Source organism: Camelus ferus, chromosome 3 (assembly GCF_009834535.1).
Source record: "Camelus ferus isolate YT-003-E chromosome 3, BCGSAC_Cfer_1.0, whole genome shotgun sequence".
Taxonomy (NCBI): Eukaryota; Metazoa; Chordata; class Mammalia; order Artiodactyla; family Camelidae; genus Camelus; species Camelus ferus.
The window spans coordinates 30776141-30898036 of record NC_045698.1 but is presented as its reverse complement, the minus strand read 5'-3'; the positions used below and the strand labels follow the sequence as shown (position 1 = coordinate 30898036).

At 35.5% G+C, this 121896-nt stretch overlaps 1 protein-coding gene across 1 annotated transcript; it reads left to right on the top strand.

The window, feature by feature from the left end:
- The first annotated feature begins 16872 nt into the window (after window positions 1-16872).
- Window positions 16873-89839, top strand: FGF10 (fibroblast growth factor 10). The gene is made up of 4 exons (XM_014565366.2): window positions 16873-17779; window positions 17871-18554; window positions 83148-83251; window positions 86927-89839. The coding sequence occupies exons 2-4, from the start codon at window positions 18227-18229 to the stop codon at window positions 87122-87124; spliced, it is 630 nt and encodes a 209-aa protein (XP_014420852.1). The 5' UTR covers window positions 16873-17779; window positions 17871-18226; the 3' UTR covers window positions 87125-89839.
- The last annotated feature ends 32057 nt before the right edge of the window (window positions 89840-121896 follow it).

Below are 121896 nucleotides of genomic sequence, written 5' to 3'. Positions count from 1 at the left end.
TCCTGCTTTCAACTTCATTGATTTTTGTTATTTACTTACTTATGCTTACCTTAGATTTAATTTGCTCTTTTTTCCCAGTTTTTTAGAGTGGAAGCTTAGATAATTAATTTTAGATCTTTCTTCTTTTTTTATATATATGCATTCAATGCTACTATTTGCCCTTTAATCATTACTTTCACTGCATTCTACAAATTTTGATAAATTACATTTTCATTTTCATTTATAAAAATATTTAAAAATTTCTCTTTAGGTTTCTTCTTGTTTTATTCAGAAGTGTGCTGCTTAATCTCCAAGTATTTTGGGATTTTGCAGCTATCTTCCTATTATTGAGTTCTAGTTTAATTTAATTGTAGCCTGAAAGCAGACATTGTATAATTTCTATTCTTTTAAATTTGTGAAGGTGTATTTTATGACCCAGAATGTAATTTATTTTGGTGACTATCCCATGTGAGTTTGAGAAGAATATTTAGTCTGCTGTTACTGATGAAATAGTCTATAGATGTCCATTACACCCAGCTGACTGATGGTGCTTACTCAACTATATCCTTACTGATTTTCTGCCTCCTGGATCTTCCATTTCTGATAGAGTGTTTTCAAAGTCCCTCAAATATAACAATGGATTCAACTATTTCTCCTTGCAGTCCTACCAGTTTTTGCCTCAAGTAGTTTGATGCTTTGTTACATTATTTGTTATGTTATTATATGTTATACAACAAAATGTATTTGATTATGTATGTGTATATATGCTAATGTATGCTTATTTATAAATGATTATCTGTTATATCAATTAAGAATTAAGAAAAAGAAAAGGTTTTATTTACCTTCACTTATTCATCCTCTGATATACTTCCTTTTTCTACGTAGATCTGAGTTTCTGACCTACAACATTTTCCTTTTTTCTTAAGAATTTTTTTAATGTTTCTCACAAGGCAACAAATTCCCTCAAATTTTGTTTGAAAAAGCTATTTCTCCTTCACTTTTGAAGGGTAATTTTGGGGAGTACAGAATTCTATGTCAGTAGTTTTTTTTTCTCAACACTTTAAATATTCTACTCCATTTTCTTCTTGCCTACTTGGTTTATGAGGAGATGTCAGACATAATTCTTATCTTTGCTCCTATATGTAAGGTATTGTTCTCCCTCTGACTTCTTTCAAAGTATTTTTTATTTTGCCTTTGATTTTCTACAGTCCAAATATAATATACCTACATGTAGACTTTGTGTTTTTTCTCTTGCTTATTGTTCTTTGAGATTCCTGAATCTGTGATTTGGTATCTGACATTAACTGGGGAATGTTTTTTTAGTCCTTCTTGCTACTGGAAAGAAAAGCACTGTTTCTGTTTCTTTCTCTCCTTTTCCCCTTCTGGTATTCCCATTATGCATACGTTACATCTTTTTTAGTGGTCCCATAATTCTTGGATTTTTTTAAACTGTTTTTCCTCTTTGCTTTTTGTTTTGGAAATTTCTATTGTCATATTCTCAAGCTCAGCATTTCTTTCCTCAGCCATGTCTAGTCTACTATTGAATCCATCAAAGACATTCTTCATTTCTGTTACAGTGTTTGTTCTGTAGTATTTATTTTTTATTCTTTCTTAGAATTTCCATCTCTCACTTACATTATCCTTCTGTTCTTGTATATTGTCTACTTTTTCCCCATAAAATCCCTTAGCATGTTAATCATGGTTTGATTTTTTTGGTAGTTTCTTATTTTCGTTGATAATTTCAACATTCCTACCATATCTTGCTCTGGTTCTGATTCTTATTCAGTCTCTTCAAACAGTGGTTTTTACCTCTTAGTATGCTTAGTAATTTCATGTTGAAAGCCAGACATGATGTACTCAGTGAAAGGAACTGTGGTAAACAGGCCTTTAGAAACATAGTGGTAAGGGGGGAATAGGGAGGAGAAGAAGCTTTCTATAGTTTTATAATTATGCCTCAGTCTTTTGGTGAATCTTTGTCTCTGAGCTGCAAACTTCACCACTGCTTCTCATTTCCACATCCCCCTGCTGTTAGGTGGAACAGGATGGCTAGAGGGTGATAGATTTGGGTATTTCCCTTCTCTTACATGGAAGACTAGAGGTAGTTGGAGTTGGGTATTTCTTTTCCCCTGGCTAGATTAGGTTCTGATAAAACCCAAAAGGTTAGGCTCTGATAAAATAGTTTTTCCTGAGAGAAGTTATTAAGAAGAGTAGATGCTCTGGCATATTTCAAAATGGTTTCTTTTCCCTCCCCCTGTAGAAGCATGAGAAGATTTTTCTCTAATATTTACTCTGAGGACTTGGTAGAGCTCCTGGAAGTAAAACTTACAGAAGCATGGGAGTACTCCTGTGACTGGGTCCCCACAGTTTTTAACTCACATAGTTATCTACATTAAGCATCCAACAATTTGTCAACTACAATTTATATTTTTCTACCCTGGCACTGGTTCCTGTGGAAATCTCTGCTTAAGGATTTCTGCTCCCATAAATGGTGATTCTCTATATCTGCCTATCTGTCTCTTCAATATTTGGGGTAGTGGTTTGACCTGTGACCTCACATCTCTAACAGATCTAAGAAAAATTGTTGATTTTTCAGTTTGTTCAGCTTTTTGCTTGTAGGATGGAGTGGTGACTTCTAAGATACTTACAGGCTAGACTGAAAACCTTCAATCTCAATTAAGTTTCTTTTTATTCTTAATCTGAATACCGTTATTACATCATTTGTTAAAAATATTTTCCTTTACTACTGAATTGCTTAGGTAACTTTGTTGAAAATCAAAATCACCATACAAGTATGGATCTATTACTGAGATTTCTATCCTGTTCCATTATCAATCTTTTTCTTTGTCCCATGCTGTCCTGATTATGCAGAATTATACTAAGTCTATAAATCATCCAACTTTGTTCTTCTTGAAGAGTGCTGTAAATATTTTAGATTTTTTGCATTGCTATATACATTTTAGAACCATTTGCAGAATTTTACAAGTAAGTTTGCTAAGATTATGGTTGGGATTGCATTGAATCTATACATCAATTTTGGAAGAATTAACATCTTAAAAATACTGAGTCTTCCTATTCATGAACATAGTATGTCTCTGTCTTATATAGGTCTTCTTAATTTCTCTCAAGAACATTTTGTTTTCAGTGCTAAGATCTCATACATTTACCATTTAAGGCATCCTTGAGTACTATATTTACTGTGAAATGATTACAAATGGAATTATTTTAATACTTTATTTTCCAATTGTTTACTGCTAGTTTGTAAAAGTGCAACGGGTTTTTTTCTTATTAGTCTTGTATCATTGTCAAATTTAGTTATTATTTCCGTTTGTTTTTTTCCATAGATTCTTTAGGATATTCTGTTAACAATTATATCACCTGTGAATTAAAGATAATTTTATATCTTCCTTTTTGATCTTTATATCTTAAAATTTTATTTCTTGTCTCATTCCAGTGACTAGGACTTCCAAGCAATGTTGACTAGAAGTGTTGAATGTGGGTATTTTTACCTTGTTTCCAATATTTGGGAGAAAATATTTGACATTTTACCAATTGTATGATATTAGCTGTATATTTTTACATGTGTCCTTTATCAAATTAAGGAAATTCTCTTTTATTCCTAGTTTTCTGGGAATGTTTATCATGTGTGGTTACTGAATTTTCTCAAATGCTTTCTCTGCATTTATTGAAATGATCACATTATTTTTCTCCTTTATTTTGTTAACAAAGTTAATAAAATACTTATTTTTTAAAGTTAAAATAATAAATTCTGCTTACTCAAGATTAATATGCTTTTTATGCTAACATTTTATTTGTTATTTTTATGTCTATATTCACATGGGATATTGGTCTTTAGTTTCCTTTTTTTGCAATGTTTTACTCAGACTTTCTATTAGTCTCATATAATTTGGGAAGAATCTGTCCTATTTTTCATAAAATATTTACTGTAATATTGGGTTATTCATTAATATTTCTTAGAATCCATCACTGAAACCATCTGGGCCTATATTTTACTTTGTGGTAAAGTTTTCTATAATAATTTTATTTACTTGAGAGCTAGGGCTATTGTTCGTATGGGGTTGGGAGTCACTGAGCTTCTGTGAATCTATAAATTTGTGTCTTTCACAATTTCAGCTACTATTTCCCACTCCTCCTTCTCCTCCTCCTCCTCCACCTCTACCTCCCTCTTCTTTCTGCCACATTTTCTTCTTTATCTCCTTTGGGATACCAATTACAAATATATTAGAACTTATAATACATTGTAAGTCCCAGAGTCTCCTTTTATGTTTTTAAAATTTTTTTCTCTCCATTCTTTAGAGAATTGCCCTTGACCTGGTTCAGCCTCATTGATTATTTTCCTTAAAATCTCCATTCTATTAAGTGACATTTTTATTGAGGATAATGCATTTTCAGCTCCAGAATTTCTATTTGTTTTTTTTTTCTTTTGAATGTTTTTCATCTCTCTGCTTTGATTTCTTACCTTTTTAGTCATTGTGAACATATTTTTCTTTAGTCTTAATTTACCTCATTGAGTACAACTCCTTAAAGAACTCCTCTGACAATTTCAACACTAGGGTCATCTTGGCATTGCTAACTGCTGATTGTTCTTTCTCTTCAGAAATTGTCACATTTTCCTGATTCTTCAAATGTTGAGTGATTTGGGGTTATATATTGGACACTGGAAATGATATTCTGCAGATTCTGTTATATTCCTCTGACTGAGTAATTTTATCGGACTCAAAGTGCAAATTCTTCAGTAGCTCAAATCTCAGCTCAGCTATTTCATCTTTAGCCACCATCTGTTCCACACATGCATATTTCAGTGGTTAGCCAGATAATTATGTAGAGCTTACACAGAGAATTTGGGACTACCATTCTCTGGCTCTCTGCTTTCCAGAATTGTGCCTCACTTTCCAATGGTTAAGGTCATTACTCTGTATTTTGGTGTTTCAGACCAGAAAGCCTGTGGTTTTCCATCAAATTTTCAGTCATCCCAGGTGGCTGCTCACTGTGGTCTACTCCTCCCTTCATAGACACAAATTGCCATTGTTTCAGGGACCACATCTACATATGACAATGGCTGGCATAAGAAAAAAGGCATCCCTTTTTATTTATCAGTAAGGTTGCTAGAAGTCTTGCCCTATGCCAGAACTATGTCACATGCCATCCTAAAACCAATCACCAGCAAACACAATAGTACATTATGATAGATTCAGTGAGTTATAGGGCCCTGAGGAGGAGGGAGAATTCATCAAATAAGTTAGCAAATATGCCACTAAGAGGAAAGCTGGCAATATTTCTCAGATAGGCAGCCAATAGTGTCTGCTACATAAATGCATTGCAAAATACCAGGAGACAATTTTCACATAGACTGACATAGCAATAATGGGCTCCAGAATTGTGCAATGTGGTCCTTAAAATTAATTAGTGGATAATTTTATGAAAATAGGATTGGGAAATTCATAAAGTGAAAATCAGCTTTACTTCCATATAACTGAAGAACCACTTAAATGGGACATAAGCATTAGTTAAGAATTCAAGGTATGGACCCCCTAAGCATGGATATATAGGAATAAGGAGAGCATTCTAAAGGTGAAATATATAGAGTAGTATGAAGTCATATTGAGATAACATATGGATAAAGAGAAATCATTAGACTAAGGTATTCTAAAAGGTCTATGTTGTTTTCTCCAAAAACAAAAACAAAGCAAAAAAGCATATTAAAAACAAGAAAGGTGATAATAAAAGCAAACTTCTCTATTTAAAGAAGTACCCTGGAGGAGACACGACCAAAATATGCAGGGATGAAGCCCAGTTACTTCAAGAGTAAGACTGATAGTAAAACTTAAGTTATCTTTCCACAAATGAAAGGGAAGACCAGAGATTATTTTCTTGGGATAAATTCCCAGAAATCACCTGATGAAAGATTATATCATTTTTCTGCCCATTCATGTAGTTTTTTGACAGTTTCTTGTCAATTAAGTCATATTGGCTGGGAAGTTTCAACTGCAGATTATTTCAGAGTCACTGACAACTCTAAAATATTACAAATACAGATAAATAATCAAACAGCATAGTTTCATCCCATCAGAGTTACCTATGGTTTCTCCTGATTTCTTATCTTTAATCAAGCACCATGGACTTGACTTCCAAGCCCTTCCCATCCTAAGTACCTAGATTTATGCCAGAATTTTTTTATAGTAACTTGTGTAAGATTTTTAAAAAATCTATTCAGAGTTTCCCTTTATCCACATTTGTATTTATTCACTATATTTCTGACTCTATTACTTATTATCATTCTAAAAATAGCAATTTAATATTATGGTTGCTGCAAAAGATGCATATAATGAAAAGAATATTGGAAAGTGGGGCACCTTCTATAGGTTCTGTCACTACTTAGCTGGATAGTCTTGTGCAAGTAATTTTTCCTCTCTGGACCATAGGTGCCTCATGTGCAACTGAAAGGAAGAAAAAATGAAAACAGAGTTTGGTATTAAATGAGAATTTCAGTTCTATCCTTTCATGATTCCATGAATAATTCAAGAGACAAGATCAGATTTTCAATGTTAAATGCTATTCGTTTCTACTAATGCCATAATGTAGTATTGGTAAAATGCATCCTTTATTATTCTGGGTCTCACACATTAGAGAATTTCAGAGCCAAAGGGTATTGATTGCTTAGCTTCATATTTGTCCTAGGCCTCAAAATAATTAGGTCACAGCCAGAAATATCATCTAAATTTTCTAACTTCCAGGTCTAGTGCTCTTCCCTCTTTTCCTATTCATGTGCAAACGTAGTAATGATAATGATTACACCTATAAGTGTAATAATATACAAAAGTCTCACAAATGTGGTGAATTATCCTTTCCTTTTACATGAATACTGTAGAAGATACTATTAGTGGAGATCATTAAAATACAGGTTAGCAACCATTTGTCATTCCACAACTAACTTGTATCTGCACTGGCTTAGGCAGTCTCCAGCAATTTGAAAGTGAAGGCTGAGAATTTGCATATTTTCCTATAAGAGACAGTTTCAGGAAATATACCTCTGTCAGAAAATAAACCCAAAATAATATTCAGCAGCACACAGCATCCACAGCATCTGCTGAGGCAAAGACTGATTTGAGTTTTAATATATTGTCCAAATTAAAACAAATTACTTTCCCATTCTATAAATTTTATACACTTTTCAAATAAAGAGTCATTCAGAATGGACTGGTAAAAGACTCTCTCCCTCTTAAAAGCGTGTTACTTTTGCTGACTTCAATAATATCCACACAGTAGTGCAGAGCGTAAAATAGGACAAGAAAATAGTGATGATTTATGTAAAGGATCTTAAAAGTTAAGATGGTGTTGCTTTTAGAAAATGTGCCTCAGAGAAGCAACCACTCCCTTCTGCCATCCTCCAACCTAAGCATCCAGCCCACCCGAAGGAACCTCACACACCCTTGGAATGGCCTCGCCCACTTCTCTCCACCAAAGAGAAAAGCTCCCAGGGCTCAGTATCTGTCTTGCAGCTGCTTTGATGGAAGACAAGGATCTGGATCAGAGCTCCCTGCTTCTGTGTGCCAGCAGAGTAGCTGGGCTCTCTCTCACCCCCCTTCACTGGGTCCTTACGTAGGGAACAACCTGCGTGGCAAAATATTTCACCTTACCCTCATCCTTTCTTAATAGCCTTTTACTTCCAGCTTCTCTCCTTCCTGATGGAAGTTGGGGGATACAGTTTTCTCTTCCCCATCAAACCAACATAATGTCAGGCACGATTTTTCAATTTTCCCTGAGAGTCACTCAGTGGAGTGGCTTTGGAAAACTGACTTGGTAATAAAGACAATTCAAACAAGAAAAAAAGGATTCTCTCCAAGTGACAGAAGCAAATATTTTTAAGATTAAAAAAAAAAAAAGATGTAAATGAAACTGGCTCCCAAAACTTTATACAACAATTAATTTCTTCCTAAAACATTTATCTGCTGTCATGTGGATGCAGCCTTGTGTATTTTCTGTAGGCCTAAAAGGGTAGTGTTTATCAATAAAACGTTCCTAAGTACCAAAACTAATTATACTTTATATTGCTAAATCTGGAAGTTGCTTTATTTTTGTAAAAAATCTGAGGTTTCTATCTTTACCAAATATGTGGCTTCCTTGCTGTCTGTATTTCATTTCCCTTGCTTATTTACCAAAAGATAAACTAGTCACTTTTTCCCCCTGGCTTTGCTTAGTTATAATTTTTTTTTAACCTCACAGACACTTTTATTTTGGATTTTAATAATGCGAGATCTTGCCCTTAGGTTTTCTGTGTTTGTTCTAATTTCAAATTTTACTTAATTTAAAAGTACCTTAACAAAAATTCAACTGACGAATTCAAAATACAAAAATGAAGTTGAAAATGGCAGCAGAGTTTGTTACCTAAATTCTAACTCTTAAGCAATTAGTAAATAGGGATTTTTCCCCCCATGGCCCTCTTTGTTCTCTGACATGATTTGGCATCATGCCTCAGGTCTTTAGTGGTCAGACTGGGGTCTTGTGTTAAGAATCCTCACCAAAGGACGTTCCGAATGCTCACTGGGAATGTCCTCAAGTAGCTTGAAAGATTTTTTTCTCCAATAATTATGTAGAACCTACGTGTAGCCATGCAGCTTTAGGTTTCTAAGCAAAATAACCGAATTATTTCTTGTCTTGGCACAAAACTAGCTGAAGAGTCAGGTCTCTGACCCAAGGGAAAGAAGGAGAGGGGTAACCTGACACATAACGCACAGCCCCCACGTTAGGGGGAAAGGCTCTCTTTACTTTTACTGATGCAGTATCAAAAATCAAGCAGAAGAGGCAGTTGTGCAGAACAAAAGTCTGCATTTAGAAAAGGAATAGAGACGCAGAAGACATGCTTTCATTTGAGCCTACATTCAGAACCCTGAACTTTCTGAAAGAAATTATAAAATCAGGAAGCTGAAAGAGAAAAATACAAAATGACATCGTTGCAAACTAGCACTGTCCTTACCCCTTAGATCCTCACAACAGATATCCCTAAGCTTTGCCAACTGTCACTTCTGAGTACTCACTCTTCTCTACTCAAAGTACCCACCACTTTTCTATTCACAGGATTGTGTAGGAATCCTGCCACTTGCACAGGCTACTCCCCCTTCCTGGATTTCAACGTGTACATCTAAGGTCAATGCTCTTACTTCCTCCTCCGTCCTGATCATTGATGACGAAGAACTCACGTGTCTATTCTTATAACTCTTAACTTTCTTTAAGCACTCAAACATTCATAGATGTCTTCCAGTTGCAACAGACTCCTTTCTCTGTTTTATGAAGCAATTCTTTTATAGGGTTATTTCTGCTCTTCTAGAAGCTGACCTCTAAAACAGACAGAATCCAGCACTAATTCATGTAAATAATGATAATCTGTTATAGGTAAATATTGAATCAGGGCAAAAGTTGTTTATGTATGTGGAGGAAGGTGGTCAAAAGGTAGAAACTTCCCGCTACAAGATAAATAATCCATAGGGGTGTAGTGTATAACACGACGGCTGTAGCTAAAAATGCTGTGTAATACACAGCAAAGTTATTAAGGGAGTAGATCCTAAGGGATCTCATCCCGAGGAGAAATATTATTTTTCTTTCCTTTTTACTGTGTCTGTATGACACAACAGACGTTAACTAAACCTGTTGTGGTAATCATTTCGCAATATATGCCAATCAAACCATCATGCTGTAAGCCCTAAATTTATACCATGATGCATCTCAATTATTTCTCAATAAAACTGGAAAAAAAGAGAACATGCTGAAAATGAGCCACTTTAACTCTTGGGCATTTTCCTGACACATGTTTTGGAGTAAAAAAAATATTTTTCAATCAATTCCAAATGATCCCACAGGCTTTAATTTTCAATAACTCCAAACAAGCCTAGATATCTAATAAGAAATGCTTTAAGGTGTAGGGGTGTGTGTGTGTGTGTGCGTGTGTGTGTGTGTGTGTGTGTGTGTGTGTGTGTAATGATAGAAATAGGGGACAAGTAAGGTGATTTCCCACAATTAAGTTTCTAACTGCAGAAAATATGAAATTAAAATATTTCTCATATATATATCCCTATTTTTAACCATGGCAAATACAGGTAAAACAGTACAAACCCTACCAGCTGTTAATAATAAATAATTTATTTTAAAAAATCCATAAAATGTTGCTCTCTAGTGCTGAAAACTGGAAGAGCATAGCCTAATCCATGCACAAATTCACATAACTTTGATTAAAGATAAAATAATAATTCTTTCTCACAAGTTAGCCAAAGAAATACTTCTAAGTCCTTTTCCCCTCAGCCTATAAAATTAAAATATATCAAACCCAAATATCTAAACCTCCACTGCTAACTGAAATAGGAATATAAAAGCCAGAATGTCACAGACAAGAAGGAGCTCTTTTAGATTCCGGAGCAGAAATTAATTTTTAAATGAGGTATTTTGAACTGTTATTCTAAAAGCAGTCTCTTCATGACTTAGCTTGGATTCAAGTGACTTATCAAGATGCTCTCCTAATTTTGGGATCGCCTCATACGTTCTCACTCACAAAGACATGCTCTTCTAAAGGCATCCAGTGTAATAAACCCTGAGAATTTTCCAAACAGCATGCTAAATGCCCTGGAGATGCTGAAATATCCCTTTTCCGCCCTCCCTGTCCACAGTCTCAGCAGGGGCCACTGTTGTCCTTGCAAGTGTATTACATCCATTAAGTATCTGAAAGCTGAAATTCTTGTAATCTGCTCCTCTAGTGCATACATACGTACTGGCTCATTGCTGTCATCCTGGGCTGCTGGCTTCATCTTCCCAGGGCCTCATATCTTCTCATCCTTTTTCCTTTTCTTTTCACCTGTAAAGTAAGGAACTAAGGAAATTAAAGTCTTTTCCAGCTGTAAAATTTCAAAACCTTATCATTGTTCAGAGTGACAAGGTAAGAGGATAGAAGAGGAATCCTTGATCTGAGCTCCATAAATTCTAGGCTACACTGATTTCTGTAAGAAGTTATTCTTCTGTGAAATTTGTGGGATTGTCTGGACAGTGATCAACCCACAAAATTATCTGTATATGTTTCATCTTGGGAGTTTTGGTACTATACCAGTATCTATGCTTGATTGTGCTATTCAAGGCTGCCTACATCTCTGTCTTTTAAAGAATTGTCTTTAGATTAAAAACAAAGTAGGCCAGAAAATAATATTATTAATCTCCCTACTTCCTTCTACACTAAACCATAAACAAAGGTCAGTATAACAAATTTACTCACAAAAATATGATTTTAAAGATTAGTAAAAATGTATATTTGGAAACATTTACATTTTGCATAGTGAACAGAAAAGAAGAAAGTTAATTTTAATAGAGAGCTTTTACTACAGCTTTCCACAAATGTGTATCATTTATGAACACAATTTCTACTCTACTGAATTCCTTTTCTAAAGTTATTTATGTAAAAGTATGTTATTGAACTTTGCAATCAAAATGTTCTATTTAATTTTGGACTTCTAAATCATCCACTAAATCAAAAAACCTCTGCAATAATCAATCAAAACTCAGCACTAGATTCTATATTTCTTAAGGGCAAATGACATGAGTCATTATCTTTGTACAATGCGGGGAATACAGCACATCATGCAAGCACTAGATGCTTCCCAATGCACTTTGTATAAAATTACACTCCCCTATGGAGTTCTGCATACATACAAAACCCCTACTATAATACACTCTTACTTACTACGGAAGATGCATACTGTAGTTGGTGTCCTGACTAAAACCTAGAATTTGCCCCAATTGATTCATGTGCAGAGACTTGACCAAAACTACTAGTTATAGAGGTGTAGGTAGATGAAAAGAACAAGCAAAGGATGATGCAAACCAACAGAGAGGCAATGTTACCACTCCTTGCATGTTTAAGGGGCAAAGGAATGAAATATTGCAGGAACTCCAGGGACTGCTGGAGCCCAGGAGAAGGGGTCATCTAGCAGGAAGGATGGAATTGGAGGGACCCAGCTACAGCCAGAAAAGTGACACTGAAACAAAAAGGAGGAGATGAAAAAGAAATACCCAGAAGTTCTCAGATTTTCTAAAGATCCCATTCTCCCACTGACAAACTGCAAGTCATCTATCCAAGTGATGCTTGTGATGCACAGAGTTGAGCAGAGAAAAAAAAATTTATCAAGGAGGGAGAATGGGTACCAGGTCAAATTATATTTGATAATATGTATGTTTTAATGGGAGGCACACAGAACAACAGATGGATTAGGGAACTCTTACTGGGAAGTAATTAAAATAATAAGCTAGAAAGCATAAAAATATGCATCCAGGAATCTGAGAGCAGAAAGAAAAGAAAGTAAGTCAGGTTTACTTAGCAGAAAGGACACAGCCCAAATCCCCAGAACGCAGGAGAAATTGTGAGGGATTGTGCCAGGGCCATAAAGCAGCCAAAGATGGAGTCTTGATCCTTTGTGAAGCCAGAGAATAGAAATCACAGTTTCCTTCAGTTCTTTTTGTAAGGAGTAGAACATCCAGAAAGGCATTTCAGAGGCTCTTCTTTCTTTTCCCAATTTCTCAATTTGCTCTCTGAGTCCTAAGATAATCCTGTTCTGTCCATAAATAATAAAGGGTCTAATATCATTCATTCATTCTCTTTACAAGGTTAATTGCTCTTATTGGTAAAATCCTGCACCAGGCACAATGCCCAGCTGGCACAGAATAGGTATCAATAAACATTAGTTGAATAAAAACCAATGAAGTGAATGGATGAAGATACGAACACACTATAAATGTCTATTGTTGTAAGACATTGTAATTTTAAAAGAAAACACTATGACCTGCCAATTAATTCACAAACATAAATAACTGAGATCAGATTGTTTAAAATTTCGATGTAGGAGACAGGACTAAGAAACCTAGAAAGCTTAGACTGGAAGAAGGCACAGCTCTGCAAAGGGACAGCTGAGAACACGGAAAACAAACAGGACTCTTCAGAGACTTCACAGCTTTGTCAAGGGAAGGTTCTGTTTACCATCAGTTGGGACGAGACAACAGCAGCTTTGTGGAAATATGTTTGTTGTGTTTGGTGCCAAGATGCAGAGTTCAGTTTCCAGGAATTTTTGGTGATTTATTATATGATTTAAACATCCTTATTTAGAGTTTTTTTTCCTTTTAAAAGATCCTTTTCACCATCGTGGCAATTCTTCCTTCTCAATAAGAGATCATTTTGAATTCTAGCAATAGAAACTTTATCTTCATTGCAAATTTTGCAAAAAAATTGTTAAAGCCAATACCTATGCTTTGAAATGTCACACTGCTTTATGGAAATTTAATGGTAGAATACAGAAAGCAGAATTAAATTATGAATCTACTTTTCTAGAACAATTCATCAATTTCCTGGAGGAAAACGTACAAATTCAGATTATATGTTTTTTAAAAATTCCCTGAATATTCCGGAAATTTATGTATACAATGCTTTCTAACTGTGTTCATTTCACAGACTTTGATAAAATAGTCCCTTTTGCCAAATTAATTAATTAATTAATTAATTAATTAATTAATTTAGCTAATCAACTGGTCCTTAATAATTCAATACTATTTCATTAATTTTCTCTGGTTAATCTATTGCAGCAAAGAAATATTGGTTTTCCATAAGTAAGGCCTCCTTACCCTTCTTATCACGCCCCCCCCCCCCCCGGCACCTCAGACATTAGAGTGATAAGTGGTCAGTGATAAGAAGAAGAGCAGAGAGCAGGGGAAAGAGAAAACAGACAAAACAGGTGTCCCCCAAAAATGAGGCCCATAGCCTATAATCCAGCACCCTGAGTTCCAGACTCTGTTCTCCCACTGTGGGATGTGGGCATCCGTTATTCACCTGTAAAACGAATGCACTGGATTCTGTCATGGTTCAGATTCCCACTGGCCCTGCAGTGCTGCGCTGCTCTCTGTAAGGCAGGACCTCTCTTCCTTTCGCTTAAAACCCCTAGTTAAAAACAAACAAGACGCCACTATTTTATTTTCCCCAAATACCACGACTATAAAGCATCATCGCCAGCTGCACATGCCAACAATGTCTTAAACCTGGCACTGTCTGTATCCAAAAGAAAAAATGGGCTGGAACACACCCTCATAAGGGCTGCACCGCAGACTTCAAAAATGAGGCCTGCACATGTCTACTCTGTAGACGAGCCTGGCTGACTTTTGACCTGACTTAGTATTACTTGAAGCAGCTTACTGACACTGCCAATAACATCACACATAATAGAACACGCATCTTGTAACTGAACCACAGATAGTGCCAGGCAACGTAAAGAACCCAGGAAATACACACTCAAAATGTGAACTGTTCAGAGTAGCTACTGGAGGTTCTGGAAGCACATATGCAAACTGCTTCTCTGAAGTTAAATAGCCACATTTTAGGATTCTTCCATGACTGTTGCCATGCTCTTGCTTTTAAAAGCCTTAATAATTTCTCAAGACATCGTGTTTAACAAAAGGCCACATCTATTACCTCTAATAAAGATTTAGCTTAACATTGCTGGATATGTTTAGAGCATAGAAGGAAAGCATGCCTTCCACAGGTTGGAAAAAAGAGAAAAACAGCCTTTAAGAATTAGTACCACTCTAATCTGAAGCTTGTACTGTCCTTTTCAGTTGCTGCAGAGGAACAATTAATAAAGGAATCCATTAAGACCTGATTATTGCTGCTAAAAAAGGAAGGTAGAATTTCAGTCCTTTGAAGTAACTGAGAATGATTCAGGCCTCATTACAGAGATATTATCTACATTCATACATTTATGTTAGTGATTCAAATCTATTGGGAGAGATTGAATTCCGTTAAATAGTGCATCTTTCCTGTGGAACTTTTCTCAGGCTTTCTCGGGCTAACCTAAGAGGTGACCTAACAATGCAAAGCAGCGGAGTATTTAGGGATTCAACTGTGCTATAAAAGAAAGGCTGTACAGAAAAGAGAAAGAAGAATGAGATATAATCTAAAAAGCTATGTCAGTTTTTCCTTTGGGCTGTTTTGTAAATGCCCTTCCTGTCATCATGCTGTACGGCAGAGCGGCGAAAGGGCTCTAGAACTTTTAAACACTGCACCTGCTGCAACCAGATTTTAATATGGAAGTTTTGAAGATGTGTTTTTCCTGTTTTGGACAGAATTAAAACACAAAACTTCTAGCTTTAAGATCTGAACAGCTTCTTCCACTGGAGAGGACATTTGGTAGATGTAATGTGTGGGTGTGGGTGTGAAAGAGAGAATCTACCTTTGAGACTGGGGGTGGGGGATGTCCATTGTGAGTCAAAAAACATTTAAAAGATCTCAGGCTGGCATCAGTAGTGTTTATGCCCAATGTAGAGAAACCTCAAAATTATAACTTCCTGTGTTTTGTAACTTTTCATGGGAAACTTTATGTTATGGTTTCATCAAACATATTTTTTGAGAAACATAGTTTTAATTAGTTGTCAGTTCAAACATTTGGATTCTGCTGAACAATTGGGCTGAAACTCTAATCCCTTAGAAACACTACACTCTTTTTCAGGCATTTGTCAGCTCAGGTATAAACCTGTGAACTAGAAAACTGAAATCAGCTCTCTGAGCTTATTTTTAAATATCCATGATTTAGTGAAAGAACAAGACTTGTTGACATATGCTCTTTATTTGCTTAATTTTTCAATTAATAGCTACAGAAATCAGAGCTAATTATATTAAATTTTAAAATCTACTGTGGTGTTCACCACATTGTCAAAATTTTCTGAATAAGCATTGCAATGGTTTATAAATAATGCTGTTAAAATCCTGATTCTAGTATTAAATGGTTCTGTTTCAAAGGCTCTGAATGCACAGGGAAATGTAAGAGCATGCATGTAAAGTTATTTTTCAGGTCAGTAAACAACATAATTAGGCAATCATTCCCAATGCCCATTTTGAAAGCTAGATTTTTTTTTATTTCTTTGTATTTTTTCCTGTTCACAATGAAGATTGAGACCAAATGCATATCGTAGAGATTCTGGATTGTCCTATATACAAGCTCACCTCATTAGTTCCTTCCGAATTACAGTTGCAGGGGTGAAACTCCCAAGTTCACCTTGAAGTGATTCTCCCTCTTTTAATAGCTGCCTAAAAATCAGTTTGAACCATATGAAATTGCCACTTTTGAAGGTCACATTGCCACAAACATTGGCAATTCCATATGCTTCAACATAACACAGATGCCCAGCTGCCTTACAGAAGTACTTTATACCCATACACCTTTAGGCATTTCTTCCAGTCAAGCCTTCCCTAGCTTAGAGTAATTTTTAAAGAAGAGATTCTCTAGTAACCCTTACTCAGATTAGAACGGATTATCACAGTATCTCCTTCTTTGTGCCTCTTAATCCTTGGCAAAGACTTCCTAGCCAGGGACTTGGCTATGTCTATACCTGAGAGGTGAGCAAGTGTGTTAGTAATGAAGGAGTCGTGGGGTGGTGAATGTAAGAAAGAGAGGGAGACTGATGGTGCAAGTATATTGTACAATAGGGCCCTTTACAAATTAAATTTGAAGACAGAAAAAAGAAGACACCCTTTGATAGCAAAGCGCAAAAGAAATTGCTAGAAAACAATATTCGGCCAAATCGTATGGGTAAATCTTCGCAATCTCAATAAAGCGAGTTCTCTTTGAAGTGCACGCGTTATTCTGTAAAACGACCCTTCTTAGCAATTAGAAATCGGTCGTTTCGGTCCTTGATTACATTTGCACCGAGAGAGGCGACTTTTAAGGGTGGTGATAAATCTCCCTGAGCTTAAAAGGCAGAGAGGGCCAAAGTGAGAACTTTTTACTTTAGCAACGGAAGCGAGGAATCAGTGATTCATTAAAGCAAAGACCTCCTTGGAAGCTGGCAGAAGAGGAGGAAAGGAAGCTAATTATGTCTTCCCTTTCTTTGCTCGATCCCACCAGTTTATAATCTACTACTTTGGAGGGTTTATCCTCAGCATCTTCTGCTTTCTCCCTCAGCCTCCCTCCTCGGAGCGAGAGTGGGGATAAAAAGTCAGCAAAGCACCAGGCTCCAGGTGGCTCTCAAGTACTACACTGCCAAAAGGAAAAAAAAAAAAAAAAAAAAAAAAAAAGTCCTATGCTGGAAAACAAGTGAGAAAGGGGCTCCCCAGAGGAGACTGGTGCAGGCTGGAAGACGGCAAAATTCGGAAAGCTTGCGGATACAGCTCGCGCCGGTGCCCAGCGCAGCGAGCACAAGGACGCTTTCGCAGCAATTAGCCCGAGCTGAAGGCGCCTGCAGAGGCTGCAGGCTGCGGCTGCCCGGGTTGGGAGGAAGGGACCCGCAGCCCCCGTGCAGAGGCATCGCGCTCCCTTCTCCTCGCTCCCCTGCTCTCCCCGCTCCCGGCCCCCTCCCCCCTCCCTCTCCTTGGCGTTCCCAGCAGCGGAGGGTTTCAGATGTCCCACCGCCGTTTGACCCCCTCCCCCCTCTTCTCCACCCCTGCAAATGAGGTTTGACCAGCAGAGGCAAAGCCCACCTCTGGCTTAGAATCACTGACATTTAGACTCCAGGCTTCAACCTGTTTACAAGAGGGCTTTCCAAAGGAGGGGAGTGGGGGAGGGAAATAGGGCCAAACAAAACACCAACCGCCATCCCCCCTAAACAAGAAGTGACTTTCTGGAGGCTTCAAATCAACAGGCACCACCAAAAAGAGAAAGCAAGAGGGGGAAGAAAACAACGCGACTGGGCAGCTGCTTCCAGTTCTGACAACTCCAAAGGGACGCACTTCTAGAACTGGCTAGCAAACTGGGGCTCTGCGGAGGAGAACCAGAAGGTGCCAACCGCAAAGGGGCGCAGATATCTCCCCCAGCCTCCCTCCCCAACCCCTTTGGGTTTTGTTCACCGTGCTGTCATCTGTTTTTCAGACCTTTTTTTGCATCTAACGTGGTGAAGAAGAGAACAAAGTAACTCCTGGGAAAGTGAAGATCGAGCGTAACCCACACCACCACCGCCACCACCAGCTCCTGCGGCCACCCACGTCCACATTCACCCGGAGACCGAGGGGCGCGCGCCAGCGGATCCGAGAAAGGAGCGAGGAGAGGCAGCCGGCCCTTCCGAGGAGTTATGGATGTTGGTGCTTTCACTTCTGGCCAGATCCGAGCCCAGAGGGAGCTAGCCAGCGGCCGCCACCTCCAGCTGTCTCCTCGCCTCGCACCAGGTCTTACCCTTCCAGTATGTTCCTTCTGATGAGACAATTTCCAGTGCCGAGAGTTTCAGTACAATGTGGAAATGGATACTGACACATTGTGCCTCAGCCTTTCCCCACCTGCCCGGCTGCTGCTGCTGCTTCTTGTTGCTGTTCTTGGTGTCTTCCGTCCCTGTCACCTGCCAAGCCCTTGGTCAGGGCATGGTGTCACCAGAGGCAACCAACTCCTCTTCCTCCTCCTCCTCGTCCTTCTCCTCTCCTTCCAGTGCTGGGAGGCATGTGCGGAGCTACAATCACCTTCAAGGAGATGTCCGCTGGAGAAAGCTGTTCTCTTTCACGAAGTACTTTCTCAAGATTGAGAACGGGAAGGTCAGCGGTACCAAGAAGGAGAACTGCCCGTACAGTAAGTAACAAATGCGCGCTCCCTTCCTTCCAATTATCCACCCCCACCCCACACGGGGGGGGGGGAGAAATCTGTTCCAGATGTGGCCAGCTAAATATTTACGTCCCCAACCCCTGTAAAATGATTAAGTGGAATACTTTCACACTAAATCACCCCCCCCCCCCACACACACACAATACATTGTGCTGCCTCACTCCCTCCCCTCAGCGCGCTCCCTCCATACCCCGCACTCCTCGCCACCCTATCCACCCCGTCTCTCTGGCTTGTCACTCGCGGGATCACGCAGGGCGCCCAAGAGTGGTTGCAGTGCATAGGTGCCCTTCTCTGGCTCCATCACCCTTCCCCACCTCATCCCAAGGTCTCCTTTCCCTCCCTTCTTTAAGTGACTCAAGTAAACACATTTTGTTTCCTTTCGCTGGCAATCTTATTAAGAGTTTCAAGACAGTTTCCTCAAGCTGAAAATAATTATCCACTGTCAATTATAAGGACTTTATGGGAATTTTACTTAAGAAAGAAAAGTTAATTAATTTCACTGTCTCATCGCCCGCGTCCCTTTACCCCACCACCCCTCTAGATATGAGCAAAAAGCATTTTTCTGGTTTTGATTTTTGGGGTTCCTTCATGTTGGTTTGAGTGATTGCAGCCCATGAAGTTAGCTTTTCAGGCACCACCGCTGCTATTTGTCTTCTGCCTGCCTTCTCTGTTGGTAACATGATGCCCATGTCTGCATTGTCAACAGCATATGCGCTGCTTTGTGGTGTCCTGTTGTACTCGTTCCTTCTGAAACCTCTCATATTGCAGAGCCATACTACTACAGCATTGTAAACATCTGGGACTGGAGTCACACAAGACCTCACACAAATTTCATTGTCATTCTTTTATTTTCAAAGTAAAAGTCATAAGTCTGTTTCCATGGCTGTAGTTTACCCCATAGGATGAGGTTTTATCCTCAGTACAAATTATGCCCCAGATCTTTGGATTTCTTGCCTTTTTCCTTTCTCTCTCCCTCTTTTTTTCCTTTTTTAGCTTTCTCGGCTTTCTTTCTTGCGGGGATGTGGGCTGGGTAGGGGGAGGGAGAACTACAGGAGGAGGGGTGGACATTGTGTCTCTTCTTGAATCAGTCCAGCAAAGCCAGATTACTCTGTTGGCTTCCTTTCCTAGTTACTTTCAAGCGGCGAGACTTATTCATCCTCCATTGATTGCTATTTGAAAGGATCCTGAGGCTGTGTAATGGCACACTGAAGACAGTAGACAATGACATTTAAATATCTTTAATGACCATTTAGTATTATCTTGATGGTACTTCCAAGTCATCTTTTCAAGGGACTTTTTTGTGTCAACTGATTGGGAATTCCAAGCATATATTTGCCAGTTAACTTAAATACATGAGTCATATATTTCAAGACTCCTTACTCCAGAAGATATGTGCTACTAATGGGAAGGACAGTTAACCAGAACTTAGCATTATCTTTTTAAAGTAAAGATTTACAAGAAATAAGACTTAGTTTTCTTACTTGAGGACTCACATACATTCAACATTAACTTCTGTTCCTCCTCAGCCACTGCTTTCATTTGCTAAAATTAGCAATATGTTTACAAGTAATAAAAATATTTGCATAAGTGTTTTAAAGTATTCCATTATTCCATTTGATGTTTATTACCAGAGAGGTTAAATAGTTCATTACCTATATTTTTTTCCATTCTGAATCACACGGGTGGCTGAAATAATGTCATTCATTATGTGGGTTTGTTTTTTTTTTTTTTTTTTTTTGCTCAAAAATAATCTGTTACCTGAATTTATTAAATACAATATATAGATGTTATGATTGTTGATTTAAACATTTAATACTTTTGTTCACTTCTAAAACAAATAGTTGTGGTATCATCCAGGTAGTCCGATAGGGAAGAAGTGGTCCAAATATTTACTGAAGAGTGAGCTGGGAGCTAAAAAAAAGTAATTCAGAGGGATTGAAATTCTTCTTTGTATTTTTAGTTCATGGAGATAATTCAAAGAAATACAATAAAATTTCAGAGCATTAACCTTGAGCCTATTTTTCACACTAATTTGATTTTACTATTGCTGTATTTTAAATGTCTTTATGAAGTGATATAGGACCAATCTACAGTAGTTTGTTTATGCAAGTTAAATTACTATTTTCTAAAATAATGATCACTAAAATAATAATCATTTAGTAAAATGCTTTCCAGGGTATATGTTAAAATATATTTCCATGGTAAGAATTATCTGCAAAGAGAAAAGTATATGATTTTTATCACGTAAAAACAAGTGTGGAAAATTCTCAGCCTAACTGTCCAAAATATAGTAATATATCTTCCATATGATAAATTGTAACTAATAGTCCTTGTTAAAATTACAATATCTTATAAAGTAATGCAATCCTAGTCAATGGTTGAAAATGAAAGGGGGCAGGGCTTGCTCTGTTAAATAATGTCAAACCATAAATAATTTAGTCCTTCCAAGAACATCTGTATCAAGGCATTGCAAGTGAATAACAGAGGTTGAAAAAGCTTTAATTTCACATGTGGCTAGGTAATCAGAATGCTGCTACAATTTCCAGCTGGACTGATTCAGCTGAACTACATGGTATCATTAAGATACTGTCTAAATGTTGCATAATTACATGAGAACAAACTTTGCCATGCCTACAGGGTAGCCAGCCAGCCAGCCCACCAAATGGTAGCCTGTTAAATATTAGGGTATCTAACCTCTGAAGAGTGTCAGTTCCTTGTCCAAAAACCACATTTTTAGTAATATTTTCCTAAACAAGTTATTAATTTTTTTCAGTACACAAAGCTGTTCTTTTGAGGTTTGCTTATTTGAAGCTTAATTTTCTTTGTTACTTTTGACCCTAGTATTATTGCTGCTAAAATACAGTAACAGCTTATCTAAGAGGTTACATGTTTGTGATGTCCTGGGTAATTAAACAACTGTTTTACTGGCTTTTTGCCAGCAAAATGCTAACAAAAGAGAAGTAAGGAAATCACCCATTAGCATTGCAAAATCATTTTTAATGTCTGCCTCCAAAGTTGGTTCCCAGAAATTGGATGGTTCTAAAAGTATTACATGTGCTAAAGAAACTCTGTTTTGAGTGATTCTTATAATTTTTTAGGAGTGGGTATTTTCTGTTTGCTTCTTTGCCATTCTATGAAAGTGGAATAAAGGGAGCAGTGATGAATTATGTTTCTCCTGCTAGAAGTCTGAGAAAGCTTGAATAATTTAGAATAGCTGTGGTGTATCTGTCACTAGATATGCTCAGGCTCATTTGGGTTTGTTTTATCATTCTTTACATCTAGAGCTTTTGCCCTTGAAACATTACCACTCAGCTCTAGTTCTGGCCTCCTGGAAAGGCTGGATACAGCTGTTAGATACCCTTGCAACTGGGACTGGTGGACTTATTTTTGGGTGTGAGTAAAACAGCTGTGGGCTTCTCCCACAGTTGTCACTTATAGAAAAGGGCAGTCTAGTGAAAAGATAATGTATCCTTAAACTTGAGACAGCCAAGGATAGATATTCTCTAAATGGAAAGCCACAGTGCTTATGAGTCTTTCCAGGAAAGGAATACAGGGCGACATTAGAGAAATCAGCATCATGTACCGAGTATGCAGTATGTGCTGTATTTCTTTAAATATATACCTCATTTAACACTCATAATAGTTCTATGATTTAAATGGAACTATCCACATTTTTCAAAGATGAAAACTAATGCTGAAAAAAAGTAAATTACCCAAGGCCATTCAACGAGAAGCTGACAGAGCTAGGACTCAAGCCTAAGTCCGGCTGCACCAGTACTTACTTCTTCTATCTCTCTGCTACTGGGAACACTGATGTCAGTATATTAGAAGTAGGCACTACAAAACTCTAAAAAAATTATCCAAATCTTTAATTGCTTTTTGCTATCCAGCTGTTTTTCAGAAGGAGATTAGATTGGCAATAAAATGACAGTGGAACAGTTTGAAAAGTGTTAAAGGTATCATTGCAGGTGGCTACATGGTAGCAGACCATATTCGTGCATTCTCTGTGTGAAATCTTTTTTGATATTATATTTGATAATATAATTGCTCGTGGACACACAATATACACATACATCAGTCTCAGAGGACTTTAGAAATACATGACTAAGAAAAATCCATGAATGTCATCGTATATAGTAATTGTTTACAGCTGAGGGCCAAATGTTTAATTGTTCCCACATGTAATAAAATAATTTGATTGTAAATACAAGTGTGAAATTGGGCTGTTGAAGAAACTTCTGATGTATGACTCTAAAAGGAGCAAAATCTTGGAGACATAAAGCTACATATATATTAAGAAAGCTTTAAAATGACTCAGCAAATCAAAAAGGTACTTCACTGCATAAAAGTGACAGATCATTGTCTTGTATTAAAAATTTGCATTATTACTTTTTAATCATGACTAGAGCTTATTGTAGGAAGTTTAAAAAGGTAATAACATAATTTTTGAGGAAAATAGGGACTCAAATATTATCTCTTAATAAATATACAACAGTTTTCTGGGAAGAAAACCTATATAACAACTTATAGCTCCCACTGGTGTCTTATTTACATTGTGGTAATTTCTGGAGTTTGGTTGCATAATTGATAACTGGCAGCATTTAATCATGAGGATTGAGGATTTATAAAGGTGGAAGGCACTGTATTTAATGTTTACATGACACTGTCCTGTTTCCTTTACTGCATTCCTACCATATGGACCCTCCACTTTGATGGATTTATCATAAATCCATTCAAAATGCACAATTACAGAGAGTTTCCTCTTCATAAACCTGATTTATAACCGTCTACTGGAAGAAACTCAAGAAAAAACTTAGCAGAAATCACATGCCAATACTGGAGTATGAGGATTCGGAGACACCAATCTCTAGGGCTTGGGTATTTGAGCAATCTATTACCCAAAGGTATGGACCACTTTTTAAAAACAGGTGTTTTCCAAATGATGTTTAAGCACAGAATTTAAAAGAAGAAGAACTGTATCTTATACAACGAAGGAAATCCCACTGCATTCATTTTTCTTCTACATTTTTACTACCCAGATTAGAGAGAAGAGCCTTACTCCAGTTCATTTCTTTAGTGTTTAATGAACTTATAGTAGAACATGAATGAGCACTTTAAATTCCTACACAATTACCTTAATGTTCAGAGGCAAACCTCATTTATTATCCAAATGTCTGACCTTCCACAAGCCAAAATGTTGGGAAAAAAGTTGACGGCTCATTTGAAATAGAGCTAATGTTTCTCACAGTTATGAGCTGCCTATGAACAGCTACATCTTTCCTAAGCCTTAAATGTCTGTATGCTTATCCAAAATTGTAGTACAAATGATATTTCTTTATTATGCTTCAGAAGAAAGAGTAATACATGTGTGTTAGTTCAAAGTGATTTTAATCTATCTTAACATTAATTCTGTGAACTTTGCAATGAAGAGTAATTCAGATGACATTTTTAGTATTACTGTTCCAACATTTGTCAGCATTAATAGTTGATGTTTGCTTAATGTAAGTAAAATATTAGCATTTCCTTCCCAGAAATTAAAGTTCTCCTTTAATTTTTCCAGTCAAATGGGGCATAAGATTTACGTTAATACAATTTTAATACAGTTTTCTTACAGTCTAGAAAAGTAGTGAAGTTCACTTTATCTCAAGTTGTTTATGCAGAAGTATCTTAATTTTTCATGTATGCTACAGTGTTTTAAGATCATTTATATTTGCCATTTGACAAATGGTGTTTGTTATTTGGTTTTGCAAATTAAAAACGTTTACTTTTCAAAGTTGGCACTTTTTTTCAGTGTTTATTACCTTAACCTGTGCTGGCCATTTGGTATAGCAAGTGATAACCTAGGAAAGTGCCTTTAATATTAGTGTAAGAAGATATACCTGCATCTTGGGAAGCCACCAACAATTTGATACTATATAATGAATAAAAATTGTTGATGCTTTACAGAATCAGTTTAAAACCAAGTATTTAATTAGTGCAGATTTTATACAAATAGAAGGTTTCAAGAGATCTGAAAGGGAGCCGGGCCATCTACAAAATAATGGTCTTAAAGGCTCCCTTGCTTTTAAATCAAGTTAGTTGTCTTCTTTCTTTGAACACTATGTTCTAATTGGGACAATAAATCAAAGACGACACTCAGAGTAGATTCCCATGTAAGGTGGACAACTGGACAGTGACTTTTTACTGCTGCTAACACGTGCATCCAATTACCATTTGATAGATTCATAGTGCTGGCAGTAAAGCATTGCCTCATTTTATATTTCACCTAATAATTCTTCAACCTAAACCTGTCTACCTTTACCTATATCTAATCTGTCAATATGTGTGTTATCATTAATGGGGAATTTTCAAACGTTTGGCATGCTTCTTACAATGGATGATGACATTAAGATATTAATGAATCATTTAATTAACCATAATAGAAGAGGTAAAGTATAAAGTTAATGTATCCCTAACTTCAAGTAATTGTCAAGTAAATATAACCTAATAATTTCCCTACAACTACAACTTAATTATGAATTGTATGGGTTAACGGCAACTTAAAACTAAATAGCAAAATTAAGAACTTCAAAAATTAATTCTAAATAATTCTAATAAATTAATCCTAATTTAAAATTAAGAACATTTTTCCAAAAGGCATTTTTATATTATCATTATTATTTTCTTTCAAGGACCTTATGTTAACATATTCTATGATAAACATACGTGTTAGTTCATCCTGAAGCTTTTTTGAGGTGCTGCCCCTGTTTGAGGATAACTTGACATATTCATAGAGTCTTTACAGTTCAAGGCCCATCAACTTCTTTCTAACAGTTCTGCCTTGAGGCTGTTATACATCTAAACTACCATCCATCTGTGGCATTTTGAATCCCTGATACTTTATCATCCCTTCCCCACTTCATTATTTTCTCCTCCTTTTCTTGTTTTCTTTTTTTTTTTTTCAATTTCCCCTGGTTTTTAAACTCCTTACATACCACTGAAGCAAGGGAAAGTCATCTATTAGCGTCTTAGCATCCCGTGTTACATTTAGAGACAGCAGCCTAGAACTTTTTGGATGTGTAGCATCGAAAACATATAGTTTATGTTCGATGCATAAAATTTTTCAGCAATGCAAATTCAACATACTCCATCAGATGCCTCTTCTCATTTTGAATCCCAGTGAATCCTCCCTTATCCTAGCACTGCTTATGGCTCTACCTTTAGTGAAGCGGGCAAACCAGGAATAAGCACCTTCTGAGAATGGAGGCTGATTGTCTGGTTACTAAGTCATCAACCTGCATTTTCCCCTCAGGCTAAATATTCTGTTTCCAGTAACTCTCTGTGCAAGTTCACTTTACCTTTCTCCTATAAACTGTTTTAGTATAGGCAACACTTACTAGCTACTTGTCAATTTTCTGACCCCTTTGCCTTTGTCTGGACTCCTATAAAAAGAAAAAAAAGTGAAGATGATTTAGGAGATTAAATAATTACTTCTCTTCTACTTTAATCACTATTTATTTCAAAAAGATGAATGCTAATTTGGAGGTCGTTAATATTTCCAAGTTCCAGAACTTCATTTAGGTTATAAAACTTCTCTGTACACCCCTGACAACCGTAGCTCTTTAAAATGAAACCCATGTTCTCATTTTAATACTGGTTAACAAAGGGGAAAAATGTAAAAGGTACATGCATGTGTACTCCAGGCTGACCAAATATAGAAGTGCACATAGCTTTGTTAGAAGGATATTGAGACAGTGACAGAACTTAGAATTTGAATTCAGAGCATATGTGTGTTCACATACTTCTCTCAAGTAAGAACCTTTTGGCACTGATTGCTCAATTAGATTTATATTTATTATGTGCAGAATCTGACTATGTACATATGTTAGATTAGTGTCTTACTGTAATAGCAATTAAAGGCCAAGCTTCTTTTTACAATTAGTTTCAGATTATATAGATAAATAGATATGGATTCCCAAAGCCTAAATAGCTTTGATTTATTGATAGAACTATTAAAATAAAAAATAATATTCTTCAACATGAGGAAACATGACACTAATTTATATGCTATTTATGGTCTAAAGTGAGATAAATTTACAATGTTATTAATGACAGTAATTAGCAATGTAGTAGACCAGATTTCTAGGGCATTTTGGGGAACATCTCTTTAGAAGATTTCCACAAATGTGAAAGTAAAAGGTGCTAGGGAAGTTAATCGGATTGTGGTATAAAAAGTCAATGAATGAAACAACATAAATATCTTGCAGCTGAAGCAAGAGAGATGGTAAAGAACATAGAATTTGAATGTTAGAAGCCAGAGGAAAAGCAGAAGAGGCCGCAGAGCATTTAGACACAGGCTGTGAAAAGAAGAGGCGATGCTTGGCTGGAGTGATGAAGACAAGGGTTTTGAACTCTCAGGAAGGAGATCAAGCTAATGAGTAGCACTGGAAAAGGGCTGACATGACAAGAAAGGTGTGAGGGAAATATAACCCAAGTCCTGGCATTTGACTGGATGTTAAATTAACTGAAATGAGAACCTGTGATCTAGAAGGAATCCCACAGAAGTAATCGCAGCCATGGTATCACAGCAAGGAAGGCTACATCTGAGTTCCTGCAAAAGAGGCAGCAGGGTAGAGGGGTTAAAAATGCGGGCTTTGCTTAAATGTGATTACAACTATGGACCTGGACCGAAAGTCAGCTTTGAAGAAACAGATGTGGGTGCATTTGATGCTGCAAACTGCCAGACAATAGTGTGTTACTTGGGCAAATTGTCATCAGTAAAACAAGGATATTAACAATTCCTACCTCTTACCTCCATGATAAAGATTAAATAAGATCATTAATTCATTCAACAGAAATTTATTGAATGCCTGCTTTGTGTCAGCTGTCTTCTGACACTTGAATGCATGCTGAAAAAAGATGCTGGTTTTGCTCTCACAGAGCAAATGGTGGTGAGATGGTGTCAAAAAATAAACAAGTGAACAAAGAGATAAGTGATGAAAAATCAGGGTAAATGTATGGAAGAAACAAGTAGTGTACTCTAACAGAAAACAATTGGGAACTGTGCTACGCTGGAGAAGCCTTCTGAAGATGGGAAGTAGGAGGAAGGGAGCAGCATGGGGAGAAATGGGTGCCTCCTCCAAGAAGCACAGGAAACGCACACAGAGCCTGGGGTCTGGTGAAAAGTTTGGAGTTTAAGTTAATGTTTGTAATAGCTTAATGGTGCCCTCATCAAATGAGTATTATATATGTATATATGAGTTATATATATGTAATATATATATAAAATATATATATGTGTGTGTATATATATATATGTAGTAAATGTGATATTTCCCCTTGTTTCAAGGGAGAGCATCAGGAAAGCAACCAGCAGATGATTTGATGAAGTGGGAACTAAAAATATCAGAATAGAAAAAAGAAGCAGGAATGAGGAATACATTTGGTGTTTTTTTAAAACAGAAATATTAGAACATCTGAAATAAAAAGATTTGGAATTGTAGTATCCATAATATCCTGAAGTTAGGGGGAAGCGTAGAGGTCTGATTCATTAAGAGACTACTAGCAGACATTCGAAAATTGCAGATAACTTGAAGATAGAGTGAAGAGTTAAAAATAAAGAATAGAAGGTAACAAATGTATTCAAGGACACAACTGTAAAGGAGAAGAAAAACATCAAAAAATAGGGACAAAAGCAGGTAACCATGGAGAGTGGAAGAAGACAGATTACCGCATAAAAGGCAAAAATAAAAATGACTCAATTTTTAAATATTTCAAAACAAATCTTGTATTTCAAGATACAGATTTGAACCAGGATGATCACAGATGCTCAGCTCTCATTAAATTCTGTAGTTAAGTTTCTTGTTTCTCCTCCCATGACTGTGACCTTTTTAGCCCATACTCTCAAAATGTTTGCAGTTTAGAGATAGAGACAGGAGATCTTCCCAGGCAGCTGGAAGATAATATAAGTTTATAATAAATTCCAAAGAAGCAGAACAGAATTTAAGTAAACAGCAACCTGTAACTGAGCGAGGGATGAATGACATGGAGAGGGTCACACTGAGGATAAGCAACTCCTGATAGACTTAGATAAGAAGAGAGGAGTACAAATATCCTACAAGAAGGAAGAGAAGCCTGTGGGCACAGAACCTTACATGAAGTTTTTAGGGAACAAAGGCAGGCCAATGGGGATGGAGCAGAGTTTACACATTGGTGGGTGTCATGAAATACAAAGTGAAATACACTAGAAAGTGCCATCATGTGAGAGGGAAGTATGTAAATATCCTTAGATTTGTGGACTTCAGTTTTCTGCTGAAGTATTGCATTATTTATGCACTTACATAGTTTGCACTTAAAATCGGCCTTCTTTATTTTCTTCATTTTACTTTTTGAAGTGAAGAAAAAAAAGAAAAATCAGAGAAATATTTGGAAAGAGTATAAATTATAGAGTAATTGACATAACCTACATGTATTAAAATTGTAGCTTGATCTGCCAAAAAAAAATTAAAAAATAAACAGAACTAATTTTATGCTAGAGACATAAAAAGTACTTCTGATCTAAACCAAATGGCATTATCTTTTGCACTCCTGATTTGCTAACTGATCATTACTTAAAAATTTAAACTGTCTCCTCCTGCAGAAGTTCTTAACTTACACATATCACTGGGAAGGGGTTTTGCAGTTTTGCAGCAGATTTCCAAAGGGAGCTACTGAGGCATCAATATTACTTGGTCCAGTTGTATATTTTTTCTTGTCATTCATGTTCTAAATCTTAAGTTTACTTGGTTTAGGTGATAAGGGAAAGAAACAAAGTAGACTACAGCTCATTTTCTTGCAAGAGTATACTTACATATTTTAAAAACAATCCTAGGACCTGGATGCCAGCAGCATATATGCAACTGCACCCACTATAAAGATCATGAGCTTTGGAGGTGAACTTGATGGAAGAAACCAGGTTCTGAAACTGCACAGCTCTCTGTAGTCGCCTTGGACAAATGGCTCCCAGGGTCTTGATCTGCACAGCTGTTCAAGTGAGGCTAATAGTATCACCAGCCTCATCATTGTTGGAAGAATGAGTGCAAATTTACAGATGAGTTTGCAGATTTACAAATGAGACTGTAAATGTTCCCAGTATTTGGGATACATATGGCACCTTCTAAGACCTCAAAAAATGTTAGTTATTATTACTGTTTCAGGCTGTTGACTACTGTGTTATTTTTAATTGTCCCATTTTTGGAAAAGATCCTTAAGTCACAGGATAATAAAAAATTTAAACAGTGATACATACCACCTTACTTTACTTTATAGTTTATAAGGCACTTTAATGCTTTCATTAATTGAGTCAGAAAAAGTCAGTGAAATGGGTAAAATAGTCATTGTTACTGCCATTTTATCTTTAGATGAGAAAATTGAGTCTAAAAGTTATGATGCCAGACTGAAGTTACACAGTGAGCTTAAGTGAGTCAGGATTCAAACCGAGGCCAGTCTCAGCTGCAGTGACCTTCTGTCCTGATTTGCCTAGGTCAGTCTCAGTAAGTGCCTCTTGCTCTGGCCTATTATTAATAGCACCCTATTCACTATCAAAGTCCATTTGATACATTACATTATCACCCTAGTCTTAGCCATTCTGGTCTGTGTAAGGCACAATGCTACACAAGCCATTTCTCAATTAAATACTTTAATCTCTTCCCAGTGTCCGCAGAATAATATCTCCATTTCTTTGCATGTCATGTAAGGCCCTCGTAATTTGTACCCTACCAGTCCCCCCAACCCCCTCATTCATTCCTATACTGCCCCATTATAGACATGCTGAGTAGTTGATTTTAGTTCCAGGACATGCCTTGTTCCCCCACATGCAGACTTTGCTCAACTTTCTAGTTCCTGCCCTCATCCCCTTTCTTTCAAGTCCCAGTGAGATGTCTTCACTAGGAAACCTTCCTGATCACTCTGTTGTCCCCACAAAACCTGCACTTCTAAACCCTATATTTAGTATTTTAACACAATCTCACACTTCATTCATTTACCCATCTAGTCTCACACACAGAAAGCTTGTTGAGGGTGAGATCTGTATGCCTCACCCTGACCTTTATATGCAAGCCCTTAATACACTGACTGGCATATAATGGGTCCTCTCTTTCTATTTATCAGATTAAACTGCTCTTTCAACTGCATGTTCTTGATCCAAGACACTTAGACCTTCTTGGTTTTGTCACCTGGTCTGGAAAGTGTGACTGACATATTACCTACTTGAAAAATGTGGTTGAAGTAAATTATCTTTTAAAATCTCATTGTTCTGAAGTCTACAGTTCTGAGAACTTAGAAGATAGGCCAGGCCTCATTACTTAACAAAATGTTAAGCACTTACGTTCATAGAAACTTCTGAATGGAAATTTGTGTAATCCTTGAAATCAGATTGTTTTCCATATTTCTCCAGTTTGCCTAAGGTTACATGATGAATGCACTTTCTTTTAAAATGCAGTCTCTTTTAAATGCTGACTGTGAGACAGTTTTGTATGGTTTCAGAGTTGCAGTTCAGTCCTGGGATAATTTGGTGACAATTAAGAAATGAGCAGTTCTTGGTAATTCATTTAGAGAAGAAGAATGTACTGCAGAAGAGTGGGAGTAAAGGGACATGGTTCATAGTCTTGGCTGTGCCAAAACATCTGTGTGCAATCTGTGGCTCATCGTTTACTTTATCTTGGCTCCAGAAACTTAATCTATGAAATGGGTCTATTAAATAAAATTATTAAAATATTTTTGTTCAATACACTCGTATCCTAGATTAAGGACCAGATTCTAGGAGTATGCCTATTTTAGGAGATAATAACTATTGCATGCTGAATAATAGTCACCCACAGATATCAGGTTCTAATCCCTAGAGTATGTGAATGTTACTTTCCATGATAAAATTTTTACAGATGTGATTAAGTTAAGGATCTTGAGATGAGGAAATTATCTTGCAATGTCAAGGTGGGTCCTAAATGCTATCACTTTCTCTTATAAAATAGAAATACGGAGATTACACACACATAGAGGGCAAAAGGCAATTTGATGATGGAAGCAGAGAAAGAGATGTAAAGATGCAGCGCTTTGGCTCTGAAGACAGATGAAGGAGCCAAGGGCCATGGAACATGGCTGTAAGAGCTGGAAGAGGAGAAAAACAGATTCTCCCCCTAGAGTCTATGGGAGGAGCTTAGCCCTGCGGATACCTTGATGTGACCCCAATGAAACTGATGATAGGCTTCTGGCCTCCAAACATGTGAAAGAATAAATTTCTAGTGTCTTATGACACCAAGTTAGTGGTAATTTGTTACAACAGCCACAGAAACCAGTACAGATTTTGATACCTCAGAGTGGGGTGATGCTGTGACAAACACCTAAAATGTGGAAGTGGCTTTGAAGCTGCGTAATGGGTAGGGGCTGGAAGTATATTGAGGCACATGTTGGAAAAAGCCTAGATTGCCTTAAACATGCTTTCGGTAGAATTACGGACATTAAAGACTCTCTGATGAGGGCTCAGAAAGAAGTGAAGCGTGTAGTAGAGGAAGCCTGTGTCGTCTTAGAGAGTACATACATATTCCCAGAGAGAGTGTTGGTAGAAATACAAGTATTAAAAGTGCTTCTGGTGGGAGATCAGGGAAATGGGGAGCCTGACATTGGAAACTGGAGAAAAGGCAGTCCATGTTACATAGTGGCAGATACCTGGGTGAACTGTGTCTTACAGTTGTGTGGAAAGCAGCACCTGTAAGTGGTGAAGCTACAAATTTAGATGAGGAGGTTTTCAAGGAAAATGTTAAAGGTGCAGCCTGGTTTCTTCTTGCTGCTTACAGTAAAATGTGAGAGGAAGGAAATAACGTGAAGAAAGAACCATTAAGCAAAATGGAACCAACACTTGATTTGGGAAATTCTCAGCCTAACCAGTTTGCAAAAGATGCTTAATTAGGAGATTCAGTATTAGGAAATTATGCTCTAAAGAAAGGGCCAATGGTGTTCCAGGATAGCCTTATGCTAGTGCTGAAAAGATGAAGCATGTGACCTGGGTTGCCTCGGCCATCTCAACTGAAGCCAAGAATAGAGATTATCAATGATCTGGGGAGGATCTTCTTGTCTACTGACATGAATGCCTGTGACATACACATGAGACGCATAAAGTTTTTGAGAATATTATATCAGCAAAAACATTGCCTGCTGGCACTGAAAGAAAGTGAGACAGGACAAAATGAAGGAAAGCTGTCAGACTCTCCAAATTCTACAAGCAGGAAACAGACTGATGAAACTTTTCAGCTGCAAATGCATGCTAGCTTTCAAGGAAAAGGAAGGATCATGGTGAGGGCAGAGCCTTGAGCACAGAGGGCAGAACCACAGGTGCAGAAGCAGGACCCTCAGGCCACAAAGGACTAGTCCCAGGACTTGAAACGTAATGGAATTTGCCCTGCTGGGTTTTGAAATTGGTTGGGACTGGTGACCCTTTTCTTCCTTTCATTTTTCTGTTTCCCTTTCTTGTAATTGAAATATTTATAACACTTGTACTACGCCTGTTTCACCATTGTACTTGGGGTACAGATACCTTATTTTCCAGTTTTACAGATCCAGAGACATGGAGGAATTTTGTCCTAAGATGGATCATACCCAGAGTCTCACCCATACCTGATTGAGATTATTTAGGTGATGAGACAAGATTTTTGAGTTCGTTATACTTAAACGAGATTTTGGACCAAAGTTTATGCTTTAATGTGTGGAAACTTTGGGGGATGTTGATGTTGGGTGAATATACTTTACATATGGAATGGATGTAAATTTGGGGAGTCCAGAAGGTGGACTGTAGTATGCTGATGTCCATCCAAACATATCAGGTCCTAATCACTGAAACCTGTGAATGTTATCTTGTAAAGTTTTGCAGATGTTATTAAAAACCTTGAGATGAGGAGATTGAGATTATCCTAGATCATGCAAGTAGGCCCTAAGTACTATTACAAATGTCTTTATAAGATGGAGGCAAAGGGGGTTTTGAAAAACATACACATAGAAGGTAGAGGGTGATTTGATGATGGAAGCAAAGAGAGAGAGATTTGGAGACAGAGGAATGTCCATGAGCCAAGAAGTGTGCCTCAAGAAGCTGGAAGAGGCAAGGAATGGTTTCTCCCCTAGAGACCCTCCAGAGGGAATGTTGCCCCACCAACATCTTGATTTCAGCCCAGTGAAACTGATCATGGACTCCTGGCCCCCAGAACTGTGAGAGGATAAATTCCCGTTGTTTGAAGCCACTAACCTTGTGATAATTTGTTACAGCAGCCTAAGGAAACTAATACAGTAACCTATGACAGATTTATGTGGCCCAAATTAAGAATGATTTGACAAAAACAGTAACATCATAGCAAGTCCTAAGCATGGACTCAAATGGATGTGAGTTCCAACACTTTATCCACCACTTACTACTTGTGTGACTGAGAGAGGACTCAGCTTCTGATTCTTCGTCTGATCAATAAATATTAAAATAACGTATGTAAAATTGCATCTTGTTTGATGCAGAACCTGCCGATAAAGGTGGTCTGTTTGTTCATTGGGCTGTTAATTCAATCCTCACTGATCCAAGAGCCACTCTCCTGAAGATGCATACTAAACCCATGGGAACCTTTCCAACTTATAGTCAAAGATGATAGAAGATCTATTTAATAAATAGCTAATTAGCATAATTACAATGTAAGCAGGTCATACTCTCTGAAATATTTCAGTCTGTAAGTATGTTGGCTACTGGACTTAGGCTCTCTTTGAAACTACACCCTACGTCATCTATCGTCTTTCTCTTTGGATAGAATTCATGTAATAGCCCGTGTTCAAGCCTCTCACATCCAAAATGTTTCCATAATAGTATAACCCTCCTAAAATTTATTATCATGACTGTTTATATATCATGAAATTTTAAGGCCTGAGAAGCATGATTCTAAAAGTGGCATTTCCTCTTATAGAAAATTAATTTCTCTCACAGTAATAGAAGCTATGAAGTTGTAAACAATAGATAAATGTTTTATTGTTATGTCTTAGGGTAATGGAACTTTTTCCAAGCTGAGGCTGACAGTGGCATCTCCTAATTTAGAGTGTTATGGAGTTCACTCCTTTTCCTCCTTAAGACTCATTGTTAACTGAGTGCTGGGATTATAGTAGTTTGAGAAGAGAGGTGGGTACAATTAGGGACAGGGCTCTGATGCATAGAAACTGGGTATAAGACCTGATCCAGGACTGTCTTGAGCACAGTGACCATGCTAGAGGTGAGGATCAATCCTCCCAGCCCTGGTGGCATTTAAAGATTTTTACTTACAGTCTCTGAAACCAGGCAAATAACATAGGTCCATCCAAACCTGCTGGAGGCTCCTGAAACTTTCTTAGCAATAGAATGGCCACAGTGTCAGTTTTGAGTTATGGTTTGAGAGCCAGCCCCTATCCATTTCTCTTAATTATAATCAGATTCCTTTTAATAAGTCCCTAGAAAAGAGGTCTGAAGCAAAAGGAGAGGCCAGATTTGAAACAGCTAATAATAATAGGTAATGCTATGCTACATGTTTCTCAAACTTGGGCCAGTGGACCACATGATCAGAAAGAACCAGGACGTTTGCTCAAAATGCAAATTTATGAGTCCTATTCCAGAAGTACTGCATGAGGGAAGAGGGGATGGGTCAGAGGGGACACACAGGAATTTGAATGCTATTAAATACCCCAGGCAATTCTCAATGCCAACAAACCTCTAAGAAACAATAAAATTAAGGGTGACACTAAGTTAGGTGTAGACACAATGGGATGAAAGGCCAAAAGTGTTTTGATTTTAGGATAATCTGAAAAACTTGACAGAATGAACTTCATGCACATACTCCATTGTCCGCATGCCTTCCATTTTTGCACATATTCTGGGAAAGATACCAGCAGTCGTGTATTCTGTAAAGAGGAAGTGACTTTTTAAAGTTAAGACATATGCTGAAGTTTAAATGCTCCTTGGTCGGTGGAAGATTTTCTGATAAATCTGAGATTAGGTCAGTTTCCAGCTCACTATTGTAAGTCTGCAAGCTGTACGTATGCTACGTCTGGGGCGAGGGGAGAGAAGACGTGGTACCCGTCTAAAACTGGCTCTGTTCTCACCGTGTCAGATTGCTCTGCCCCCTGCTATTTATGAGGAAGAGCTGGGGGAGCTACACTAAACAACAGATGCACAAACAAACTATTAGTGATTCAGGGTGCCTTCCTGCCTTTTTTTTTAAGCCACAGGAATTTGTTCATAAGCGCCTCTAATCCCAAGAGTGTTGGCAGAAATCTAGCCCTCAGAGTAATCACTTGAATTTGTGGCACAGCTTCCAAAGCTGAAAACATAAAAAGGTAATACTGATGAGATGCTCTAGTTTCCTCAGGAAAGATCTTTCGAGCTCAGACAACTCCTTAATATCTTATGAGTTATTGAAAGAAATTCCTCTTTATTGCAAGGATTTTTTTCTTTCAGCTGTGGAAAGTATTTTTGTTTCAGTTCCTGTGTGTGACCCTCTTTTCAGATGATGGGGACTGGCACCTACGATAAGAACTATGACTGTCTCCACAGTGGTTGTTCCAGAGTATGTCAACTATAGGTTCCCTCTTGGTGTCAGTGGCATTTCTTTTTACCTACAAAAGACACCTTGGACCAGATTTACAGCCCGTGTAACTCATGCAATGTCCCCTGCAAAGTCACAGGGACTATGAATCTGGAAATGTTAATAAAGAATTGAAAACACTTAGCACACCCTCTGATGCATCTTTTTTTTCTACATATTTGTTTTCTTTTTACATATTTTTCTTTGTACTAAAAGCTTCAAAGTTATTTAATAAGATTAATCCAAATATGTTCAGTGGAACTTAGCACTGTGCAACCAGTGACATTGTCCATAATATATTAGACTGAGATGGTTACTGTACTGAGCAACTGTAAGTATAGTATGATTGAGCTTTTCACAATCCAAAAAGACTTCATGGGGTTTGAAATTATTTGTTATATCCTGTTGTGCTATAGGAAGCAACTGGCCAAAGGCGTTTTTGCCATAATGTTTTGTATTCCAAAGGCATCAAATTATTTCAACAATTAAAGAACCAAAAACTGAACACTTGATTTTATTCACCATCAATTGTCATATTATTTTCTTTTCTGGTGACAGTGATTATAGAATACAAGTGTGCTGTTTTAGATCTTCTTACCCTCCCACGTCCTTATTCAGTGACTAACACTTTAGTTGAATTAACAATGTTTTCAACTAATACCAGTGAGATTTTTAGATGCAGCAGAGCTCAATACTAGAAAGAGAAAAATTAGAACTTGGAATAAATGTCATTATTGATTACATTCTTATTTTATATTAAAAATAAATGAAGCATTCAGTAATACTCCAAAATCTCTCAGCTTGACTACGTAAAAAGAATCTTTGTTTTCCTATGTTGATCATGGAAAATGTTTTGAGGCAGTTCAGTTTTAATTAGCACATGAGTTCTTCATGTGACATTGTTGGGCTTTTAAAATCACTTTGGACAGCAGCAGAACCCACTGAATATGCAGGTAAAGGGTTACAGCAAAGCAGCAGAATCCACTGAATATGCAGGTAAAGGGTTACAGCAAAGCAGCAGAACCCACTGAATATGCAGGTAAAGGGTTACAGCAACAACAACAACAACAACATAACAAGGACTGTATTAGGCAGCCTTGAACAATTGGTACAAACAAAGTAAATATTCTCACTACTGATATCTAGCTCCATGGCTTTAGATATTATTTCAGGTCTGGTTTTAGAGTGTGATAAAATAATAATAACAGCTAATGATCCGGAATACCTAGTCCTAAACACTTTACATGTATATTCATTTAATTTCCAGCAACCCCAGGTTGTGGATACTAGTGTCATCCTAATTTACAGATGGACAAATCTGAAGCTACCAAGAGACTGAGTAATTTCACTGAACTATTACAGTTAAGAAGTGGTAGAACTAGAACTTGAACCCAGGTAGAGGGGCTCTGGTGCACATGCACTTAATCACTGTAATATTGTGCCCTTCAATAAGATACAACATGTAATTCGTCTAATTTGAAATCCTTTAGTCAAGCAGAGGCAAACTGGGTACTGTGGTACAACAGCAGATTAAATGTCATAGTTGGAGGAGCCTTATATAATTTTCTATGCTTTCTTGACTCAACTTTGTCCATATAAAGACCAAAGAATGTCCCATCTTGCCATCTACAAATGTGTATGTACCGTTGCAAAAATCTCGCTCCTGATCACCGTTGTCTTCACAATGACGAAAATAAGAAACAGATCAAAAAATATATGTACTTTTCCAGTAGTAAGCTTTTTAAAGAATGGTAAACTGGAAATGTTTTAAAATAAAGTTTTAAACTATGAGTTTATTTTTCTTTTAATTCTTTCAGCTTAGAATTCTTTGTGTCATTCATTTAATATCAAAGATGATACTGTTGACCTAATCACATATGAAAAGAAAACATTTACTCTGTTTTCTTGCAGTTTGGGAAATATTTGTCTTGATGCCAAACTGCCTGAAGACATACTCTTTCACTAAGAAAGCACAATTTTAAGAGAAGTTTACTTAGATTTGCTGATCTTTTCCCTTTTACTTAATGTCTCAATAGTTGCCAAGTTCAAGACTAAAAGTATTCTCTTTATTAAAGGAAGTCATCCATATTAAAAATGAGTACATGTGGATGTAAGAGTTTAAGTCCAAAGGAGAACTTAAAAATGATCCAAATATTGAATCAAATAACATATTTATTTGCTCATCTTATCAAATGCCTTTCCTAATGAATTTCAACCAAACTAACCTAGAATCAGCTTTGACATATCTCATGCTAATGGTAGATTTGCTTTCTGCTTTTGAAGGCAAATTAATATTCACAAATCATATGTCACAAGCCACTAAAAGTGTCAGAATCCCACAGCAGGCCCTTGGTGGCTTGTTAATCTCTCCTGTTTAAAGGAAACAGACTAATTCACTTAAATATAATGAAAGCCATGCCTGCTCCAGCCTGGTCCCTCAAAGAGTGTCAGCCCATGCAAGCCCTGCCTTCTTTCTTCACCTCCTTCTTTCCTGGCTCTGACAATTAAACATGAGACTAAGAAGCAATGATTTCCTTAATGTTGCCATGTCTGAGTTATTTCAGATGTCACATATGTACAGAATGTAGAATCCTTTTTTTTTTTTCTTTTTTTCTTTTGCATGGAAAATGTATACCAGGAGATCTCTGCCCACCTCTCACCATTGTTCTCAACAAAGCATAAAAGATAAACCAGGATGTTAAGTGGGGAGACCAGATGTATATATAACCTTTTGCCCTCATTATCCTAATTGACTTCTATTAGAGGGAGGGAGGAACAAACAAAGTAGTACAAAATAGGAAATAATTTATAAAGAGGTATGAGAGTGAACTTTTACAGTGGATTGGCTAAAATCTGGAAGTATTATGGTCAGAGTGATAGAAGAACAGTTTTCAAAAGAATCAAATCAAAGATAATTGGTTTATCTAGGAGGGAGGGAAAGACTTTACCTTGATTCTGTGCACCTAGAAATTGTCTAACTGTGGGTATATTGTGCCCGAGCTATATTATTTTTAACATTTTTCATTTATTTTTATATTTTGGAGGGAGAGCCCAATGTTCCCTGACTCTTATTGCCCAGATACACACAACCCACACATGTCTGGCTAATTATATTTGTAGTTAATTCCCTCTTTTAATCTTGTGTATTTTTCCCTTTCAATAGCATTAGCTGTTTGTGGTACTCCATGCTGAAACTATCTGTGACATTTAGTGAGGTTAGATCTTCTGATCAAGTACCTTAGTGACAAAGTAAGGAAACTGGGACTGGGATGAGAACTTCCGAGGAGGAAACAGATTTTTACTTTTAACGTATGTCTTAATTCAAGGCTTAGAGTCATAAGAATAAAAATCTGGAGTTAGGACATTTAGGGGGAAAAAACAATTTTCATTGCAAGCATACTGTACATGTTAGTCATGGCTCAGTGGAGTAGGAATTTTATGGAGCAAGAAGGGGGAGGTGCAAAAAGAAGGTTTTGAATTTCCTTCCAAATGTATTTTTAAAATAGCGTTGCAGAATCAGGATTTATGAATAAAGAAAGCAATTAACAAAAAGAAAGCTTTTTCTTATGGCAAATTCTTTGAGAACTGGATTGACTGCCAGGAAAGGGGCATGAAGAGATGAAGAGGAGGTGAGTGAGTGAAGAGCTTCCTAATGTGGCAACGTCTGGAGTCCTACAAGACAATCTGCCACAGCCCACTGATAGCTAATCCTGGGGTACGAAGTCTGAGTGGCAGTTGTAGGTATGGAAGGAGCTTTCAGAGACTTTTGAGGTCGCCTCCACTCTCCCTCCGCAAACCACACTCTATGTCTTTTTAGACACATCACACCTACACTAATATTTGACAATGATCATCATAATTAAAGAATCTATGGTACTCATTAATAGCCCATTCTAGTGTTTGGATAATGTATCTGGATATATATTAAAACTCTGTCCTAAATTTGTGGTTCTCTAATTTTAATCTTTTTGGGGGTGGGGAGGTAGTTAGGTTTACTTGTTTATTTTAGAGTTGGTACTGGGGATTGAACCCAGGACCTCATGCATGCTAGGCATGCACTCTACCACTTGAGCTATACCCTCCCCTCTGGTTCTCTAATTTTAGCTCATTTTGTCTTGGTTTCTCAGTGAGCATGAGAGATAACTGAGTAGCCTACTTAAAATCTTTACAATGACCTATTTAAAAATCTACATTTCCCATTTATTTGTGTCTTCTTCAGCTCTTTCATTAATGTCTTATAATTTTCAGTGTACAGATCTTTCATCTCCTTGGTTAAATTTGTTCTTAAACATTTTATTATTTTTGACACTATTGTTAATGGAGTTGTTTTCTTTCTTTCTTTTTCAGATAGTTGCTTGATAGGGTATAGAAATGGAACTGATTTTTGCATGTTGGTTTTGTATCCTGCAACTTTACATTTTCAGTATAAAAATCATCTGCAGAAAACTATCCACAGAGATTATACTGCCAGACTTCCATTTTGATTTCTTTGAATCAAAAGGATTTATAATGTGTTTGAATTCACTCAGATACTTTATTTGCTTTACAGGACTTTCATATACATGATCTTACTTGGTTTTCAGAGTAGCTCTTTGATTAGGCAGAGTAGGTGGTAATATCTTCCTTATATACATGAAAAAACTAATCATTTTGCACTTAAGTTATAATTATCTCCCTCTGGTTTCTAATTAACAATCTTTCCATCACACAGTTATATTTCTCTTAGAACAGGGTTTCCTAGCCACAGCACTACTGACATTTTGGGTTGGATAATTCTTTGTTGTGGGAGGCTTCCAGATGAATTATAGGATATTCAGCAGCATCCCCGATCTCTCCCCACTAGATGCCAGTAATACCCCTCTCCTAGCTGTGACAACCAAAATTGTCACTGTCATGGTCCATGGGCTGGGAGACCAAAAACTTGAGTCTATCTGGTGAATCACTGTACTCTCTTACTGTTAGGTATCATGAACTCCCCTCAATGTAAGATGTGTATCATTCTATTAAAATACATAGGATTGTTGAGTTACCATCTTTTTTTTAACATTTTTTATTGATTTATAATCATTTTATAAGGTTGTATCAAATTCCAGTGTAGAGCACAATTTTTCAGTTATACACGAACATACATATATTCATTGTCACATGTTTTTCTCCATGAGCTACCATAAGATCTTGTATATATTTCCCTGTGCTATACAGTATAATCTTGTTTATCTATTCTACAATTTTGAAATCCCAGTCTATCCCTTCCCACCTTCCGCCCCCTTGGCAACTACAAGTTTGTATTCTATGTCTATGAGTCTATTTCTGTTTTGTATTTATGCTTTGTTTATGTTGTTTTTTTTATTTTTATTTTTTTAGATTCCACATATGAGCGATCTCATATGGTATTTTTCTTTCTCTTTCTGGCTTACTTCACTTAGAATGACATTCTCCAGGAGCATCCATGTTGCTGCAAATGGCATTATGTTGTCGGTTTTTATGGTTGAGTAGTATTCCATTGTATAAATATACCACATCTTTACATAGTTACCATCTTTTGATAATGAGTAACTGTCCACTACCAGAGGATATAATCTAGTACCTTCCCCTGATATTTCTAATGCCTTTAGCTTCCCATCATAAAGTAATTTTCCATCTTTACTTTAGAAAGAATTATAGTAAACTTTTTCCTTAAAAGTTTTTTTTTTCTTAGAAGTTTAAACTGCAAAAGAAGATATAACTCAGATGAGTTTGGAAGTCTCTTAGCCTCCTAAGCTTGGTCTATAGCCAAGATCTGAGCGCTAAAGTATTCTTTCTTATTTTGCAGTACTCCCTGAAGCTGTCAGTTTCTGATATATGTAGTGAATTCTACAATACAATTCAGGTATAAAGAAGTCATGTTCACTACACGTTTCTAACTTGTTGCCTCATTACTATGTGATCCAAGGTGATCTTACTTGTGTAGGTGGGGGTATATGAAAGAGCTGAAGAGACAAACTATAAAGGAAAAATTTATCTAGAGTGACTAAGAAAATAAACAAAAAGAATAATCAAGATTTCCCATAGATAACAAGTGTGTATAAAATCATAAATGATTTCAAGTCAATATGTAGTCAGTGACAATCTACCTTAGTAGTTAATCTTCTAATGACATAGACCAAATGCCAGGTTGCCAAAAATTACTTTCTTCATATTGTAAAGAGGGTCTCATTAATCAGTGAAGAAAGATGTTGTCAATGACCTCATTGGAAAGTCACATTTAAAGGGGACAAACCCTTCATGTTCATTTTTCACTTTTCAACAAACATCTTTTGGGGGGCTTCTTGAGTATATAAGATAATTCATGTGAAATTTGAAACTGTAAAACTTACTTAGTCCAAAGTTCTCACAGAAAATTTAGAACACTCAAGCTTCATTTGAAATTTCTTTAGAAATTTCCAATCTGTATTTTTTAACTTGCTATTGATTTCAAGAACATCTTATGGCTGAATCTTGCTGGTTCACTCTAAGTAAAAATTTTATATCCTTATGAAAGGTTAAATACCTTTGATAAATACTTCTATTCATCTAAGTTTCCTGGTGACTCATAATTAGCTATTAAAAGAGAATTATGTTTAAATGAGATACCTCAGTTATTTTAATGCAAGTTTTCACTTGAAGAGCCATTATCTTTTGTACTGTAAGCTGAAAACTATTAATAATGCACTAAATGATGGGCATTTAGAGATCTGAGGCAAGTAAAACAAAACTTTTTTTTAAAAAAATGTAATTTTTAGGTAAAATATACTCATCTCTTGTTTTCTCCCCAAAATGAACTCCAGGAAAGTTGGCAAAGTCAGAGAGCACACTTATTCAGGTGCACATTCACTATTCCACAAATATTTACTGAGTACCTTCTATATTCCAAGCTCTATGAAATATTTTGGGGACAACAACAAAATTAGTCATTGCTGTCCCCTCACATGGAACTCACAGCCTAGAACCAGAGATGGGCACATAACACATTATCATATAATGAATGCAGTATGTGCAGAAGAACAGGGCAGTGCAGGCACAAAAAGAGGGAAGAGTTACCACTGCCTCAGAGTGTTTGGGTGGCAACACTCAGAAATGAGTAATGTCAATTCAAGTTTCTCCAGGGGGAACCTCTTCATCAGAGGATAAAGGACACATAGAATATTCTCCAGGATATCAGGAGCATTGTAAATAGAGGGAGAAGAGCATATACAAGGGCAGATAGGATTGAAACAATTGGTCATATTTAGGGAAATACAAAATACTTCACTTGGTATTTATTCTCCAGCACATACTATCCATTGATATTCTGACATCTCTACATAGAATAGAGGATGTGACAAAAAGCTGATGGGACAGGCTACTGTGAGTAATATTAGTCTTATCAACTATAAGGAAATATAAGAACAGCTGCTGTGCTATATTGTGGTTATAGGAACTTCATATACGTCGAGGTTAATTCCATCAAAAATACAAGTAGCAGGTGGTATTTTCCCATTTTTCAGAAGAAGTAAAGGATAAGTTGTCAGAGTTGACAAGGACAATGAATAGCAGAGCCATGATGTCAAACTGGGTTGGCTTGAATCCAGTCATTATTAAATATTGTCCTTCTTTGTGTTATCTGGTTTAGTAAGATTTTTTAGAGAGTACCTTCTTCTCAAGGGTCCTTCAGAGGTAGAAGCAGAAGGCAAACAAGTGTAGGGATTTGTTTGAACAAAATAAATACAAATCACTTTACTGGTAAAGGGAGCAAATGAGAGAGTGGTAAGAGGTTGCTTTGTGTGTATGTGCATTTGAGAGACTTTTTGGAAATGCAGATGAAAAGGAATGAGAAATAGTATCTAGGTGCCTGAGAAATAGAAACTATAAAACTGCTGAGCAGACAAACCAAAATCAGTGAAAATTTTCAAGTAAACTTACAGAAAATATCAAATGCATATTTATTAAGTGCAACATAATAATGAGTTTGGAAGTCATGAAGAATCTGTAGAAACTCAACATTTCTAAGTCTTGCCAGACTATGCAAGACAGACCTCTCTCCATCCTGGCTCAGCTCCTAAACAGAGTTATTATCTGGAGAGATAATTCCAGATGCTTTGACCCTTTCCAAATTCTTATTTGATGATCAGTCATCTGGAGTGGAGCTCTTTCTGTCCATTGGGTTTTCAGAGTGATGCACCAAGGTTTACTCTCCTAATTAACACCATGGGTCATCTCCATACACCCAGTAGTTCTTGGAGACTGTCAGATTCTCAAATCTATGACACTGTCCCTGGGGAGGAGAGGGACGGGTGGACCCCTTGAGTGGCCTTCAAATGCCTCAGTATTAAAATAGAAGTCTCTTGTGAGTGTCTGAAAAATCTCAGCTGTTATTCTTCCAACTTAAAAAAATTTTGAACTCAGAAAGCAATAAACTACAAGTTAAGAAGGCCCATAGAGCTTCTGTGGGACAGCAGAAGCCTTTTTTAGCTGAACTAGCAAACTCTGATTGTCATTATTCCAGTCAAGATTTCAACACTGAAGAATAATCTTGACATGGAGTTGCCTCTGCAAGGCAACTCTTTGCATGTAAAATTTTTTATTATTGCTTGTAAGTCCATGGAATACCTTTTATTACAGATCAGGGCACTTAGGTTTGTGTTCTATATTGGGTCAATGAGATAACTAGGAGGACACTCATTCAGAAAATGTTGGAAGTTTAAATTAGAAAGATTAGAAATTCACGTATGTTTTCATTAGCAACAGGCCTCCTTAGAAGACCCAAATTTTGAAATATTATTAAGACAGAATGTTTTCTAGATAAAGCCATGCCTTGATTGTCAATCAACTGATTGACAATTGGTCAATTGGTGATGGGATTGCTACAGGTGTCTTGCTACTTTTGATAGTAGTGAAAATAAATGATTGTCATTATGTGCTACAAACATTCATTAAGTACCTGCAGGCATAACATAAAAAGGCATGAGATTCCAGACGCAAGCTTAAGAGTCTTCAATCTAGTTTAGGAGACAAGGTTGGTAATGTGATAAATACCCATAAAAATTCCCAATTACTGAGCACAAATGGGATGGTAGGCATGAAGAATCCATAGAGGTAGACACTTGAGAAATCCTCTTTGAAGGAAATATGCAGTCTAGACAAGTGAGGTAGCAAGGAACTCAAGGTGGTGGCCATGGCCTAAATGAGAAATGTGGCTAGTATGCTCAGGGATCAAGCACCAGATGCATGTAGCAGAATGAATGGTTGCCACAAGGAAGGGAGTGTGAGAGATTGGCAAGAAAGCCAAATGAGCATATCAAAAGCCATCAGAAAATCTCAAGTGCAACGCTAAGTAGGAGAGTTAAACTGACACACTAAATGTCTTACCCTTCAAAACCACTTTTCTTGATGGAGTATATTTTAAACAATTAAATGAATTCTGTTTTAATTAAAGATGATTCTTAAGTGATTAAGATAATGTCTTTAAAGTGGAACAATGAATTGTAACATTTGTACTTCAAAACTTTTCAAATGTGTCTTGACAAACATTGTCCCATGAAGTCATGTCATTTTGAGCCAAAACAATGAATGAACACTGGTCAATGCAAAGCCTTTTGGTGGTTTTCAGGACTGTGAGGACTGGGATGATCTGAAGCAGGTAAGTCTTAGGGTTCATAAAAGGACACAGTTATTCTAAGAAGGTGATTCAGTCCAGGAAGGTGGCCCTTTCTAAACAATCACAAGGCTAAACATAGATCACAAATTTCCAAGATGAAACTAGGTTTCCCAGTCTAGTCAAATTAGACCACCATTACTTAGCCAGCACAAGCTACCTTGGGAATCAAGGGGCAAAGTAATCAACCAGTGAAGAGTGTATGCCGTATGCAAATGATTACATGTGTCACTGTGTAGGTCCCTACTGCAAAGTCCAGTGAATACCTTCCTCCCTCTGATTCAGTCTGCAGGATTGGCCCAAAAAGGCTTATCTAACCCAGACTTCCTCTCTCCAAGGTAATGTGGAAGGTTGTGTACTTTCCTTAGAAAGCTGCACAATGCCACGTGGAATAATTAAGGATCATTTTCCCTAGGAGATCCAGAATATCATATGTCAATGTCTTTGAATACGCATCTGAATTTTGCAGTACTATCTTGCCAATGTGTATCAATACAATTTTTCTTAGAAAAATCCTTTATGTAGAAATGTGCTTCCTCAGAGTATAGCAGGAAGAAAAGCCTCAAGACTTCACTAGCACATAAACTAAATATTAGCACTCTGCAAGGAACTGTGGATGGTTCCAAAGCAGTACAAGATGGCACCCCCACCTTTACAAGATTTCGAATCTTGGTATAAGACTGCACATAATCAACTACTGAAAGGCTTGAGCCTTTGTGATACTGAGATTTGGAGGTTTGGGGCTGTGTGTATTGCATCATACAGAAAACAACTGTATGAAAAAGCAGAGTCTTTTTTGGAGATATCATTCTGAAATTTTCTATTTTGGGGGACTAATCCTATTAATTATATAATTTCCAGTTTTTCATGGCTTTTAAAATAGATATATCAATTTAAGACACACTGTACTAACTTTTAGTGTTGTCATGGGTAGAGCATGTACCATTAAAATTGATGTGTGGAGATAATATGCACCACATGGTTTCTCACTGTCTATATGTCTGGCTTTAATCACAGATTCTTCATGAAATGTTGCAATCCTGGGGTGAGTTAGCTGTGAGATTCTTCTGGGGTACAGACGGGGCTGTGGATTATAGGTGAAACTGCATTTTGAGGCTACTGAGGTTAATTATGTCTGAAAGTTTCCAGGACAATTCACATCAGTTGACACTCTGTGCTCACTAAATAAACAATCTGGAGGGAGTCCTTTATTAGCAGAGTAAGAAAGCAGCTAGCTGTCTGTGTTCTATAATGTCCTTTTGTTTTTTAGAGCTTCTGGCTCGAATAGCCTTTCTGTTTGCTTAATGTATGCTTTATTAAGCCAAATAATGAAGAGCCAAGAGGATCATAATCCTGAATGTAAATTCTCTATCTCAAGGAACAGTTCTTAATTTAAGATTATGTGCCCCAGGACAGCAGCCCACTGCACCATAGGGAAAGCATCCCAGTGTTTACCCACAACTTGAAAGTGCATGGTGTAGCGCTAGGAGCCTTCCCAACTTGCAGAAGTTTATAAAGAAGTTAGCCAACAAGCATAGGTCAATGATCATCTCCCTTGAATACGTTCTGCCTTATCTATTGGAAACTTCTGCCATGTAGAAGCCTCCTAATTCTCAATGAGTCACAGTCCTCTTACCTATAACACTCTTTTCAGTTCTTTAACAAAGGAAGGGTTAAAACAACAACAACAACAACAACACTGGGCCCAGTAGTCCAAGCTGACCTGAAAATGCCTTTGCCTTCCATCAAGCTTCCTGTTTTTGAAGTCACTCCCTCTCAGGTACACCAGTTCCACTTTTCTTCACATGGTCCCTACTTTATCATCTTATAATTTGGCGGTATAAGTTCTGGAGGAGATAGAGGGAAATGTATAATTCATACAGGTCTTTTTAAGAAACTCCATGCCAGAAAAGACTAGGAAGCTTTAGGGTTTTGATAACCTTTTAAGTCAAAAGAAACTCTACTTAGCTATAGAGAGAAACCTATATTCACCAAGATGCTGAAGAAGCAGGAGAATTTTGCCCCAGATTGGCATCTTTGTCATTGAACTACTTAAGCTCCTTACAAAGAGAGGCAAAATAGCATAATGGTTAAGAGCAAGGACACTGTATGGGATGCTGAGTTTGAATCCTGGCTTCACTACTTATGTGTATGTATGTAACCTCAGGCAAGTTACTGAACCTCAGGTGCCAGTTATCTCTCAATAAAACAGGATACTAACAGCATCTCACTCATAGGGCTGTTAGAAGGTTAAATGACTTGATATGTATCACCTGGTATGTGTTATACAAAATTTCAACTGGAAATTCTCAATTCCATCCAGTTCTCCAATATCAAGTTCGCTGTTAGCATCTACCTAGAGATCAGTTTTTATGCCTACAAACTAATGAGAAAAGAAACAGACAAATTACAAAATATGGAAGTTTCTGCCCTATCCCAGCCCTGGTAAATTGTGTGACTGTTCAATTACTTGATCTTTTCGGGTTCAGGTTTCCTCAGCTGTAAAATGAGGAGATTGAAGTAGATTACTTCTGTGGCTTCTTTCAGGTCTAACATCCAATTACTCCAACTCTAGAGATTTGTTGTTGCCCAGCCAAAATAACTCATCATGTTCCCAAATTGCATTAGAATGTTTGCTTTTCATAAAATCTTAGGAAATTACAGGTAGTGTTAGTGATCTAAATGGCACCTCTCGCCTAGACACACACATACTTTTTTTCCCTTTGTAACAATCCTTTTTCTAAAAGTCTTGGCAGTTGGAGCAGGAAGAAGTGAAACATTAGATTTTTGAAAGCAAAGTATATTGCAGGGAAAGGGTTATAAGGTCACCCGGTTAGTCTCAAGTGTGTAATTCTTTTCTCTCTCACCTCATTCTTGTTTCTTCAGAGTAGCAGTTGAGTAATATTGCATCAGTTTGATAAGGCTCTCTTGCCCTTCCTAACAACTAAAACTATCCTAGACACCTTTTTCATGGACACTCCCTCCATTAAAGTATCAGAGAACTTTAGAACTGCTTTTAAAAATAGCAGATAAATTAATGATTTTCTTGAGAAATTCTTTCTACTAGAAAAGTCTGACTGAGAAACTGTTGATAATGTCATGTAAGATCCTCATCCTTAGAGAATGGAGCATTTCTGTCTCCAGAAATATGCTCAGAAAACATCCCTGAGACATTGATATTAGAAAAGGAACAGACCCAAGCTCCACTGCCTTTGGCTGCCAGTAAAGAGCTCATTTTGTTTACATTATTACTCTCCAAAGAAGACAAGATGAGATTGTCATTATCCAAATGTTGTCCAGTGTTTTCCAACTCAGTTCCTGAGCTAAAGTAAGAGATTGCCAAAAATCATGTTTACAACATTGAATGCATTGTGTAATAAAGTGTTAGGTAGATCAGCTAATAAAATTACTTCTTTTAGACTTAAATCTAAGTTGAATTTAGGTCTAATTCTCTTCCCCAAAGGGGACAAAGAGAGGTGATTTTTCAATATACTGAAATGCACTCAACTTTTTGTTGATAACAGAGTGAGATCTCATCCAGATATTGCCCATGGGAAACACATCTTTTCAGTGGGAAAAGTTGGCCAATCTCAACCAAATTGCTAATGGTCATCTAATTGGCTTTGATTCTCAAATTTGTTAAAATGAAGTTGGCAAAGAATATTCTTTATTGTTCCTATTGGCTGACCTACAGACTCTGAGCAGGAATAGAGTTGCTGAAAGTTAGGGGTGGAGCTGAAATTAAATCCTTAGATTCCCATCATTGATTTCCTAGGGGAAATTGTAACAGCTTCACCTCCCACCTTTTTCTGACACTGAGAGTTGTATGATCAGCATTCCCTTGTTAAAATATTAGTGATTCAAGCCTCTTGGGAAAGGCAGTGATGTGCTTTGAATATCTGGCCCAAAGTACCACTGAAGATAATTTATTTCAATTTATTCTACTTATAAGATGCAGATTAGGAAAACAGAATCACGATGCTTTAAATATAAATGCATCTTACTCTCAAAACAGTCATGCAGAGTCATCTATAAGAAGTTTTCTCTTCTATGCTACATTGTACTTACTACTATCATTTTAGTGTTGTATTGCAAAAAATATGGGCCACTGGGCTCTCTTTGTTTTTATGATAACTTTGTACACTAATACTTTGTAAGTCATCCTTCATTGAGTTCAGGAATCTGATATGCTTGTTAGTTCTCTGCTTTCTCAGTAAATGGTACCATTTTAATGTAGTTGTGTGTGTGTATATATATATATAGCAGAATTTTGAGTCCTTAACAAGTTTTCTGTTCCCTACTTGAATCTATTCATACCACAGCCTTGTAAGTCTTTGTTTTTTTTTTTTTTTTTCTCTTTCTGTTCAATCTTTTTTCATGTCTTCAACAAAGGCATCATTATCCCATGTAGAAAGGGAATACATTTTGGGTTTTTCGTAAATACCGCCTTTAGAAGATCATCTGTAATATCAGGTTGGGGCCACGCACATCAGACTGTTTTGGTGTGATGAGACTACACACACTGAAGAGTCCAGGAGATAATAGCTATGCTCCTTGAATCAACTGTCTGCTTCCCTACCCCATTTTTCCAACTGTAAATGCAAGTGAAATAAATGTTCTTGTAAATTCTATTCTCTTTCTCATGCCATTGAGACCATAGTTCTGCACTATATGGACATATAATTTGAAGACTGGGTTCATGCAAAGAGAAGGAAGTCATTGTCTTCTTAAGATCTGAGTTTACATCAACACTTCCTAGCCAGATAGAAAGCCTAATGACTGGAAAAGGGAACCAGTCTTACAACGGTAGTGAATCATAAAAGCTAATAAAACCACGATCCTACCAAAGCTGCATCTGGAAGTGAGGTTTTAAGAAGCAGGCGGGAATGTGCACTAATTATCGGATTGTTAATATGTTACATGTGTTTTGGAGAGGAGATAGTGTGACTCAGGGCAGGCAGTAGCTGAACCAGTAGCCCTGGGTTTTATCCATCACAGATTTAGTATTAAAATTCCAGCTGCATTATAACTTTTCTAATGCAACAAATTCCCATATTCAACCTGGTGCTACAACCAAACATACTACCACTTTCAGAGATTTTAACATTTATATTTAACATTTCTATTGGGACACCTTCTGAACAGGATGGAAAGTTTAGATATATCCATTAGGTGATGTTTAGAGCTCTGCAATGAAAATGAACAAAATTTGAAGGCCCTCAAGATCTTCAGATACAATTAGACTTAAAAGTAAGTTAATTATTTGACTTTAAAAAGCTAGTGTAATTTCCCTTCAGTGTGAGGTAGATGGAGAGTCAGAAAAGATATAGTAAATATAATGTAGTACAAATAATATTAAATTTATATTTAATAAACACTACTACTTAAAAATATACCTTCTTCTTAGCCATTATGAAAAATACCATTAATTACAATATCAAGGCAACATATATGCCAGATAAAAACATGCTAGTAAGAACTGAGAACATAGACATTTAACATGGAATCATTTTCTCATTTCTATTTAAAAGTTCTACTTAAAAGGGAGACTTAAATGTTACTAGAGAAAGCAATTTAAGAATCTGGTATGTTCTTTGTTAAGTGTTATGTTTCTTTGTATGTATTCTCTTAAGAAAAAGGAACTTTTTAACATTCAAAAGGTAAGGCAGATCCAACACACTCTAAACTAAGAAAGAATACCAGAGTTTTAGCTCGTTGTTCACTATCTTACTCCATGCTTTAATTTTTATTTAGTTACATTGCTGTAGTATGAGAGACAAAGATAGAGGGAAAAAATCCTCACATTATTTATGGAGTAAGTACATTTGTTACAACTTCATTTCATTTCAGAAATGGGAACATATGAGCGAGCTGGATAAACCAGAAGTGCCCTTTCCAGCTTAGCTGCATTCTAGCAGGGAAAATAAAAGTCTTTTTCTTCATGATAAATTACTGAGTTTTCTCTCTCCAATGATGACTTAGTAGACAGTTTACTTAATCTTAAAGCTAATAAGAAGAGACTGTAGTGCCTCCACAAATTCCTTACTCCCCAGCATCTTCTGCTGAAGAAAAATCTTCCAGATACATCCAACTTTACGAACAGAATCTTCCAATTTAGAAGGTATCTGAGAAGCTCTCATTATGATATTTGGAAATTACCCTCAGGATTTCTTTTATTATTTTTACCTAACTACTAAAGCATTCAAGACAATTTAATACATTATAAATGCAAAACAAACCCACTAAAATAAGGAAATGAGAATATATAGGAATTATATAGTAAGGGTTTAGTTGCAATAGTTCTATTAGAAACTATGCTAGGGCTTGCTATTAAGCATAACATTTATCTCTAAGCTTACTGAAATGTAAAGGAAGAAAACACAGAACAAAGCATACAGTTCTCAACAACAACAACAACAACAAAGCAAAACAAACAAAAACAAAAACAAAAAAAGAACAACTACAACAAGAACAACAATAACAGAAAGGTCATCTAGGACAATAAAACTATTTCTTGGTATTAGATTCTTTTATGGTTACAAAGAGGGAGGATGGATTACAGATATGGAAACTAATATTTCTAAGAAGAGAGTATTGACCAGACACTATTCTAAGTACTTTATCCACATAATCTAATTTATAATCATCACAAGAGCGCTATGGAAGCAAGTAGTACTATCTCCAGAAGGAAAATGAGAATATTGAGGCTATGTGGTTTCATTCTGCCTACACACAGCACTATGTCATGTTAAGGGAAATTTTTTTAACTCCAAAACATTTTTTCTAAATATCTCATTCATTATTGTGACAAGCCTAGGATGCAATACTAAGTAAGAAGTGTGAAAGTTTTAATAGTAATAAAACAATGTCTGTCAACATTTATTGAGGACATACTATACATTAATTCTTTTAAACTAATAATTTAATACCTCTATTTTACTGATGAGGAAGGAAAGTCACAGAGAGATCAGTTGGCCCAGGTTCCCATAATTATAGAACCTAGAAGCAGAGATACTATGACACAGGCCTAACTTCAGCCAGAAAGAGGGGACTGATTCATCCACTTATTCATTTATCTATTTTTTCTGCAAATATTTATTGAGTACCCACTATGTGCTTGGCCCCTGTTCTGAGCACTGAGTCTATAGAAGCAAACAGACAAAAATGTCCCTGTCCTATGGAGCTTACAGTGTAGAGAAGAAAAATAAATGTTTCAGAAGTAGATTAAGAAATTAAAATAATAATAATCTGATTTTAAATTCTACTTAAAAAAATAGAACTAGGTGCTGTGCTAGAACTGCACTATTCAGTATGGTAGCTGCTAGCCACAAGTAGCTATTTTAATTTAGATTTAATTAATGAAAATTCAGTTTCCAAATATCTCCAGCCACATGTTAAGTGCTCAATAGTTATATATCAGACAACATAGATTACTGAGCATTTCTGTCACTGCAGAAAGTTCAGGATGGAGCTACTTTAAGACAGATTCTTCATATAAAATTATTTATTTATGAAGAGGTGATATTTGTACTGAGACCTGAATGATGGAATAGAAATCAGGAGAAATAAAGCTCAGGCAGAGGGCACAAATGCAAGAGTTCCAAAGAACAAAATCAGATGTTCAAGAAAGAAAAAGCAAGCCAGTGGGCTGGAGAATGGTGTGTGAAAGAGAAGTGGGAGAAGTGTAGACTGTGGTTCCTGAGGCCATGCTAGGGAGTCTGACATTTATCCAAACTTAACAGGAAGCCAATGAAGGAATTAATCCACGTGAATGACGTGATGTGATTTATGGGTTTTTTTTAAATCACTTTATTTTGGGGACAAGAGATAGTAGGAGGGAAAATGAAAGCATTATGCAGGTGAAAAAGTGATGGCTTTGAAACAGAGCTGTAGAGAAGTGCTAGGGTCAAGACACAATTTGGAGGCAGAGCACACAAATCTTTGTGTTTGACAGTAAATGGGGGTGGGAGGTAATTAAGAGAAAGAGCGGATGGTATTGCTTTGTACTGAGATGAAGAAATCTGTGGGGGCAAGGAATAGCTTTGGGAGGGAAAAAAAATCAGTTATTTAATTTTGGAGATAATTAAGATCATTATTAGAATCTAAGAGCAGCTGGCAAGTAGTTAGAGGCTTTTGAGCTTAGGAAAGAAGTCAGGGCTGGAAATACATGTTTGGGCATCATCATCATATGTATGGAATTTAAAGTCATGAAACTGAGAGATCCCTGTGGAGATAGCATAGAATTCGTGGGTCTGAGTCCAAAGTCAATGCAATTATCTCCATATTGAGTAGAGCAAAGGGAGAAGATAGAAGAATGAGTGCCAAGGAGATAGGAGGGAATTCCAGAGAGTGAATTCTCAGAAGGCAAATGAGAAAACTGTTCCTAGAAGTATGGAGGAATAGTTATTTCAAATGTCACTGGGAGGAGGAGGAAGACTAGAAGAGAACACTGAAATTTAGCAGCATGGGGGCTGTTGGTGCCTGATGAAAGGGTGCCAAGTAGAAGCCCAATTTTTCTGAGTTGAGGAAGGGAATGAAAAATGGGAAAATGGGGATATTTAGACAACTTATGTTTTGCTGAGGAGGAGAGGAAAAAACGGTGAGAAATCGGAGAAAAGCTTACGGTCAAAGGAAGGTTGTTTATTAGATGAGAGATCCCCGGACATACTGCAGAGAGTGATCCCATATAGGGGCAGAGATTAATGACAGTAATGGTCATTCACTTGAGCTAAGATGAATGGAAGTTTAACAATAATGTACAATTTTAATGTATTAATATTCTTCTAAACAGAAGACTAAAAAATGTCAGGTTGAAATCTGATGTTCTCAGGCAGTGTCATCTTAGTTCAGTCTTATTTTACTTATTCTTCCCCAAAGAGTCCTCAGATCAAATCTTCTCATTCCGTAACTCATTATTTTTCAATAATCAAACAATATATTGTAATTCTCAACCTTTTACCATTTGAAGACTATATTTAAGGTTAAGATAGTTTTTAGACGCCCATATGGAATCTTATACCTACATAATGATGGGAAGCTAACATGAATACTTCGAAGTAAATTTTTTCACTACACAATTTCCACAAGTATTTGAAAAATAGTAATATATTCATTAGATAGGACCCTTATGCAGGTTATAGACAATGTGTAATGTGACCATTCATCATAGCTGAAATCCTTTAGGTGCACAGATTGAGGAAGGTCCATGTACAATGTGAAAAGAAGGAAGCGAACAAATAATTATATATACTGCTGTAGCCTGAATCAGGGAAGTTACTAGTAGTGCACAAATGCTTTTATCCAAATTCAGAAAGTTATTTTTCAAATGAAATCCTTTGAAAATCCAAAAACTTCCTTTCCTTTACTGACCCCTGGAAACCACTGACCCAGCACATACCGTAAAATCAGAACAATGCTGAAACTTACTGTTATTATTAGCAAATGTTTCAAAGAAAATCACCTTAAAGGAAAACTTGTACTCTCCCAAACATAAGTATTGAAAATACAAAATATTTGCCCCTGAAAGCAGAAGTTAGTCAGGGAGTTGGTTTAAAAAGAAAAATCTATAAAACTCTAATTTTGTTAAAAAAAAAAATCAACTTTTACCCAAATTGTAACTCAGCTTAAATCTCATTTTTACTGTGCTTTAAATTTAGGAGGCAAAATCCATTCATTTAATATTTTTAATAATTTTTAAATCATATCTCTTGTGATTTTATAGCAATCTAGTATGAAGTCCAATAACTCCAAATACTATTTTGCTAATAATTTGTCTTTAATTGGACATGGTGTCATTATCTGCCTGAATTTATCACCACGCAGGGATGAAGCCTCGAAACTGAACCACGACAAAGGAATGCACTGAAGTACTTAGGCTGAGAAAGGAGCCTGCCTCAGCCCCAGAGCTGGTGCCTTTTCTGTTGGTGGACTCTCCTCTCTCATAGTTCTCCATGGACGCATGTCCCTTTGTTTGCTTTCTGTTTGTCTTCTGACTGTCCAACTTGGCTTGTCCTCTCAGTTCCTATGTCTGGATTTGTATCTGCCCACCTCTCTGATTTCTTGATCTTAGCCTTGCCCTGATCTGTCTGCATGCAGCAGCACTTTTCACTCTTGGAACGTAAAAAAGTGACATCATTAAGTTTGCAGACATCACTGAACTTCTCTAAGAAAAAACTTTTCCCCAACCTAAAATTATTGAATCACCTCAAAGTGTGTAACTGATTTTTTCTAAAATGTAGATGCACTTTAATATGGGCAAGGTTATAAAGAATTTAGTAATATTTTTATTTCCTTCACTGTAAGGGTCCCTTTCTTCCCTCTTCCTGACTGTGTTTTACTAGAGTGGTTGACCTAAAGCTGGTAGTCAGTAAATACTTTGAATAATGGATTCTGTTTTTCCCATAAAACCTTCTACAACTTTCCTAATCCAAAATCCTTGTTCCCTTGATCTACTATTGCAGTTATTGTTTATGCTATTTATTTGGCAACATATATATTTTAGACAGACATCTATACCTAACATCTATAGATGTGACATCTATACCTAACATTTATTAACACTTCACAAATTCTTTTGCTCTTTACTGACAGAATGTGCCTAGTACAGTGTTCAGTGAATTTCAGCGACTGAATTAGGAGTAAGGTCTAGATGCTAGAGTGTGACTTCCTCATCTTTGTATCCTGTAGTAAATAACACATATGTGGTACTTCACAAGTAGTCATTGACTTGTCTGTGATGCTTATGAGAATCAAACTTAAGACTAAAATAACTTTGTAGAGGAGACAATTGATTAAGGAATAAATAACAAGAGGTGGTATTGACTGAAAGTATAAGCTCACTAACTTCCAAATAAAATTAAATTCACAAATATTAAAGGTCATTAAGGGATACATGCCAGGTTTTTAAAGCTTATGTTAGGCAATGCTACCTTCCTAGCTCTGCCTTCATCATCACCAAATGGTATTTCTGCAAAATCTACTGGATCAGTTAGAATACAGAAATAAGAATATCCATTATTTGCTGGACATTTTCCATGCATTAAGTAATTTATTCTTTATATAAGCTCTATGAAGTGGGGTTGATTAATATCACCCCAAATAATAAAAGGCAGACAGATCTGTCTGGTTTTAAATTCTATGCTCAATCCACTGTCCCATGCTTTCCCTTCAGTCACTACAGGTCATATTCACAAATATTTCTGTTCTTACATTTGGGTCCTATACTAGCTAGATAGTCAGCTCCAACTATTAGGGCCAATTATGGGACTTGAGCATCTGCAGATTTTACTGGAAGCAACCCACTGTGATACTCACTGTACCGAGCAACACTAACAGATCCCAAATAATGGTGTAAAATCTCTTCCAAGGTGATTTTCTTATAATAGGAGTGGCTGTAATGTGGAAATTATAGAGCTTTCTTTGCTTTGCCCAATGTCTTGTTTTTTAAAATAACTCAGCTACTGGTAAACTCTGATAAATGTTGTGTCACTGTTTTCTAATGATGAGTGGGGTATGGAAATAGCTCAGACTGTATATCTATAATCCATATATCTACCTGACTATGTAAAAAATGCATGTTGATGGGAGAGTAAAAAGAATGGGGATGATGGCCTGAAGTGGTAACCTTTGTTCAAAATAATAAGGAGTCTGTGAGAGGGGGAGAATTCAGTCAAAAGTGAGAAAGTGAGGAGCTGAAGAGCGAAGAGCAGAAAGCAAGATATTAAAGTTAGGGGCAAATGGCCAGAGGAAACCTTTCAGATAAGTGGACACCTTTCAATAATCTCAAAGCAAAAAAAGAAGAAGTAAGTGGAGTTTCTCAGCATGGGCCTGGTAGGTTACTGTTTCACATATAGAGTGTTGATAGGTGGTTATCGCTGAACTTTAGATAATTTATGAATACACAATATGGAAAATTCTCTTGCTAGAGCAAAGCATAAGTCATTCGTATAAAAAAGATCATTTCCATAATAGAATGCCTTATACTAAATCTTTATTTTGTGTTTTGTTTTTCTATTTTCCCTGACCCCACATTTCTTTAATATATTGTAAGGACAGTATCATCATTGGTACATTTAAAAGTTAAATACTTATTAATTAAAATATGTGTAACATATTTGAGGGGTGAGTCAATCTACACTTACTTATATTACTGAATTCTAAAATGATTAACTATTCTGATCCTCACTTTACAATATTTAGAACCTAAGATGTACAAGCTTCAAATAAAAATATTCTTTAAAATGTCCTTTGTTCTTGGACTTTAATCTCTGTTTTGAGACATTAGGTATTTTGGAAGTTTCCAAAAATATCCTCTTTAAATCATACTCACTGTTTGCTTTGAACACTTTTAGAAAGCAAAATAATAAACAGGAGGGGGTTTTCTAAAAGTAAATACACTTGATCCTAAATGAACAGGAAATCAGATTCACTGATTTGGCTTTACATGAATATCCAAATTATAATTGATATTCTTAACATGCTTTAAATTTGTTATTAAGTAGCTGTTTAGATAATCTCAACCTAAATATAGCTTTCTTTTCTGCATTAATTCTCTGTTATCTTCTTGCATTCCTCTGAAGAACAATAAATTGTTTCTATTATTTGTCTTTGATACTTGAAACAGAACATATAAATCACATAGGGTTAATGAAAATTAATAATTTAACTCAGCTGTTGAGGCATGTCTGCTAAATAAAGTTATAGATAAACTTTACATTGTAATTCAAAGCTGGAGAGAGGCTTTTGTTACAATTTAGCCTCTTCATAATAAATGTTTCTTTGAACTTGTGCTGCAGTGAAAGAAGGCAAAAAAGGGAAAGCTTTGCTGATCTTTTAAACACATCAAAGCCTTAGGAAGCTAAGCATGTTGGACAGATGCTTTTGTCAATCTGAACAGTATCTGTGCTCCATCTTCCTATGGAGATATGGCATTTATCTCCTTTGAACGGTAGACAGGAGCTACTGCCACTGCCGAAACTCTATGAGGTCCACACAGAGCTTAATGATTTCTGTTTCTTTTAGTATCCCTCAACTTGAATCATTAAGATATCTCTTCTGAAAATAAATTTTATGTTTGGGGGAAAAAAGGTTCTAAATACTGGTTACAGAAAATATAGGAGTATTAAAAGAAGTAAAAATCACCAATAAATAATTACTGTTACTTTAGATTGTCTTCTTCCTTTCTGGTACACACCTAGGTGTTATATGTTGAATTGTCACTTTAATAGAATTGTGATCATACAGTACCACATTTTAAAGCTTACATTATTAACAATTCCTCAGATCATTAAATAATGTTATTTCTAACATTTTTCCAACATTTCCTGTGATTGCTAGTGGAAATAAAATATGTAATCATAGGTTGATTTAACACGGACTTTCAGTTGAACATTTATTTAGATTGTTTTCAGTTTGTCAGTATTACATAATAATTTCAATGTACTTTTTAATACTTAAATCTGGTTTTGGCAACATTGACCATTTCTTTGGCATAGATTTCTAAAAGTGAAATTATATGGTTAGGGGCATAACAGTTTGAAGGGTATTCTAGCAAGTTGCTTAATTGCTTTAAAAATGTTCCCAGTTTACAGGCTTATCTGCAATTCAACAAATGCACACAATGCTGGCTATTACCTTTTTGTTTTGGTTTGTTTTTGTCTTAGCTACTCTGATGAGAAAAATATTTTATCTGATTTTAATTTGGATTTATTTTACTAATTAGAGGGTTAAATATTTCATATGCCTAAAACCCGTATTTTTCTTCTTTTGAATTGTATTTTTATGTCATTTGCTCAATTTTTTGTTGAGTTTTAGTTTACCTTTTTTCTTTGATTTTTGTGAGCTCTTAAAAAGATTGGGGTTAGTTCCTTCATTAAATTTGTGGTAGAAAATGTTCTCTTTTTTAATCTTTTCTTTTTATTTTATGTTTTCATGTACAGAATCATTAATTTTTTTATATTCAGATCTACCATTTTCACTTCGAGAGTTTGTCCATGTGTTTTATGTTTTTCATACCAAGATTAAACTACTTTCCTATATTTTTAATTCTCATTATATTATGGTATTGTTTTTCAAAGGTAATGTTTCATTAGCTTAAAATTTGTTATTGATTTGAGGAAAGGATCCAATCACTCTCCTTTTGCCCAAAGAGGTAATTTTCCAGCACCCTATACTCTACTTCTAATTTTTCATGCTATCTCAATCATAAACTACATTTGACATACTAAATTATTATTTAGTATTCATTTACACTGTGCCTTGTTCCAAATCATTTAAGAAAACAAATAAAAATTAAGGATAAAACTAAGACAAGTAAAATAAAGAAAATAAAAACAAAAATTGAAATTGTAGATGGAGTCAAGTATGAGTTAACGCAAAGTTTCTGCCTTCAAATGTTATACCTATGCAAAGAATAGACCATAAATAGTGCCCCATAGGTTTTAAAGAAGTTAGTAAGAAGAAGCAAGTCCAGGTATTATGAGATTCAGGATTCACAGGTATAAAAAACTAGAGCTTTTAAAAATCACAAATTATCTGTCCAATGATACCATAATGAAGAATACTGTATAATACAGTGAAATATATTCTTTACAATAGTTTATAACAAACAAATCATATTTATGAGTGTATTTCATATCCCTCATAATTACTGCTATTCTTATACAAACTCTTGAAAGATATAGAGCAGCCATAAATTTCAAGAATATTCAACTGAGAAGTCTTGGGGGGGGGGGGCCACTAATGAATGCTGCCAGTTGAGGGTGCTGCAAGGATTAACAATTTGAAGAGCTAGGAGAGAACTGACATCTTCTTGAGCAAACTGAAGAGTGTTAAAAGGTCATGTCATGTTTCTGAATAGAAGTCCACTCTTCCTCAGCTTGGAGGAGATTTTTATACATAGGATAATTAGTGTCTGAGCCATCTATTCCATCCATCAATCTCTTTTTAGCACTCTATTATATCTGTATAGTATCTGAGAGTAAAATGTTTTTCTCAAAATTACGTATTTTTGAAGGTAAAAATTTGACTGTTTTAAACTATTTTTCCCAATGAAATATAAGGCCCCTTTGACAAATTAAACCACTGAAATTGTGATTGAACTTGTATCAAACACATAATAAATAAAAAACTTAAATGTTTATAATATCCATATCTCTTTATACTCATCTTTCTTTTATATCTATCCCTCAAAATTTTGTTTCTTCCTATAAGTTCTTCCATATTTTGCTTATGATTATTTCTTGTTTTTACTTTCCATAATTTTATAAAGGGATTATTTTCATCTTGTTTTTTAATAGTAGTTGGCATGTTTTTAAAAAACTATTAATTTTAAGTACTTGTAATGATCCAACTTAAAGAACTATTAACGTTTTCAGTAGATTATTTTGTTGTTTTAGTTAGGTAATCCTATCACTCAAAGATAATGATAGCATGACTTACTCATTTCAATACACATCCTTCTAATTTTTGTTTAATTTTGCTGTATTGCATTGAGTTGAACTTCTTTGTTAATGTTAAATACTAGTTGTGTCAGTGGGTGTTGTTCACCTAATATTAAACTGTATTTGAACTGCTGGATAAATCTCATATGATCATAATGGCATCTTTTTATGTTGTACTATTGAATTTGATTAATTAGCAGTTTATTTCAGATTCAGTGATAGCTTTCTTTCTGTATCTTTGTCATATTTCAGTGTCAGATGTATGCTTTTTTTACAAAATAAATTGGGATTATTAATATAGCATGGGTTTGCCTGCTTGAGAATATTTAATAACTTTCACAAGTATTACCACTAGATTCTAGAGCCATCTTTAGGATTGGAAAAATTGTTTTACAATAGTGGTAGTAAGGGTGGTATTTTATCTTATTAAAAACAGATCCTTTTCTCAGTTTGAGTCAGGAGATGAGGAATGTAAGTTCCGAGGATATTAGAGGGTCACCTTCAGTATTGAAGTCATTATCGTTATTAACATTAACTAATTATATTCCGATATTTTTAATATTCAAGAATGTGAACAGTTATATGAGTTATTAAAATAGGTATGCATATGTAATATAGCATATTTTATAGAATTTGTTTACAGAATTTTTTTTCCGTTTTCATAATTTGTACTTTTCCAATATGCATAGTCAGTAGGGAAGAAAACAGTAAATTAAAGCTAGACATACAGGCAAAGTCTAAGCATGTAACTTTATTACTATGTGAATTTGTACAGAGGATTCATTTTCTGTAATTAGCTTCCATGTATTTAACAATGAATCAAAATAGTGACCTACATACAGCTTCACTGATCTCGATTAATGATGTTCAAGATGTAAATCAGTGAACAAGTTTAGCATACCAAAAGTTGTATTTGACATGTAGGTTTGGGATCATAAAATCAGAATGTTCCTTCCATTAGTAGAATTCCCAAGAAGACTTTGTTTAAATTTTCTTTTATTTTGATAAAATTTCTTTAATATGAAAAGAGAGTTTTATTATATGCTAAGATATATACTAAGTAAAACATTAGCTATGAACAGGACAAGACAGACAGCCAAACTGGAAGCTTTTCAATTATTAAAATTATCAAAATGTCTTGATACAAAAAAGAAATCTGGAGACTTTTCTAATCTAATAGCACTTCTTAAGGGAAAGTGGAGGTCATTTCCTCTCATCATTAGGACACATCAGTGTCTCTTGGTGAGTCACCATTGTTATGAATGACCTTTGTTATGGTTGTGACCCACATATTCCCACCTGCAAGCGTAAGTCCTTAACAGCTGATGGTTAGAAAAATACAAGTTATTTAGATTTTTAACTAATCCCCTTGCTGTTATTCACCAGTCTTTATATTGAAGTTAAATTCCAAGCCTGGCACTACACAGAAGAGTTTAAATTAAACCAAATTTAATACTTTTAAAAATCGTATAGAATGAACGGGGGAAATATTCAAGTGTGAATGATTGGGAGAGAGAGAAAAAAGTCCTTGGCTATAGGGATTTTTCTCATGGTCAGTTATGATTTCAACCAGCATTTACGATCAGTTTCCACCAAGCCTTCCCTCCTTTTGTTTATGACCAGTATCTTTATTTTCCAACCAACTAAGCAATATCAGGCATCAGCTTCCCTGTTTGCCAGGCATTGCCATCTCAAGTGGTAGATATGTTGCCAAGCACTTTTTTTTTTTTTCCTAGAGCTAGTGGAAAGATATTTGGCTGGGATTGAAAAATTCAGCAGGGGTAACCACCAGTTGTGTAAAGATAGGCAATCCATTTAAATATTCTGTCATTGTCTGATCCAAATTATTGACATTCTCTAATATGATCTCTCCTACCATGTCTATTGATACACTTCTAAGGCATTTCTGATTCAGTTTTTCTTGTATGAATTGACCATATTCTCATTCATAGTTGGGGTGAACTAGGAGAAAATTTAGGTTGGTACTGGGTTTCAAGACATTTTTATAGAGGCCAACTAGGAATATTCCAAACACACTCGAGGAAAGGGCTAGACGAAGTGGTACTTTTCAAATGGATTCTCACTCTAGAATGCAGGGATAATAAGGTAAAAGAAGATGCAAAGATTAACATTATGGGCCTAACAACAGGACATTTATAACATTATTCAGGAAGATGGTTTAGGGCATCACAAAGTTTCAAGCAACTGAGGTTTACTGGAAGCAGAATACTGATAGGATAAACTTGGAGTAACATTTACTGTTATTGTAAGGAAGCTACAGTACCCTTCCAAGTTGTAAGGAGCAAAAGAGGTGAGGATCACCAGGTGACCAATTGTGTCTGAAAAGAAAGGGCCAGAAGAATTAGTGTAAGGGAAGGAAAGCTCTGAGGGAGTGGGAGACCAGATCTAAAACACAGATGAGCGTGTCAGGCTCTGCCTTCCCTCTTTCTGCCAGCTCCTCCCTCTTCTCTCAGTAACATGCCCCACACATACACTACACATGTAGAGACAGCGGGATCCAGACACACATCTTTTATTATTCAAACTGGCAGCCTCAGCATTATCTCCTTCCACTGCTAAAAGAGGCAGCTGCTGAGAATATGGAAATCGTATCACACAGAGTTGGAATCTGTTAGTCAACCAGGAATTAACATTTTGAAAACCAATGAAATGCAACATAATCTAGTGGTTAAAAGCCTACACATTTGATGTCTTATATATGAGTTTGGACTTTGAGCTCTTTTAATTTCAACTTCCTTATGTTTATAATGGGGTATATCATGGAGTCATCAAAGTTGATTACCACAGTGTTCTAGGCATAGGGTCAAGTACATAGTGATATCCTATAAATTGGAGCTATTATTAATCTCCTTATTGACTTTATCATAGTTATATCTTCATTTTTTCTCTTCCCCTCTGTGAAATGAACTCATGAAAAAACATCACACTTGTCTTCCTTGTTCAGGTCTATACCCTTAGTACCTAGCACAGTACTTTGAATATAGATAATAGTTTTCTGCTGCTAAACTTAGACCGCTCTTTCTGGAAAGAAATCCTACTATGCAAGAGGTCATTGCATCTGGCCATATGTACTCATCATGACATCAATACAATTTACTTCTGTAATAAATTATACAAATATGGTGAATATTTTCTGTCTAGGCTGGTTTTAATGGGTTTTTTTTTTTTACATAACTATAGAATTATAAAATCCTAACTTGTGCCCAACACTTTCTAATTTTTTGTAGACCTATCTGTTAATTAAAATTAAGTAACATATAAACAAAAATTAGGAGATTATATAAGTCCAAATGCATATACTGTGATATTAAGACTAGACTTAGAAGCTTTCTAGAGATGGCAAGTGATCAAGAGCAGTGTGGCTTTGCCACATAAGCCCTTCAGTCTGGTGGATTGATTTCCTCCTCCTCCTCCTCCTCCTTTTTCTTCTTATCCTCCTGCCCTTCTCTTTCCTCCTCCTTTTTGCTCTCCTCTTCTAACTAGAAACTTACTTCTTAGCACATGCTAGATATGTTTCCTTTCTTACTTCAACCAAGTATGTACCAAAGAACACTAATCACTTAACCTCTTGCTACATATAGTCTTAGGACCAGTAGCATTGAAATAACTTGTGAGTTTGTAATGCAGAAGCTGGGACCCATCTCAGGTAAAGTGGATAAAGCTTGAGCAAGCAACTCTTAGCCAATCTTGTGGGTGATCTAGGGAAGATTTGGTTTCACCCACTAGAGGGCAGTAGCACATGTACACCACTAAGCACTGCATGTATTTTCCAAGTATGATTAAAAAGTTCTTTAACAACCACCACAGTTGCCAAAGGGACAGTATGCTTAGTTTCTTTGAAGGGAAAACAAGAAAGTCAAACCAAGTTAGAGAAATTCAACATGTGAAATTAATGATATAAGCAGTTCCATGGCACTAGCTTAGTATAAAATCAGGTGCCAAAACCTAAATTGTAATGTTGGCTCTTGTTCATAGATTATAGAATTGTAAAGCTGGAAAAGGCTTTGATAATCACCTCAGGGGCAACCTCCTTTTTTTACAGAAGAGGAAGGAGACTCCGAGAGGTTTACTGGCTCTTCCAAATTCATACAGCTCACATTCTGCCAAGCCAAACCTGGAACTACTACCAACAGACTCCCTACCAAGAGTAAAAAGAGATTTTAACAAGATGCTAAACATATCTATGTAGTATTCTACGGTAAAATGGAGTTCATACTCGTGATTTACACAGATGGTGGGTTTAAAACTGTTAGCTGTTGTTTCCTTAGAGGGAGGAGATAGAAACGCAGGCATTTGCCTTTTTTCCCCTTCAGTTTATATTCAGCTCCACTACCAGCAGAACACAGCGTAGATGTCTCCAGCTCCAAAAGTGTCCACATGTAAATATCAACCAATCACTAAGTATTGAGTAACCATAAGATTCATGGCACTGTTTCACATTCCTTTTAGCATAATGCTAGCATGATTTCTGCTCTTGGTGGTCTTGGGTTATGTGTGTTTTACTAGCTTGGCTGGTAACTGCTTTTAATTCTTGATCCCATATGTTTTTTGCATGCAAAATGGGATCAACAACATTATGTCAGACCCAAAGATCCAGAAGGTGATGAAAACTGAGCTGGTGGATCCTCATTCATCTAAGAAGCTGGAAAGGCTTTACAGAAAAAGAAACCCTAATTGCACATACAACACCCTCAGTAAAACTTGCTCACATGTCTTCAAAATGACCTTTTAAAGAATGCTCTAAATGTCAATGCTTTTTTAGAAAACTTTGAACCAAACATGGATATTGCATGAGAAGAATTTCTGAATCTCCAATTAAAGGCACAGAAGACCCACATTTTCAATTTCCTCTTCCTTTTCTCTTTCTCTAACTTGCCAATGCAATTACTTAATAAAAACTAAAATCACATAAAATTAGGCATGAGCATTTGGATGTTGATGGATATAATGCAAGCAGTTTCTTAGACAGAGTTCCAGTCTTTGACCAAAACCCCAGGAAGAAAAATGTGGTGAGGCAAAGTTTTAGTGGAGTGGCCCCAGCAACAGCAACAAAAAAGCTTCAAAAATAAGGGCATACAATTTTTAAGGAATATCTAATCTTGCTTAATTTGTACCTTGACAAAGAAATTTAAATCTAGCTCCCAAATAAGTTCTTGTGTCTCCTCCGATTTACCCATCTCTCCTCTTACCTTTAGCCTCAGGTGATAAATGATGTTATAATCAACTGCCATAATTTTAGTAGCCATAACTGTTTATACTGAGAGTTACCCACAAGCTCAATTTAATTACCAAGAATATGAATGTAAAACACAGCTGCTAAGATTGGATCAGAGTCTGAAGTAAAATATCTAAGTAGGTTTTTTTTCTATTTTAAACTAAAAAGGAAATCATCTTAGCAAAAAGTGATGATATCTGATCCACTGAGTTAGTAATCCATAATTTAAACAGTTGAAATTTTAATTTTGATTTTCCTAAGGGTAAACAAGATTATATACTATTTACATAGGGTGTGTGTCTTCTCTACCATAACAACAGTATAACCACCATAAAGAAAAACAGTAGCATTTAATAAACTTTATTTTTTAGCATTCATATAAAATGTATATACAGTTATTTTAGGAGGGGGTAATATTACCATTTGGGCTCACTCATTTTATCTGAGAATATCCTTTTTTTCCCATTATAATAAAAAAAAAACAGCTCTCAATCATTGCCAGTAATATTAGTGGCATACTCATGTTTATATCTCAAATATGCTTTTAATTTTCTGAAGCAGAGGCAAATTGCTGGTGATATCTTAATGTTTTGAGGTAGTTAATGCCAAAAGGCTTGGACCTGATCTTAAACTGAATATTTCCCAGATGTGTAGCTAGGGTGAAAGGTGGAACAACTAACAGAGACCAACTTCCTATCCATGTTAGACTGACTTAGGTGAATTTTCAGTAAGGATTAATTAGACTCTGAGACCTTATAAGCAGTCAGCTTCACGGCTCCCAGAGATAAAAGCTGGGGACCTGCTCAGTTGTAACATAAGCCATATGTTGAGAAAGAAGTATCAACTACTACTATCTCCTTACACCTTGTTTATAATGCTCTTTTAGCCAACTTTCTTCCTGAAAATCCAATACTTTGGGAAATGTTGAAAAGCTATTTTCTAAAGGATTAAAAAGCTTAGTTTTTGAGTATCAGATATTGAAGTAGCAAAAGAATATACAAAACATTTAACTCATATGGACAAGCTCATAAATATAAAAAGACAGCTTAAGAATGACAAGAGGAAACTGCTGTTAATGTGTCTTGTCCTCGGCCAGCTCTGTGCTGACAGATACCTTAGACACTGATGCCCTGAAACTCTATGTCTCCGTGGGGAGCCAGGCTGCCCATTTTAGGAAGAGGAATTTGGCGCAAATTTACAGTTGTTCACCCAGATTCAGTAGAGACTAAAGATGAACTGGAACAAGATCTTGCCAATTATTCATTCTTAAGGGTTGGGTGCTTTAACTTGACAAGATTTTGTCACCTAAAACAGCTGTTTTGTGTTGGAGACTAGATGGTAATTTTGTCAGAACTAGTTAGAAGGTCTGAGCCATAAATGTCAAAGCAAATGATCCTGATATTGGGTACATGCTCATTTTGTGATATTTTTCATTTAAATTATCATGTGGATATAAGTTCTGGTTTAGATTGGTGGTGCTGAAGTAGACGACGATGAAGTTAAGCTAAAAGCCTATTATCAAAATTTGTCAGCCAATTAGGAAAAGACCTGCTTCCACAAACATAATGAGAACTAGACTTGGTCAAGTCAAAAGAAATCAATCTGATGCAATTATTTGCTAACAGTAAAAGCAAAATCTTTATCAATAAAATCAATTCTTCAAATACGTCAAGTTATTCCAGATAGAAATCTACTTGAAATAATTTTTCTTAAATGGTTTCCTTCTTCTTAGACTTTTAAAAATCATTTTTTATTAACAGGTGAGATTGTGTAGGTTGTAGTAAGGAATAATGGAGATGTAAAAAATCTATCTGAAAATCTATCTTGCAAAGCAGGTAACTGTATATTTTTTATGTTTATAATAAATTCTGCCAGAAAATCTTGTCTACAAAAATCTTGTGGGTCAGTATTTTGCTTCAATTTAAAAGTCAAAGACATTTCTAACTTTTCAGCGTGATTACTTGACATAGAAGTTAGCTAGCAAGGTCAACTGAAAAAGGAAAACTATCAGATTCCAAAGAGTAGTACACTGCTCACTCTACAGGGAGGGGTTCAATGAAGTTGAAAGAAAAAACTGTGAAAACAATTTTCAAGCACAGCCATTTAATAGTATAGTGTGTACATCCCTTGAAGTGTGTGAGTGGGAAGACAGCTAAGAAAGTGTCTCTGAAGCTCTCTTTTTGGAAATCAACTTTGTATGTAACTGGACAAGACATGTGGCACAAGTCTGTGCAGTTAGCTCACATAGCCTAGTACCGCAAACATAATTATAGGCGGCTGTTTTTGTTAACTGGCAGGTTAGAGAAACAATAAAAAGAGGAGCTGATGACGATGAAAGAGGAAGGGCGTGAAATGGTTGTACTCTTCTCAGTAGCTTTTAACTCCCGACATAAAGAAAAGACTTTGTCAAACTCTCCGTCTGGACTTGAAGTGTTGACTGAGAAGGCAAAGAAGGATGAGAAGGCTGTTTGTTGGCTAGAGGAATAAAGACAAGATCTCCCAGCAAGTCAGAAAGCTGTTAAGCACTCAAGAGGAAAACACTCATCAGGGTTTTAGAGTCAACAACCAATTGTTTATATTTGGACATTCACAGCAGACCTCATTACCTTAACATCCTTGACCAAGTTTGTGAGGCAAAAACCATCCAGGGTGTGGACTGGGATATTGGGCTTTGTGGTTAGGTGACTTCTTTGTTTAACCTTTTTAAACAGGTTCTCATGATTGTACACCTATGAAAGGAAAGGGAACAGAGTAGTCCTTGGTTTTGGCTGTGACTGAAGCAAGTAGAATTTAGTAGGAAAAGATTGAGCAGAATACTGTAAGCTTGGGACACCTTTTTATTCTTTCTCTTCCTATAATATGCACATCATAGTGGTACTTTTTATGCTCAATAGCTGGCTTTCCAACACAGAAAGCATCAAATATTTGTCAATGTGATTTTCATAAGGTTATATTTGGTAATCAGTCCCTTAGGGTACCTGTGCTTTACTTTCAGTCGAAGGAACATCCATAAAATAATATGAGGACTCCGTCTCCAGGATAGAGACCATGCTGAGGTTAGAAGACAAATTGGGGCAAGGTGGGGCATACAGAGGGTGGTGTGTTCCTCTATATTCCTGTCTACCGTAGAAGGTGAGGATGAATTGGCTTGTGATTTTACCCCATGGAGTACTCTGGGTAGAATTGGCACACTCAAATAAAAGAAGAATCCTTGTCAAGGGAGAATATATTTCCTTTCCTCTCTCCAGAGAAAAATAAGTTTTCTGAAGTTGAAACTGGTACTTTGCACATGAATTCAATTCCTTCAGATAAATTACTGATTTGTTCATGATTATATATTGGGTATCTGTAATGGACAAGGTGTTGGCAGTACAGATGTGACCCATACAGAGAAAGAGAAGAGTCATGCTTTCAATAAACTAAGGGCAAGCTGAGCTCTTCTTACCTCCAGCCAAACATGCTCTCCTCTTTCTTCACCATAGTTCTCATGTGCATACTGAACATTTCTCTTTGACATGAAAATATGCCTAGTTCTTGTATCAGTGCATAAAGGTGTAAGTTCAGCTATAGGGTAGCTGCAACCCATCCATAAGTAAAAACTGCTTAATAGAGTTCTAATCCCGAGTTCCAGTTCCATGTTCTGCCATAGTTTAATCAAATTTTTCAAGCTTTTTAAGTGCATTTCCATTTTTATTTGTCTCTTTTTAGTTTTTTTAAATTAAAAAAATTGTTTTTTCTAACTGGTTGTTTATATAAGACAGATGTACATGTTTCTATTCATCTATCTATTTAATAACAGTTACTCTGAAATGTATGCCATCTCGTGGGTCCTGAATTTCTGAGTCTGTTTTGGTAATACATGGAGGCTTCAAATATACACCCTTCTAAAATTAAATTACGACACTAACTTTGATTCCTATTTGGACATAATTTGTAAAGATTCTTATATGAAAACAAGTAAGATTTACTTTGAATCTTACCCAAGAATAATCTATACTGAAATATTTCAGTGTTTGTACTAAATTAAATTATATTACAATCACAATTTTTCCAACCTTCTAGAATTAGTAGGAGAGGAAATATTTACAATAGAAGTTGAATAGTATGAAATTATTCTTCTTTATGAATGTTTCCATTAATTTATTAGCCTGACTTGCTAAAAAATCAACCACTTTACACAAATGTGTTTTGCCAATTTGATGACAATTTGACAAATTATTTTCAAATTTGGATTGTCCTTTTCAGCTTGTTTCTCCCTACCTTATATCCATGCACCAAAATCTTAATCAACATACATTATTATAAATTAATTACTTTATTTCAGTTGAATGTAATAATTATTTGACAATAATAGCTAATCAGAATTTAGCACATCAATTCAAATACCTTCTTGCAATTGAGTATATGAATTATATAATATTGAGAGTCTTTCTTTGGTGGGAAAGGCTCTATGATTTTGACAAATAAATGTAAAGTTCCTCAAAATATAAAATGTGGAGTTTTATTCAGCTGAACTGCAGTATACTACAAAGAAGTTTAAGATAACTTCTTTGAATTTTTTTCCAAAATTTTTAACATTTTAACAATTTTAGATAAAATTTAATTGAGTAAAATGAGCCATTTGCAACTAGCATGGTTTGGATATATATGTTAATGCAAGATATACAAAATCAAGTCAATTCAATAATTTTAATTCTCTTTGTGTTTCTTCTCCATTAACTTTTTAGTTTGTAGCATCCTCTTCCTTTTTTTCCTATAAATTGGATCCCAGAAATAGTATCTTATATGCAAGAGAACTCAAGTGCATAGTCGTTACAATCTGTCTTCTACTATTAAATGCTGAATGTTCAGCATGCTTTTTTTCAGAACAGTTTATCAAGACTTGCACCAGGATGGGGATGAAATAACACTTGTCTAATGTACATGCACACACACACACACACACACACACACACACACACTGTATATATATATATATATCTCCACTTATTTGCCCCTTGGCATTTTTTAAAGCCCTCCTAGAAGGTTCTGTTGGTTATTTGGGACCAGCATCAACATATAATGTTCTCTTATCCATCAGTTTTCACTTTCAAATTCGGACCAGATAGATCATGTTTTCTCTTAAAAGGTATGTGCACTTTCTCGAAAGTATACTATTTTAATCCAATTTAAGCACTGATTTTTAAATAAAATATCATATGGAGATAATTTCTGGGTTTTGTCCACCATGGTAAAACAGGTATTATGTGTCAGGTAGAATTCATTTTATCTCGTAATTTCTTTATAGATAGCTTGTTAAGACAACAAAACAACAAAAATATTCAGCAGGAGTTTAAAAACCACACAGAATAGTTCATTTCCTACATGTAGTTACAAAGAACAATAAAGGATTTATGTTGGATTCCAGTGTCAATCACTGGTTATATCTCACTAAAGAAGGAGTAATACCCTGCCCCAACATTTGCTTAAGGTGCATCTGTTCTTAGAACATCTTTTCCTCGCCCAGCGTTGTTTTTCCCATGCTGTCTATGTCAGAATGTCTGACTTCCACACTGAATTTCAATCTTTTGTTTTCCTACTGTCTCAAAATACTATTTTTAATTACCAGGAAAATCCTTTATATTGATTTCTAGGAAAGTATTCCCTCTATCATGCTCTGCAAAATACTGGCTGTGTGCTTTACTAGCGATTAGAAATCAATGTATGATGCTGTCTTCTTCTATTTCCTAACCTAAGAGATCTGTTTTCTTTGCCAGCTGTGTGGCAAATGACAGCATTTCCATGAACTTTGGAGGCAAAGAATCACTTCTACTTGGTGTATGAGCAAGGACAGTCTTCAGTCCAAAGGGCCATGACCTTCCCTGAGTATCTTGATTAAATGTCCCCTTTTCAGCAGAAGCCAGGATTCCTTAATGTAATATGATGAGTTACAGAAATACATAGTTCTATATATGGAAAATGAATCAGTGTTTCAACTTGGTAAGTATATAGAAATAGGTAAATTGGTATTTTTTTTTGCACAATCGAATAAAAATACACATACCAAATAGTCTTGTCTATATTTCTTATCAAGTATTGTATAATTATCCACTATCCAAGTAACAATGGAAAAAATCTTTGAGTTAAGAAACTATATACTATTCCATAACATGCTAAAAACTTCACAAATTTCAAAATACGTGTTCACAGTGGGCCTTGAGCTTGAACTCAAAACTTGTCCTACATTAAGTATTTTAAAATACTTAGGGCTGTTCATTCTTAGCTAATTTGTGAAACTTCAATGCATCAACTTTTTCTTACTAGAAACCCAACATCAAGATGTGCTCTACTGACCTGTTTATTCTTTTCACTAAATTGAGGAGAAAAGATATTCTGTATCATATTTAGCTATAGTAAAGAAATTCATTAAAACTTTAGTAAATGTGATAGACATTTTAAAGGAGTATTTTTTGAGTAAATATCTGTATTGACATGGACTGGTCATTTAGCAAAAATATGTCATGAAGTAATTCCTCTAACCCTTTATATTGGCTTTTAAATTTTTTCTTCCTTGATAAATAAAATGCAGTGGTCAAGCTCAACTGGAATGAATTGTTTCTATGTAATGAACAAGATAAACTAGTCTATAAAACATTAAGTACATAGAAAACTTTTGCCTGGCTGCCAACAATTTTTAAATGTTTATAGGAGCCTCATGCTGTAGTAGAAAGAACATGTACTATTTATTTCAGGCTCTATGTAATCTTCTGGAGGTGCTTGGATAAGTCTCTGGCCATCCCTAGGTCTCCTGGTGTCATCTATTACAGAAAGGAATCAGAGATAAACCAGACAATCTCTAGATTTCATCAAGCTCCTCTCTGACTCTACAATTTGCTAAGACTGAGCTTTTTCTTAAGCCTTAAATGATCTGAACTCTGAAATACATGACACTGGGTCTTCTTATTTAGTGATTTTAGTTGCTTTTGAGGCTTTAAAATCTGTGTTTTAAGTTAGGCTGATCAGAAGTTTTGTTTGGACATAAAATATTTCTCAAAATAATCTATGATGACTCATTTTTTGGTGGGGGAGGGGAATATGACAATTGTGTGCTTACCAAAGCTGTCTTAACCTAATAAATCTAATTTAGGGAGTGGGTTGGCTTTGGCTAGAGTATAACACATTTCTAGTATTTTTTTTGCTTCGTCTGTAGATTTTTTTCTAGCGACAATAAGATTGCAGTGATAAGAAAATGTCCTTATTTTCACTTGATCGCTGTTTAGACCAACCATTCTACACAGAATGGCAGACGCTTCTTCCCTCCAAAGCTCAGTGAGAAGACACCAGACACATAAGGATTCCCTCAGGCTTTTTCCCCAAATATAAAATTCAGGAGATATAGTAAGAGTAGAGCCAAAGTGGGGTGTGGCTGCATGCCCAGGCAAGAATTGTAACATTATACAATTTTTTGAAGAATTTATTTACTGAAGGAAATGGAGGGAAAAGGAAAAAAACAAAACAAAAGAACAAATAGCTTTATAAAACTTCATAAACTAATATATTTTCTGACACAGAAATAAGTTTACTTTTCAAAAAGAAATATTTTCTGTATTTACTCTGAGCCTTATTATGGCCTTATTAGCTACCAGTTCAAATGAATTGTGCTGGGCTTTTCCTAGAGTATCTTCAGCCTGCCTTTTTAAACTCTTCAGTTTTATGCTATTTCCCACCATTTATTCCATTGTAAAATAGGATCCAATGTCAATTATGTTGGGTCACAGTGAATCACTCAAACATGCAAGTATTTCCAGTGATCTTTTCCTAGGATTACTGGTTGTTAGAAGTAGAGCGAGGGTTCCTGTCTCCATGGACACACAAACTTTTCTAGGTCTTTACATCATGTAAAATTAGGCTTACAATTTTTTTTTTATTTTGCAAATTAGTTAAATTTATATCAGCACTTACTATGGACAATTCTCAAGAATTCCAAATAAATGTTTATCCTCAGAGACATGTAATTTATGTCTCATTGTGAATCTATCCTAAATCACAGAAGATAATGTCTGAAAACACAGCACTGTTAAAATACTAATAATTATTTCCTGACACAATTCAATAAGGTTAAAAGAACAACAAAAAACTCTGCTGATGAGGAAAAAACTGAGAAAGAAAATGTTAAGTTTACTATATCTATTGCTCTTGCACAGTGTCGTGAAAAGACACATTAGTCGACCATCTGCAAATATTTACTGACTAATGATCAATGTGGAAGACCCAGAGTCACATTTCATTTGCAATAAAAATACAATAATGAGATTAATCTTTAAAACAATTTAAACTTTATTTATAACTAGAGAATATTGTCCCTAGATTGTGTTGTTAGTTTCTGATACTTTCAATGTTAAGTCAATGACAATGGTTAAATTATAGTATTGGCCAATTAAAATATAGCCTTAAATTGAGAATCATTTTAGAGTTTGCCCCTATACGAATCAATAAGGCCAAGCTAGTCATTGAATTTATCCTATGACTTGAAGTACCAGGTGAGAAAGCAAAACTTCATTTTGGACTGTAACAAATTAGCAAAGATGTATCTTCTTATACAGGGATGTTTTCTGCCTGCAATTTTAAATGAATGTCAAGGATATCTGAAAGAACTGTGGCTGATAGAGAAACTAAATAGCTCCACTGCATTATGCTGAAAAGGCTTCCAGAGCCTACAATAGTACAACATGGATCAGCTCTAGATCAGTGATTTGCTCATTCTGGTACCTCCTTTTAAAGATGCTGATATTATTTTAGAGCAGGTATATGCCTTTGATATTGGGTAGAGGGTGGGAGATCAAATGAGTCCTGGCTGAGCTGTAGTAATTTCTTGGTCATCAGCATAACTTTACGGGAGCCATATAGTAACTTCTTACAGTGTCAACATAACTAGCCCTACAAGAATGCCTATAAAATACTTCAGGAGTAGTTGAAGGTACTTAAGTTTTCACCAACATTTCCACATGCTTTTGAGAAGAAAATAAAGATTCTGATAATAAACTTACTGCATGTGTTCAAAAAGACTGACTATAGACAACAATACACTATATTTGTACACAATTTCCAAATCCATATTATCACAGTTATGCAGATGTTGAATCCCATACCTATCAAAAACAAGCAAAAGGAAAACCCAGTACGTGTTTCCACGTTTTTAAACAATTTTTCTTTGATGTTAAGTTGCTACCATTATTTGCATCTATTCCTGTTTTTGGTTCTCTGCACATGTTTCTGTCAGTGCTTTTTTTATATCAAAGGCCTGCTCTGTCTCTGAATCATAGTGTATAGAATAGTGTGTGGTCCTTAGACCAGCAGAACCAGACCTGCCTGGAAATCGCTAGAAATTCAAATTATCTGGCCCCACCAAGATCCACTGAATTAAAAATCCCAGCAGTCTATGTTTAAATAAGCCTTCCAGATAATTCAATGTGTGTTCAAGTTTGAGAACCACTGGTGTAGAAGGTTGGTTAACTTGCCACCATTCTGACTCAGCAGACAGTAAACATCTATTCAATATCCACTCTGTGACTCCATGCAATCCTATGAGCTGTAGCCCCAATTTACAAATGAGGAAACCAACACTCATCCAAGGTCACACAGCCAGTTAAGTAACAGAGTTGAGATGTTAAGACAAGTTCTGCTTTTTTAGAGCTTCTACTTACTTCCGTCTCATTTACACCTGAGCTCCTCCTCCATTAATTTTATCACCTGAAATGCGACTGCTGTTTCCTTTAAAAACTGTGTGTGTGTTTGTGTGTATGGTTATTAATTGACTTACTGTGTTTGTGTGTGTGTGTGTGCACGCATATGGCTGAGTGAGAGAGACAGAGAGGTGGATAGACAGAAATGAGATGGGAAAATAAGTAGCTAATACAAAAAATAAAATTAACATCACAAATATTGCTGATGTTCCAGTTACTCTTAATATACAGCAATTACTTGGGTACATTTTCACATTCTTTCAAAACAGTTAAGTTAGCATCTAGATGCACTTTTTGAAATTGCAAATAAGCAATCCCAAACAGGTCTAAAGCACTTGAGCCCTTGAGCTTAAGATACTAACATAGTTCTGTTACCCCTCAGCTAGTGCTTTCCTCCCCAGTCTTCAAAAACCCATGCTTTCTTCCCTTTTATTCTTGCCGCCTGCGAACTATTTCACTGGGCACATGCTACTCTTGACTTTGGTGACAGCTTTCTACTCTGTAACTTCTGTGAGATTTTTTAAAAAATCTTACATAACTGTCAAACAAACCAACTAACAAACAAATCAATTTAAAAACAAAAAAGCCAGCACCAGACGCTAAAGGTGACAAGACAGACTTTATTTAGACTACTGCAGTAAGGGAAAGAGGCTAGAGTATTAACTGAGCTCAACTCCAACTAAGACAAAGGTGGCAGGCTTTTAAGGGACAACAGACAGGGAAGAAAGAGGGATTCTGGGGAGGTGATAAAGAGACTAGAGGCTATGTGGAAGTGGACAATTGCAGAAGGGAGTATACGGAGAATTACTGAAACCGCTCTGGCAAGGTGGGCTGCGACCATGTACAATTCACTGTTTGACAGCGTTGCATTTTCTTAAGCTTGGCAGCTAGAGTCACCTTTAGGGACACAGCCTAGTGTAGGTGGAAGCCAGGCTAAAGTCTGATCAAGTCTCATACCAAAGTGTTAGGAAGGTCCTTTGTGTTGTGTGGGAATTCAGCAGGTCACATAATGTGTTAAGGATTCACTTAATTTAGCCCCGTTTCACATTCCGAAAGATGAACATGTTATTTGAAATATTTCTATTATTATGATAAAAACCATCTAGCTGTTGAAACACTCTATGTATTTTTCTCTGGACATGATCATACAGATCTAGAAACTGTTGGACTTCCTAGATATAAAGTAGCATTTTACTATCAGGAATAAGAGAAACCAAGTTTTCAACAAATTCAGTGGTGTAAATGAACTATCAGCTGAAGTAATAATTACTGTATAATTTTTTCAGCACTAGTGTTTATAAACAAAAGTTATGTCCCATAAAGTTATTTGTAAATTATCTATTATAATTTTTACAACATAAGAAAAATTACATTTGTTTCATCATAGACATAAAATTAGGTATGTTTATGTCTATGATGAAACAAATGTAGTTTGTTCTAGACATTAAATTGTATATTTTTATGTTTCCCTCAGAATTTTAACATCGCATTTGTATAGATATCCACTCTTCAGAATATAACTGAGAGCCTATCAAAAAGAAATGCTAGGGTCTCTACACAAAGCATCATACCCTGTACTCCGAAAAGAACATCACCAAACCTCAGTCATACTTTTGACTGAATTCTAACAATATTACATATTCATTTAGCAGCTTACTTTAACGTAGACAATGCTAAGAGCATCCTACTTTCAGAGCAAAGTCATCAATGCTGATGCTGATGGCTCTCAGTCATAAAGAAAAACAAAATTTTAATTAGTAATCTCCATATATAAACAAGGAAATGAGTGAACTTGAAGCTTTAAGGTCCAAGTTACTTTTTTAAATAAATAAAGTCTGAGAGCTTTAAAACTTTAGTTACCTAGAAAATGAGTCTATGTGGAAGTAAATTCCTTTGTGTTGACGAAAGGGCATGCTTCTCTAAAATGCTTTTGAAATCTAATAATCAAGTATTTGCTAGAATATAGAGAATAGTATTTAAAATAAATAAAATAACCTTTATCATTGCTTTTGTTATAATTTACCTTAAAGTAATAATGAACATTTATATTTTATAATTCACTGACTTTTCATTTGAAGCATATAGTATTTTGGTATTTCCTTTAACTTTTATTTTCATTTTATTTGCATGTGGAATTACTAATTTATCTCAAGGTTTCACAAAGATGACTACTGTCAAGAGAAAAAAAATGTATTTAATGAATACCCAGTTTTTCTTTATTCAGCCAGTCATTGGACTGACCACTTACTGATTAATTTGTTCATTCAATAAATAAATATTGAGCACATATTATGAACTATGCACTGTTCTAATAATTTTTAAAAAAGACCACTATGACTACTATGGTTCTTTGAGAAAAATACACAAGTAGACAGACCCACAGTGATTCTGAACTGAATACCGTATTTGGAGCTACTTACTCCCACACTATTGGGTATGGTCACATAATCTCTGAGGCATAGAGTGTAAATAGGTCTGTAGGTCTTTCTATATTAGGATATAATAGTTCTATTTGGAGGCACTGAACAATTCATGGGAAAGAAAGATTTAGTTTGGAGAGGGTAGAATTTGTGCATCACATTATACTAATTATGGTATGTTTCAGTACATTGACTAAAACTATCAAACTATATAGCATTATAATCTATTTTGAGTTAAAATGTTTAGAAAAAATAAAATGTAACTAATTCACAAGGCTCTAACATTTTTTGAGTAGCATCCAAGTTTCACGATAATTTTTTTGAAAAATACATTCTTGCCCGGGAGAACACCACTGCTACTCAATGAAGCAGAATCCTTACTTTTACCAAGTGTCCCCTACAAAGTGCAGTTGGTAGAGAGGCACACACTGAGCTCTCATCCCTCCTCTGTGCCTTTCTTTACTCATTCACTTTTCTTTACCTAAAACGTTCCCCTCAACTTTTCAAATTCCCACCGATTAAAATCCTACCTCTGAAAGGTTCACCCCAAATACCAACCATCTTCTTCAGGACGACTTCTTTACTACTGAAACATATGGCAACATATTTTATCTCTAATATAGTGCTTAATATATTTTCTTTGTATTGCAAGTCCATAAATTATTCCTATCCTTTTCCTTCCCAGTTTTAGAATTCCTTGAGGGTAAAGGCTGTGTCTTGTTTGTTTTTGCATCCTTCATAGCGAGAGCTTTCACATGCCCTGGTGCTTAATATGTGCCAGCAGCATTAATTTACTCAAATACTCTCAAGGATTTATTTACATATTCATGTTCTGTTTATCTAGGAGAGGATAATAGGATTTTGCATTTATTTATTTTTTACATCTATCTTCTCCCTCTATATATCATTTTATTAAACAATTTTTAATTTCTTCCTCCTATTATGTCTATGAAAAAATATTTAAGAAGAAAGTTACCATCCGTAGCAATAGCTTTTTTATTATAATAACCAAAAAAGAGTAGTCTTGGTCTAATATAATGTCTAGGGAGAAAATAGGTCTGATTCTTCTCTTCTAGAGAAGGATAAGAGGCATAAACTGGGGGAAATTCTTAATGGCCACACCCTCAGACTGACAACTCTATGACTCATCAAAACACAATGCTTGTCCTACAAGTTAAAAGAAAAACTAATTTACATAAAAATTGTGACATCTGGGTTATTTCCAGTTAGAGTTCATTAGTTTGCAAAAACCCTCCCCATTACTATGGTGATGCTGCGTCATTAGGTAGAACTTGCCAGTTCATAAGAGCTGAATTTGTCACAATTACTTCTGTAATGTTGATGGTCAAACTTTATTATTTAAGTTTTCAAATATAATTCAAAATAAACATCATATATTGCTATTTACTTAGAGGAATTTGCTTAAAATTAGCTTTTTCTATTATGTTCTTTAAAAAGTCATTTTTTTAGATAAAATACTTTCTAATTGCCAAAACCCTTAGTGTCTGTACAAGGTGGTTCATAACTTGAGTCTGACTTAACTCCCCAGTCTTATTTCTCACAACTTGCTGCCTTGTTTCACTTTCCTCTAGGAGGTTGTCCTTCAGTTGGTATTCCATTTTGCATCAGAGTATACACGTATAGAACTCTAAGTTATTAATTCAACAACTGTCCAACTTTTGGAGCCTCTCTCCAAAAATACTTTTATAGGCAAACTTTATCATCCTCACCAAAGAACAGAAAACACTGGAGAGATTCTTTATGAAAAATAGACAAGTGTTCCTCTGAAAGTCACTCACATACTCACAGATATTTATAATAAAGGCAAGTTATTGTTCATTACCCAGGAAATTATCCAATTATGACTTACTGACATATGGTATATCTAAAAGTTTATTTTCAGACTTCAAAAGGACCTTAAATCATCTAGGTCTTCCTCTTGTCTATTTTGAAGCACAATGAACCATTTCAAGGTAGCCTTAACTGGATGCAGAGAAGGAAAAATGGTTAATTGATTGATGAATATCGAGTTCCAATTATGTGCAAAGCAGAAAGAAACCCAAGGGTATCTGAGCTAAATGTGATCTACTTTGTGCAATACCCCCTCAGAAATAATGAGTCAAGGATTTGGTAACATTTGTGGTATCAGAACATTTTTGCTTTTGCCAACTCAGTCTGGACTATACCTTAATCCAACTACTTCTTGTTCATCTTCAAAAACTTTTATTCTTTGCTGAAATCAGACTTTCTTCTCTTTTAATTTTAACAATTTCCAGTTACAAAACCATATATAGGGAACACCTTATAATTTACTGATAGTACTTACTTGCCTCTTTGGCAGGCAATGCATACAGAAGCCTAAATATTTCGCCCCAGATTCCTATCACCTGCCTTGCTCTATGTCCTCCACTTGTGATATAAATAAGTATATTAAAGTATATTAGATTTCCTTCTCTGAAACTCAGACATCATCCTCTATGGCATGTCAACATCCTTGGGAGGAAAAGCACATTAGGTTGTTAAAGATTATTATCCTGATGAGTCATTCTGTCAGTTGGTTCTCCAGCAAGATCCTCTTGTGAAAATGGGAAGGAAGAGGGAGATATGATGCAGAGGAAAAATAGTCAGAAATGGAGAGCCAAAGAGTCTGAAAGTGAAAGGCTTAGCTGTTGGGTCCATCATTACTGACCTATGATAACTTTATCACCTTGTGTGAGTTATAAAACCTCAGTATCCTCCACTTTTTCATCTGTAATTGAGAATAGTCACACCTCCTTTGAGGATTGTTGTGAGAATTAAAGAAATAAACTACAAGAAAGTACTTTTTTAAATGTGTAAATAGTGTGTCTGTGTTTGTACCTTGAGGGCAACTGCCAGCATAAGGGAAAAGCATGTTAAAAGTACAGATACTGTCTCCCTCACTCTTCACAACCTTTCCTCCTTTGAGCTTGCCACAGGAGATCTGTCTCACTCCATTAAAGAGGAGGTGTGCTGTGTTAGGTCAGAAGATACAGGATACAAGAACAGAATGGTCCACAGCATGTAGTTCTGGTACAAGTCTTTCTGGTGATGTCAGCTTTGCACTGGGGGCACTCAGGCACTTCTATTGGCCTCTACATGGCTTGTCAACTAGTGAAGGAAGGAAAGAAGGTGTCTGTGTCTTAAGAACAAGACACTCTTTCCCTCAGGGAAGAGTATAAACACACAATTTGTTGACCATATTTAGGACGGTGATCTTATGATAGGTAATACATGATAAATGATAAATTATACCAACTTTCAGATTGTATGGGCTAAACCAGTGAGAATTTGCATGTTCTGTTTAGGATTTACATAGCTTGCTGAAGAAGAAGCTTCAAACTAGAACTGTTGGAGGAATACTTTCCTCTAATAGTAATTAAGGAGACACTAAGCTCTAGGCAAGTTCTAATTATTTTATATGTACTAAGGAGACACTAAGCTCTAGGCAAGTTCTAATTATTTTATATGTACTATCTTATTTAATCCTCACAAAACTATGTGGGAGGTACTAATATGCTGCCCATTTGACAAGTGACTTCTTCCGTGGTCATTCACCAATAAATGCAAAGCCAGGATTCAAATACCCACAGTATGGATTCAGAGGCCTTTGATAATCACGATGCTGCCTCTCTACCCTGAGAACGCTTTCTCCAGAGTTCTAAAATAAGTAGACCTAGTATCTGAGGTCTCCCTAACCTAAACCAGGTAGTCATTTTGAATAGAGAGTTTACCTACCAACTTTTCAGAGAAAATTATATTTAAATGCACCAACCAAAACTTGTGTATTAGGGGAAGAAGTCTCTTGTCTATCAGTTCCTAAATCCCTTAGTGTTCCATTCTTTCTAGAAAAAAAAAAAATTTAAACTTCTGATGGATTTTCTCCCAATTTAAAGTAGTGATTCTGCTGTTTTAGAGACAATGTGGGTATTGGGATTAGCCCCTCTGTATCTCAGAATGTCAACACATTTACCAAAAATATATTTATCAGTTAAATATAGCCAAGAGATTTGGCTTATCTAAGTATTCCACAAAGAAGAAATAGCTTACCACTGTTTTTACAGATTGAAATAAATCTGACATATTACTGACATATGCTACAGATTTAATTTAATACCATAGTACAGATGTGTGCTCTGATAAGTTTTCGTGAAATCTAGCCTAAGATGAGTAGCATTGTTTCCATACTTACGGGGTTGAAAATGCAGAGTTAGCAAAGGAAGCATTTTAATTAAAACAATATTTTTCTTTATATGCTCAGAGTAAAATGCAGAGGAATTCATCTAGAGATCTACTATTTGTTTCCATGTAGTTATTTTGCTTTTAGGCACATTGTAAGAGGTTGGGGTTCTGTTTTTCCAATTTTAAAAAAACTTTTGATTTTGGAACCATCAAAAATATTAATACTCTCTGCTGATTTTTTTTTCTTTCTGCTAAATTTATGTGACTCTTTAAGTTTACCCTTTTTTAATTCTGTGTTTCAGGTATCCTGGAGATAACTTCTGTGGAAATTGGAGTTGTTGCCGTCAAAGCCATTAACAGCAACTACTATTTAGCAATGAACAAGAAGGGGAAACTCTATGGCTCAGTAAGTAGTCTGCTTTTATTTTCAAAATCCACTTCAGTAAATTATTACCACAGTTTTGCAATCTTTCCCCCAGACACTGAATGGCTTTGTTATCATTCTATTGCTGGTAAACAGAACCACAGTGGGCTGGTAACCAGAGTTTCGAGGGCTGGCAAGGCAGCTCTTTCAACTCTGTAATCTCATTTGTTGTTCACCCATTAGTGCACCACACAGGCTGTTGCTGGCATTCCTCAGTCAGTGTTCTGAACGCTAATATTCTGAATGTACTGCGCTAACCAGTCAGACTCTCACGGAAGCATCTGGTCAGATTGTCATGGTTGCTGCAGACAACTTGGAGAAGAACCATTGAAAACAAAGATCTTAGACTGAGTAGAAAACCGTATACTGTGTGTGTGTTAAAAACAGCTGAAGATGAAACAGGGGCTTGAGTATTCTGTTTTGTTAAAATCTGGAGTAGGGAGACATCAAGAAATTAATCATTTTCTGTGCTGTTCAATCAACTCCAGAATTTTATTTACCTAAACAATAATCATTAATTCAGTTATGGAGCTGTTATCCAGCCAGTGCTTTGCGTATATACATCCCTGTGTTCCACAGCACGGATTAAGGAATGTCACTTTAAAATGTATAAATAAATGTATTTTGTTGATTGCTGTAAGGATGACTGCAGTGCCTGTCTGGAGCCAGCAGCTACCACACTTGAGTCTGTGTCAGAATCACTTGGTAGATTTATTAAAAAACACTCCCAGATTTTCTGACTAAGTCTGTAAAAATTTGCATTTCTAATGAGTTCCCAGGTTTTCCTAACATATAAGAATCATTGGAAATTAATTCCGTCATTGGCCTGGATATAGAATAGCCTTGTATTTCATTCATATCAGATCTGCTTATAATTGGGGCGTTAGGCATATTTTGAGTCAGTCCCTCTGGCTAGCGTAAATACTTTTTGGGTCAAGGGGTCAAAAAAATTTTCAGTAAGTGTTTCTATTATAAGTAGCTCTATTATTGAATCTGGAAGAGTAATGGACAATTTTTAAAAGTGGTTCCATTTGGGGATTCACAGCATATCACTTTTGAGGCTTTTTTTTTTTTTTTCTTTAATGAACATGCCCAGATCCCTTCCCTCCTTAATTTGCTATATCAGAATTACTAGTAAGGGGTCCAGGTGTAAATCCTTTGAAGAGATACTGATACACAGTCATAACCAATGCTTCAAGTAAAACCATCTAATAACAAATTTAGATTGAGAAAGAAAAGGCAAAAATTTTAATTGCAATAAAAGATTGAAATAATTTTTAATTGATAAAGTATACCTCTTTAAAAAGGTGGCATCAAATTAAAATGGGCAGCTCTCAAATGAACCTTGTCATAAAATATTTAATACTTTTCCTTCCATTTCTCTTCTTTTCTCTTCTTTCTATCCCAGCACAGCTCAATACAGTGCCTATGCTTCTAGTTGAGTGCCAAGAACTGTGAATTACATCTCTATTCCTAAAGTAGATGCTCAGTTGCTTTCTATCACGTTGTACTATTTTGATGATCTACAATGGCATTTATCAGATATTTCTCTCATTAATGTGTTGTTGACTGCCTTCTCCCAGTAGACGGTGAACTTCAAGAGGACAGGTTTTGCCTTGTCCCACACTATTTCTTCAGCACTTAGACCCATACAATAAACAGAGTAGTGCAATGCATTAACCTAACTACCTCCTCAAGGAGTTCAGCCCATCACAACCTACAAACTCCACTTTCAGTCTGTCTCAGAAAGAAGCTCATTCTCTAACCATAGTGCACTGTTTTTGCAATTTTGCATTACCATTAGGAAGAGTAAAAAATGACAGCTTGTTCAAAATTAAAAATCTATTCAAATTCAGCATCCTACTCAGGACAGAATAGAAGTAGGAACTTTGCATTTGAAGGGTATACCATCAAAATTCATGAGTACACATCTTATATAATTCTGTATATCAGGTGACAACTCTTGTAATTCTTATTTTTCTTTTATTTTCAGGTAATAACCATTGATTCCATAAGCCTTCTTGAAAATAGCATAATTAAGCATCTACTCTTACTTTTTTATACATAACTCTGTATCAAATATAAAGTCATCTAAAGTAACCTCAATCCATCCAGTCTCCAAACTACACCTTCTTTATTGAAATAAACATAACTATTCATGTAAGAAAAATCCTCTCTGCTTTGAAAACCATATAGTTTTAGGCAAACTAAGATGAATAAATAGAAAAAAGTAAACTCATATTATGGACTCAAATTCTTCCCTACTGCACAATTTTTTTGTCACATTAAAATCATTACTTTAAGTAATTTACCTTTTCTTCTTCCTTTCAACCAAATAAACTTGAATGCTACATTTAAATATTCTTTATAGAAGAGAAGCACATAGGATAAATAAATTCCAGGAAACAAAGCTTAAACTGGTAACATTAACAGAAAATATACCTGCTTATTATGGTTCTAATGATGTTCAAAACTAGGATCGAGCCTGCAGAAACCTGGATATTTAAATGTACACACATTTAGGAGTTGGGAATCTAGTAGAAATGCCAAGAAGTCCCAAGGTGAGAGGAGCTGTTTGAACTGCCCAGGTAGAGGTTTCAACTGAAAGATGCATACAATGTCCTTCGTTTGCATAGAGAAGTTAGACCCAGAAGAGCAAAAGCCCCAATTCCTCAGCCCCAGTAAGAGCTTCAGTTTGAGTATAAGGGGAGGGGGATATCTCTGAAGCCAGAGTTTTGAGATCAGTGAGATACCTCCTTTTCATTACTAACTCTAAAGTGAAAACCTGGATTTATAAAAATGAATGAAATATCAATCTTTGTCATGAAAGATCCCCTTAAAAACACTTGGCCACTTGAAACAAAGCCAAAGGACTATGGCTACAGAGTGGAATTTCCCAGGATCAAAGTCTTCAGGCTTATACAATATAGACAGTACCGGTCACCATACTCATAATTTCTTTGACAAGGTAATTCATAAGGCAAGGTTGTTTCATGTTCTACTTTTCATTCATTCCTAGACCTCAGAGTAAAGCTTGTCTAAATTCCAAGTTATGGAAAATTGTAAATAATTTACAAAATTGAGAAATTCAGTATTTGCAAGAGAGGACGACATCCCTCACTTCAAGGGCCTCTTGGTTATCCCGAACCATTATGGTTTTGCTTTAAGTTCTGCTTTCTTATCAATATATGTGTATTTATTGTGGATTTATGGGAGGTAAAGTTTGCAAACATGATAAGCCCACCTGTTTTCCTGGAATTCTGCTTTTCCCGTGGAACTGTTCTTTACACTGAAAAAAAAAAAGAAAAGTATTATAACAATTTTCTTTATCGTTGGCTCAACACAAATATTGTTAGTGGAATGTTTGTTTCTTAACAATCATTCTAGGTACTTAAACATCAGCTTTTTAAAAGGGCCCTAATATGTGGTTATAATGATCAATTAAAATAAATCATGTGCCTTCAAACGTAGAAACTGTTTTGTCCTTATGAGTTTTATTTACTCTTCTGTTGTCAGCGTTTTGTATTAAGTCCACAACTTACATACACACGGCAACAGCAAGTAAAACCCTGGAACTGGAGTTCTCTGGATGGTTTGTGAGAAATGGAATGAAATACCATCACCATGGGAATAAAAGATTTTGTTTTTTCCTTGCAGAAAGAATTTAACAATGACTGTAAGTTGAAGGAGAGGATAGAGGAAAACGGATACAATACCTATGCATCCTTTAACTGGCAGCACAATGGGAGGCAGATGTATGTGGCATTGAACGGAAAAGGAGCTCCCAGGAGAGGACAGAAAACACGAAGGAAAAACACCTCAGCTCATTTTCTTCCAATGGTGGTACACTCATAGAGGAAGGCATGTTTGTGGATGCAGTATAACCAAAGGCTCTTTTGCCAGGAATATTTGGTGTTCTTCCTGAAGACAGTAGTCCAAAAGGCAAAGACACATGGCAGATGCCTGCTTGCTTGAAAGAAAGGAAGCTTTTGAAGGTTTTTGTACTCACTGCTGACATAGGATGTTCTCTTAATTAGTTCTGTGTCCTGCCTTGTAATCAAGATTATAGGCAGATCAAATTGGATGGAAGTTATTCCTAAGTGAACAATACTGTGGCTGAGTTTTTGGGTTAAGTTTTTGTTTATGTTTTTGTTTTTAATCTCTGAGATAGGAATTTAAAGGACACAGAACAATCTGTTGAATGATCTTCGGGAAAGTTATTTATGGAATACGAACTCATATCAAAGACTTTCATTGCTCATTCCAGCCTAATGAATCAATGAGCAGTAAGACACGCAAGCATTTACTGGAAAGCACTTGGATCATATCATATGCACAACCAAAGGAGCTTTGGGCGTGGCATCATGGAAGAATTGGATAGGATTAAAAAATATAAACACAGTAGTGTAAAACTGTTCTAACAAAACAAATAGTATGGTATGCTTGTGCATTCTGCCTTCATCCCTTTCTATTTCTTTCTAAGTTATTTATTTAATAGGATGTTAAATATCTTTTGGGGTTTTAAAGAGTATCCTCAGCAGCTGCCCTCTGATTTACCTTTCCTTTTTCTTCAGCACACCACATGCATGTTCATGACAAAGTGTTTTTAAAACTTGGCAAAACACTTCAAGAATAGGAGATGAGATCTGGGGAAAAAGTATGCGCGCCCCATATGCTATCAGTTGACTTCATCTGCACTTCTGCCGTAAGAACCATCAACAGTGACCATGACAACGCTATGGCATGGCTTGAGAGAGAGATGTCTGCCATCATTTAAACGCATACGTCACTCTTAAGGCTTCCTTTCCTAAGAAGTAGACCGGAAGGCCAAATTCTTTTCTTTCAATACATCAATGGGTCTCTAAGAATATACTAAAAGAGGAAAAATTAATTGTTAAATACATTTTAGTAGCCTAGACTCATTATTTGCTAATTTTTTGGCCATATGTCGCAGTGGCAAGTGATGAAGAGGCTGTCTGCATAAGTAAGAACCCTTTATAAGTCTCAAATAGTGCATCTCCCCTAAAAGGAACTATCAAAAGAATTTGGTATGAAGTGCAACCCTCCCAGGGGCTTAAACTGAGCAAATATATTCTGGTATATGTGTAACCATATACTGAAAACTGTTCAAGCTGTATGATCTAGTCTTTACAAAACCAAATAAAACTTATTTTCTGTAAATTTAAAGAGCTTTGGAAGGTTCCACAATGTAACCTTATTGAAATTCATTTTGTTAGAGCAGGTATAGAAAACAGTACATAAGAGTGTACCAGTCATCATCACATTGTATTCCACTAAATAAATACATAAGCCTTATTTGCAGTGTCTGTAGTGATTTTAAAAAGTGTAGAAAAATACTATTTGTTCTAAATACTTTAAATGATAACTATAAGATTATATTGATGCTGCAGTTTTATTGTCATAGTTCTTGTTTTGAAAAGGTCTGTTTACTTTTATTGTTTGGACACAGTATTTTGGTACAAAGGAAAGATTCACTAAATGAGTCTTTTATGAAAGTTTAACCCCTAGAAAGACTGGTGTCTTGTGATTCTCTTATAACTTAATTGTGTTGATGCTTAACTAGCACTTCCAGTTAATCTGTTTCTTAATAAACTTTCCCATAAAGTAATCCCATAAAAGGTATGACCATATTTTTCTCATTCCTTAAAAAAGTTGAGATTTGAAAGAAAATGCATTTGATGCAGAGTGTTTTGGCTTTGGCTACAGTTGCATTCATGGTACTTGGCTTCCAGCTTGCTTTTTGACAAATGGGATTCTAAAAATGTTTAATTTTGTGGTTGGAATCCATATGTTAAAACTGAATTGGTAACTGAGTCTGAGAGCTATAATGTAATACATTCCTATCAGAACTAGGTATCTTTGTTCTTTTATTTTAAAATAATAATTGCACCTGACACATGAACATGGACCACCCACAACCAAAATTCAGTGTTTGGTGAGACAAATATAGTATTAGGTGACCATGGTAACAGCAAACAGGGCACAAACTGGGTTCATATTTCACATAGCCACTTAGATTACCAAAGAGACTATGTGTAAACAGTCATCATTATAGTACTCAAGACACTAAAACAGCTTCTAGCAAAATGTATCAAAGCTTGCAGAAGCCAAAAATAGAAAACATCTCCCTCACCTCTCCCCCTGCCTCGCCCCCAAAACACACACATGGACAGAAATAAAGACAGAAACAGTTTGGTAAGGAGTAATGAAGTTCTCATGCATTTAAAAATGGCATCTTTGCTTGATATTGAGATAGAATTCTGGTCCCCTTTGCAGCTGGATCGCGCTACTGAAGGAAAAGCAGTTCCAGTCCTGAATGTTGTATGTTTTTTTAAAAAATCGTGATTTGGGGAGCTCTGCCGCTGTGGGAAGTGTGGCCCCTGGCCATAATGTGTCAGCCACAAATGTGTGTCCATCTGAGTGTTGCTTTCAAGGAGACGCCTCCTAAAGATAGAGATTCCCTCCCTCCTCCCACCTCCCAAAAGGCTGAACAGTGTATAGTATGTTACATTTAAATAAATCAATAAACATGCTGGGAAAAGAAAGTAAGACTATTGTCCTCGTTTGTTTTATTAGTCTAGAACTATACCTGGTAATAAAGAGAGAAGTTCATGTCTTGTGTGCTTGGCAGGATGTGGTTAAATGCCCCACAGCTGAAAACAACAACAACAGAAAAAAAAAAAATCACTCAAACATTTGTAAGGTTTCTTTAATGTTTTACATGTGTGAGTCAGCTATCCTTACTCTAATAACAACCAAATGCTTTTGATTTTTCCTAAGTATTCAGGTCCACCTCGTTTACACAGTGGATAAAGAAGGATGAATTGAAAACAAGGATGGCTTATGAAACAATGAAAGACTTTTGGAGGAAAGCCAGGAGGCTGCAAAATCTGATTCCAAGGGGATAGAGGAAGCCAATGAGTTTGATTTGAAAAGTACAGAGAAAAAAATACATAATAATGCAAGTTGGGTCCAGGTCCCAGGCAAGGTTATGGACACTATTTAAATAGGTCAGCATTAATCTGCACAGTTCTCATAATTTGGATGTTTGTTAATTTAGGTTTTATGATTATTCAGCAAAAAACAAAATTTACCTTCGGTTTATTGGTGAAAGTTTTTTAGCTGGTCCAAACTTTCTTTGAATAAAGATATTTGTAAGAAGCCATGACATACATCAGAGAAGATAGCTAGTGCATTAAAAGAAACACATTTACATGCAAACAAGTATCATATTGACTAAGGTTTATTCTTGTTTATTTCACTAGATAGGACTTTTTCAACTTAAACTAAGCTGTAAGAAAAAAAAAAAAAGAGGGGTATTTTGGAAACATATTGGAAGGAAAAGGGCAATTCTGAGTTCCACCAGAGCTGGGACATGAAGCAAATAAAAAACCTGCTTCCTCTCAGGCACTCATTTCCTCTTACCTATGACTGGCTTTATTTGCTTGGCTACTGCTTGCCTCCAGTTTACTTTTTTCCAACTCCAAAGCCCAAAACCCCAAACCTCTTTTTCTGAAGATTCCAAAATGGAAACATGCAAGGTATGCCTCTTATTGGCCAGCTTTGGATGAGATACCAGTCTCTACAGCAATTAGTAGGACAAGGCATATGGGCGCTATCATTGGCCAAGCTTCAGTCACATGGTCACAGAGCTAGGAGGTGTGGATTTTGGCAGCCCACACAACTGGAATTGGTGAGAAAGAATGTACTAAGGAAAGGGTGGTGCTGGGCAGGTGCAAAAACAAAAACTGTTCTTAGCTACATCTATTTAAATGAGACTACTGACTTAATCTTTTTTCTCTCTCTCTTTTTTTTTTTTTTTGCTAATTCTAATTAGCCTTCATCTTTTTCTTCAAATCAGAGAACTCTCAAGATTATTTTTTTAGGCATTTTTTTTAAAAGAAGGAGACTGTATTTGTTTTGTTTTCAATTAAAGCCAAGAGTAGGTCCCTGAATATAGGTATGCTCATTGTAATTCTGTAAACTTTGTAGAATGATCATTAAGATGAATGCAAGTATTCACTGAATCAGAAGGTCGTCCTCATACTAAATATCAGTTATACCACAACATGACATTATAAGCATTTCTTTACATTTATCCCAAGAGTATGTACTAGTATTTTCAAATGTATCAACATGAAGGGGGAAAAAAATCTGAAACTTAAATAACATTTGTTTTTTAAAAATTGCAAAAGAAAAAAGAAAAAGAAAAAACTTGCTCTGTCTCTCACTATGTCTTGTGTACATTCAATATGAGTCAAAAGAAAGCTTTATAACATGGGTTTCTCTTTTCTTTTGCTGATTAGTAAATAATAAAACACAAAATGCCCTTGCAAGTGAATAGTCTACTGAAAACACCTTTATAAACACCATGTATTAGTTAAATGGAATAATCACAATGAAACTAATGAGAACAAGATAACTGGTCTCATCTCTAGGTGGCTAATGGCGACCAATTCCATGTAGCTGCTCCATCATGGCAGCTAAGGACAACAACCCCATACTCAAAGAGAAAAGCACATGCCAACCATCTGTGCATGTGGCATGTATTATCTTATACATTTTTATTATCCTCCACAAAAGAGCCTGTGTTCATTTTTCAGTATAGGCAGCTGCACCCTCTAGAAATGAGGACAGCAAGGGAAGAATCCAAACAGCCCATGTTCCTCATTACAACTGTAAATTGAACATGTGCCTTCATACAACTTAGTTAGTGACCCTAGAGGTAGAAGAACCAACTACAGGAAGGCCTGAACCCTCCTAAAGTTTGGTTTTAATTACTTTATACACATCTTAGATGCCTACATAATCTTACAATTTTTGAAATTACTCAGTGATCATTTCTGTGGTCAGTTTAAGCTGCTGACAGTGCAGATAGTCTCAGAGAGGTCTTTCAAGAATAGTAAATCAAAAATCAGTATTTCATGAGGTATTATAAATAAAAAAAAGAGATTACTTTTATGATTACAGGAGATATTTGGGTTAGGGGACACTTATCAGTCGAACATTAAAAATATTTAAACATCTGGTATTAAACACAAGACTTTTCAATTATCATTTTTTCCAGACACATGATCAATATGTTTAGACATTAGTAATATTTAATATAGTATCTATAAAAATGGTATTAAAATATCTGTTTTTAGGCAGCTTTCCAACTGAGGGAAAAAAGGGAAACACTGTCAAATGGCACTGCAAATAGAGATACAAATAATATCTTTTCTGTTTTCCTGATAGATTGAAAATTGGATGTAAAATGCATTTTATAATACAAGCTTACACTCATGTAGGAAGCAAATGAAACTAAATAGTATTTTTTTTAATACTAGTATTTTAAAGCCAGTATCCACAATCCTTCCTCCTCACCTTACTCTAGGAAAGTTCTGTATTCCATCCTCTACGATCTCCTAAGAAATAATCAAATTATCATTATCTCAACTGCAACTGCTTATCCTTCTCTTTCTTCTCACTTTTGACTCCAAGTGATATTAAATAGCTATGTGAAATATATATCTTCATTAGACTCAAAAGAAAAATACAGACTTTATTTAAACTTTAATACCCACTTCAGCTCCATCAAATGAGTATAGACTCCATAATTAATGTGGGTAGAGATTGTTGGAGGCAACTAATATTGAGTTCCTGAGATTATTGTCACATTCTCCTTCTATGTTTTTTCAAAGTTAGATATTTCTTCATGCTTATAAATATTCCTTAGTGATGAGATTAATGGTTCCTAACCATTTAAATTACCCGTTCCTACCACTGGGAAAAAATAAAAACAAAACATAAACATAAGTCCCAGTATCTTAGAATGTGGCCTTGTTAGGATATAGGGTCCTTGCAGCTGTAATTGTTGAGACGAGGTCAAACTGGAATAGGGTGGATTCCCTAATTCAGTATGACTGATGTCCCGATAAAAACAGGAAACCGGAACACAGACATACACACAGGGAGAGTGCCACATGAACATGAAGGCAGAGATTTAAGTGATGAGTCTACAAGCCAAGCACACTTGCCAGCAAACCACCAGAAGCTATTCCTCACAGCCCTCAGAAGGAATCAATTCTGCCAACGTCTTGATTTCAGACTTCTAGCCTTAGGCACAGTAAGACAATAAAATCCTGTTTTTTAATACACCCTGTTTGTGTACTTTGTTATGGTAGCCCTAGGGAACCAACATAGAGTCTGTGACTTAAGACCCATAGAACTCATGGTTAGGATCTTGTCTGGTACATCTGGCATAAGGCTTTTGTGTCAATACAGCAGAATTGTTTGACACCAACCTTCGTATCAAGCAACTTCAACATACTCCTAAGCACTGTCACCGCCAAGCCCAAGGTACAATTTTTCTCAATAAATCTTTACTTAATCGACCCATAGATTTTTGTTGTATTCCCAGAATCATGTCACATTTTTCTCCAAAACTTTATTTTATAGTTTGCTTAATGGCCCCAAACATGATAGAAATCAAATTACATCTGACCTGAGTCTCAATGTGCAATTTAGATGAGTATGGTGTAGGCCAACTTACTGATGAATAGAAATCCTACTGGGAGCCCTGATTATTTTAACTCTTGACCATGTCTGTTTACTAAAGGAACAACACAACAAAATCAAACTAGCACATACAAATATACACCTATTTATAGCCTCCATTAATTCCCTAATTTATAACAGTTTCTATGAATTAACACATCTCAATAATTATTTATACTTCAAGAATATTTGGAATTAGACTATAAAGGTGACATGAGTATTAAATAATAAAACTGGCTAGTACACCAAGATTCATACATCAAAATGCACATTGCTCACTTCAGAGTAGGACATCAGGAGACTAAATTTATGTCAATAGTATTCTTCATCTTAGAAATAAGACGTTCTCTTAATCAGTTTCTACCTCCTTCCAAGGCATCCTTTGATCAAAGTGACTTTCCATTCCATCCCATCAATAGTAGTTCATAGCAGAGGCAGCTACCTGGACTCACACACATTTATAATCCCAACTTCCATCTTTTTAATCTTAATCTTCCCAGTAGAATTACAGAATAAACTTTTGAACCCAAATACATGACTGAATTGATTCCTATGAGTCTAATGTGATCAATCACAAGATTGGGTGGGTAAAAATGGTCCCTTTCTCTAGGATCTTTAGTAAATCCATCCAGAACCAATGATGTATAAAACAATGGAATGATTGTGTTATGTATCCCAAAACTACAAAGATATTTTCTAAATATCACATTTGCCAACACTTCTCTCCTGATTTGTTTATTCTTCCTTCTCTGATCATTTACTAGTGAAGCCAGTAATATCCAGGATCACTAACATGCTTTATCCTCCTTTCTTTACCATCTGAACTCCCATCTTCTTTTGTACATTAGTAAATAAACAAGCAAAGAGCTATTCAACAAAATAGACGTCTGCTACAGAAATAAAATCACTCTGGGATAACCCAATGCTAAATCAATGTTGTGTGTAACCACAGGAGCTCTTGACATTCAAAATATCACAGATTGTTTCTGGGACATAGCAGAGTTCTGATTTATTCAAGATTTGTCTCCAATATCAAATGCAGTAAATTAGTTGAAATTCAACTTTCACATCCTAATTTTTAAGTGATGAAGTTGAGGTTCATTTTCTTTCCTAGAACTCATGGCCAGGAAATGAATGCAGGTCTCCTGCTTCCAAAATCACTCTTCTATTACATGGGCACTTTACCAAAATAAAAAATAAAAATAAATTTTAAAAAGTCAGAGTCACACCATTTATATAGCCCAGTATTTTTTTCAATTCTTTTCAGGAACGTAATTCTAAGGATAATGAAGTATTTTGTTTTAATGAAGTATCTCTCTTTATAGTTACTGTATTGGGAGGGATAGCATACACTTTTGAATCAGAGAGACCATTTTTAATCTAGCTCTGTCACTTTCTAGCAGTGTGAGCTTAGAAACATTAATTTAAGCTTATTTAAGATTAAAAATGAATGAACACAAAGCCTGGATAATAATTCCTAACACTTGGGACTGTAGTAAGGGTTGAATGTTACCTTATGAGTTAAATGTTTTGTAATAAATACTGGCAAGCAGCAAGTACTCAGTACAAGCTGATTTTCTGCTCTCTTCTTGTGAACATTTATTAAAAACCTCCTAATATGCTAAAATAGTGACTGAGTCATCTTCAAAGTTCCTACATTTACTCAAGAGATTACTTCATTACACAGATTACAGGCTCAATTTACATATACTTTCTTTCCTCCCAGAAAACCTTTTTCTGACCATTGACTAGACCATCGATGTATGTGAAAATCATGCTTCTCTCAGCACTGTGGATTACTGGGTTCTGGGCAAGCTCATGAGGAGGGACTTTGGTTTTGAACCACAATTTCCTTCCCTGGAAAGATGGGCTCTCTGAAGCATCAGAACAAAGGAGGCCACGACAACATTAAAAAGAACCTAAGCATAGACATTGCTTTTTTATTTCAGTTACAGAGATGACACTGTCTGTGGGAAGTTTGGTTTAAGAACCAAGAGGGACTGATGTTTTAAAATAGTCACTTAAAAGGAAGGGTACACACTTTGAGCATGAGCAGTTCTAGAAATTTATATATGTTTTAGCCTGGCAATGGTTTAGCAATATTTCAGCTTTTTTCCCCAACTAATACAAAGCCTCATTTTCATAGATAAGTGAAAGTGATCATTGTTAAACACACAAGGAAAAGGACACAAACACAAAAAAGGATAAAAATATCTTGCGTATTCTGCCCTGTGCAGCCACCTATCCTCTGATAAATTCTTAACCTTTGGGAAAATAAATTGGGAAATGAGAAAAAAAATATGCCTCTCATCTTTATTTCCAAGACAACAATATATAGCTTTTGGAATTCTCCATAGTTAATGGGTGGGGCACTGCCCAGATTCCCTTCTCAGGACCTAGGCACTCTCCACAGCTGCCGGAAGCAAGTTGCACACCCTCTGCTGTGGTAGCCATATCCAATGACAGCTCAATGTCAGGTATAGAAACTTTGTCCTCTTGCTTAACTGGGCATAATTCAATGGGGTCATCCCTTGTGGAATCAGTTGCAACATTTGTTGTGACTTTGTGTCAGATCAACTTTTTTCCCCTGCTGCCTAACCTTGCTTCCTTCACCCCTCGCAAGTGTCCCAAGTGCACTCCCCAGTAAACTTTCTACATGCAAATCTCAATCACAGAGTCTGTTTCCTCTGGAACTAGACATAAGACATCCTGTATGTGCAGTTTGTGTATTTTTAAGGTGGAGACTATTTGATAAAACTGTAACCAACCATCTACCCTTTCTTCAGAATGAATATTTAACATGTGAGTTTAGTAAGTCCAGTGGAGAAATCTAAGGACACACAACAATTTCCAGGAACCAAGTGATGAGGGAAGCAGCAGTTTTTAGGACTAGCTTGGAGAGAGCCAACAGCACAGGAAAGTAAGAATGGGTTTCCCATCTAGTTCTAGGATGTGAACTAGAGGCACATGGGCACTAAGCTAAGTGCCCAAATCAGACAGAGGCAAATGGCCATTTGTCTAAAATCTTTCCTTTTTATTTTATGAGAGCCTATGTTTGACTGCTGTGGAAAATCTAAAAGTTAGAGAAGTACACTCGGACATTTCAAAAGAAACATTCCTAAATGTTTCCTTACAGGAAAAAAACCCATATAAAGGGTAAGTGAGAGATTTGAAGGTATATAAATTTTATTGTAAGAGAGTTAATTTCAATTTACCATGAGTGCAAAAAGCAAAGGATAATATTCTCAAAACTAGGAAAAGTTCCAGAGAAGCCCCTCCGAACAGTTTCTGGGACCCATCTAAGTATTTGTATTGTTGTAAAGAAATAACTGATAATAATTTACTATTATTTTTTCCAATGTTCTATGTTGAAATTCCGTTACTGGGAACCTCAAATATCATTACCCAGGACAATTCCCTATTATTATGTTGGAAATGAAACTTAATTTTAGGTTTCCAGTTCCAAGTCCCAAGTGGGAACTAAATGTCACAGAACAAAATGTCATGCAATGAGATCGGATACTAAAATATGTGACAGTAACCAGATGTTTCCCTAACAATTACCACACAGCAAAAGCCAGTCAAAGAAATGAGGTACAGCGCTTTTCACAAGTCAAAGGGCACTCCACACTGTTATTTAGCATGTTGATATTTGCTGGTTTATATTCTGATGAGCACACCCTGGTTGCCTCAGAAGCAATACAGAATAAAATACAAAGTATAATTATTTCTATTAAAGACGTTTTACAGAAATTGTTCAAGTAGGTCTCAAATAGGACAACTCATAGTATCAACAATATAATCCAGGTTCTCATTAAAATGTGATGTAGAAGGAAAGAGGTCCCTATTCTACTAAAAAATCTCATTGCCATCATCCCTGCCCCAGCATCCTCCTATTAACTATTTTACCATCTGTGAGGCATGAGAAGAGGAAAAAGGAGGAGTAAAAACAGATCTGAGCTGAGACAGATATTCAGCTCAGAGATGAAGAGGCGAAATTAGAGCTGACCAAGAACAAGACCACCACTCCCCTTCACTTTGGATACTATTTATGACCCAGATTCCACAGTCAGTCCTCGGATTGGTTCCTTAAAATCAGCATCATGTTGCAAATTTCAGGAAGCAAATGATTTGCTTTAGGACAGAAATCCCTTTAGTGACTTTTAACACTGAGGTAGATACAGTGGCCAGCAGTGAAACCAAAGATGAAAAATAGGAACACTCTTCAAGCCCAATGGAAATACTCAAACTTCCATGAGACAAGGTTAAGTATTAGTTTAATGGATTTATTCACTTAAAGGGTTAGAGGAAATATTTTTAATAACCAACATCAGAAATAGATATAAGGAGTATACAGCCTTTTGATGTAAAAATAAACTTAAATTAAAACAAGTCTTAGATGTAGTCACATGGTATAACTAACAGTTTGATCCAAGAAAATTTAGTGCATACTTAATTCACATTATATGTGCAATATTTTTTTCATGGAGGTTCTAAAATATTATATGAACTACTATATTTTTGTATTAATAGGTATGAGTTTAACATAGGGTAGGCTAACAATTTTGGAAGTGTTTTAAGTTCTAAAATGTGCCCTTGAATTTTTTCGGAGACCTCACTCTTTGTTATATCTAAGATACCTCTGGGTGCCTAACGTACAATATGTTATAGACAAGTAGTTGTTTTTTAAGTCTGAGTTTGCTAATAAATCTTAACATATGAAAGTATACAATGTCCTTCTTTTCCTATTTTCACAAAAGTAATCTTTGATGAGATGTGCATTTGTCTTCAGCAACCTCAGTATGCAGATGCACAAAACAAGTGATCGAGTCAACTAGAAGAGAAAAAAGCAATTATCCACCTCTATATAATTGTGTGCAAATTCCTATTTGGTACATTTGTTTCAACTGCTGCATGGCGTTCCGTTTTCTGAAGATACCACAATTTACCCATCCCCAAACTGTTGCACGTATAGGTTATTTCTAAATTTTTATAACCACTGATAATAGTAAACATCTCATACACATCCTTTGGTGTACAAGGGCAAAAGGTCTCTTCAGTGTGTATCTACAGATGGCTCTAGGGTTTGAGCATCTGTGAGCTTTTGCACATATTGTCAAGTTGCCCTTTAAATGTCTCCAAAAGGAAATTTTTTAATTTTAACATGGTTTGTGTTTTCATGTCATTTTAAAGAAATTCTTCCCCATCTTAATGTTGTAAAGATTTCCTCTTATAATTATTTCTAGTTTTGAAAATTTCTTTCATATTTAGATTTTCAATTCATGTGAAATTTATTTTTGTTATAATGTAGGATATGGATAAAATTTTATTCTCTTCATTATGGATAGCCAATAATACCCCTCCCTACTTCCAGGTCCACCTCTCTCATATATATAGTATGACTTTATATATTTTTTATCCAAACCAAAAAGGTTTTGACATTGGAAGGGACATTATCAATAATTATGCTTGGACAACAGGCCTAAGTACCAGAAATAGTTCCAGGCAAACTGACGGGAAAAATGACTACAGTCATTTTAATCATAAATCAAATTCGTGTGTGGTACTATTTTTTGGCTACTTAGTTTCCTCTGTTAAAACTTCTGTCTGTTCCTATAGCTACAACACAGAGTTGTGATGATTAAAGGTTTATAATGTAAGACAGTTTCAGGCAAGTTTTAACAAAATTTTAATGAAGATAAAATCTGCAGCACGTAAAACTGAGAAAGATTACTATGCAGCATATATCAAGAACTCTTAAAAATTTCTAAGAAAATAAAACAAAAAGAGATGACTTCATATCCATCAAATTAAGAAAAACTGGAAATTCTGGTAACACTGAGAGTTGGAGAAGAGTTGGTGAAATGGAGAATCTCATGGACTGCTGGTCACTTAGCAGACAGAGGGGAAAAAAGAGATCTATTGAACTTCTTCATCAAAAATATTCCAAGGTGCCTTGTAGCCCTTTCTGTTTCTATATGAATTTTCAGATTATCTTGTTCCTCTAAAAACTACTTGGGTTTCTCTGAATGGTTTTTCTGCTCTTAACTGGATATATCACAGCTTGCTTGTGTAGGAGAGTAACAACAAATTTAAATTATGGGTAATGTTGCTTTACTGCACCAAGGGACAAGTATGCCATAGAATATTTGGTGCCAGGACAGCCTTAGCAGAAAGATGCTAGGGGAAGAGCGTTGAGTGTTGTGATTGAAGGAGCGCAGCTGCCTCAAGTTGTCCTCTAACATCACAATGCTCATTATTTTAAATTTGTAAACTTTCATTTTCAGATACTTGTAGATTCACATACTGTTGTAAAAATTAGTACAGATAGCTACTGGGTACTCTTCACCTAGTATTTCCTCAATGGTACTATCTTACCAAACTATAGTACAAATATCACAACCAGGATATTGGGATTGATAGAGTCAACATAGAGAATATTTTCATTGCCACATGCATTCCCCCATCTTGCCCTTTTACAGCCACACGCGTTTTTCTCATCCCCACCCCTTCCTTAACAATAGGCAACCACTAATCTTTTTTATTTCTATAATTTTGTCATTTCAAGAAAGTTATATCATGAAATCATATAGCATGTAAACTTTTGGAAGAGGAGGAGACAGAAAGCAAGGAGAGGCAAGAGGAAGAAAGAGAAAAGGAGGAAAAGAAGGAGAAGAGGACTTGTAAACATCCTTTTTTGGGATTTTGACTGAATTGTTCAAAATGGATAGCTTAATTAGGGGGAAATTATTTTTTTCCAACTGTCTCCTCCTCTTGTTTAAACAAGTTTTCTACCTCTTCTTCTGCATTTAGGTTTCCTCTTTTTAAATTATATCCCTGCCAATTGTCCTGACAAATTTGGTGAGGGGAAGACTGAAATTCTAAATTCAAGTAGCAGAGCCCTTTCAATTGTACTCTTAAATCATGGTAGAACAGCTTACATGAATTCATTTTTCTTCATGGCACTTAATACATATTAACATATTATATATTTATCTGTCTAATCTCCACTGGAATTTAAGGTCCATAAGGGCAGATAGGGCAGATTCTTTTTTTTTTTTTCCCCTTGTTGTTACATACCCAGAACTTAGACACTCCTGGCGTGTAGCTGGCAAACGAGTATTTGTTGAGTGAATGAGTGAGTAAAAAAAAAAGTTTGAAAACCTTAGAATGCTTGTATACCCCTAACAATTGTACGTGAAGAGATCTCACTACTTCATATTTTCAACGTGAGGAAATTCAGAGGAAAAAAATGAAAACAATAAGAATTAATAGTAAAACAAAAGAGAGAAACCAAGCTTCAAGATCTAAAGTTTCAACTCCACCCCTCACTCTCTTGAAGGCTCTGACAATTCCCTAGTTTTGCATTATTTAAATTTTGTTTTATTATCTGCAATCCTTGCATTTGTTCAACCTCCTGGAAATTTCACAGAATTTTTTAACATAGAATTTATAGCAAGAGTTGACTTCCTCAAGTCAGGTCTAAATTATCCCATGAAAAAGCCTTCCCCATAGTATTTTGGCATTTCCCCTCCGGGCTCCAGTCAGATCCCAGAAGCTGTAAGGTGTTCCAAAGCGAAAAGTAACAGGAAGGGAAAATTAACCAAATTTCTGAAGCCTCCAAAACAAGTGGTTTCAAGTTGTATTTGCACTTTGTTGTGGATTAGTCACGAGAGATGAAGAGCCAGGGTTATTATTTCATTCAATCTAAGCATTCAGTTTTGAGATATTTCTCTGTTAATCTTTTCTTGGAATTTCTTTGTTTAAATCTCTGTTTCTTGCTGACAATTCATTTTTAATAAGATTCTTCTTCATGCATATTTAGAGAGTTTTCTTAACGGGAGCCAGAACACATTTAACATAATCAGGATGGACCTAATTAAATAGGGTACAGATGTCAATTTTTCCATAATACATGGAAATCTTGTAAGATTTCTTTTTAATTGAGCATGAAATATGCAGCAGATTTGTTGCCACCTATGTGGAATTACAGATTCAAGAATAAATATATATGATGGTGTACACACACAAACACAATAGTTTTCAAAGATACAGGAAAACAGAAAATACCTGTAGAACTATTTTTCATGTTACTTGTTATGCATTTCAGCCTAAAACCAAACTTACTGACCAAGCTTGAGAAAAAAACCATCTTTCATTCCTTCCAGTAATGTTAGGGTGTACTGTGCAATGAGGAAAATTGTTACCATTTCTCACCTTTTCTCATTATTGCCTCCCCACATACCCAAGGTAAACTGACAGAATACAGTTTTTCATAGTCTATTTCATAGGCTTATCAAAGAACTACCCTAACAATCTCAGTGTAGTGGAGAGAATATGAACACTAGAGTCTGACATACCTGCATTCGAATCCTGGCACAGTCATTTATTAGCTGAGTTCAGTGTCAGTTGACTTATGATGAAGAAGGGATTGTAATATTTTTCTTGAACATTATTATAAAGATTGGAAACAATACATGTGAAGCTTCTAGGACAGACATGGCTTAAAGAAAATGCTCAATAAATGCAAAATCAGTTGAACCCTGAGAACTCCTGGAAGGTTTTTTTTACCAATATTTGTTTCAAATGAAAAATTGATCTGCCTCCAAAATTTATCAGACACATACATTTTATATAATGTTAACATGCTAACATTGGAATATCTTAAAGATCAACCAGTTCAACCCACCTGTTTTAGAGATGATGAAACAGAGACCCTTGAAATTATAGTCTTCATATAATTTTACAGGTGTTTTCTTTAAAGTCTATGATTTAAGAAGTGGGAGAAATAACAAATGGGACCTAATTAAACTTACAAGCTTCTGCACAGCAAAGGAAACCAGAAGTAAAACAAAAAGACAACCTACGGAATGGGAGAAAATCTTTGCAAATGAAACCAACAAAGGCTTGATCTCCAGAATATATAAGCAGCTCATACGACTTAATAAGAAACAACCAAACAACCCAGTCCAAAGATGGACAAAAGACCTGAACAAGCAATTCTCCAAGGAAGACATACAAATGATCAATAAGCACATGAAAAAATGCTCAATATCACTAATTATCAGAGAAATGCAAATCAAAACTACAATGAGGTATCACCTCACACCAGTCAGAATGGCCATCATCCAGAAGTACACAAATGACAAATGCTGGAGAGGCTGCAGAGAAAAGGGAACCCTTCTACACTGCTGGTGGGAATTCAGTTTGGTGCATGCCACTGTGGAAAACAGTATGGAGATTCCTCAAAAGACTAGAAATAGACTTACCATATGACCCAGGAATCCCACTCTTGGGCATATATCCAGAAGGAACCCTACTTCAAGATGCCACCTGCACCCCAGTGTTCATAGCAGCACTATTTACAATAGCCAAGAGATGGAAACAGCCTAAATGTCCATCAACAGATGACTGGATAAAGAAGCCTGTGGTATATTTATACAATGGAATACTATTCAGCCATAAAAACCGACAACATAACGCCATTTGCAGCAACATGGATGTCCCTGGAGAATGTCATTCTAAGTGAAGTAAGCCGAAAAGAGAAAGAAAAATACCACATGAGATCGCTCATATGTGGAATCTAAAAAAAAAGAAAAAAAAGAGAACATAAATACAAAACAGAAACAGACTCATAGACATAGAACACAAACTTGTGGTTGCCAAGGGGGAGGGGAGTGGGAAGGGACAGACTGGGAGTTCAAAATTTGTAGTTATTGACAGGCATATGCAGAATAGATAAACAAGATTATACTGTATAGCACAGGGAAATATATACAAGATCTTGTGGTAGCTCACAGTGAAAAAAAATGTGACAATGAATGTATGTATATTCGTGTATAACTGAAAAATCATGCTCTACACTGGAATTTGACACAACATTGTAAAATGACTATAACTCAATAAAAATGTTAAAAAAAAAAAAAGAAAGGAAGGGAATGAGATAAAGGAAAGGTGAAAAAAAATTTCAAGCATTTGTATATTATTTTATTTCTTAAAAGAAAGATTTTAAAATATTTTACCTCGATGTTTCAAAATTTTAAAGAAATAAAACTTTAATACTTAAAAAAAAGAAGTGGGAGAAATCATTGAAGAAATAGAAAAAGAATATTCTTTGGGGGGAACTGCTGTTGTTTATAATATTTAATTGTGGACAGCCAATTGTCTTTTCATTTATACTCACTCAGTTGGAACTTTCTTAGAATCCAATACCATGATCCTCATCAGGGGTAGTAGAGAAGTAATATGTATGTGTCAATCCCCCCAACTACATTGACAACCACTAGGTTAATTCATAGGCTCTCAGAAGTGGGCTTACAGGCCACAAAATTATCTGTGTGTGGCATGTTATGCCTTTTAAGTGAAAAAGTAAAACAGAAACTAAGCTTTCCTAATATCTGACACACAGACACTGTTGATCCCTTGTAGTCCTTTTGTCCAGTGGTCATGAGCACTCGAGCAGCAGGTGAAGGGTCCTTAGAGAAGGAAGGTAGACAGTAAGACCTTCAAGATGTGTTTGCTTTTAAAATGTTAGCATACTGTGGAATTTACATGTGGCCAATTAAGAAGATTCACAGGTTATATTATCTAGTTTCTAATTAAACTAACTCTAACAAGATGGACAAAATGTTAAAATATTTCTATAAATATTTCAGAATAAAGATAACATTACTAATAAAGCACAAGCAAACAACTAGAAAATAGTACACCTGGCACTTCTACTCCTGGAACGAGCTTTAGCTTCACGACAAAGTTCAAACAGTGATTGTTCAACCTGATCTGGCATGGTAAGCTAGTATGTAGTTTTAGAAAAAATAAACAAACAATATCTCTTCAAAGTGTTATCAATGTGATTAAAATACATTCATTCTGTAGTGAGAGTAATTTAAAAATAGAAGTTTGGAGATGTTTCTATTGTTACATGATTTTATATTGAAAATTATATATATTTATTACATAAAATAAATTTAGATTTCTGTGCCTAACTCTTAACAAGGTATGCACACATGCACAGACACACACACTGTGAATCCTTTTTTCTTAATTCCATTTTCATTATTTTTATTTTTATACCTTTGCCTTTAAAACAATCCTCCTCTCTAAATTTTGTTTGAAATTTGAAGATACTCCTATAACCTTATTATGCAGTTTTAAGGTTTTTATAATAAAGTGACTTTTACTCAAAATACAATTCAATTTTTAAAAGTGTGAGCATTTGTATATACTCTCAACTCTTTGTTAAAGGCCGTGAGGTTGTAAATATTAATGCCTTATGATCTGTGTCTTTAAGATAGTAGTGATACTAAAAAAAGAAATCATAGACAAGAACATAAATAATCTTGCATAAGGTATACTGTGATAAATAATTTAATAAAGACATAGAAAAGACTGGGTGAATTCTGGAAAAGGGTCATGGAGAAAGAGTATTAAAAATAGGATAAGATTAAAACAAGTAAATATTAAATGAGGAGAAAGGAGAGGCAAAAAGAATAAACAGTGCCATCAAAGGAAAGAGGAGCAGATACTAAGGGAAGGGAATACTGGGATAATCAATATCTCATTTTTCACAATAGTTTTATCACATATGGATGTATCACTAAGCAACTTATTGTTCAGTTAAGCCTGCTTTTGAACATTTTATGAAAGGAACCAAACTATATGCATTCTTACATTTTCCCCCAAATCTGGGTTTGAGACCCATTCATGTTGATAAATTGGCTGCAGTTAATTTACATTCATTGTTGCATAGTTTTGTGAGGATATCATTAATTATTTATTTATTCCAGTAGTAAAAAACTTAATTTTGTTTGTTTCTGGGTTTTTTTTGTTTTTTGTTTTTTTTTTTGCTGCTGTAAACACACCTTTTGTATACACACACACACACACACACACACATAGGAGCAGAATTGCTAAGATATGTGCATTTACTACTTAAAAAGGTGCTGTGAAATGGTTTTCACAACATGATAATAATTACACTCCATAGTGTTCCCATTATAATATATCCCCACCAACACTTTGTATTTTCAGAACTTTAAAAAATATTTTTAGCAACTTGGTTGTGTGAAATGGTATCTTACTGTTATCATTTATTAATAATCATGGAAACAAAAGTTATTTCCATGATTATTAATAAAGATGAGCACTTCAGATGTTTATAGGTCATTCTTGACATAAGGTCTGTCCTCAACAACTATTTCTTAAATTAATAAATAAATGAGTAATTCTATCATTATATGCAATTCAGCATATATGAATTCTATCAAATCATGAGTAGTGTTACAGAAAGATCTATCTTTTTCTTTGGGTGTCAAGAATTTTGAAAACCAAACTAATGTTGTTTTGAAAATGCTGCTATATATCTTTTAGGGTTGTAGCTAATTCAGTAGAAACAAAGTAGAATGGTATGTTTCTTATGTAACTCTGATTTTTCCTTATCATTTCTAATGGAGTTTGCCTTTAAATTTCTTAAACTGTTTGATAGGCAATTTAAGGTTAGACTTACTAATTATTATTTAAGAAATCTGTAGTGACAGATCACATGAGTATTTATAAATAATAACTAAAGATCAGTTAAAATGTCCTGCTCTTATATGCACTATAGAATCACCCCTAATGCTCTGTTAAGTCAAAATAGGTTCCAGCCATAGGGAACTTACTTCAGGTTTCTGAAGGAACCATGAACTTTCTTGCCTCCAGGTCTTTAAATATGCAGTTCTTTCTTGTATTAATCTCTCCACCCCAAACCCATCTTCAGGTTCTGGGTCCATCTGACTACATATCCAAAAATTATTTTTTCAATATTCACATTAAACCACTGTGGTAGATTCTTGCAATCACTTCCTCCTTCCCTTTTTCATACAATCATATTCCAGTTTATCACCTTTCCTCATTACTCTTTGATCAGATAAAAATCATGTAGAAAGCTGTTATTTTGAATTTATATTTTAAAAATAATATTTGGATATTTTAACAACATCCAGAGTCCAAGAGCCCATAGATATTTTTCTTATTAAAGATACATTTTAAAATAAAATAAGGGTGTAGTCCTCAAAATCTTCTGCTTGTTCTTTACACATTTAACACTTGAGAACAGTTATATTCTTGGTACTGCAAATTTTATGTATAGAGTTTTGAATGCTTTGTATTTGAACCCAAATTGTTGAATACTACCAATTAAAGCTAAACATGGAATTTTTTATTGATTTTATTTAATAATTGATAATAGGGATATAGCTATTGGAGAAGGAACAATGTTTTTTGTACTTTTTCATATTATATCATACATTTTGTTAAAGAAAATATTTTGTTACTTCATTTGATACTCCTTTGTCTGTCTGGTTTTTGTACTGGATAACACTCTCACCATAAATGAGCAGCCTGTAAAATGAATTTGAAAATCTCTCAGCTGTAAGTCATTCCATCATAACTTGGACCTATGGATCCCATGGGAAAAAAGAAGTTAGCTGTACCTCAATACCTTGTAGAATAATTATAACACTTATGGTTTTGGAATTTCCCTGGATCAGTTCCATTCACTAGTTAGAATTCAATAATAACATTTTTCTTGTAACCTCTCTCACATTATTACATGAGGTGAATACAATACTGTCCACATGTGATCAGTAACAATGACAACCCACTATTTTGGGAAAAGTATCAATTAATGCTTACTGTGGACTTGACACTAAGTATTTTTGTATGAGTGTTAATCACTACTCTCTTAAGAGTTTCTTCAACCATCCCTAGCTAAGAATATGCCTAAATATCCCTTTTCTATTTCCTGAAATTGATCAATCCTGGTGACACAAAGACAGAGTGATTGGACAGAAAATAGCAAATTTAGAACCCACTGTGTCATCTCAGCCACTAGTTTTTGTTTTTGTTCTACTTTCTCATACGTGTTCCTAGAAAGGGTTAGTGCTATGGAGGAAGTATATGACAATTTTCTATTTTTATGGAACTATTAAACTTGTTGGGAAGAGAAGGAATAGAGACAAGATTTATGCTTGTGTAACACAGAATAAAATGTGAATCAGGTCACAGCCTAATGGTAGCACCCCAAATAGAGTGTAAGTGACATGGCAGTAGGGACCTTGGCTGTCTCGTTCAGCTCTGTGCTCAAGAAATAGGATAATGCTGAGCACGTGATAGTAACATACTCTGTGTTCTGGACTGTCACTGATCATGACCTTGCTTGTGACTGTGGCAGCATGTGAAAGAGGGAAAGTTCATTTGACAAAAAGTGCTTAGAAAGGCTTTTCTGGAGAAAGGAAGGTTCAAGTAGTCAAGCACAACTTTTCACTCTTACAGAGCTGTTAACTGAGAACTGCTGAACATTTTTAGTGATTAATAAACAACTCTCCTGAACCATAATCCACTGGCTTCCAGATCCTTTACCACATTTGAAAATCATTTCTGATTCTTTTTCTACCAATACCACTACTACTGTAATGCTACCAATAATGCTTAGATAACCTTTAACAGGCTTATTGTTGAAATATTTCCCTTCATCATCTTTCTGCACACAATTCTGTAATTTCAATGTAATATTTTTGAACTATGTTATCACTAAGGATACGATAAGATACTGAGAGTATAAACATGAACGAGGCATGGTTCATTCCTCAGGGACCTCACAATCCAGTATGCTTAAAACATAATTGCCACACTGAATAATAAATGCTACTGCAAGAAGCAGGAAAGCCAGATATTATGTGGGACCTACTGTGTTCCCCACTTAGAATCAAACAATACACTACTGTTTCCCATGATCTTGCAAGTCAGGTTCTCTGATATTTCATTTTACATCTGAGCCTTCCCTATTCACAGAGGCAGAGTATCTTCCCAAAGCAAAAACTTGCATTCCTGGGATCCACACTTCATGGTACTGACTACATTATGCTGCAACTCAGACCTCTGGAATCCAAATTCCATCACCCTGATTACCCTATACCTGTGCTGCTTCTTCCATCAGTCTCCTTGCTATCCCTTCTCCTCACGCCCTGTCGTGTCCTCTGGCATGAGGTAAAAAATAAACAAATAACTAAATAAGCTTAGATACTCTTTGATGTTCTTAATTTCCTAAAATTTCTTCTCACAAGCATACAGTTTTATATAGTAACTTCATATTCTGTGTTTTAAGGAATGAAGAATTGCTATTGTGTCATGGCAGATCTAAGGCATAACTCGAGCTGATTCAGATTGTGTTTTTACAGAAGGTGCAATTAACAATCGGAATATGTTCCCATAGCTATTACAAGACTTCTGGAAATTTAAATACATCCCCTTTAGCTACAGGAGAGCCTTCAGTTTGAAGAAATAATACCAAAGTGATGTTTTTCCTTCAAATCTTCTACGATAGTACAAATGCTCAAATTCAACAGTAAAATTGTGTTCGAATTTACATATATTTTTATTGGTTTTATCTGAATCAAGATCACCAGACTGTAGCTTGTTCATAATGCACTCTGCTAACTAGACTCCAAACTCAAATTGTGAGTTCAAAACAACCTTGTAAAAACTAATAGAGGCCATTTATGTGCACTAAGTCTTGCCTCTGATTTGATCATTTTTTCCAGTGGCATCATTCATATAAATGTGTTCTAAGGTTTTTCTTCTTCTCTTTTCTACGTTTGTGGTAAATATTCACTTTTAGCTATTAATATTATAATACAGAAAGTGTACTTCTCTGAACAATAGTGTGCTACAGTGGCTGGAATAATATGAGAAATTGCTTACAAAGAATTAGCCACCAAAGCAAATAAACTGGTTTTGAACTACAAAAGCTTCCCACAAAACGTTTCTGGGCTTTGTGACCTTGTTTTTCCTTTGGGTAAACAGAATTCAAGGACATGGATACCAACCACTGCTGACATAAAGTTCTTAGGCTTCACTTCCTGAGTCCTTCTTTTCCCCTTTCTGAGTTGATGCTGCCACTCCAGAGAGCCAAAAAATATCTGATACAAACCTTCATGGTGAGTCTCACTTTCTTCCATCTCAAGTACATTTTTAAGTTATTTTGACAGAGCAGCAGAAGTCAATATATTTTTTTACCTTTCTGGCAACATTTTATGTCTTAAGTGTTTTATACATCTAATTTGTCATTCTTCTCTCCAGCAATGTAGTGGGGAGTCAAAAATTGGCCATGGAATTCAAAGTCATAGACCAGTGATGATCTTAGGCCATGTAGTAACTGCTTTTAAATAGATGCTCTCCCAGACAGACAGCAGAAGGGAAAGGTAACCTTACTTGTAGTTATAGGGAACTAATCTGAGTTTTCATTGCCTCTGAATTTGAAGACGTTATTTCCTCTGCATTGACCAGTTCTTAGAAATAATTCCATATTATCTTGTTTCACTTTACTTCATACACAATTGTTTCTGTACATGTATTATTCACACACTGTAAGAATTAATGAAAATGTGACAATGAATATATATGTTCATGTATAACTGAAAAATTGTGCTCTACACTGGAATTTGACACAACATTGTAAAATGATTATAAATCAATAAAAATGTTAAAAAAAAGAATTAATGAACAAATGAAAAAATAATGTATATAGGGAAATATTTAAGAAAAAAATAAAAATCCTATCATTATGGAATATGTAATGGCCCTCTAAAATAACTATTTAACCAGCAAATGGGTAGCTTTTAATGTAGCTCCCTTTCTACTATAATAGTGGATGTAGAAATACCAGATGTTTTTACTTAGGTCATTGTGGTGGCCTGAAAATAATTATTTCCTCTGTTGAGGGCTTTGAGGATCTGTGGTCAAGAAAAAAAAATTCAATGCCTTATACATCTAATGGAAACACATTTAATGGTACATGTATCATCAAGGCAGATTGGGAGAAACACTTTGGCAGCTTATAAACATGACAATGCCATATTGTGTAATACACCTTGCAAAACATAGGCTGAAAAATCTCTATTAAAGAGATAGGAACCCATCATGTTTCAAGTCAGTGGTTTGAAGAAAATTTAACATTTAAGTTAAAAGTAAACAAGAGCTAAGCCATATCCAAACCACATCTATGCTTTACTTGCAAAATAGTTTTGCCCTATAAGCAATTCAGAAAGACAGACAGTTTTAATGAAATGCATAGTGGCATGTTGAGTTCCAAGAGACTGAAGGCCTTTTCAACTGTCACTTTCAACAGTCCTGTTTAGGAAAATTTTCATTTTCTTTCCATTCCTCATAACTTACTAAGCATATGATTTGGGGTGATGAAATGCCAAGATGCAGATCACAAGATTTTGCTGTCCAGAAATTATTTGAATTTAACCAAAGCTGTTTCAGATCTATTGTTGAAAATAATAGTTCTTGCCAATCTGTGCTTCATGTAAATAACAACTGTTGAGTCATCATTGTATCATCAGAGATTTGAAACAAGTCTAAGAGTGTGTTGAATCATGAGAAGTTCAAACCAATGAATAAGTGATTTTCTTTGAGAGACTAAGAAAATCCATACCAAGTCCTGACCAGACAGACTTCTTAATGACATCATGTACAAGGAAAAATAAGTTAACTTTACTAAATTAATGAGTGGCCAATCATTAGGTAAACTCTTTTCTAGGTTTTCAGATCAATTTCAAATTGTTCATTATTAGTCTCTCACAATGAAGTATTAGGTTAGCCTTATTTTTTGATAGATTTTATTGGATTGGAAAATAATCTTTTATTCCTAGTTTGTCAAGGGTTTTGACACAAATGGATATTGAATTTTGTCAAATACTTTTCTATATAAATATGATCACATGGATTTTCTCCTTTAGTTTATTGACATATTGATAACAACATTGATTTTGAAAGTTGAACCAAACTTGCATTCCCAGGATAAATCCCAGTCTTGATGGCATATTTTTAACTTGTTGAATTTGATATGTTGAGGATTTCTGCATCTATATTCATGAGAAATGTAAGCCTGTCATTTTCTCTTCTTATAATGTCTTTGCCTGGTTTTGTTAAAAAGATAAGTCTGACTTCATATAGTGAATGAAAACTTCTGTGTCTTGGAAGAGTTTGTGTTGAATTGATCATATTTCTTCCTTGAATGTTTGGTATAGGTTTTTAATATCTAAATCAAATCCATTCCACTAAACATACTTTAGAGTCAAGAATTTCATGTAAACTAACACCACTCGCAGCAGAAATGTTATGAGACAGCCACATTTTGGGGTAAGAATCCTCAATGTTTTAAAGGTATCATTTCTTAAATTGACTTTTGGATTCATTTAATTTCAGTCTAAATTTTAATAGGGTTTTAAAAGAAATTTGACAAGTTGATTCTAAGTTTATGCAGATGAACAAAGAATAATCAAAATATTGCTAAAGAAGGATAAGAATATGGTGTGACATGACCCATGAAATATCAATGTTTTTTGCAAAGCTATAATTAAGACAGTGTAGTATTGGCATAGGACAGACAAATTGACTAGGGTAACTAAATTGAGAAGACGGAAACAAACACCTACATATAAGGATATGAGAATATGAGACACATGACAGAAATGGATTATAACTCCCTGAGAAAAGGTTGAGCAGTTAAAAAAGTTCTAGGATTGGTGATGATAACATCATATGGGAAAATGAAAAATTCTTAACTTATGTTATTTATAAAAATTAATTTCAAATGGGCTAAAGACTAATGTGGAAGGAAATCTTTAAAATTTAAGAAACCATAGTAGAATACCTATGACCTTGAGGTAGGAAAGAATTAGATACAAGAAAAAAAATTCTAACAAAGAAAGTAGGTTGATTAATAAGATTACAATAAAATTAAGAATCTGTTAATCAAAAGACATGAAGTAAACAAAAATACAAACTAAAACAAGACAAGCCACTTGCAGCACAAAACTAAAAAAGAAATAGCATAGCCATAATAGATAAAAGACTATAGACTGATAAGATAAAAAAATACCCAATAGAAAGTCAGCGAAAATAAGAACAGACATTCCACACAATAATAAACATTAACATATTAAAAAAAGAAAATGCACAACCTCAGTAGTAAACACATAAATTTAAATTAAGACTACAATGAAACACCATTTTATATGCAATATATTGGCAAGAACTAAGAAGTCAAATATTATCAAGTTTTAGAGTGTAATGTGGATAGATCAAAAAGAACTCATATATACTACTTGTGGGAAAGCAAATTATTATGACTTTTTTGGAAAATAATTAGGCACTACCTTGTAAAGTGGAACATTTTTATGTCTTCACACAGTTATTTCACTCCCAAAGAAATGTTTGCACATGAGGGCCAGAATATATACATATACATATATACATTTATATGTATATATTCTTTTCCTTCTAGAAAATACGCACCAGGCTCTTAAGAGCAGAAATATTACTTATAATTGTAAAACAATGGAAACTGAAATGCCCTTCCTCATGAACAGGGAAATAAATAAATTATGCTATTCTAGGTAGAACTCTATAGGATGAATTCACAGCCACACACAAAGCTGCAAATAAATTGTAGAAATACAATACTGGTAAACAAGTCCTAGAAAATAATACATGATATCACTTTTATAAAGCTCAGCTGTTTAGGGATTCATACATAGTAGAAAAACTATTTTTTAAAGCAAGGTAGTGGTAACATTCAAGATAGTGGTTGCAGCACAAGCAAGGGACTGTGATAGGAGAGAAGTACATGGGCCTTCAGTGACTTTGGTTTTGTACCTGAACACTTTATTGTTATGCTACATAATTAACATGTTTTACATATCTATTCTTTCATACATATCAATTATATAATTTAACAGTTTTTAAAGATTAAGTAAGGTTATGCATGTATGTGTGTAATGCACTTTTGAAAGGCTTAGTTGTTATCTCAATACACGTTTTAATCCCATGCAAAGGGAATAAACAAAAGGCCATATTTCCCAGACTTCTCCACTCCCTTACACTGAGTAAAGAGAGAAACAAGTTCCATAAGGATTAAGGGCTCAGTGACAACCATATGATTCATTCCAGCACTGCACCACTCCTGCTAAGAGACCCAGGCCTTCAGCCTGTCTATAGCTTGGTATCCTGTTTAGGGTTCTTAACTATAAGGCAAAGAAGGTCAAAGAGAAAGCTTTATCACCAGGAATGAGCTCAGTCTTCTTGTATCTCCAACTGCTTCCCACAAAGGGGAAGCAAATAGAAGACAAAATCAGTTAAAATCTCTGAAAATAAACAAGCTCAATGCCTTCCATAATCCTACAACCCATCTATAAATAAATAAAATCAAAGAAAAGAAAAGAGGAAAAGAAAAAACATTTGACTAGTTGCTGAAATTCTTCTATTTTTGACCCTTTGAAGTTCAAGGTACATTTTTAGCTTTCAGATAAACTTGTACAACTGCACGTAGATAAAATGACCATATAATCCCTCTTGTCAGATAATTTTTTTAAAAACTGTCCAATTTTTTAGAAATACTTCCAGTAACCTATTGATATTTTCCTGTGGTCAAATTATTCTGGCAATAAATATACTGCAGATCATATATTAAGTGGTGTGAAGCAGCCTCTTCCAAGAGATGTTTTTGCCACTCCCTTGCCAAAACAAGTAGAGGCATCCCTGAACCTATCACAATTCACACTCAAAATTTCCATCTATATTAACTGTATGATTTTCTTAATAAGCATGTGGTGGTTTCAACAAACTTGGAGAAAATCTTGTGAGAATTACTGTGGTATATACCTTTAAAATAAAATTATTGAAGCTATAACCCAGTGGTTCAGCATTAGAGCAGAGATAGAACAATAAGTAAAAAGTAACTCAACTTATGTCTTAAATTATCTGAACACTAGTAAAAGGATATAGTTCACAGCAACAACTTACTTGGAAACTCCTTCTCTTTGCCTGTAAGTTTTCCTTATATAACATTACTACTTTCATGCCAATTAGAAAGGAAGGAAGGAAAGAAGGAAGGAAGGAGGGAATTAAATGTAAGAGAAGGAAAACAAATAAGAGAAGAATTCTCTAAGTCCTGATCAGCCTTGTTCTCTACCTCCTCTTTTGCTTTCTGTTAGGTAGGATGTGCCTAAATGGGAGAGGAAGGGAAAAAACTGAGTTCACAAAGCCAGAATCTTTAGTGGTCAGTAGTAGAGTGAAGACTGTGGACAAATTTAAGTTAAGCATTTTTGACTAAGCTATTTATGAAGATCATTCCATATATTCTTACAGTCTAAGTGAACTTTACTTAAATCGGTGGTTCTCAAATTGGCTATGAATTTGAAACACTAAAGGGACTTTCACTTTTCCTTTACTGCTGAAGGATAATTCTGCTGAGTATAGAACTCTAGGTTGATGACTTTTTCTTTTTAACAATTTATTTCATTCCATTTTCTTCTTGCTTGTATGGTTTCTGATGCGAAGTCTCCATAAGTCTTCCCTGATTCTCTGTATTTAAGATGTTTTATTCTCTCTGGCTTCTCTCATGATTTTCTGTTTGCTTTTGGTTTTCTGCGTTTTGAATAGGGTATGTCTATATTTTTTGGTTTATTCAGCTTGGTTGTAACTCTCTCTGGATTCATCACTCTGTCTCCAAATTTCAGGAAGGTGATTTTCCCTATGACTTTAGCCTTCTGAAAGGTTCAACCAAAGTCACTGATTTCTTAGTTTGTTCAGATATTTTTCTTGTTGTAAGGTTAGGAAAAATAACTTCCAAGTTGTTTACATGTCAAGGCTAAAACCAGAAGTTTTAAGGGGCTTTTAAAAATTCAGTTGGATTGGGTTGTTACCAGGAATATGTTTTTACCACCCCAGTGATTGTAATGTGCAGCCACTATTAAGTCATTTCCTTAGATTTTTAGACCTTAAAACATTTCTAAATTATGCCATTATTCAAGACGACCTGATAACAGACAACATAACTCTAACTACTTGTACTTTTCTGTCTGACAAATGCTATGTGGCACGTGATTTAATAGACCATGGTTGTGGCACCTCTAGCCTTCATCCCGTGTATTAGAAACAATCTACCATCTCCCAGAACCTCACTCACCTGAGACAGAGCTCCCAGATCAGTCATCTTTTCTATACTGAGCCCTGCTATTATCCCAGAGAACTTCAAAATCCATATAAGAAAATCACGAACTCTTGTCTCATAGATTCATGACTTGCTCAAGTCCTGAGAGCTTTACTTATGTTCCTCTTAAACAGCCAACCACATGGTCACCCACTTTATCTTATCTGACCTCAGTAACACTTAGCAATACTGCTCACTCTGTCCTTGACAATATATCCTTCCACCACTGTCATAATTCCCTTCTGGCATCTCTCCTTTCTCTTTGACTATTGCTTCTTATTTGCCTTCATGGGCTCCTATTCCTCCATTCTCTGCTGTTTGTGTTATTCAGTGCTCCCCTTCTTCCATTCCTCTTTGTGTTCTAAACACTTCACATGGATGACTTCACCCATAGTTTTGGCTTCAATTATCATCCAACAGAGAAATCAAAGAACTATTCCTCCACTTTCTCTAAGACATGTTTATAAGTAGATATTTCTACTATTTTGGTTACATTTTATATATATCATAATTTAAAGGTACATAGTTTGATTCTTAACTTTTTAATTACATGACACAGGAAGTTAAAAATGTTATTTTTGCCAAAGTTTCAAAAACCCATCAGATTCAAAAGGGGCTGACCACCAAGAACAGATTAAGCATCACTGGTCAAGCAAGTGATATATCATCTCTTATTGGTTGATTGACTTTTAATCATCCACTTATTGTTCCAATGCGAAAAATAGGAGGTAACATTTATAGTTAGAGAAGAACTACAAATTGTCATCAATTACGTATTGTTTTTATTTTTTGTATAAATATCTAGTATCCTACATTACACAGTAATCTCCTCCTCCTCTATAGAAAGACTTGGTGTTTCACTTCTTTAGGATAACTCCCCCAGAACAATGAACTTCAAACTGGATTAGCAACGAGATTCCAGTGCCCTAGCACAATTTGCATTTAAGACTGCCCAGATAATTCTATTACAAAGCATAGTAGCTTAGCCCGGCTCAGTTTTGAAGACTAGTAACTACTGATAGGTACTTGTTTTTTTTGTTTTTTGTTTTTTTTTAATGATGTTACCCTGAATTTTTTTTTTAATTCTTAAAATTCTTTTTTTTAACATTTTTTATTGATTTATAATCATTTTACAATGTTGTGTCAAATTCCAGTGTTCAGCACAATTTTTCAGTTATTCATGGACATATACACACTCATTGTCACATTTTTTTCTGAGTTATCATAACATTTTGTGTATATTTCCCTGTGCTATACAGTGTAGTCTGTTCTACAATTTTGAAATCCCAGTCTATCCCTTCCCACCCTCCACCCCCCTGGTAACCACAAGTCTGTATTCTCTGTCTGTGAGTCTATTTCTGTCCTTTATTTATGCTTTGTTTTTGTTTGTTTGTTTGTTTTTGTTTTTGTTTTTTAGATTCCACATATGAGCGATCTCATATGGTATTTTTCTTTCTCTTTCTGGCTTACTTCACTTAGAATGACATTCTCCAGGAGCATCCATGTTGCTGCAAATGGCATTATGTTGTCGGTTTTTATGGCTGAGTAGTATTCCATTGTATAAATATACCACAGCTTCTTTATCCAGTCACCTGTTGATGGACATTTAGGCTGTTTCCATGTTTTGGCTATTGCAAATAGTGCTGCTATGAACATTGGGGTGCAGGTGTCATCCTGAAGTAGATTTCCTTCTGGATACAAGCCCAGGAGTGGGATTCCTGGGTCATATGGTAAGTCTATTCCTAGTCTTTTGAGGAATCTCCACACTGTTTTCCATAGTGGCTGCACCAAACTGCATTCCCACCAGCAGTGTAGGAGGGTTCCCCTTTCTCCACAGCCTCTCCAGCATTTGTCATTTGTGGATTTACTTGTTAAATGACTAAATGATTCCTCTCCAAAACAGCTAGAAATTTGACTCTACATTTAATACACAGAAAAGGATGACAGTTTTCTAATAGGTAAGAAAGTTTTCTTATTGTTTTGTTTTGCTTTGGCTTTTATTTCTTGTTTAGCAATTTGACTTTGGATGTAAATAGGATAACTTTTTTCATTAATGGAATCATTGTCCCTCAATTTTCTTTGACACATTATGAAAAAGGCTTTAGAGTTACAATATGAACATGTGATCTACAAACCATCCAAAAATTCTCATTCATTTGTAGCATATTTCCCTTTTTATGAAAGAAAAAGGATATATTCATTGTTATTCAGCATAAATCATAAGATTATCTATAACTCCCAATACTACTACTTTCCATTTTTTTTCCCAAGTAAACAATCACATCTCCATCATTAAACATCATTAAAATCATGATTGTACCTGGATAAAATAATTTCAAATATGGCAGTGAAGCTTATGAGTCAAGCTTATCCAGAGGGCACACATTTTTGAAAGGGGAGATGTGAAATAATCTTAAATTTAGCCCTTAAGCACAGTATAATATTTAGTGGGCCATTATTTTCACAGTTCATCACAATGAGTAGCTTTGCCTTATTTGTTTTATAGGGAACACTTTATCCATCCCATAAAAATCTTTTTTCCCTCCCCTCTTCTTTAAGCAAGAGTTGATGATTAAACATTGAATTTTAATGAGTGTAAGAATATCCTAGTTCACTGAAATTAGAAGCTCTCATTTGCAAGAAAACTTTTCTAACACTCTCCAGCATAATATATTGCTGCTGCTTTGACTTTCATTCACCAAATAACTCCATTAATTACCAGCAACCAGACTTCACTTCTTTTGTGGTGTTTTGTGCACCTGGTTTGCAGACGGGATGTAGTAACAGAAGCAGACAGAGCACACCCAGACTGCAGTACAGGCCAGAGTGTTGGCTACTCTCAACTAATTTTATGTGTCTGTAGGGAACTGCTTTGGATTTCAACCAGCTGAAGTTACTGTTTGCTCTTTATTCAACACCAGTGTAGTTCCACACGGTCAGAAAAAGAAAAGTGAATTTTCAAGATTTTGATCAAGTCATCATTTAATTGCTGTCCTGTTTAAATAACTATGGATTCATACATTGAAATAAAAACCACACAGATCAAAACCTTCTAATGATTTGGAGCTTTGTCATTGACTCTGCATATTAACGGCATAGTATCTGTCTAGTAATAATTTCACAATAAAGGTTGAGGGTACCTCTGGAAATATAAACAAAAAAAGCCTTAATATTCTGCATCCTTATTTACAATTAATGTCTGTATTAGCTCAGGAAGTTGAAATATCGACTTAAAGTAAGTCTTAAAATGTCTTCTCTGCACATGGCATGAGCTACATGTCTGTAACATGCCTGATAAATATTTGGAGGGAAGAACAATGCCTTGTTTTTACTGTGAAATCAGACTCTCTTCACTCTGTTATATTAACATGTTTTTCCATATTCAGGAGAGGTTTTCTGACAAGGAACTAGTCACAGAAGCTTGTCTTTAGGTCTTACTTCCCTGAGATCTCTCTAATAAGCCTTCCAGATAAAAGTGTCCACAGTATTCTTGTGAACTGTCCCAAGACAGGGCTTTAGGATGTGAGATGCAAGTTCTGTGCAAGTGTGTGGGAAGCATACTTCCTCCGCTTTGACTGAGATGGGAGGCAACACTAAGCTAAAGATACAAATGGGGCAAGAGCATGGCATAATTCCTCAAAGATCTCCAGCACATCTGAGTTAAAATTGATAATTACAGACCCCTCTCACACTAACTTCAGCACTCCAAAATAAAGTGTAAAAGGTTATAGGAACCCTTGGGCTTCATGTGCTGTCTCTGGACCCCATGGACCTCAATTTAGGGAAATTTAGAATCATGAAAACCATCCTGAGGCTGCTTTTATAGCCACTACATGGCACCCCAAGGAATTATCAGAACACTCCATAATGACACACCATTTCGTCCAAATTGGTCCACTTCCCATAATGCCATCAAGAAGAATGAAATGAGGATATTCAGGGAGACTGATTTTCTGAGTGGACTGGGAGACATCATAGAAATATTTAAAGTTAAATAAAACTCAAAATTTAAAATGTTTTCCCTTATAGATATGCCTACTTCATTTTAAAATTAGTTCAGCTGAAAATAAGATTTAATACTCTATTTTAATTTTTATACCTAAAAAACAGATATAGAAGTCAAAAAGTTGCTTGACTACACAATAAAATAAAATCTACAGCATTTTGTCTAATATTGATTTCATCATTGAAAAAATGGAATTTTTCTTCTAGAGAACAGACTTTGATAGAAATGTCAAAAGATTTTTGCTAACTTTATCTTTTGATCTTAGTCTTTGTGGCAATTATTCCCAGACCTTATTGTGGTTTCCTGCACAAAATTATACCCTTAAGCACAGCAGACTTTACATTTACTACAGGCTCAGGACAATAAAAAGTCAACAGCAGGAGAAAATATGTTTTATATGTTCAGTTAACTTTACACAGAACTGGAAAATATTGGCAAGTGGCACTTAATTATGTTACTCTAGCTTCTTTGATATAGCTCAAAAGTTGCCAGCCTGAATAGAGATTATTAATTTCTAGTTAGTCAGATAGAATAATTATTTATATTATTATTTAAAGCCTTCAAATAATAGTTTGTATTTAACATTTTTAAACTTTCTCCCCTATTTGACTTTGTAGCATTTTCACTGTGTTTTTAACTTAAATTGTCTTCAAATATAAAATGAAAGAAAAGTTATTTTATTTGAGACACATTAAAAATATAAATAAACTGGGCACGAGTAACCTAATTTCCGTAGCAGGTTGATTTAGATCTTGCATTTGTTTAATATCATTCGCATCAGAGATTTTTCCACTGATTATAGAGTTTCCATGCATTAGTTATGTATGGCAATATAATGAATTACTTTGAAACTTGGCTGCTTAAAACAACAGACATTAACGTTCTTACACTTTCTATGGGTCAGGAATTCAGGAGTGCCTTCACAAGTGGTTCTAGATCAGGTTCTCTCATCAGATTACAGGCAAGCTGTCAGCCAGGGCTGCCAGCACATGCACACTCAGCTGGGGCTGGAGGATTTGCTTTCAAGAGGGCTCTCATACCTACTGGCAAGAAGCCTCAGTTCCCCACTGGGTAATGGCAGAAAGCCTCAGGTTTTTGCCACATGGGTTTTTCTACAGGGCTTGAGTGTCCTTGTGACATGGCAGATGGCTTTCCCAAAAGCAAGTCACATAAGAAAGCAAAAGGAAGCCACAATTCCTTGTAACATCTAGCTTCAGAAGTTACGCTCCATCATTTCCACAATAGTCTATAGGTTATACAAATTACCTCTAACATGAGAGGGGACTATACCAGGCTGTGAATATAGGAGATAGAGATTATTGAGAAGAGCTGCAACAATCTAGTTCAGCAGAGAAGGGAAAAAAAAGAAAAAAAAAAAAAAACACAATGACAGAAATGATCCCCATACAGAAGAAAGATGGACTGCAGGTCATAAACAGTAAAAATTTCAGAGCATGACTGGCTGGCACATTTTTAGTATTAAAATATTTTGGGGAATACTACACAAAAACTACTCATACTCTAAATAAGACCCAAATGCAAGTGACTAAAACCATGTGGATTTCTAGGACATATACCTGCCTTTTATTCATTTATCTTAATTTCATTTCTCTTAAATCCTTCAATAATTGATACTCATCGTAATTGCTGCTTGGGTTTACTAATCTCTAAACGCTCTAAACTCCCTCTAAACACTAAGAAGGCACAGAATAGCATGTAAAAGAAGAACCTCATGACATTTTGCAAACAGAAATTGAATTCAAATGGTAGAAATAATAAGTTGTTACCATTTGAATTGTAAGCTGATATTGCTATCAGCCTGTGGATAAGTAACTAAAAAGTAAGATTTGTAAACCACACTCTGACTTTGTACATATATAAATGAAACTTCTGCTAGAAATGCCATATGTGTACCCTGTGTGTAATAGAGACCATAAAGAGGTATAAACAAAGAGTATTTTTTGGCTTTTCAAAGTCCTATTGGATGACCAACTCACTGGTCCTATTTCTTTTTTGGACAAG

What these genes read in the sequence shown, in the direction of transcription:
- FGF10 (XM_014565366.2), top strand. Translation starts at nt 18,227, where the DNA reads ATGTGGAAATGGATACTGACACATTGTGCCTCAGCCTTTCCCCACCTG. An exon ending in GAAGGAGAACTGCCCGTACA is followed by an intron (nt 18,555 to 83,147) that starts GTAAGTAACAAA and finishes TCTGTGTTTCAG; the next exon opens with GTATCCTGGAGATAACTTCT. An exon ending in AGGGGAAACTCTATGGCTCA is followed by an intron (nt 83,252 to 86,926) that starts GTAAGTAGTCTG and finishes TTTTCCTTGCAG; the next exon opens with AAAGAATTTAACAATGACTG.